Source organism: Eutrigla gurnardus (genome assembly GCF_963514095.1).
Source record: "Eutrigla gurnardus genome assembly, chromosome: 22".
NCBI lineage: Eukaryota > Metazoa > Chordata > Actinopteri > Perciformes > Triglidae > Eutrigla > Eutrigla gurnardus.
The window spans coordinates 8,811,373-8,925,541 of record NC_139933.1 but is presented as its reverse complement, the minus strand read 5'-3'; the positions used below and the strand labels follow the sequence as shown (position 1 = coordinate 8,925,541).

At 40.1% G+C, this 114,169-nt stretch overlaps 4 protein-coding genes across 6 annotated transcripts; 1 reads left to right on the top strand and 3 right to left on the bottom strand.

The window, feature by feature from the left end:
- Nucleotides 1-8,407: 8,407 nt before the first annotated feature.
- On the bottom strand, nucleotides 8,408-79,398 carry plce1 (phospholipase C, epsilon 1). 2 transcript variants are annotated; one of them, XM_084040512.1, is made up of 46 exons: nucleotides 79,282-79,398; nucleotides 73,338-73,428; nucleotides 67,909-68,068; nucleotides 66,620-67,272; nucleotides 66,053-66,463; nucleotides 65,708-65,917; nucleotides 46,915-47,090; nucleotides 46,594-46,736; nucleotides 35,862-36,016; nucleotides 35,554-35,721; nucleotides 31,741-31,886; nucleotides 31,477-31,624; nucleotides 31,227-31,337; nucleotides 31,020-31,129; nucleotides 30,815-30,928; nucleotides 29,055-29,183; nucleotides 28,833-28,969; nucleotides 28,246-28,352; nucleotides 27,859-27,983; nucleotides 27,609-27,753; nucleotides 27,272-27,436; nucleotides 26,967-27,081; nucleotides 26,599-26,761; nucleotides 26,386-26,508; nucleotides 25,690-25,826; nucleotides 25,347-25,585; nucleotides 25,117-25,178; nucleotides 24,761-24,926; nucleotides 24,577-24,684; nucleotides 23,837-23,953; nucleotides 23,572-23,730; nucleotides 23,063-23,198; nucleotides 22,747-22,788; nucleotides 20,487-20,605; nucleotides 20,085-20,202; nucleotides 18,533-18,670; nucleotides 17,484-17,771; nucleotides 16,476-16,639; nucleotides 14,774-15,035; nucleotides 14,256-14,374; nucleotides 14,014-14,142; nucleotides 13,707-13,904; nucleotides 13,240-13,455; nucleotides 12,934-13,146; nucleotides 12,297-12,408; nucleotides 8,408-11,540 (listed from the first exon to the last, which is right to left on the bottom strand). In XM_084040512.1, exons 4-46 carry the CDS (start codon nucleotides 67,238-67,240, stop codon nucleotides 11,353-11,355), a joined length of 7,152 nt encoding a protein of 2,383 aa, XP_083896638.1. In that variant the 5' UTR covers nucleotides 67,241-67,272; nucleotides 67,909-68,068; nucleotides 73,338-73,428; nucleotides 79,282-79,398; the 3' UTR covers nucleotides 8,408-11,352. The 2 variants fall into 2 exon arrangements, with proteins under 2 accessions (XP_083896638.1, XP_083896639.1); XM_084040513.1 differs by having other exon boundaries at nucleotides 11,336-11,540; nucleotides 12,200-12,408; nucleotides 79,282-79,396.
- A 2,803-nt stretch (nucleotides 79,399-82,201) lies between these two features.
- slc35g1 (solute carrier family 35 member G1) lies at nucleotides 82,202-89,034 on the bottom strand. 2 transcript variants are annotated; one of them, XM_084039691.1, is made up of 5 exons: nucleotides 88,581-89,034; nucleotides 86,991-87,171; nucleotides 85,824-85,958; nucleotides 85,420-85,616; nucleotides 82,202-84,891 (listed from the first exon to the last, which is right to left on the bottom strand). In XM_084039691.1, the coding sequence occupies exons 1-5, from the start codon at nucleotides 89,011-89,013 to the stop codon at nucleotides 84,479-84,481; spliced, it is 1,359 nt and encodes a 452-aa protein (XP_083895817.1). In that variant the 5' UTR covers nucleotides 89,014-89,034; the 3' UTR covers nucleotides 82,202-84,478. The 2 variants fall into 2 exon arrangements, with proteins under 2 accessions (XP_083895817.1, XP_083895818.1); XM_084039692.1 differs by having other exon boundaries at nucleotides 85,824-86,185; nucleotides 88,581-88,722.
- A 1,998-nt stretch (nucleotides 89,035-91,032) lies between these two features.
- lgi1b (leucine-rich, glioma inactivated 1b) lies at nucleotides 91,033-99,119 on the bottom strand. The gene is made up of 10 exons (XM_084002050.1): nucleotides 98,522-99,119; nucleotides 98,259-98,330; nucleotides 96,718-96,789; nucleotides 96,079-96,150; nucleotides 93,746-93,817; nucleotides 93,129-93,298; nucleotides 92,858-93,022; nucleotides 92,483-92,703; nucleotides 91,960-92,206; nucleotides 91,033-91,397 (listed from the first exon to the last, which is right to left on the bottom strand). The coding sequence occupies exons 1-10, from the start codon at nucleotides 98,722-98,724 to the stop codon at nucleotides 91,048-91,050; spliced, it is 1,644 nt and encodes a 547-aa protein (XP_083858176.1). The 5' UTR covers nucleotides 98,725-99,119; the 3' UTR covers nucleotides 91,033-91,047.
- A 1,301-nt stretch (nucleotides 99,120-100,420) lies between these two features.
- fra10ac1 (FRA10A associated CGG repeat 1) lies at nucleotides 100,421-113,919 on the top strand. The gene is made up of 14 exons (XM_084039590.1): nucleotides 100,421-100,503; nucleotides 100,887-100,963; nucleotides 101,186-101,278; nucleotides 102,212-102,257; nucleotides 102,405-102,481; nucleotides 102,684-102,767; nucleotides 102,875-102,959; nucleotides 104,590-104,635; nucleotides 110,365-110,478; nucleotides 111,562-111,604; nucleotides 112,145-112,281; nucleotides 112,463-112,513; nucleotides 113,224-113,308; nucleotides 113,736-113,919. The coding sequence occupies exons 1-14, from the start codon at nucleotides 100,486-100,488 to the stop codon at nucleotides 113,776-113,778; spliced, it is 999 nt and encodes a 332-aa protein (XP_083895716.1). The 5' UTR covers nucleotides 100,421-100,485; the 3' UTR covers nucleotides 113,779-113,919.
- The last annotated feature ends 250 nt before the right edge of the window (nucleotides 113,920-114,169 follow it).

Here is a 114,169-nt window from a genome sequence, read left to right as displayed (position 1 = left end):
TGCCTCCAGTTCCTCTGCCCCTGCCTCCTTGTCGCCATCCCTGGACTTGCCCTCCTCCCTGGACTCCCCCTCCCTCTTCGGCTTCCCCCCAGGATTCCCTCCTCGCACCCCTGGACTCGCACCCCTCCCTGGATCTCCCCGGATCTCCCCTCCTCCCATCGTCCCCCCTTCTGTTTGGTCACAATAAAACTGTTTAACGGCATTGTTGCTGGTCTGCCCTTGGTCCTTTCCTTCGCCGTAGGAATTCGTAACAGTCAGTATAGTATGTCGTAAAAATAAGAAAAAGGTCATAGTATAGTATGTCGTAAAAATATGAAAAAGGTCATAGTATAGTATGTCGTAAAAATATGAAAAAGGTCATAGTATACTGTCAGAAAAATATGAAAAAAGGTCATAGTATAGTATGTCGTAAAAATATGAAAAAGGTCATAGTATAGTATGTCGTAAAAATATGAAAAAAGGTCATAGTATACTGTCAGAAAAATATGAAAAAAAGGTCATAGTATAGTATGTCAGAAAAATATGAAAAAGGTCATAGTATAGTATGTCGTAAAAATATGAAAAAAGGTCATAGTATAGTATGTCGTAAAAATATGAAAAAAGGTCATAGTATAGTATGTCGTAAAAATATGAAAAAGGTCATAGTATAGTATGTCGTAAAAATATGACAAAGGTCATAGTATAGTATGTCGTAAAAATATGAAAAAGGTCATAGTATAGTATGTCGTAAAAATATGAAAAAGGTCATAGTATAGTATGTCGTAAAAATATGAAAAAGGTCATAGTATAGTATGTCGTAAAAATATGAAAAAGGTCATAGTATACTGTCAGAAAAATATGAAAAAAGGTCATAGTATAGTATGTCGTAAAAATATGAAAGAGGTCATAGTATAGTATGTCGTAAAAATATGAAAAAGGTCATAGTATACTGTCAGAAAAATATGAAAAAAGGTCATAGTATAGTATGTCGTAAAAATATGAAAAAGGTCATAGTATAGTATGTCGTAAAAATATGAAAAAAGGTCATAGTATAGTATGTCGTAAAAATATGAAAAAGGTCATAGTATACTGTCAGAAAAATATGAAAAAAGGTCATAGTATAGTATGTCGTAAAAATATGAAAAAGGTCATATATAGTATGTCGTAAAAATATGAAAAAAAGTCATAGTATAGTATGTCGTAAAAATATGAAAAAAGGTCATAGTATAGTATGTCGTAAAAATATGAAAAAGGTCATAGTATACTGTCAGAAAAATATGAAAAAAGGTCATAGTATAGTATGTCGTAAAAATATGAAAAAGGTCATAGTATAGTATGTCGTAAAAATATGAAAAAAGTTCATAGTATACTGTCAGAAAAATATGAAAAAAAGGTCATAGTATAGTATGTCAGAAAAATATGAAAAAGGTCATAGTATAGTATGTCGTAAAAATATGAAAAAAGGTCATAGTATAGTATGTCGTAAAAATATGAAAAAAGGTCATAGTATAGTATGTCGTAAAAATATGAAAAAGGTCATAGTATAGTATGTCGTAAAAATATGAAAAAGGTCATAGTATAGTATGTCGTAAAAATATGAAAAAGGTCATAGTATAGTATGTCGTAAAAATATGAAAAAGGTCATAGTATAGTATGTCGTAAAAATATGAAAAAAGGTCATAGTATAGTATGTCGTAAAAATATGAAAAAAGGTCATAGTATAGTATGTCGTAAAAATATGAAAAAGGTCATAGTATACTGTCAGAAAAATATTAAAAAAGGTCATAGTATAGTATGTCGTAAAAATATGAAAAAGGTCATAGTATAGTATGTCGTAAAAATATGAAAAAGGTCATAGTATAGTATGTCGTAAAAATATGAAAAAGGTCATAGTATAGTATGTCGTAAAAATATGAAAAAAGGTCATAGTATAGTATGTCGTAAAAATATGAAAAAAGGTCATAGTATAGTATGTCGTAAAAATATGAAAAAGGTCATAGTATACTGTCAGAAAAATATTAAAAAAGGTCATAGTATAGTATGTCGTAAAAATATGAAAAAGGTCATAGTATAGTATGTCGTAAAAATATGAAAAAGGTCATAGTATACTGTCAGAAAAATATGAAAAAAGGTCATAGTATAGTATGTCGTAAAAATATGAAAAAGGTCATAGTATAGTATGTCGTAAAAATATGAAAAAAGGTCATAGTATAGTATGTCGTAAAAATATGAAAAAGGTCATAGTATAGTATGTCGTAAAAATATGAAAAAAGGTCATAGTATAGTATGTCGTAAAAATATGAAAAAGGTCATAGTATACTGTCAGAAAAATATGAAAAAAGGTCATAGTATAGTATGTCGTAAAAATATGAAAAAGGTCATAGTATAGTATGTCGTAAAAATATGAAAAAGGTCATAGTATAGTATGTCGTAAAAATATGAAAAAAGGTCATAGTATAGTATGTCGTAAAAATATGAAAAAGGTCATAGTATACTGTCAGAAAAATATGAAAAAAGGTCATAGTATAGTATGTCGTAAAAATATGAAAAAGGTCATAGTATAGTATGTCGTAAAAATATGAAAAAAGGTCATAGTATACTGTCAGAAAAATATGAAAAAAAGGTCATAGTATAGTATGTCAGAAAAATATGAAAAAGGTCATAGTATAGTATGTCGTAAAAATATGAAAAAAGGTCATAGTATAGTATGTCGTAAAAATATGAAAAAGGTCATAGTATAGTATGTCGTAAAAATATGAAAAAGGTCATAGTATAGTATGTCGTAAAAATATGAAAAAGGTCATAGTATAGTATGTCGTAAAAATATGAAAAAGGTCATAGTATAGTATGTCGTAAAAATATGAAAAAAGGTCATAGTATAGTATGTCGTAAAAATATGAAAAAAGGTCATAGTATAGTATGTCGTAAAAATATGAAAAAGGTCATAGTATACTGTCAGAAAAATATTAAAAAAGGTCATAGTATAGTATGTCGTAAAAATATGAAAAAGGTCATAGTATAGTATGTCGTAAAAATATGAAAAAGGTCATAGTATAGTATGTCGTAAAAATATGAAAAAAGGTCATAGTATAGTATGTCGTAAAAATATGAAAAAAGGTCATAGTATAGTATGTCGTAAAAATATGAAAAAGGTCATAGTATACTGTCAGAAAAATATTAAAAAAGGTCATAGTATAGTATGTCGTAAAAATATGAAAAAGGTCATAGTATAGTATGTCGTAAAAATATGAAAAAGGTCATAGTATACTGTCAGAAAAATATTAAAAAAGGTCATAGTATAGTATGTCGTAAAAATATGAAAAAGGTCATAGTATAGTATGTCGTAAAAATATGAAAAAAGGTCATAGTATAGTATGTCGTAAAAATATGAAAAAGGTCATAGTATAGTATGTCGTAAAAATATGAAAAAAGGTCATAGTATAGTATGTCGTAAAAATATGAAAAAGGTCATAGTATACTGTCAGAAAAATATGAAAAAAGGTCATAGTATAGTATGTCGTAAAATATGAAAAAGGTCATAGTATAGTATGTCGTAAAAATATGAAAAAGGTCATAGTATAGTATGTCGTAAAAATATGAAAAAGGTCATAGTATAGTATGTCGTAAAAATATGAAAAAAGGTCATAGTATAGTATGTCGTAAAAATATGAAAAAGGTCATAGTATACTGTCAGAAAAATATGAAAAAAGGTCATAGTATAGTATGTCGTAAAAATATGAAAAAGGTCATAGTATAGTATGTCGTAAAAATATGAAAAAGGTCATAGTATAGTATGTCGTAAAAATATGAAAAAAGGTCATAGTATAGTATGTCGTAAAAATATGAAAAAGGTCATAGTATAGTATGTCGTAAAAATATGAAAAAAGGTCATAGTATACTGTCAGAAAAATATGAAAAAAGGTCATAGTATAGTATGTCGTAAAAATATGAAAAAGGTCATAGTATAGTATGTCGTAAAAATATGAAAAAGGTCATAGTATAGTATGTCGTAAAAATATGAAAAAAGGTCATAGTATAGTATGTCGTAAAAATATGAAAAAAGGTCATAGTATACTGTCAGAAAAATATGAAAAAGGTCATAGTATAGTATGTCGTAAAAATATGAAAAAAGGTCATAGTATAGTATGTCGTAAAAATATGAAAAAGGTCATAGTATACTGTCAGAAAAATATGAAAAAAGGTCATTGTTGCATTCTGCCCTGCCCCTCCCAGTGTGTGTGTGTCTTTCTCTCCCCCTCACTCTCTCCCTCTCAGGCAGTGCTCCAGGGATTGGCGACAGGTGTGCAGGGGACACAGCTGCAACACATCACCTCATCACTCACCGGCTCAAAAACCCTGGTCTCCTCACTCATCGCTGCCAGAACTTTACAGTCTTCTCTGCGGTAACAGTCAGGCCTCAGCTATTGTTCTCGTGCGCTCTTCAGAGTTTCTGTGTTACTCATTTTTGACCCCTGTTTTCCTCTGCCTCCAGTTCCTCTGCCCCTGCCTCCTTGTCGCCATCCCTGGACTTGCCCTCCTCCCTGGACTCCCCCTCCCTCTTCGGCTTCCCCCCAGGATTCCCTCCTCGCACCCCTGGACTCGCACCCCTCCCTGGATCTCCCCGGATCTCCCCTCCTCCCATCGTCCCCCCTTCTGTTTGGTCACAATAAAACTGTTTAACGGCATTGTTGCTGGTCTGCCCTTGGTCCTTTCCTTCGCCGTAGGAATTCGTAACAGTCAGTATAGTATGTCGTAAAAATAAGAAAAAGGTCATAGTATAGTATGTCGTAAAAATATGAAAAAGGTCATAGTATAGTATGTCGTAAAAATATGAAAAAGGTCATAGTATAGTATGTCGTAAAAATATTAAAAGGTCATAGTATAGTATGTCGTAAAAATATGAAAAAAGGTCATAGTATACTGTCAGAAAAATATGAAAAAAGGTCAAAGTATAGTATGTCGTAAAAATATGAAAAAGGTCATAGTATAGTATGTCGTAAAAATATGAAAAAGGTCATAGTATACTGTCAGAAAAATATGAAAAAAGGTCATAGTATAGTATGTCGTAAAAATATGAAAAAGGTCATAGTATAGTATGTCGTAAAAATATGAAAAAAGGTCATAGTATAGTATGTCGTAAAAATATGAAAAAGGTCATAGTATACTGTCAGAAAAATATGAAAAAAGGTCATAGTATAGTATGTCGTAAAAATATGAAAAAGGTCATATATAGTATGTCGTAAAAATATGAAAAAAAGTCATAGTATAGTATGTCGTAAAAATATGAAAAAAGGTCATAGTATAGTATGTCGTAAAAATATGAAAAAGGTCATAGTATACTGTCAGAAAAATATGAAAAAAGGTCATAGTATAGTAAGTCGTAAAAATATGAAAAAGGTCATAGTATAGTATGTCGTAAAAATATGAAAAAAGGTCATAGTATACTGTCAGAAAAATATGAAAAAAAGGTCATAGTATAGTATGTCAGAAAAATATGAAAAAGGTCATAGTATAGTATGTCGTAAAAATATGAAAAAAGGTCATAGTATAGTATGTCGTAAAAATATGAAAAAAGGTCATAGTATAGTATGTCGTAAAAATATGAAAAAGGTCATAGTATAGTATGTCGTAAAAATATGAAAAAGGTCATAGTATAGTATGTCGTAAAAATATGAAAAAGGTCATAGTATAGTATGTCGTAAAAATATGAAAAAGGTCATAGTATAGTATGTCGTAAAAATATGAAAAAAGGTCATAGTATAGTATGTCGTAAAAATATGAAAAAAGGTCATAGTATAGTATGTCGTAAAAATATGAAAAAGGTCATAGTATACTGTCAGAAAAATATTAAAAAAGGTCATAGTATAGTATGTCGTAAAAATATGAAAAAGGTCATAGTATAGTATGTCGTAAAAATATGAAAAAGGTCATAGTATAGTATGTCGTAAAAATATGAAAAAGGTCATAGTATAGTATGTCGTAAAAATATGAAAAAAGGTCATAGTATAGTATGTCGTAAAAATATGAAAAAAGGTCATAGTATAGTATGTCGTAAAAATATGAAAAAGGTCATAGTATACTGTCAGAAAAATATTAAAAAAGGTCATAGTATAGTATGTCGTAAAAATATGAAAAAGGTCATAGTATAGTATGTCGTAAAAATATGAAAAAGGTCATAGTATACTGTCAGAAAAATATGAAAAAAGGTCATAGTATAGTATGTCGTAAAAATATGAAAAAGGTCATAGTATAGTATGTCGTAAAAATATGAAAAAAGGTCATAGTATAGTATGTCGTAAAAATATGAAAAAGGTCATAGTATAGTATGTCGTAAAAATATGAAAAAAGGTCATAGTATAGTATGTCGTAAAAATATGAAAAAGGTCATAGTATACTGTCAGAAAAATATGAAAAAAGGTCATAGTATAGTATGTCGTAAAAATATGAAAAAGGTCATAGTATAGTATGTCGTAAAAATATGAAAAAGGTCATAGTATAGTATGTCGTAAAAATATGAAAAAAGGTCATAGTATAGTATGTCGTAAAAATATGAAAAAGGTCATAGTATACTGTCAGAAAAATATGAAAAAAGGTCATAGTATAGTATGTCGTAAAAATATGAAAAAGGTCACAGTATAGTATGTCGTAAAAATATGAAAAAGGTCATAGTATAGTATGTCGTAAAAATATGAAAAAGGTCATAGTATAGTATGTCGTAAAAATATGAAAAAAGGTCATAGTATAGTATGTCGTAAAAATATGAAAAAAGGTCATAGTATAGTATGTCGTAAAAATATGAAAAAGGTCATAGTATACTGTCAGAAAAATATTAAAAAAGGTCATAGTATAGTATGTCGTAAAAATATGAAAAAGGTCATAGTATAGTATGTCGTAAAAATATGAAAAAGGTCATAGTATAGTATGTCGTAAAAATATGAAAAAAGGTCATAGTATAGTATGTCGTAAAAATATGAAAAAAGGTCATAGTATAGTATGTCGTAAAAATATGAAAAAGGTCATAGTATACTGTCAGAAAAATATTAAAAAAGGTCATAGTATAGTATGTCGTAAAAATATGAAAAAGGTCATAGTATAGTATGTCGTAAAAATATGAAAAAGGTCATAGTATACTGTCAGAAAAATATTAAAAAAGGTCATAGTATAGTATGTCGTAAAAATATGAAAAAGGTCATAGTATAGTATGTCGTAAAAATATGAAAAAAGGTCATAGTATAGTATGTCGTAAAAATATGAAAAAGGTCATAGTATAGTATGTCGTAAAAATATGAAAAAAGGTCATAGTATAGTATGTCGTAAAAATATGAAAAAGGTCATAGTATACTGTCAGAAAAATATGAAAAAAGGTCATAGTATAGTATGTCGTAAAAATATGAAAAAGGTCATAGTATAGTATGTCGTAAAAATATGAAAAAGGTCATAGTATAGTATGTCGTAAAAATATGAAAAAGGTCATAGTATAGTATGTCGTAAAAATATGAAAAAAGGTCATAGTATACTGTCAGAAAAATATGAAAAAAGGTCATAGTATAGTATGTCGTAAAAATATGAAAAAGGTCATAGTATACTGTCAGAAAAATATGAAAAAAGGTCATAGTATAGTATGTCGTAAAAATATGAAAAAGGTCATAGTATAGTATGTCGTAAAAATATGAAAAAGGTCATAGTATAGTATGTCGTAAAAATATGAAAAAAGGTCATAGTATAGTATGTCGTAAAAATATGAAAAAGGTCATAGTATAGTATGTCGTAAAAATATGAAAAAAGGTCATAGCATAGTATGTCGTAAAAATATGAAAAAGGTCATAGTATACTGTCAGAAAAATGTGAAAAAAGGTCATAGTATAGTATGTCGTAAAAATATGAAAAAGGTCATAGTATAGTATGTCGTAAAAATATGAAAAAGGTCATAGTATAGTATGTCGTAAAAATATGAAAAAGGTCATAGTATAGTATGTCGTAAAAATATGAAAAAAGGTCATAGTATAGTATGTCGTAAAAATATGAAAAAGGTCATAGTATAGTATGTCGTAAAAATATGAAAAAAGGTCATAGTATAGTATGTCGTAAAAATATGAAAAAGGTCATAGTATAGTATGTCGTAAAAATATGAAAAAGGTCATAGTATACTGTCAGAAAAATGTGAAAAAAGGTCATCGATGGCGTAGGATAGCTCACTTGGTGGCGTTAGCACCCCATGTACTGAGGCTAAGTCCTCTCTGCAGAGGCCCGGGGTTTTAGTCTGAAAAGTTACAGTATATATAGTATGTTGTAAAATATAATTTAAAAAAAAGGATATAGTATAGTATCTCTTAATAAGCATCTTACAAGTACTCATGAGGGACTTATCTATTAACTAATGTGTATTACGAGGAACATGATATGAAGACAATCACTGTACGAGTTGAGCTCAAACATACACACACAATATTGAGTGTTTTTATTTTTATTGTGATCCTGGTATATGACAAAGCCACCAATTCTCGTCCATTTAAAAATTCAAGTAAATAGAGAAATGTTCACTTGACAGCCACATCATAACACGGATAGTGGATGTTTAAGGGTATTCTGCACATCGTATGGCAGCAACAGTGTGCTAAAGATGAAATACAACACACAGTCTGTAAAGAAATGACACATTCAGCGGATATAACAAATACAGCAAAATCTTAAAAAAACAACAACAAATAATTGGACAGTTTAAAACTGCCAGCTTGCCATTTCTGAAAACTCACAAAAATAACAGGCATTAAAATATGCTGTGTGTACTGCAGTAACATGCCAGACATACAGTATGAATACTATACTGAATATTTTACACACAAAGTAAAATACATCGTTACGTCTCTAAATAAGTTTGAGTAAAGTTAGGGCAGTGGAGAGTTTATCCTCTCACATATTGAAATAAATAAAAAACACTTAAAACTACTTACAGAAAACTATACATAAACAACAACAACAAAAGAGAATTGCCAACCAGGGCTTCACATTAAAATAAATAACATCTAAACACACTTGTGTACGGTTCAACAGGTTAAGAAATGTTACATTCATAAATGAGGTCTACAGGTTAGAAAGAAGGAAAACACAGTTCTGCCTCACCGTTTATAGATTTACAAAACAGAAAATGTCCCTTTCTGTTTAAAGTCAGAGTGGATTTCACGTAGTTTTATCGGCTGATATCACTTAGTAGTTTTATGTAATGATCAGATTAGAGTTGTGGTTTCTCGGAGAGCTATCTTAGCTAACTTAAATATAATTATCCTAAAGGAGCTTTCCCCTGTCTTACCACCAGCAAGAGTTTAAAACCAGGAGTGGATCCGAAACATAATGGGTTGAAATGACACTTCACTTCACTATTGCACTAAAAATCAAACATTGTTACTTGGTATTGAGCACTTAAAGACAAAAAAGCCAGGGAAAGGACAAACACATTAATTCTGTGGAGACTGACCACTTAACTATACTTGTTAACAAGAATGTTTGCAGGTTTTTAAAAGCTTCTTTCAAATTAAGTTTTGAATGTGTGTTTAAAATGGGTAAATGCAGTTTAATTTAATTTACATCCCACACTGTTTTAATAAAACAGTTTAAGTAAATTCAGAAAGACATGAGCAATAAGTTGAAATAAAGAAAATCCTACAATTAGAATTGACAATAAATCAATACTAGTATAGATATACTGCATTCAAAGGAGCATACTTATAGGCCAATAAACTCAAAAAGCAATTAGTTCTGTTAATATTTTTGTGTGGGGAATTTCCCATTTGGGCTCGAACTACATGCTCATTAGACAGAGTTATAAAAACGATCAAAACATGTATCTTGTGCTTTCCTCACAACTAAATTTGCAACTGGGTCAAAATTAAAAGTAATAAATATGATGAAAAAATTCTGACCATCTCATAGCAATCAAGTCTCTGACATTTAACAGATCGACAGTAACAGAAAAACACTGACGACGACAACAAAAGGAAAAACAAAATGTGCAAAATGCTGTTTGAAAAAGACGTTGCTGAGTCTCTCCAAAGGACCTTAGTGCTAAAATCATCATTGTTCCATTCAAATGAAGGATGTTAGCTATTTTTGAAGCCCTTGTAACATGGAGTTGTTTTATTATTAGCATTACCACTGGAATAAAATGACCTGATCTTAATTAGTTATTTTATCAATTTGTCTTGTACTCAATTAAAAATACTTCCATTTTTTTGGTAAAATGTCTTGTATGGCCACTGGTGTTTATCTATTGAAAAAGTTTCGGTACAATTTCAAACACCACCTCAGTAACAAATAGCATTCCTTAATGGAAATGACAAAACATATTTTTTTTATTTGAAATCAAAAATCAATTTACCTATTTGTTTGACCTGTTGACGTAATATTTAGTGGACAATGATGACAGAAGTCAAATAGTTTGTGAAACCAGCGTTAAAGTCAGTGTTGCAACATTTTAAGGCAACATAGAAGGGCAACTCTCTAAACACAGCGATAAGAAGCCCCTGCGCAAGTTAATATTGGACCGCTACACTGCCTTAAAATGCTGTTCACGTACAGTCACATCAGTGACAGTAGTCTCCAAGGAATCGCCAGAATCTCTGATTATTTGACTCACACTTAGTTCCTGTGAGCGATGCTCAAAATGTGCCCGTACAGTACTGTGAAACTGGAACAGTAAGAAAAGAAGCAAACAAGCCAGCTTGTCAGCGTCCTTCACGATGCCCTCGTCAGAAAGAGCCCATACCTGAGAAAGAGAGAATCCCGTTTCACCTCCTCAGCCCTCGTACATCTCTCCCTCCGTCTTCACAAGCAGATCTCCACCCGTCTGCTCTGTGCTTTATTTGTCTGATACCAGAAAAAAAAACTATAGGGAATAGTTTATAAAATGACTTGGAACCAAATACATAATATAGTCATCCAATAGCAAATGGTTGTCTGTGTTCGGAGACAATAAACTCAATAAATAAGTATTCAGTCCAAAGGCCATTTCCTTTATAATCTGGTGTCATTTTGGGGGGGTAAAAAAACTGCCACCCATACCTCTTCATCCTTTGAATGCGACTCAGGAAAGTGCTCCTTTTAAGAGAAGGAATACTGTGTCCCTGATCACATACCCGATGACTTCAACAGCAGCTGCCTCTGGTACTCTGAAGTCACTGCGGAGTCACGCTGCAACCAATAAACCGCCAATAGCCAGTGCTACCGCCCCCCCAAACGACCATCACCAAGCCAGGATCAGACTCCTTCAGGACTTCGAGAGGAGCGTAGAGGACCCTCACTGAAAAGCCTCGCTTTTATCTTGGAAAGGACAATCCTCCAAGTTCAGAAGTAGTCAACCCGAGTCTCTGTCTTTGAACTTCATTTGTGGATCTTCCAGTTCCTAAGGAGATGAAGCTTCCAGGCCGGGGGGGTCAGAGAGGAGTCGGGCAGGTGGGCAGGTTGGAGTTGCCCCCTAAAGGAGGAGGAGGAGGCTTGTAGGAACCTCCCTGCCCCCACCCTGCCCTCTGCCACCCACGCCTTCAGACCTGCAGCTGCAGACAGATATCCTGCAGAAAAATCACAGATTATGGCTTTAAACATAAACCGGGGCACTAAAACTGAAACACAAAATGTGACCATCTGTTAAATGCAATGGATGGGATGTTGCTTGGAATTAAGTGTTATAGGTCGACATAATAATGTATGACATCCTCTGAGGTACATCGCAAACATTGCCACAAACACAAGTGGTACTAGACGGCACGCTAAAAAGGATTTGTTAGCTCCCAGCACACAATGTATGTCAATGTTATCTATCCTAGCATTCCAGAGGGTGCCTACTCTTTTTCAAAGTGGTTTTAAAGAGTTTACAGAGTTTTAAAGCCCCTGTAAGACAAAGAAAGTTATGTGAAAAAGTTAAGTGCATAGAAAGTCTCTACCTTACGTGAACCTAATTTAGACAATGACTTTGAATATCTTTTTTTTTTCTAGTTGTGAGGAAAAAAAAGTGAGTTTCATGCACATCAATAACATTCCTAAATGAAACCCCAATTCTCCTCAAACATGTCATAATCCAAATGAACTCTATAACATGCTTGTCCATTTCGCATTGAGAAACTTAACCTGTATCTATTTTAAATTGTGACCATGTTAACGTCCAACAAACGGACAGGCACCTTTTAAAATGTTCTGCTCCTTTTGTGATGTTAGAGACAACATACGGTACCTCTGTTGCCTTTCCATGCACAGGCAGCAGGCAGAGTGTGAGCCTCACTCCTGGAGCTCTGTCAGAGCCACACAGCATGCAGCTCGATCATCCTTACTCTGGGCGGGACCGTCCACGCCGCCGCCAGTCGTCATGCTGCGGCTGCGACTGGTCAGCTTCTTGAGCTCACTGGCGAAGGAAATTACTTTCTTTTTGTCTTCCCGCCCCACCTGAAAGCCAAATTTAATTCATTTTACTGAAATGTGGATGTAGTTTTTCTTCTACCATACTAAATAGTACTCAGGAAATAATTCAAAAGAAAGAAACTTAATCTAAAATATAAGTTAACCTTTATTCAACAAGGCACTTCATTTAAACACGTACTTAGAAACATTTCAGAAGAAAAGGACTCAAGTATAAAATGATTAAATCAAATAAATACTGACATACAACATAAAAATATACAAAGGAGAAAAACGCCGCACTGTAAATCACAAAAACACAGAACAACAAAGCACATAAAAAGAGCAGCGACAGGTTAAAAAGCACATACAATCCCTCATGCAGGTGTTAAAATACACTGGCGAGCACACAACAACATGGATTAATTAAGATGTGAATGATCAGCATGACAGACACTTCATGCAAGGACACAAAGCAGAAATAAGCACATAAATATAAAATGAAAACATGTAAAATAAAATTTAAAAAAAGAGTCTCTAGCATTGGAAATCGCTCAGCACGTTTCGAGCTACCTGCTCTTTGAGTTTAAGAATGAACTTTCCCGCTCCCCGCCAGCGGCTTTGAGCTTGGTAGACACACTCGTGATCCAGCAGCACCCGCTGCAGGGGCTTGGCGGTGGAGGACTTCTTGGAGCCGACATCCTTGGTCACTTCCTCCATCAGGACGTAGTCACATGGATTGGGATTACATAGGATGCTATAGGAATACTTGGCCTTCGACAAAGTCTGGCAAGAGAAAGAAATGAAGTCACTTTAAAGTCGGTGTACACATCTCCAACCAGCTTTAAGAACTTTAGCAGGTGTATTCCTGACTCTCACCTGCTGGATTATGTCCTGAGCAGTGCTGTAGCGTGGGGCCTTGATCACAGTGTGAGGCTGTTCTGGTGAAACTTCATGGACTTGGACAAAAAACATTTCATCCTCTGCTGCTGCTGCTACTCCTCCTCCTCCTCCTCCCCCTCCTCCTGCTCCTTCTCGACCTCCCAGAGTCACCTCCTCCTCTCCCTCCAGCAACGAGTTCTTCTCATTTAGGTTCTGTAAGAATCAGTTTAGAATCATGCCTTCATTTAAGCTTCTGTCTCTCCTATAGTAGAATTTCTTATGGTGAGGGTTAACCAAGTCATTTATTCACTGCAGAATTACGAAAGACGACCACAAGAGGGAGCCATAGTCTACAAGTGCTTGTTGTTGTAATTTGATGATAAATGTAATAACAGCCACAGGGCTTACAGGTAAAAAATATCCACTGTGAGATCAGTCTGAATGTTTTATTCAAGTGTGTGTACCTCCTCTCTTGTTTTGAGGCAGATCCTTCCCACGTATCCGTCCTCAGAGTTCCAGCTGGAGATCAGTCTGACCACCTCCTCCTCGGGCGCTAGAGAATGATGCAGAGCGCATCGCTTCACCTCGCTGCGCTCCTTCAGCAGAGGAACCTTCTCCTCGCACAGGAAGTACTCTGGTGGGTTTCCTGCAGATGCTACAACCTGTGGTATGTATGACACGATATGGAGGATGAGAAACCTCTCTTGTGTGTGTGGGACTGTCCAATCATATAATACAAGCATCATGAAAGATTATTTCTTCAGTACTAACCATGTCCAGCAGCTGTTTGGCCGTCGTCTGTTCTGTAACCGAGAACACAGTGAAGGGCTCAGGACCAGGAGCTCCGTACACCGTCACCCTGTGCTGCGGCCACGCATCTTTCTCCTCTGAACTGAACAGCTGTGTGGAGTAAAGGACAGGTAAAATAGATTATTATTAGGAAACATACCTTGTAGACATTTCTGCTTTATCCCACAGTCTACAAAGCACAGTGAAGAGCTGACAAGTATTACCAGTGATGAGGGAGTAGCGCCCCCCGTGGGAAATTCTTCTATCCTGCGGCTGTAGATGAAGAGGCTCGACACTTCAAGAGCTTCATTATGTTGTGTCCTCAACTGGACATGTCTGTAACCTAAAACACAAGAATATATATACACATATGTATACTTATATGAAATATTTGAATCTTCTATAAAAAAAAAATGTTTTTCTGTGTAGAATAAACTAAGCACATAGGTTTATTCACGTTTTGCTATTTTTTTTTGTTTTTTGTAAAAAGTAAAAAAAGTTGAATGTAATTGATTTATAGAATATAATATTTGTGTTTTTTAGATTTTCTTTTATGTAGTTCTGATGTTTATTATTATTATTATTATTATTATTATTATGTGATATATGTTGGTCTGGTGTTTTGTAAGCTGCTACTGGATGCTTGAATTCCCCTCCCCATCTATCTATCTATCTATGCTTAACTATTTACAGGTAATCTTGCAGGAATCTTAGATCTGCCTGTTGTATCTGGGCCTCATACCTGGCTTGAGGGCCTTCAGAGGAAGAGTCCTCTGAGCCGTAGTCTGGGAACTGTTGTTCTCCACTACGGCGAAGCGCAGGAAGCACATCTCTTCAAAGTGAACGGTGAACTGGAAGTGCTCACTCCACATGGGGTTGAGGGTGTTGCGGTGGATGGGTTTGGTTCGGAAGTGGCAGTTGTCAACGGGCATGCCCAGAACATCCACCTCAATGCAGGGGCTGCCGGCGCTGTTCCCGGGACAAACGTTCTGACCGGAGACAATCTGAGAGGAAAACGAAGACAGAAGAGGATTAATATGTAACACTAGACACTAAGTATGAACAACACTTAAAACTAAGATCCGCTTTACGCTTCGCACTGTCACTAAAATCAAGCTTTTTCCCCATTAAGTTGATGAAAACCAAAGCAGGTCAGAGAAGCCAAACACAACGTCAGTGAAGTCACGCTGACCTTCCAACAAAGACTCTATTTCACCGTAACACACACACACACACACACACACACACACACACACACACACACACACACACACACACACACACACACACACACACACACACACACACACACACACACACACACACACACACACACAGGTTTTATGAGTGTGAGATCATCCCTCTTGTTTATACTGCTGGATTTTACCAGATCGGTGTTCATGATGCTCATAATCTCAACCTCACAGATGACAATAATGATAGGGATTTTATGAAGGCATAATGGTCATTAGCCAACATTGTGAATATAGATATCGACTTATCTGATCGCAGACATTGCTATATTTGATTTTCTCCACATTGCTCAGCCCGATTTTGTTGTGAGCTTCTAAACATTAACTCGAGCCTATCCTTGAGCTGCGACTTTATGAAATACCTAAAAGCACAAACAACTGCTTAATGTCAACAAATTGCACACTATTACACATGAGAGACTGTTCACTTTTTATGCTAACATTAATTACGTCATGACATGAAATTATGTATTTTTCCAGTTTCACTTCCAATGCAGTTAAGTGTCTGCTTCTGAAACTCAGTGACGATGATTAATACGGCACTCTCATTGTTAATGCACATAAACAATGTGCAATGAGTGACAAAGTGATGAAAAGCACAAACAGAATAATAAGTAGTCAGTGCAGAGGGAGGCGTAGTTTATACGTTGTGTGGACGTATTGTAATGCAGTTCCTTTACAAGGTCCTGTAATAACTGGGTGGCCTTCATGACTGTCAAATAATGAAAACACATACAGATCACTGAGCAATAAAACTGTCCAAACAAACCTTAATGGACCTCATGTGAGTAGTTAGGAGTGTATGTTTGAAAGTTTGTCCCGTGATAATGTCGGTGAAGTCATTACAGGTATGTTAATGAAGGCTAGAAAACCGGCCAAAGAAAGATTTTAACGCAGGTCAAAGTGCAAATTGACATCAAATATTAGGGACACTTGAAAAAACAAAAAGGTTCAGTTATGTCACTGAAAATAAGCACTTTTTACAGACAGCATAAACTATTTGCAAATGAAATAGTCTCTTTACTTAAGAAAATTAATTTGCTGCACTCCTGACATTGAAACTGACAGTATAAAAGAAGTAAGTAGGAAAATATTCAGAGCTGAAGGGCACCGTGGAACAAACGTAATGAGCACACTATCACAGGAGACGTTTTTTTCTGATTGATCGTCAATTGTGTGATCTTAACTCACAGTGAGGGTATAGACAGCGGGGCTCAGTTTCTCCACATCCCTCTCCATCGGACAGAACTGTTGGTAGAGTGGACAGCTACGGTCCCACAACACTGCCGGCTTCAGGACGTAGCCACAGCCGCCGTTGGACTCAAACAGAGCCGTGTTCAACTGCATGGGCAGATCTGAGGAAGGAAAGGAAAAGGGAGGAAATAATATTAAGAAGCCATAATAAAAATAAACACTCAACACCTTGAAAACATTAGCAAACGAGAAATTCAAGACAAGAATTGTTCAGTTTGATTGTTGTGAACTGCAGCGATTTGACCTATTTGATCCTTGTGAGTGTCCTATAAACAAAAATTGCATGCAAGTGTTTTCGTACACATAACTGCATGGTCATGCTTTGTAAACACTGCTTCCAAATGGGGGTGGGTTGACATGAGAGATTTAAGAGAATAATAACTTCATCTGCCAGTGTTCAGACAGTGAACAAGGATGACTTCTGCAAAAGGAATGGCAGAGTCAATGAGAAACGAGGAGAAAAGTATATGAAGACAGAGTACGGTTGAAGGAGAAAGAAAGAAAAAAGAAGAAGGGTTGGCCGGACAGGGAGAAGATATTCAGAAAGAAAGATAAGGGGAGGAAAAACAAGCAATGGAGCACCCTGGAGATCAACAATCCCTTAAAAAGAGCATGATGAGAGATAATATTATCTGTCACTTATCAGAGATAGAACACAAACAGACTCATCAAATTTAATCTGAAATGTCTTGTTTTTTCTCTCTGTGGAAAATGGGCTGCGTTGGCTCATCTAGAATTAAAGCCTTTTAGCTGTTTTCCAGAGTTCAGGCTGTGAAAAGCTAACATTATCATGCAGAAGAGGCCCTGCAGCTGTTTTCTCTTACATTACAGGAATAATAGAAGATGATCTCTCCTTTATCTTCCTCCAACTGCTATTTGGGACAAAAATATATATGTATATAAATGCATAACGTAACGATGTTTGCTTGCAGCATCTCTCCTCACCATCAGTCTGATAGTTGAGCGCCACCAGCTGGATGCCGTGCAGCCAGAAGAGCAGAGGGTTGGGGTTTGTCGAGTCGATCCTGGTGGCTGCTGGGTACGTCCTGAGCAGCTGGCACACGGTGTGCTGGATCAGCTTCTGAGAGTAACGCCGGCACAGGCGCTTGGCGGCGTTCTCGTTGACCGAGGAGATGTGGTAGCACTTGGGCGTGCGGATGATGGCGCTGAGGGAGGTGGGGGCGTTGAGTACGGGAGACGTCTGCTCTTCCCAGCTGAGCCGCTCGGAGCCACCTAGGGGGGGGACACGGGGGGAGATGGTTAAAGGCTGTGAAAACCAATTTGTTCAAAAAGCCTTTTGAGGGATTTGTTGCTCAATGAACGGTTCTGAGGAACAATTCAGCAATATTTGAATTCAAATCTGCAGCAGCTTTGAATATCCCCAAACTTGACGTTGATTTCTTAACGTCAGATTTTGAACCAAGTTTTTAGGCACTCGCAAGTTATGAAAAAAAATTCCTGGCAACAATAGGAAGAACTTAGGCAGTATTCAGTTTATCACAACACGAAATTCTGCAAACGACAGCAAGAATTGCAACATCCTCTACGGGCTTGCATTCTTTCACACACAGTCATAACATTTACTTTTAAAACTGTGACTGTCTGGTGGGGTGTCTTACAAGAAATTATCCTCATTTATTCCCAACCTATTTTGGCATATTTTGTAAGCATGTTTTGCAATGCGGTGGTCGTTCAGCTGCATATCCAATCATATCTCCGCATTAAGTTGCACCCATTTTCAAAATATTTCTGAAACACACCTTAAAATGGAACAAAAATACAAATATATCTTCGTTACACACACACACACACACACACACACACACACACACACACACACACACACACACACACACACACACACACACACACACACACACACACACACACACACACACACACACACACACACACACACACACACACACACACACACACACACACACACACACACACACACACCTAAACAGCCACCACCGCTAGGCCATGCATACCTTTCCCAGGGGTGCGGCTCTGGGTCATGACCTCCCCCGTTGTGCCACAGCGTGCGGGAGCTGTGCCAAATATGGACTTCCTGCTCTTTCCTCGGTCCTTCCCTCTGCCAGAGCCGGCCGGAGACAGCGTGGACAGGCCTGAGTTCCCACACACAAGAGGCAGACGGAAGAAAAGTAGTCAATAATGCAACACAGACAGACTGGAGACACCGCGCGCATGACATCAGAACCTCTCAATTTGTTTCTAAACATCCAGAAATCATATTCTCTAAGTGCCGTCACATTCTATCATAATGAGGAAATTGGTAATCTCCCTCCCAGGCGTCACTTTAACTGCATTTGTTTGAATGAGCACAAAGGATCAGTCCTAATAGGACCAATGATTTTAGGCTATGTATATTTTGCAGGGTAGTTATATGATCCATAAGTTAATACCTGAAATCTGTTGGAAAACCTATAAAATGCAACATAGAAGCAGATAAGAGGATCTTCTTTGCAAATGTGTTGTTGTTATGGTCATGTAATGTGTTTCATATCTGTGTGTCCTTTCCAAAAGATAGTTGGGATGAGGAATGTTCTACATGTTTGTAGACATTTTTAGAAGTGGCATGTCCGTATGCAACCAGCTCAGACAGCAGCCACCAGTGTGCTCTCTGTCTGAATATGGCTGTTTGCCCTGCCTTCTCTTTCTCAGATCTCAGGTCCCTGGAAACCGTAAACAAATAAAATACCAGTGGAAATACAGGCACGTTTATAAGGGCAAATGTCATGTAACGAAAAGAGGAGACACGCAGTGAAGAGGACACTTGAGAGAGGAAAGAGGAGATAACAGGATGATATTTAAGGGACAAAAGGAAATATTTGAGATAAATGGTATCATGGAATGAAGATAAATCCCAATAAAGATGAAAAAAGGAGACATTTTATGAGGGTACGGAAAGCAAAGTCAAACATCCTGAACCACGGAGAGTATTTTCACATATTTCAAATTAAACACACGCTAACTATTTTAAATTTTGACAAATTGCTTATAGTAAGACAGTTAAAACTGGGAAAAGAGGGAAGTGACACATGGCAAAGGCCCATGATCAAATTTAAATCTGGGCTATAACTATACTCAGCTAGCAGGGCATCCCAAACATGTCCTTAATGTACAGTATAGAACAACTGCTGTTTGTTGTGCTGGTCTGGACCTGCAATTTAGTAACCATATCTTTCCCATGGGGACAAAGGGATTCGTCATCTCTGTGGGTGTCCAGTGTGGGAGAGGAATGGAGTGAAACACTGAGATATTAAATATTTTGCATCGACAAAATTCAAAAACACGGGGGGAAAGGTTTGACCTCTTAAATATAACATGGGAGTGGATTAGAGTGGAACCAGACCGAAAAAAAGGACTTGAAAATGATAGCATGTCAAAAGTAGAAGAGGAGAGGGTGGAATGAAAGATTGTGACAGGAAATAAATCACTTTGAATCCGTGTAGGAGAGAAGGAAAAGGAGAGGGACATGCAGTAACACAAATGGATGTGAAAATAAAAAGTATTCTCTACCGGGGAATTTCACCGCCTGGCAGTAGATGATGAGGTCGGACAGCTCCTGGGCAATCTGTCGACTCTCCTTCTTGTTCTGAGGAAGGTAGAACTCCTCTCCCAGCTCCATGTCAAACACCTACAGGTTCAGGTAGACACGGGACATGAACAACACGGTTAACCTTTGACTAGAAGACACATTGATGTAGTATCGGAGCAGAGGCTGAACTTCACATAGAAGATAGTTTGGGTACATACTTGACCTCCTGAACTTCCTGCTGTCCAAATTACAGTAAATAAAACCAAAACAAATGACTTATAAGGACTGGCTTGAAGTCGGTAAAAAAAAACCCCACCAGCATTCTCATAGCAGCTATGAAATTGGCTTCTTTTGGGGGATATTTTATAATAATAGTTTCCTACCTTTCCTTTGCTCTGCGTGGTACTATCAGACTTCTTCGTCCTCTTCGGTATTTCATCAACAGGTTGCTCTTCTTTGTCTGCTGAGCTCTTCCCCTCTGGCTTGTCATCCAGGATGTTATCTGTTTAGGATGTACAATTAATTATAGTAATGTGTGCAGCAGAGTGGGTCTGACAGAGCACACATTCCTCAGGTTTCGTGGGTGTATTAAAGACAAACAGGTGAATATGCAGCGCAAATCAAAATGTCATGATATTGAACCATAAAAATCTACTTTTTTTTCCCTGCATTCTGATCTATAGGATGCCCCTGGTAACTAACAGTGGGTAGTATACGTGATGAGTGATGTTTAGAGTGGCAAAATACAATAATTTATGATAATCCAAAGTGGTTCTGCTTTTCATCCAGAGATTTGTTTTAGATGACTGTGTTTGGGGGCAATTGCAGAATAATTATAAAGAGAAAAGCAGTCCTCAACATTCCTGGCTACCTGCAGGGACCAGGAGCAGGCTCCCAAGCAAAAGCACACAAAGCCCTCTCCTTGTTGAAATTCAAAGCAATGTCTATCAGCCGTAAACAGGAGCAACAGTAGGGAGTTCTTCCCTTTGCTCCCTTTCCTCCTCCTCACTCACAGCAGCCAAAAGCACAAAAAGACACACATCAGCTTGGAAATGCAGAAGCCTTTTATCACAGGAAACTTGTTTAATTCCTGACCGTTGGAAGCCCGTCGTTTAAAAAGAGGGCTTGGCAAAGGAGTTGACCCTGGATGTCACCCTGTAGACAGTAGCCAGAGGAGTGAGTTGAGCCAGACTGTGACTGGAGGGAGCTACCGTCAAACAACAGATGGTAGCAACTTGACAGCTCAGGGCTCAAATGTTTGCATTTACTGAGCCAGCTGAATTTAAGTTGACGCATATAGAGTCAAATGGAGGCAGTACAGCGTCTAATTTAATTAGTCAGGGATATCTTGCTAAGTGTCTGATTAATGATGTGATATTTGACAGAAAAAAATTAGCAAAATGCAAGCACCCTGGTGGTTTGCATAGAAATGGTTTCGGAAGGTCTTTGACCGGTAAGTTCTTCCGACAAGGACAAGCAGAGGGCAGGGATCGGGAGAGATCAGTGCTGGGACTGCGACCGGGAAAGGGTAGTTTCCCCTGGTCTGTTGTTTAGTGCAGGGGCAGCGTAGGGCCTGAGAAACCAGATGGCTTTGTTTTGTTTCCGTGATGAGCCTGCCCAGTCACTGTCGAGGTCACAGACAAATACAGTAAAGACGGAAGGAGGAAGGGAGGTGATGCCTTTGTGGGAGAAAGAGAAATCACGCTAACACTGATTGAAATGATTTTTTTTTTTCCCCAACCCACAAATCTAATTTTGATGTCATCATGATTACCCATCTCTGAAGGACAGCCTAGAGATAGGTGGAGTGGTCCCATCCTGCACTGACTCTATGTTTTGCGTTTATAACACACATTTTTCGTCATAATTCCTTCAAGGTTGTGGCAAATATACTCGAGGGTGTGTCTTGATGCAGAATGTTGAAAAATACCAAGTAAGGCAAACACGAAGACACACGCACAAACAAAACACAAGCTAAAAATCACGATTACTATTTAAAAAAACAATACATGTAAACACTGCCATGGTAACTGTGTATTCATAGTGACAGACTTTGTATATTTTTTTTAGAATGCTGGATACACAGAATGCATAACGACAAAATCCTGAGAAAAAATTGCTGTAGCAAGCTGGGAGTTAAGGAGACTGCATTATTGCAATTGCTTAATGGTGATAAAGCAGGTGTACATCACAACGAACGGATGAAATCCATCCATTGTTAGCAATATATACGATAAATATGCTTAGACGTGATCCTAAAAATATTAGTCAGTTCTTACCATGCACGATAGTGCAGCAGAAAATAACCGGACGCCCATAAAAAGCAGAAAGCTAGCAGCTGTTAATGTAAAGCACATACAGGCATCAGTCTATAGCAAAGATGCAGATCACTAGTGCACGTCTACATACCAGTTTTTCCTTTGTAGTTATTTTGCAGGGGTAGACAACCACAGCATTTGCATTTGCAACAATACCACATTTCCTGATAAAACTATATTGAGGGGGCTTTTAAATTTCCAGATTCTATAAGATTTCTAGATTTTTAAGATGTTGAATAAGCGATAAAACAACAGCTACCACTGCAAAACTAAATAAGATGGAAACACTGGTACATAGAGAGGCGCATCAGACCCGTGCATTTACCTTCCAGGCCATACGAGGCAGTAGAGGCTGTGAGGACATCAGCTAAGTGGAAAACAGGCACGATAAAAATAGAAAAGGAATGGAGTGAGAATAGAGTAGCAACGCCAAGGGAGACTTGAGTATTAAAAACTAAATAGAGACAGAATAAAAGGTGTGGACAGAAACTGAATCAAGGGCTAAAACATAAAAATCGACATACCGTATACTTATGTGGTGTTTTAGCCTCAGAATACATCTTCAATTGAGTTTTTGTGTTAGTTTTGTGTTTTTGAAGTGTGTTTCCGGTGATCATAAACCTCATTGCAGTTCTCCTTACCATCTGATAGCGACTCATAGTCATAGTCGTATTCGTCTTCTTCTTCTTCTTCCTCCTCGTTGGTTTGGTTGCCAGGCGAACCAACCCCTGGTGACCCATTACTAGCCTGGGCCTGCATGTGGGCCAGCTGGTGAGCCTGTAGAAGGATTCAAATACTGTAAACAAACTAAAGAAAAACAAAAATGTTGCAATGTGAGAGAGTAAATGCGTGGGAGAAGAAGTGATATTTATAGATATGCCTGCATCTGACATATAATCTATATCTAGCCATTACCTGTAGATATAAAAGCTCTTATCCGCAGATAATCTATACAGTGTGTATATACTGAAGCACATTATGTGTGCTTGGTAAACGGACTGGAAATGGTTTCATGAGGTGAACATTTGAGCACATCTATTATTTATGTGGCAGCACTCGAATCAACAGTGCTAATGTACTAATGCTAACTGCTAAATATGAATTATGTAGTCAAATATGTGTGGACAGGATGCCATTGGTTTTTCTTAACCTTCTGTTTGAGTATATCCACTGGGGCCTGGTGCGCTTTGAGCTTCTTGTTCTTGAGGAGGATCCTCCCCCGCAGTTGCAGCGGCGACGGCAGGTGAGGGTCGTCGCTGAAGTCACCTTCGAAGAGGAAGCGCGTCACGAGACGCTCCCCAAAGACAGTCTGATGGACAAATATTCAGAACATGATCTAATCTGAATCAGAAAATATCAAACAAACACCTCTGTGAAAGTTGGAGTCGAAATTTCAGACACAGCTGCTGTAATACCTTGAAGATTTCAGCCATCTTGCGTTGCTGTGGAAGGGAACAGTGGTTCTCTATGGACAGAATGACGGGCATGTCCGAATTGACGAATGCGGCCCGGTTAACTGCTTCCACCACATCCTGGAGGAGCATGGCAGAGATTTGGTTCTTAGAAACAGCATTCCAAGTCAATTATGGGACAATGAAACTCCATCCAAACCAATACTGGGATTTACTTTAACAGCCCTTAGATATATCATCAAATAAAAAACAGGTTTGAGGCTCTGATCACTCCAACACATGTGATGTGACCTAACACATCACATGTGTTGGGTTTACTGAACAAACAGAGTTTCTGCCTGGAATGCTTTAGTCAAAATAAACATATCATACAGCAGAACTATTGTGTCTGGCGATATGCCTATGTTGTGGGAACGTTTGCCAAGGAAACCATGGAAGCCCTGAGAGGTAAGTGAGAAAAACAAACATGTTCTGAGTTATTTTTTCTTTTCATCTGGCAAAACCTTTTTTTCCACCTGTTCCACCAATGATTCATTTTTTTGGTTTCAATTTATTTTGCAAATCCTATTTTCATCTGTTCTTAAGTCATAAACACAGGAGAGAAAACAAATTAGATCTGACAGATTTCTTTTTCCGTAAGGGCTTCCGTAGCAAAGAGAACCACTGATTGATTTTTGTAGGGTTTTTTCAATCAATCAATGGACATCTCATTTCTGATTAATGTATTCACATGCATCTCTAACCTTGAAGGGTATTTTAGTGGTGAGAGTATGTCCATGGTAAATGACTGGCATGCCATCATCTCCATCCCAGCAGTCCAACTCGACGCTCCTGCAGCCTTGCAGCAGCACCTGAGAAACGACATTAAACAATCAGACGGGAACACGCAAAATAGGACCAGCTCAAACAGGCGAAAGCCTCACTCACCTGACTGTACAGCTCAACAGAGGACTCTCCTTTAAGCTGGTGTCCAGTCAGATAGGTGTTATGAGAAGACTCAATGTAGTAGTATGACAGAGGGTACTGCAGCTCTTCTGGGTTAATCTGGGATTCCTCATTACGAGAGGCAAAGTTCTCCTTATCCATCAGGAACCTGGTGTAGAGAGTGGGATGTTTAGATAAAAACACATGACGTAATTGCACCGATTACAATTAGCAAGCAATCACAAAGATGTCGAGCATCTAACTACGTTTTTTATTGGTTATTAATTCAGTTTATACTTTAATAGTGTTTCAATGCCAACAGTTATATGCAATGTACTTAGATATGTTTCTCTCTATACCTTGCAAAGCCTTCAAATGACATCCAGCCCATTTGTCTCATGCTTGATGAGGGCTCAAATCTCTGCAAGACAAAAGCATGAAATTACCATCATTGATACAACAACAGTCCATTTTCTGTCCTTACGTCTGATGTTTCTTTCATCCATATTCTCTCCATTCATCTGGTCATATTCACATCTATCTACATAAGGAAACTTCTCATCCTTCTCCCTAACCTTCCAGACTCTACCTGTATAATGCTGAGAATCTCATCGTAGCTCAGGTGCTCTCTCTGACAGTTGACGAGGAAGTCGTTGAGCTGAGGGATAGCCAATCCTAAGACGCCTAGAGACGCGTTTTCAACTCCTGTCCCGTTGGTCACGATGCTGGCTGCCGCGATGGCGTCCGAGATCTGCCTCTGGTTGTCAGACATCTGCTGCCTCGTCCGAATAAACAGGCCGAGATCCGAACCATTGCGGGTTAATAAGTCTGGAGAGGAGAAGAAGAGATTAGGCGAGAGTAAAGGAGGAACGATGGGGTGCACGTGTGTTTGACTGCTAAGAACATATTAAAGAACGTGTTTGTTCTTTTACCGAGGTCCGGCTGAAGCCCTGTGTCTCGGTCGTCTATGCTGAGGTTTGTGTAGAGAGGAGCGGACTCTGGACTTGAACGACTGCAGGGGACAGCAAAGGTGTCAAACAGCTCCTTCAGGTCCTTCCTGCTTCGGATACTGTGGACAAAAAAAAAAACAGGCTTTTTGAGAGTCCCATCTGCAGAAGTTCTGTTCTTCCCTTTGGCTTTGGCTGAGCAAGTGGGAATTTAAAAGAAAACTGCTCGGCAGCTGATGAGAGGATACGCTACAATCTGAGAAAAGTAGGACTGGAATGAGAATAATCCACTGCTTATCAAAGACAAAACATTGCTTCCTTTCAGTTGACAGGGGAAATATTATGGAAGCTAAATATTACAGACGGGAATCCTTGAAATGATATTGGCATGATAACCTTGAGAAGCTTTTGTTGACTTCGTTTTAAAATACTGTCCTCAGCTGCTATTGATGAAAACATTTATATAACAAGAGGGAGTGAGATGGCACAAATGTGCAGAACATATACTATATGTATACACTGTACATATCAATGCATCAGGTCACAACTGAATGCCGGATGATTACATATAATCATAAAAATGTGTTTGAGTCTTTCGTCTTGGACTGCATGTTGCTTGGCTGCTACTACAGTGCACAAACAATGTAATACACAACGTGTAGACTTATATGTGGTATCTACCTGAATGACTTGAACAGCTCCACAAACTCGATGAAGCTCATGGTGCTGTCAGAAATCATGAGATTCTGGAAGCCTTTGAAGCAAGCTTTACCTCGGCCATGCCACGACCTGCTGCTCCACGCTCTACAACCCACAGAGGAAAAAGGTCAAACATTTTAAGTCAATAAGTCAGACCTTCCCACCTCCAGTCTTTGTATAACGAATGCTACATACCCAGGCTGTGCCTTGGCAGTTCCTGAGAGGATTGGAGAGGATTGTGGGCGGGAATGGTTGGACCCCGCCATGCTGGAGGAAGATGAGGATGAGGAGGAAGAAGAGGCAAGCAACCCAGGGCTTTTATTGGATGAGAGGGAGAATGGTCCTGGGAAGCTGTCCTCTGTGAAGGCAAGGAGGACCGACAGTGAGTAAAAATCACACAGACAATACAGCGCCAAAAGAAATGTCATGGGAAGATTATTTTTTTCCTAAAATTAGGTTTTGTATAGTATTTTGGGTTATTGAAATATAACACCTTTGCTTGGTATACATCCTCAGGTTTCAGATTCTCTTGTTTGAATTAAAATAGCTGTGTAAAATGTCACCTGGATCCTCTTGGTCGATGCTGTCAGACTCCGGTCCATTTCGATAAAGTGCCTCCTTACAGCTCCGTGTTTTCCTGGAAACCATCTCGTCATCTGTGGCATCCCCACTGTCTCCCTGCGTCGGTTAAACACAAGGAACTATTCAGTAGCAGAAACTATATTTGTGGTAGTCGGTAGCTGATATAAAGACTAAACTGCAGATTAAGACTGAAATAGCAGCAAACAGGGAGCTGTGAAAAGGCTCTTAAACATTTCAAACCAGTGTATCGGAAAGACACTGAAATTTTGCCCGCTCATGTACTAACCCTGACAAGGACCTTCTTCTTCTTCTTGGTTTTATCATTGATGCTCAGAGGGCTGTTTTTCTGGCCACTAGGTTTCTCCACTCCGCCTGTACCCATGTTCCACCTCCGCCCACCAAACAGCTCAATGGCATGAGCTAGTGTAGGTCCTTCGTACCTTCCATCCTCCTAACAGACAAACACACAGTGACAGACGACATGGACAGGTTTAGCTAAGGATAAATCATGTTTTAACTTCAAACACATTCTTTGGTGCCCTCTTTAAATTCATGCATTTAATTCAAATTTGTATTGGAAGTACAGGGATTGTCAAGGAAACATTATCCAGGTCAGAGGTTACCTGATACAAGCTGATATACTGTTTCCTCAGCCACTGCAACCTTTGGTCAGGAAACTTCTTCAATTTTCTGGTTGCATTCACCAACTCTGCCAGGCCTTTATAGAGCATCTGAGCCGTGTTGTTGGGGGCCACAAAGTGCAGGAGTCTAGTGGGAGATAAATATTTAATAAAGAGCTAGGTGTTTTAGCGATGCACAAGTGTTCAAAAAGGGGATTTCAAAGCTGGGCTCTGGTGATACCAAGACACTGACCTGTTGTCGGTGGTACTGAGACCATAGAGGAGGCTGAGGCCATTTTCCTCCACCGTCATCTGGCTCAGTTTGTTTTGCAAACTTACAGCATGAATGTCGACCCCCGGATGACCCAGGAACACTGCCTGTACGTTCAAATCAACAAATGAACATTATGAATGCAATGTAACTCACGACTATGATTAATCCTACAAGATGAATTATTATTCTTTCAATGCACGGTTGAGTTTTGAGTAGTAAATGACCAAATTTGAAATAATACTATCAATGTTAATTTAAATAAAAAACATACATAACATATGACTTCAATTTTTTTTAAATATAATAAAAATGATGAATTATTAAGTTTTTCACTGTGTAAATATATATATTTATTTTTCAACAAACCTTCACCACTCCAAGGTCCAGAAGGCCCTCTGCTAGTCCTGCCACTACAGTCTGTCCTAATCCCAGTGGTTGCTCTGTGGGGGAAGCCCCTCCGCTCTGAGGGTTACCTGCCATAAACCAACAGATTTACGATATATTTGACATGTAGTAAAGGCATAGGAAATTGAGCAGTTTGTGCAACATTTACAACCACATTTTTTTTTTTATGTGTTACAAAAGACCTGGCACTTACCTACCCAGGATAAACACATTTAATTGATGTTTAAAACAAAGTAATGACGCAGGAAATAGGATTTTTTAAATCATGGATTTCCATTTGTTAAGAGAGGAGGAAATGGGACTTGTCTTCCTGAGATATAAACACACTCATCTTAAATCGTACTTATTACTTAGCAGTTCATTCAAGCACACTTCGATAATCCTTTAAGAACAGTGGTAAACTGTCTTACTGCTGGAATATATATATATATATATATATATATATATATATATTTATATAAATAATTGATTCCATGAACCAATGGTAAAAATATATTGATTTCTTTAAAATGATATGTTTTAATGACAGACACTCTGTCCCAGTTTACCCCAGGTGAGTGTTGTGTTGTCAGGTTGCAGGCGCAGCAGACAGCGAGCCGTGAGGTGGCTGTCCTGGTCGTAGTGGATGACTGTAGCCCCCTGCAGCAGAAACTGGTGAACGTCAGGTTGCAGGGACAACACGTACCTAGAAAAAGAAAAATACAAAAAGAAAATGTGGATTGTCTGTTGACCTATCTATTTGTGCTCGTCTGTGTGAGTGTGTATCTCACCAGGGAATGAGCTCAGTGCCATGGCTGAAAGCTCTGTGCGTCTCCTCAGTCCCCTGAAACTCCACCTCTTTCACCACTGCCTCGGACGACAAGTCGCCCTCCGAATCCGACAAGTCCCCCACCATGAACCTAAAGATGGGTATCAAGAGCAGAGAGATTCAGTGTTGCGTCAGGAATTAAGTTGTAGTTTAAAGTTTTAATTCTGATCAAATCTGTAAATCACTTTCAACGTTTCAGCAAGTGAGGTAAAGCAGTTATTAGAAAACAAAAAGCATAGTCAAAGTAAGAACTGGCATCTACAGTAAGACAGGAAAATGTACTCAAGCAACAAGCAAAAGCATCATGCATTTGTCATTTCACATCCCTGCCTTCTACTCTAATGTGTTGACGTTAGGTGGTAAGAATCAAACTCCTGACACTCTTATAACCACTTACAAGACGCGGTTTGATTCTGACGATGTCCTAATTGAATGGCAACTAGAATGGAAGAAGGGGACAGAGAAGGAGGGGAAGGTGAATAAAGAGCGGACAGAGAGGCTTCAACACAAGTTCTCAAGTGGAAAGAAAAATAGCAAAAGGAGGATGCCAGTGGAAAAGATCAGGAACACAGGAAAATAATTCCGAAACCACTTTGAGTAAGAAAGTGAATAATTATCTGCATCCCACTGCAGCTCAAAAGAAATGAACACTATACCCCGAGCCAAACTGAAACTGTGAAGCTCCTCTGTAAAATAATATCTCAGAGTCAGAGAAAACTGTCCAGAAACACAGGTAAGATAGTCCAGACTTCCTTATTACAAAGACCACAAAATTAATTTTCTAACATCATCGTATCATCTTGTCCAAATTCCAGCTCTTGTCTTGAGCTACCTGCCACCAGGGTGCTGAAAAGTTCCAGAGCTCTGTTCCATCCTGTCCTTCCAGGAAACTAAGTCGTTATCTTTTATCTCTGTGACACGGGAGTTTATGTGAACATCACCTCGTCTCAAACCGTGTTCCTTCCAAACCCATTACTTTGTGCCGAAGCTCACGAAAAGGCAATTTTGCCGTGAAATAAAATGGAATAAATGTGCTGTACTGACCACATATTCTTATCTAAGGAAATTACTGTTTCTTCATCAGGTGGTTTGATGAGTCATGGGTATATCAGACTGAAATGTATTGGGGCCAAACCAAAGTAATATTGGGGAGGCACAAAGCTTGTCAGTCTGCTTTAAAGGAGCGATTCACAAAAAATGTAAGACAGGGATCTTTAATATAACGTAATAAGGTATTATCATATATAGTATAAGGTGTATAATTACCAAAACTCACTTATTTGGGGTAAAATGTTGATGAATTAAATGAATGATTTAGGATGAAAAACTACTCTACACATCACCACACAGAAAAAACCTGTTTTGCATTAAAACCAGAAGCCCAAATACAGAAATGCAGTTAAACGCATGTAAACAAAAAGTGAAAACAGCTGCAGCGTGCAATGAACTGATACATGAAGATGGACTTGGTTAAATGCCATGTGCCATTTGATCCTGTTATGTATGTCTCATAAGCTTGGTCACAACTTGCACAACATCCCCCACAGAACATCCTTCAGCTTGATAGGCTCTTGACCCTGTTATAGGAAACATTCACCCATCTAAACTATTCTTAAGCAAGAGACACATTCCAGAGTCGCTCTGTGGCACCTGCCGCACTCTGAAGGAACTATGTCTTTGGGGTATACTTATGTAAAAATATGGGGGAGAAAAGGCACTGACTGATTGCGGCAGCGGTCCCTGAAGGAGTTGTGTCTGGATGTGAGGATTGGGCCAGTAGAAGAGGGACTGGTCGCCTCATCAGGATCCTCTGTCTCCAAACTACGATTACAAGATCTGAGGAGCCGAAAGAGGAGAGAAAATATGTCACAATTGTGACTTCATAGTCTTGTTTTTTTTTTTCTTTTTCTTCAAGGATGTATCATACCTGATAATCTGGAGGATGTTGCTGACGGTAGCTTCTTTCTCTGGGACGTGTAGTCCATCTGGACCTGACCTTGACATGAAGTTGTGCTGGCCGCTGTAGTCAGAAACAAACTAAAGGACAGACAAAAGAAGGCAGGATGAGTCCAACTGTTTAAGTCAGTTATATGACGTGTGTATGTTTGTGAATGCTTGTGAGGGTTAACTGTACTTCTATTGAGTCCTCTGTATTATCTAGAGGTGGTTTTAGGTTGATGATGCTTGCTGTCCCATCTAACGCATCACTCAGCTCCTTCAGAAAAACCCCACAGAATGGCACCACCTTTGGTGTAGGGACAGGGTAGAGAAAAACATCCCATTATGGCTCTGAAATAATTTCTTTCCAGTTGTGTGAACTCTTATGTGACAAATTAGACCATTACGTTCCCAAATGTCGCAAACCTTAATAAATAGTAACCCACCTTGCATCCTGGGATATTAAGAGCTCTCGTCACAACCTTCTTGTACTCGGAAGAAGACTCGTGCTGAGCCATGGCGTCCTTCAGGCTCCTCATGGTCTCGATGTCTGATTGGTCCATAAACTGCCACATCTTCAGCACCTTGCGCGACCTGGAGGACAGAGGACATTTCAAATGTCAGAGATTTTGTGTGTGAGCAGGTTTTTTCTTTTTATATACTGTGCACAGTATATGTGGATTTTTGAGTTGGTGACTGTGAGGGCCCACCTGAGTCCAGCCAGGAACTCCATGACGCCGTTGTAGTTCCCCATGTTCCAGCAGCATTTAGCAACATGGACCAGGTAGGAGAAAACTTCTCTCTTCTCCTCCATGGACCCGGCTGTCAGGATCAGCCACGTCACCCACGAACTCACCTGCACAAGAATTTTATAATATTACAAATAGTTACTATGAAATAAAAGATCATTTAAAAATACTTTTGAAAGTGTGTATATATATAAAATACTACAAAAAAAGGTTGATTTAATGTGCCAAAAATGACAATGTGTCAGTGTATTATTACAAGGCGGTTACAGAAACTCTGTATTGTGTGTGGTCTGACTCGTGCTCATGTCATCTTTTTTTAAGTCTGGTATGGCAAGCTGTTACTAAAGTGGTAATGTATGCACAGGACTGTGCCAGCTGGCCACACACTGACGCACACACACACACATAAGGGAGAATGTGATCAGATATGTATCGGCTGCTCTCCGTCTCTGCACCGACTGCCCTCCAGCACGCGCAAAAAGACGCGATGGAAGAACCAGATATGCATCAGGGTCAGCTTCCTTTTCGCATTCTCTGCAACCGACACACACACACACACACACACCACCACGCACACACACTCTCTAAATACTCTCACAATACAGGAAAAGATCAGATTTCAATCTGGCCTCTTCTTACTCTCTAGTGTCTGTGCCTCTATGCGTTAAAGCCTCATGAATGCATTCACACACATAAAAAAGCACATGCACACTCAAACTCCCTAAAGCCCTCGCAGGCGGTAAAAACATCCCCCTGGCCCAGAGATCTATTACTGGGTTATGTAAGGGTCTTAAAACCCCACCACAGTCTGACTTCACAGGAACTAAATAAAGCCACAAAAACACACAGACGAGCTGAAAAACATGTAACAAAGTACTCATTCACATGTTTTGTCTGAGGTTGTGATGAAACACTGGTAAAAATGTGTGTTTGTTTTTTTTTATTGGCCCCACTGACCTTTAAGTGGATTCATTCACAAGCAAGCACAGATATCAGAAAAAACACTACCCATGTACAGTACACAGAGCCATTACCGTTCACTATATGAAACTATGGATACTCACGTATTCACATCACACACACACAATTTAACACAGTATATACAGACTTCTTAGATACGAGCTTCTACATATACATACTTCACTTCATAAACATATAATTTACATTCTTTGATAACATAATACACTTCATATGTCCGACTCTAAATAATCTCAAACTCACTTATGTTGATAGTGTTATGGTTTGCTAAGTTTTTCTCCCTATCCAATATGAGTGAGAGCACACCAGCGTATGCATTCCTCCTGTGTGATAGAAGGATGGGCACGAGGAGGGCCGAGGGTTGGGGAGGCTACGGTGAAAATGTAATCCATCCCCAGATGGAGATTAACTGTCTCCTCTTACAGGTTCTCACTAACGTAACGTCGTTATTTACTCAAAGTGAGAAATATGTAAAGATAAAACTCAAGTTAAAGTTGCACCACTTTTCCTACAAATACCAACTAAATCAAATTGAATTTCAACGTTTATCCTGGACCTCGGGGTGGAATGGCATTTAGCCACTTTGCTGTCCACTATCGGAACAAACTACCGACAGAAATTAAATCTGACCCTACTGTAGCGCCTTAAAAAAGGAAATTGAAAACCCACTTATTTTCTATTGCTTTTAATTAAGCTTGCCTTTTTTTTTTTTTTTGTTCTCTATTAATGTCTTCTTATATGAACCTTTGTTTTGTTTCTGTAGGTTTAAGCTGTTTTACTATTGTAATTGTCTTTTTTTATATTATTTTATGTTGTGTTATTGTTTCTATTGTTTTATTACTATTAAAATTATTATTATTGTTTTATTTGATCTCATTTTTATTAACCCATTTTATTTATTTAATTTTATTCATACTCATCATAAGGTCCATTTAGTTAGTTTTTGCCTGCAAATGGGTTTTCGGATCACCACAGATAAAGGCGTTTTACACAGGTGCCATCTCTTCTGATAACAAAAAGTGTGTTCTCTGTTTGTACGAGAGATAGTAGACAGGATATGAGTACAGTGAAACAAGCTAAAGTCGTGCATAGCATTTCCTCACACACACACACACACACACACACACACACACACACACACACACACACACACACACACACACACACACACACACACACACACACACACACACACACACACACACACACACACACACACACACACACACACACACACAGAGAGAGAGAGAGAGAGAGAGAGAGAGAGATAACCGGAGCTAGGTACAAACTGATCCCTCCTTTGATGTTTGTGTCCATCCGTCTGTCTGTCTCCGTCTGTGCGAGTGTTATTAGTTAAACTATGAAGGTCACTTTCTCCTTGATACAAGAATTACATAACCAAGGTTGACAGAGAACTCCGACAAAGTCAACGCATGAACACATCCTGTCACAGCTAAACACTCCAACCCTTCCACGCCTCCAAATATTCTCTTTCCGTACTATCCTTTTTAACTGCATAATCCCTCACTCCCATACATGGCAATTCAAATTTGAATTTACAAAATGTTGGCTGTCAAGTGTGAGGAAAGAAATCAGTTACTAAAGCTAATAATACTTTTGGGAACATAGTTTAATTTAATAAAATCGATACTTGAAATCCCTGAAAGTGTTCCATTTTATTTCATGAATTATTTGGTGTAAAATATGTTAAATGCAAAAAAAAGCCTTGTTTTGTTTAACCAACAGGCACACGAAACATTTTCAGTTTTCAAACAAAGACAACCAAAAATATGACTAGACTAGTGAAGAAGAATTGAAAAGGTTAGCACATTTAGATATTTGACAAAAGGCTGTCCACAAACCACAGAGGAAAGCATCTCTCCATCAGTATCTTCGGAAAGCGCCACCTTTAAAGTAGGTGTCTACACAGGGAAAATCACTGTTGTCATTTGACTCTTGTTCCATTGTGCCCATATATGGCTACAATGCACATTTGATTTTTGTGTGTCTCTCCTCTCACCGACTTAAAATGAAAACCAGCTGATGCGAGAGGCATGCAACTTAAAGATGACATCATCATTCCCAATCAATCTCACCCCCTCTCGCTTTCTCTGTCTCAGCAGGGCAATTTTGTGATTGTTTATCCTCGAAGTCACTCACCATAAAAGACACAAGGCCTGGGAGAGTAACTTCAGCCAACTCGCATCACTGTGAGTGAGCGTGCACGCTTGCTTCTGTGTGTGTGCGCTTGTGTACACGTGGTGTCTGTATCAGTCATGAGCTGATAGGTTGGTATGACTCGCGCTACGAATACCACAACGCAAACCCGGCTGAAGGAAAACACAATTACTGGTCTGCTTTGCTCTTCAACCTTTTTCACATTCGTGGCATATCGCAATGCACACATTCTTACTGTTGCTGATGATTTCATCAAGGGGAGGTCACAAAAGGTCACCCAAGCACTATTTCCAACAATATTTTCCCGATAGATAAGAAGTGCTCTCTTTCAACATGAATTAACATCTCCATAAAGTCTAGATTCAACTATTCCACATAGTTTGCTGACTGGCATCCCCGATTCTCAAGTGATCTCATTTAGATTTAAATCCTGTCGTAAAAACTGAGCTTGCGGGACACAGGCTGACGGTGCAAGGTTACTATGATAAATCACAGCCTTTAAAACCCTTAAAGGTCACATTGCCAGAAACTATTTAGATAACTGATCGATATGAGAGAAATCATTTAAGAAAAGCTAATCCTAAACACACACAAAGTTTACACAACCAGACTCCTCACCTCATTGAACCGCGCCACCAGGTCCTCCACAGCGTTGCCTCGCTGAGCACTCTGGGTAGGCAAGGCGGGCACCGACAGCGAAGCCTTGAGGTTTGGGTGGCGTTTGGTTTGACACTCGGGGCTGCCCAGGTCTCGAGTGAGGAAACAGAGGTAGTCCAAGGGAAAGACCTGCAGGGAAGGAACAGACCGGTGAGTTATTATTACTGCGAGCATCGACATAAACTCTACTGGTCATTTTTCCTCATCCACCCGGTACAGGAATGCAATAAAACTAATATTTGGTCCAAGATAAGTGCGTGTCCTCCCACCCGTTGGTAAAGCTGCTGCTCTTGCTCAGTCAGGATGCAGGCGATCTCCTCGGGGAACTGGACAAGGTGGCGGATCTCTGCCAGTTCCTTACTGATCCCACTGACGCTGGGAGGAAGAGTGCCGCTGCTGGTCATACTGTTGGCCAGCTGACGCTCTGGATGGACAGAGGAGCACACGGAAGAAGAGAACATTTTGAATAACTGATGCTATGTTTTTTCACATGCGATATCACAAACTAGCATTTTAATGACATAATGACAGAAAAAAAAGGTGTAGAAGGTGGAGAGTGAAGGGTTAATGGAAAGAGGGGAGAGTGAGTTGCCTTTAAGTACACAAGGAAAGCAGAGATGCTGATGAGAGCTGTTGTTAATACTAGAAATGGAAGACCAGCAATTGCTCTCACAATTTATACCATGAATAAATTTTAAGCCTCAATTAAATGTGCATCTTTTTCAGGATTACCCTGAATGTCTTGAGCCTTCTAAATCCCAGCATACCACATCCTCTCTACCCGCCGGCCAGCCAGGAGAAGCCTGCACGCTTCCACCCTCCATAAGTAAACAGCATTGATCACCTGCCAGTTCCTGTGTTTGGATTTAAGTTGGGTCCATTAGTCTGTCTGTTTACACGCACGCATATGCAAACCTGTCCTCATCTCTGCTAACAAAGGACTAATGAACAGTTTCTACACTGGCGCTGGAGCTGACAGGTAGACATACTGTTCATCGTCGGGATGAATGCTACGTAAACCGACAGGCCTTTTCCACCACGTGGGCTCTTCCTGGAATCATTCGAGGGACTCCGAGCATTTTGATGGCAGAAATGTGCAGAACCCATTTTAATGACTGGGACTATCAGGGTTCCACTATTGAATGTTGCTGCCTGGTCAAAGCAAAGGCTGCACCTTGACATTGTACAGCATTCATTCCAACAGAAGCACGTAGTTGTTCCTCATACCAATACAAATGGGGAAGTGCCAGTTATTGCCAGCATATTTTCTCTGCACAATAAGGCACATAAATCAGTTTAGCAGTTAAAGTGTTAAACTAATGAGTTATAGAATGTGTGTGTATTTATATAAAAGGAAGGAGATGTACATCAAAAAGATGTAACACTAGGAATTCTACAGAATCTGTCTGGTCACTGTCATACATGCAGGGACCTAACCACTGCCTACCCACATATGGAGGACACACACTTTAACGGTGTCCTTGGTAACCTTTGAGATGTGTAACAGGTAGCCACGGCAACAGCAGTGACTGCTCTACAGGAGCAAAACTTGCTTATTTACACAGTTTGATTTGTGGATCCAGACTCACAGCTCCTGATGAACTCTCAGTGTGTGTGTATGTGTGTGTGTGTGTGTGTACACACAGGATATGAACACAGACAGACTGAGCGTAAGAATCATTTTAGAACAAAAAGACGAGAGAAAGGAAGGGAAAGACGAGGAAATTGAAGATTAAAAGAACAACGTTGTTTAAACAGAGAGGAAAATAAATCAGTGAAAACGAAGATAGAGGGAATGGAAGGGAAGTGAGAGAAAATGAGAGCAGAAGAGAGATGAGAGAAGAGGACAGATATAAGATCGAGAGGAAGGAAGGGATTAGTAGTATAAGTGGAAAACTTGTAGTTTACACTATGCAGCAGGTGTGAGCTATCTATCACAGTTAGAGAGACAACGTAATCCACCAAATCATCTAAATGTCCTACACAGAGACAGACCACAGGTTATGAATTATGGTTAATTTATAGAGTCCAGATCTAGAGCACATTTTTTCATGGACATATTTGATTAAATGAAACAGAAAATGAAAACTTTTTGAATTTAAAAAAAATGGGAAATGTGTTTCAGAGAGCCCAACGAGAGCTCATTTGCTTTCCATAAAATGTACCCAAACTATTGGTAAATTATTACCATTATTATTAGTTTACATTTTAGTTTTCATGTTTACTTTTTTAAAAAACGTCCTTTGCTTTTGAAGTGGAAATGGAGACACCTCAAATTAGTGATATGAATTTCATGACCATGCTCATGACATCAATCATTAATTTATTCATTCTTTAAACTGAAAACACACCCGCAGACAAAGCCGTTAGACAAGGCAGCGACAAAGAGGTCTTAAGAGATTCTGAAGAAGGAATTCAAAGCAAATGCGCGTTGATAGAGGTAACAGAGAAACCCCACACATGTTGACAACAAAGAAAACCACTGTTACATCATTTATAATGCTAATTCTGAGTGGGGTTTTTTGAGAATGTCTTTGGCACTGTTTTGTGTCAAAGTGATGGCTCCAAAATGTAAAAAAAAATTAAATAAAATGCATTAGATTATTTTTTAAATGTCCTTTATCTTGTATTATTTGTGATATCCTCAGCGTGTGCCTGCAAAGCTTCACAGAAAGTCTACAATATCAGCACTGACAATGAAAAACTGTGATAAATAAACAACGATGACTTGAGATAGTGCGATCTTGGATTTCAATCATGGTGTATCTAATATAATCTGTTGTGAGAAAACGGCCCCTGACCTCAGAAAGTTCAGTTAAGAAACACTGATATGTAATATTGAACATGCAGCACTCCTGCTGTGAAACCGGGAGAACAGGAACCTGAGCTAATTGAGCGTATTCTCTCTGTGATTTTTATGCATGGCCTTACTCATGTGTAATGCATGCTGCTTACAAATACCCCACAGGTGTGTGTGTGTGTGTGTGTGTGTGTGTGTGTGTAATGGATCCTTCTGGAAATGCGGTGGTGGATGGAGTACATTGGCTGAACATCCTTTTTAACCATTTTCATGATTCTGTTTTTAACAGAATTCCATTAAGAGAGACAGGAAATGCAGATATATGTGTGGATGTGCATATATATATATATGTGTGTGTGTGTGTGTGTGTGTGTGTGTGTGTGTGTGTGTGTATCATTAATGTATGATATCTGATACATTCTTAAACCAGTTACTGTTCTGTCCCAACTAGCACGACACTAGGCAGGGTTTTTCAAATGGATATAAAATTAAGTTAATTCTGGCTGGTTTCTTCAATGCTGCAGACCCACATTGCCGATTTTCCCATTGATCCAATTCCTAAAAAATATATGTGGGATTTATAAGGATATTAAATCTTTCAACGCTGATTTGAGGTTAGTTTTGTTAATTTAGTAAATCAAAAGCTTACATATAATAATCAAACGAGGGAGAACCTTGAACAGAGACCCCGCTGCCTTTTGTTGCCGGCCAAGTTCACACATACACTCACTGTTCTCACAACCATGTTTAGAACTGATGACATCTTCCCTACTGGAGTATGTAGGGCACGCAAAACAGGTGCAGCACAAACAGCCTGGGTCGAAGGACCGTTAACAAATTAGCCTTTTGAACCTATAAATATCATCATACGTAAAATACTGTCTATTGAAAACATCAACAGTGTTATTATTTTTTTTGCGGGTTCGGGTGGAAGATTAAACTGTCCTGCAACAATCTGAAATCTGATCTACGGTAGTGTTGCATCACCACATGTGTAACTCTGTAACACAGTGTATTTTGATTGGTTACTTAGGCTGTCAAAATATTGTTCGGGCAACATTTAAAATCTCTATATACTGAAATATAATAGATTATTAAATAATTGGACCACAATTATTTCCCTTTGGACCACAGAAAAACAATCAGCCCGCTTTGATTCAATGGCAGTAAACAGAAACAACATCATACACACTTGTGCAAATAAAAAGTGGCAAACCAACTAGCACACACACAGCAGCAAACATTAGTGTAGGAAAAAAAAATGGCATCAGATACACAAACAGAAGCAATAAACATTGATCTGTCTGACTGATGACAACACAGTTATCACAGGGAGTTTCCCTCGTGGATCAGATATGCACACGGAACCCCGTGCAGACATAAATATAACAATTGGGTTGTTCTGACCTTTCTTCATTAGTGGGCGGGGCTATGACAATAAACACGATGCAGATAAGGAGGCCGGACTGATTAAGCAAGAGGCTCTTTGTTATGAACCCAAATGTCAAATTACAGCATTGGCTGTGTCACATAATTGAGTCAGTAAATCTGAAGATTTCAAGATTTTTAAAGAAGCATGTAGTTCAAAGTCTCTTCATATGAGAGTTATCAGTTATCTATGGCATGAATGAGGCCCATTCTGCATGCACAGAAAAAAAAAAAGAAAGGTTAGACCTGTATCTAACCTTCAGTGTCTCTGTGCAACATCACAGTGGCCTCACAGAAATGGGATGCAACACATGGCTCATTTTGGTGGTATAACTGTAAGAAAGAGTCACATTCTGTGCCAGTAAGCAAAGCAACATTCAAACTTTTCCCGCTAAAAACAAAATAGATAGTAACAGTAGGTTTGTTCCATCTACCTGCTGTTTTTGGCGGATTTTCAATTTGCACATAAAAAAGGTAAAGTAAATATTGCAAAAAGTTGTAATGCTTATCTGAGTTGGAAAAGTTGGCATTTCGATTGAAGCAAAATGCGACAAAGTGCAGCGGAAGTGAGCAAATACATGATGACATATATGATGCATGTGACTTCTGGAGCCGTTTTAATTACATAATCTTGTTGCAGCCTCTTCCTATTCTATAGTATAATGGTTTTCTGATCAAAGAAGTGGCACCACCTAATTGATGAACCCATTCCTAATAATTGCGGTAATGGATGAAGCATTCATTCGCATTTTCTTTTTCTCGAAATGTGGTTTAAATTTGCAATGCATTTGGATGGAAACCTGGCTGTTTGACATGTGGTATAGTAATACACACTAAAGACACAAAAACACAGAACTTAAGGATACAAATATCACTTTAAAGTGCAATTCAAACAGAAATGACCACAAGTTCTGCAAAGACGCACACTGAAACTGTGAGCCTGCATTTGACACCAGTTAGACAGAGAATGTAACATGCACCGACCACATATTCCAGAGCAGGACTCTGCAGCTTTGAAGAAAGAAACGATCAAAATCTATCCCCGCAGACAGACATTATATAATCCAACAATTTAGATGTTCAAATCAAATCGGGTTTTAATCTCACCGAAACACCCAGCGAAGCAAATTAATTGCCATCAGAATCAGATTCCCTGATTACCATTTAAACAAATGGTTCAAAGGGCTTCTTTTTAATGAATTAAACCCCCTTTGATTCCTCATATGCATAACAACTAAGTGCTGGCCATACTAGACAGTATTCAGTAGGGTCCAATTAACATATACACAGACACATTTAAAAAGAAATACATGCACACACACACACACAAGCAGACTTATTTCACACATGTACCACTTCACTTTTTTCCAATTATTCTCACTCGCTGTGTGAAGACACCGGCAGCAGCCACACTGTAATAACTCACATTTCCTCTACTCACTGATCAGCTTGTAGTCCATTCTGTGAGAGTGCTTCATGATTCAGCTGGCCACTCTGCTTCCACACTGACAGCTCAGTGCCGGTGTGACTGAAGTACACTTGTCCACATTTGAGCCGGCGGTTCTGTCCCTCCTGCAGCTGCTCTCTCTCTCTCTCTCTCTCTCTCTCTCTCTCTCTTTCTCTGGTCTATCTCTTACTGCAGCTCTAACTTGCACGCTCTATCTTTGTCTATTGCTCTTTTTCCCTCACCTGGCCCCTCTCCCTTTCCTTATCAGCAAACAGTCCTTGTTCTCTCTCCTGAATACACTCACTACTCCTCTCTCTCCCACCCACTCTTCACCGACACCATACATAGTTCACAGCCATATGCTAGTTAGACCAGCAAGACCATCCCACTGCACGAGCACACACTGGCGTGATTCACACTCTATAGATGAGATGTATAGATAGATAAACAACACAGTCATAGGTTGCTGCTTTATGCTTCTACTCCACTACATTCAGAGGGAAATCTTGTATTGTTTAACACTACATTTATCTGACAGCTTTGGATTCATGTTGGTTCTTAGATTACATTTTGTTGATTAAAAAAAAACATACATTTACAATTAAATGAACCATTAGAGCCAATTACATTAGTTGAATTAGAAATTAGGTTTAATTCTAATCAGTTATAGTTAGAGACCATTTTTAAATATTAAATTACAGTTACTAATCAAAATGTTGGAAATTCCAAATATATTCTTTTTGGTAAAAAAAATAAATAAAACCTTATATGAATGTAACATTCATTCTGTTTGACAACAATCAGTGTTGAGTACTGTTGCATGGTTAGTGGCGTTTTGAGTCATTTCCAACCATTAAATGCAGATTATTTTATATAAATATGGAAAACAACATCAATATTGCCAGCATTGATGTGTTTCATTTCAGTAAAGTCACATAGTTGAGTTTATAGCTTATCAATACACATTTTAGAGTGCATTCATTCAACTCATTAAGTAAGATGCAGGACTTTTAGTGGAGTATAGTCCTAGTGTGGTCTTGCTACTTTTAAGTAGAGTATCTGTTTATGTCTTTCTCCATTGACTATCGATGTGCTTCCTCTCCTCCTCAACGTGTAAATCCGTTTTGTGTGACCCAATCAAATCATAGTGGGTGGGATTAAATGTTCAATGTGGAACCCCACCCTCCTCTGCCGCCTGCAGCCAGGTATACTTGACCTAATTGCGCTCATACGGCGGTAACCGCTGATAACCCCGTCCCAACCCACAGCATCATCAAGTAATGTCCACCCTCCGGTTAGCTGTATATGAGCAGCCTGCGTGTAACAAGGAGAGTGACATTCCCTCCAACCGAATTCAAAAAAACATGCTGTTAGTTGTCGCAGCAACAGCTAGTCAAGGTTGTTCAACAGACAAAATATTATCTTTAATTTCACCAGGGCTAAGTTCCAGTCGAGGAACATTCTGATGAGTATTTTAAACAATCGTGGCTCTTGAAATCCTTGAGACTTCCCTCCAGTACGATTCCCCACCACATCTGCTTTCAATGCTGGCAGGCAACACAATGTACAATGTTGACTGAGAGGAAGAGGGTAAAAAATAGAGAAACAGCAATATCGAGCTGGTAGGATGGCAACCTATTACTGAGCTGCCTACTCCCTTCTAGCAGTACAGTAAATTGTGCTGTGAAGGAAACGAGGTCAAGAAAAGCACTTAAACCACTCCCATTTACACTTCACAGGAATATGACTAAACCCCAGCAGTCCCCAGTAGAGTTTTTCATTGTGCTTAAATAACTAACACTTAGTATACTTTGACAGTAAAGGGGGCAGCAGGAGATGAAGGCGTAGCTATTCATTCATTCATTCAAAATGAGACATTCACTATTTGAAGAACGAAAAATGCTCCACAAATCTATAGGATGACATAATTATAATTTGGAGACAGCTGTGTTGCCATAGCTAATAATAATCGACATATTTATAGTTATGCTTTTCATGGTACTGGGCTGGGTAGCCCAGGTTTGGTGCTTTTTTGTGGTTCCTTCAATTTTGATTCCTTGCTTATATCTACAAATTATTTTTGTATATTTGGCTTTCTGTGTGTCTCATTATGATTTTTACCTTCCGTCTTTACTGCAAACAAGTAATGAATTAATAGGATTTTTGGATTGTTCCAGGGCTGCAACTTGTCATTATTGATTAATCTAAGTATTTTTTCGATTAGCCTCGCAGGCAGAGCACAAAGTGACGTTAAGACCATTACTCAAAGACATTATGTCCTCTCTACTTCTCAGATTCTCTGCCCCTGTGTTTAAGCAGCATACACAAACAACCAACCTTGACCTTATCCTTGTCATACCCCATTAACGTTTGTCTCATCACCAGTATTTGTGTTTAAAGGTGTCAATAGTTTTCTCTCACAACAAAAGCCTGTTGCACTGACCCAGGCATGTGCCAACTTATCTCCAAAACGTTCCTCCTGACCTGCTTCTAAAACCAAATGACTGCTATGCTCCTGAAAGACATAAGTCATTGACATACATCAGAGGAACCCGCAAAAAATACATTCAGCATTCAGGATGCGACACATAGAGAAGGTCTAGAAAAAAACATTCCACCTCTCACCACTCGCATTAAAACTCTAAGAATACACCAAAGTGGGCCAGGCGATTATCCTGCTAATCCTTGAAAGCATTTGGGCCAGAGCCTGAAAGTTATGTTTTACTTGTAGTCCTAGTTTTTCTAACACTATACTCAATCGAAAATCAATACCTTATCAGGACAGGATGGGATATAAATAGGAATAATATACACAAAGATACTGCGTTCAAGTAAAAATAAAGAAGAGGAGGAGGTGTTTTCTTGTTTCTTAGTTGTGATTTAGTGTTTGATGGTAAACATAATTGCAATATCCACATTTTAATTTAAATCTCCATTGGGAATATGCAAACTTGTATCTGTGACATGCAATTACCACGAGAATACGGAAAAAGTAGGTGTCATTCTTTTATTTTTCCATAGCAAGACAGGTGCATTTCACTACAGGAAGAGGATGAAGGAAAAAAGAAAGAGGGGAAATGTATGGTGAGAAAAGACAGAAGCTTTTCTATAGAGGTGACATGAAGGTGACCCTCACCAGAGAGGATAATAAAATAATAAAAACTTTGATTTCCAGACAGGGTGACCACTTTAACAGACAGTGGGGGTCACGGTGTTTCTAAAGCCCCATAACAATTTAAAACCCAGTCAGTTTTGTGTGACAGATTCATATCTAGATTCTGTATGAAAAGCTAGCAACACGCTGGTAAAAACTAAACAGACTAACCTGCAAGTGCATTATAGATTCCTTTATTCAACATGCAGGGGCCAAGGTTGTACGCTCAATGAACAGACACACAGTCTGTTGAGGTAGAAAAGCAGCATTTTCTTTTTGCACTTATTTTTGCTGCAAAGTTTTAGGGCTTTTAAGTTATGCTGCATAAAAAAAGCATGTTCAATTTAAACTGAAATACGCAAGTCTGATTGATAAAAGAAGTTTTCATACTAACTGATGTGAGAATAAAAGCAGGTTGCTATGTTGATACACTGAAGAGAAGAACAATACCATAAATGGTAAGAAAGCAATTACACATGCACGATCCAAAACATCTGATAATTCAGTTGGGGTCAGCTGAATTATCAGTCAGTTGGGCTCGTTTTTTCATGTTATTTCTTCATTTTTTTCTAACGCCACTCTTGTTTGATTCTTTGAAAGGACTCAGCAAGTGAATCAAACATTTAAAACAGCAAAATTACAGTATATGTCTCTGTTACAGGGACATTGTTACCTCTGGAGACAGAAACTATTTTCTGCTACACTTAATGTCAAATCAGGGCAAATGGCACAGACAGACTGTATGTGAAAGGCAGATCTGAAAAATCACTTTTCTCTTTAAAAACACAGCGATATGTCTGTGCGTCTCGGTCTTTTCTTAGGTAATGCTCAATGGCAATATCTGGGTAGCTGTAGGTGAGGGAGAAAGAGAAAGTTAGACAGGGAGTCTGTCTTGCTGTGTGTGTGTGTGTGTGTGTGTGTGTGTGTGTGTGTGTGTGTGTGTGCCTATGAAATCCTAGTCCTGCCAAGACTTCTGGGCTGTTATGTGTGCGCGTGTCTGGCTTTATTCTGTTTCCTGCAACACCCATTAGAACAGAACACGGTGTCATGTTGAAGATATGTGCCGTGTGTGTGTGTGTGTGTGTGTGTGTGTGTGTGTGTGTGTGTGTGTGTGTGTGGTGTGTGAATTCCACCCCCCCCTCCCCCCTCCAAAAAGCTTGTCTGACAAAAAAAACAAAAAAAAGTTTAGCAAAGTCACAGCGACACAAATACTGAATTGAATCTTTATACATGTGCGCGTGTCTCATTGATCTTGCCAGAGACAGCCTGTCCCATGGACCAAAGCCAGTGGAAATTAATGTCAGGATCGGCTTACATTTCTGTCATACGTAACTTCATTGTAGAGAAGGTGGATAGACAGCTGAGCAACTGACCAAAAACCTAGCTGGTTGGGAGATGAAGTCATGTCGAGAGTAAGAGAGCAGTCGAGGCATACTCCATTGCATGATGCCAATTCGTCTCATTAAGTTTTACAACGGACCTTTTAATTTCTTTCTCGAGACATTTCACGAAGAGAGAAGGCTGCCACCATGTGGGACAACTCCAATGAAAAGCAGGTTAATAGTACGTGTGTATGCTTGTTGTGGAAAAATAAAAACTGAGCTTTCCTGAGGAGCAGCACAAGCACACATTGAAGTGCATACAACCTCTTTTCAGATGTAAAGACTTATCCATGTGTGTGTGCGCGTCCATCAGTGTTTCTGTACAGAGATTGGAGAGGAGAAAGAAAAAGAGGAAAAAGAGGGTGCTAAGGCAAGTGAGAAAGGACAGCAAAGGAAATAAAGAGAGAAGTAAGAAGGAAAGGGCAACCACTGGGATCAACTACAGACGTGCTTCTACCGACCCAGAAACCCGCTGTGGATAAGGACCCATTGTGGGAAAAGAGCAGAGAGGAAGATAAAAAAAAGTGGAGCCATAAACCACAGGGGAATAGTGAGAACCTTTCCTTCTCTGAATCAAACAGATACAGAAGCTGCTTCCCTTGTCACCAATCGTGATGCACCTCTATTTATTAGCAGATGAACATAACTGCTGATGTTCATACTGTATGTATGTATTGGACTTTAATACTATAGTTGGAACACAAATTTGCAACTAGGACAGCTTGCACACTTAAATATATGTAACAAAACATTTTCTATATTTACACCCAGAATACAGAATAACACCCACCTTTCAGCACGCCGTGGCAGGTGGGAACCTGTGGCAAAAGGTAGGGCAGAGAGGAGCGGGCACCGAGAGCTGCTGTGGCCTCTAGTAGGGCTCCGGTCAGCAGGGAACACACAGACGTCCTCTGACCACAGGCTCGGAAAAACCTACAAATAAATAAGCGGATCAGAGAAGAAAAAGATACAGTCAAATTTATCTGTTTATTCTGATCTGAATATACAATGTCATAGCCAACCTGACAGTATCTGCAGTATCTAGCACATGTTGCACTGTTAAAATTGGTCCATCAAAAAACTATAGAAAAACTATAAAAGGGCTACAAACCTAGGTGGATAAGCAGGATGACAATGGAGGCAGGGCTTCAGGTCCGGTCTGGCGCTGATTGTGTGCGTTGGCCAGGGAGACTCCCTGAGGCACACGCGTCCAGGGCAAGACAGCAGGAGCTTTTTGGCTGGATTAATCAGGTTGACTTCCTCTCTAGCCTGCACATAGCTGTTAACCTGTTGAGGCACCAAAGGGGGTCAATTACTTACTTTCTTTGAATGAAAATGATTCACTCAAATTGTCCACATTTCAAGTGATAAGTGATAACACCGATCCTGCTTTATCGACCTTAGAAAGTATGCATCAGCAGAATAACGGAGATGAAAGAGTGATTCAAACAAACTGAAGAAGCACAGTGATTCAAAAGCTTTCCGGGAAAATTCGCCACATCCGATGTTGTTTTTCACCTTTCAGACTGAATCAGTGGTTATTGTCATTAGCTCCTCTGCTGTGGTCATTACCGGAAGCAATTTCCCCTCGGCGGAACAGAAATCAAAGCGTGAAAAGAACGAATTAATAGAGAGAAACACCACCGAGGAACATAACGGGTAGAAAAGAATAGGGGGGGTGAAGATCCAGACAGGAAGCATCAGAGTGAGACAGACACATACGGAGGTAGGCATAGAGAGACGGAGAATAGTGGGGAGATGCAGGAAAAAGAACATGGGAGGCAAGAGAGAAAGAAGAGACGCCACTGAGGAGTTTTAACCGAGCAAACATTTTGACCTTAAAGAAAAGCCTCCTACTTCAGTTCACCCTCCTCGGGACAAAATCCATCCCACAAAAAAAAGGAAGCACTTATCTAAAAGCGATGGACTTGTACTTTGTCCTTGAGTGAACCTGCAGACAAGCTGTTCTGGCACAAATTTGAGAGAAAAGCCATTACGGCAACATTTTGTGGCGCTCTAAGTGGGCACTTATGCCTTGAGCAGGAGTGGATATTACAAAATTGGACAAAATCAATGCTGGTCACAAAGTGTGGGGGGACGAATGCAAGGGAAAATATGGGTGTAATTGTTAATAAGCACTGCTTCATTATAGTGGGTGAAGTCCAACCCCTGACAGGATCTCAGAATTAGGTGAATCTGTGGTCACACTTTAAAATATGTCCTGTTTGTATTAAGTGCTGGTGGCAGGGTGGCATAACATGTACACACACACACACACACACACACACACACACACACACACACACACACACACACACACACACACACACACACACACACACACACACACACACACACACACACACACACACACACACACACACACACACAGTGTACAAGGCCCACTACTTGTCTGAATGGGATGGGTTTCCTGCATGGGGTGTAGGCCTAGCTGTTGTCAGATCTGGGCCATCCCGGGGGAAAGGAGACATACCAGCCTGCACGCATAGAGAGTGAGAGAGCCAGCGTGAGGGCGAAGGAGAGAAAGGAGAAGAAGGACACACACACACACACACACACACACAGTATTGACATGCAGTCCAGCAACAGGCTCATAACTTAAAGACAACATTACTATTAAATAATCTATGATTGAACACATTTACACAAATAGCGTCTCTGATTTTTTTCTCTCTCTCTCTCTTTCCTTATCCAGAACATTCAATGACTCACATTTCTGGTCAAAGACCCCATTTTTTTTATCAGCATCTAGAGACCGTGCATCCACTGAACAGACATAAAGTCTACTACATTGTACAGTGTATTTTTCCACATGTGAAACAGAGTTAAAAGCAAAAGAAAAGCAGGCTTGGCCTGGCTTGTACATAGTTCTCATGCCTTTGTTAATGACACCATGTTTAGATGGCAGGTTTTCAGTTTATTAAGGCTGTTTTTCACATTACTTATAAACAAATAAAACCCAAAAGACTTATGGGTAGATTAATTTCTACCATTTCACATTGCTTGAAATAGTTCGGTACTGAGTATCAAAGCGACAGAAATATCAATGAGTGGCTTAACAACAGCAAAGATGGATTTTGTCCTTGTGTTTAAACCCACCAATAAACACTTCACCTGACAACACAATATTTTTATGAGTGACTTCAGTAACATAAGTCTGCTCATCTCCAAGCTGACTTACTTTAAGGCAACCAAAGATGACCACTGTTTAAATCGAGGTTCAATAGAGCTGTCAAAGATATTACATTTAAAAGATTATTCTACTGCAGTTTTCATTCATTTTAAATGGGAATCACTGTGACAATGAATGACAAGCACCGAATGTTCCCATATTTATTACTGCTGTCAACAACAGCATGAAGGCATTTGAGGAACAAACAGAACGATGAATCAAAGACTTAGTAACTCTTTCAGGCAAGAAAAGTACAACTCACTTTGTGAATTTGTTGTAAATCTCTGGGCTTCGTTAGAGAATTTACAAACTACTTAAAATGTAACATAATTTAAAAAAAACATAATTTAAAACGGGTGAGTTCTGTTTTATGTTTAGTCAATCACTTAACTTTACCCCGTTAAATTAGTTTGAATGTTTTAAAAGGATATACACTCCTCTACACAAATGCTAATTCAACAGAAAAAACAACAATGTGTGGGTGTGTGTGTGTGTGTGTGTGTGTGTGTGTGTGTGTGTGTGTGTGTGTGTGTGTGTGAAAGACAGCCCGACTTCAAAGGACACTGCAGGGAATGTGGTGCTGCTTTTGATGGACACAAAGCAGCTGTCTTCACACACATACCACGCAAACAAACAAACTCATCTTCAAAAAACCACACCAACACACGGACGTACACTTTCCTCCAGAAGCACAGTAGTATGTGTATACATGCATGCTGAAAACATTCCTGCTCAAAAGTACTTCCCAAACAGGGGGAGATGTTTCAGACTGTTTATGGGAGAAGAAAAAAAAACGTTTCTCTTCTCAGGTTTCACAGACGTCCCAAGACAAGTGAATCCATAAATAACAAGAATTAAATTTAAAGGCACAAGGGAATGTGAAAGAGTGAAATATGGCGTGGAGGAGTGAGGGAGTAAACTATTAACTGGTTTTTAACATCCATTAAAAGGGAAATAATTTAATAAATCAACCGAATTGTCTATTTCCACATGTGCTTTTTTAATCTCGGTGTAAAAAAAATATATCACTGTATTGCAGGCAATGGGCAGAAGGACTTTTGCTTAATGTAGCTACAGTCACATCAGGCATGGAGGCAATAATTGCATTTCACCTCAATTACATAAGTAAAGGTCATCCAAAAGTCCATGTTCTTCTTTCCAGTAAGTTACGGTATTACTGATCTTGCTATTTAGCCAGTTAGCAGAACCGTAGCCATATGAGTCAACTGCCATTAATACAGCTCTCTATCTCCTGTTACACTGTGTGTGTGTGTGTGTGTGTGTGTGTGTGTGTGTGTGTGTGTGTGTGTGTGTGTGTGTGTGTGTGTGTGTACAGGAAATGCTAATGGCTTAAGCTTAGTGAAGGTAACTTATAGGCAGCTGTACTCCACTTACAATAAGTTACTTAAAAGAAACATCCATCCTCTTCCTCCAAATATAGTATTATGTACATGCAAAAGGGATTTATTTTCACCTTCAGAGTATGTGTTAAATAAATAGATACATTTATTATTAGTGTTAGTGTTTAGTATAAACTACGAAAACTTGTAAATCTAAACTGATTTTTGTAGTAAGTAACTAAAATCTCAATTTTGACTGAGTTTTTCTTTCTCGAGGACGGGGATCAAACCTGTGATGCTGGATCCAAAGTACATTACCACTCTTCATACAAGCTATGCCTTTCATATTACTGACAATCTGTCCACGTAACTTACAGTTGTGAATGAGTTTCCCCATTAGCGCCCCATTAGGTAATTTCTCTGCCTGGCAACAGCCATTCTGGGAACGGATTAGCAGGAGGCACTGTGGGGCATCACACAGATCTAGTGAACTTTAAACTAGAATGCACACACATACATACGCATGCTAAACTCCAGACATGCAAACACACTCTGACTCATGCCCGTGCCTTTATGTATATCATACCAGACACACACAGAAAGACTGAGCATGCAGGACACTGGAGAGGGCGAATCAGTCTCCCTGAAATGCAATCACCCACACCTCGACTTCTTCACTTTGAAGTCGCCGGCCTGCCACGCACGCACACATACCCCCACACTGACACCGACTCAGTCACATACACTCCTCTTCAATTACTTTGAATATCGTCCAATACTCAGAGGCAGAGACCCCCAACACAATGTAGCCTCGTTGTCTGTGAAATGCTGCCATGTAACGTGAGTGTGTGTCCGTACAGCACAATGTCCCTTCCGCTAAATCGTGCATGCACACAAAAACACACAAATCCGCTAATGATATTACGCAAATAAACGCAAACACGCAGCCACGTGGGATTAAGGAAATCTCTGCATTAGTACCATGCCACCCCCCCTCCGACATACTCTCCCATGAAGCTGACATTCAAGGAATAGAAATAAATCGTTTTGACTGAATTCTACTTTTAGAAGCATCATGGTGGGTCGAGGTTAGCCGAGGTCAGCGTGGGGGGGTCAGCGTAAAGAGAACTCTGTTATTCTGGTCTGTGGACTCAGAGCTGAGGTCGCTTCACTGCGCAACTTGACTTGACATTTGACAGTGTATTTTGGTTTTAAAAAGTGAATTTATAATACTTGGGGGAACTTAATTTGCAAGAGGAGACAAGATTTAAGCGCTATGGGTTGAAGAAAACTCCTTGTACAAATGGACCTCATTTCATGGCCCATGAACATAAAATCACCTGGAGATTGATGCAACGGAGCATATAAAACAGGATGAAATAAGCAGGATTTGGTAGCATTTTTCATTTCCTCATCTTATGAAATCCCACTCACTTTCACAATAGCAGCCAAAAACGGTAGCAGAACGTTTTTTTTTTTTACAGCAAGACCACTTGAAGGTGAGGTATGCTTTCAAAGTCAATGAATTTTCATAAAAACTCCAAATAACATCAGGGAGCAAATTCCCTAAATCAGGCCGTTATTAGAGATGGGACGATTGGATTTTATCACGGATTGTGATAAAGACAAAAAAAAACTCACAATAATTTGATTGAGGTGAACTTCCATTATCAGGATAATCATGAATATCCTCACAAGTGACATTACTCCTCTACGTAGTTACATAGCTGATGTATTAATGCTCTGAATTTCAAATTTAGCACCTTTAACAAAATGTAAGGTGAAGTTGTTTGAGTATGTTTTACATCAAATATTCATATCATCCTATATGCCTTGTTGCCATCAACTCTTTTTTGATCACATTTCTGTTTTATTAAAATGTACACACAGAGTTGAGAAACATAAAGGAGAAAATGGGACAACACAGCCTTAGAAAGCAAAATAAGAGCTAACTTATTTCAATACAGCATATTAATATCAAGGTTGCAACTCAGTGTTTCTGCCTTAAATATGATTTTGTCAGAGCACTGTGAGCTCTATAAAAATCAGCTGAATCTCTCCACTGCTTCATTCTTGAAGTACTTAAATACACTGGAAGGCTTAGGTTTGAGAAAGAGCCCCATATTCCTAAAATCCTTCATGGATTGTGTGTTTGCTTTAATGCCGTGAAAAGGGAGCCCACAGAGCTGTCTGGGGGAAATGAAGAACACGTGAACACTGCCCACCTAACGCGACAAGAGCGTTTGAATCGACTGCACCTAGTCTATTTGAAAACTCGGTGAGGAGCCAGGTATGTTCAGCAGCTTTGGTATCTCAGCTCCCAGACACTCTAACCCAACCCATCCTGGACAACCAAATCAAAAGCCATAAACCAGACACAGATCCCCCCTCTCAGGTTGGATATGTGAAATTTCATACGTGCATGTGTGTGTGTGTGTGTGTGTGTTTTGTTGTTTCCCAGACTCCTAATCCTGCTTTGCATCACCAAGAAACTTGCTGCACTGTCCTGTTCTGCTCTGACCTTTTCTGCCGTTTCTGTCTCCACAAGGTAATGTTTGCTTTCCCCCAGACCGAGCCTGGACTGTCTCACCACTGACTGAGTGCTGCGCTCATTTCTGTGAACAAACTCACGGGCAGAAAAAGTTGTGTGTAGGTGCGTATATGTAGATTTATGCATACATGTATGTTTTTCTTATGCGTGTACGCGAACAGGCTGTTTACGTAGACTTTTATGCATGTATTTTACTGTATGCTCTATGTATTTATGTGCCTTTGAAGAGTTCTATCCGAGTGTATGTGAATATATTGTATGCGTGTGTGTAGGTGGTCCATGCACTTGAGTAAATGTTGCTTAGTCTAGAGGAGCCGAATGTCTGAGTATCTGCTTTAAATGAGACAGAAGAGCGCATACGATGGGAGAAAATACACACAAGACGTACTTGAACAACTCTCCCCCATGAAAACATATTAAAAAAGGTCATAATCCAACTGAAATCTAAGTTATTTATGAGAAATTCCAAACCAAGCCAATAAGAAAAATGCATTGGCAGCAATGCATCGACACAAACAACCACGCACAGCACATTTGGAGATGAACCACACCACACACATCAACGCTACAATGCATGACCTCATACTCGATATATTATCTTGGTCCCAAGGTTACGAAACACTGTGTTTTGGTGGCAGCTTCAGCATTATCAACCATGTTAAAAAGATGCAACTGGAGACAAGAGGTGTTTGTACTGGACTGACGGCTAAATCCAAGAAAGAAAACAAGAAAGAAATTATTTCTACTTTTGGTTATCAGATTAATAAGAAAGTTTGTTGTTTTACAGAATAAGCGTTGAGAGAAATCCCCTCTAGCGTGACCCAGAGATCAGCTGGTGAATTATGGTGGGGTTAGACGCATGCAGTACTGCTCTGTATATATGATGAGGCTGTTGAAAGTGTGTGGGCGTTTGGGAACCCCCAAATGTTTTTCAGAAAGGCTTCTCCCTTCAATTTCAATAGCTAGAACACATTCACTAGACATTTGCTTTGGCTGTGTTACATGAAAAAAGTGGGCTAAATCAATACACATATTAAAAAGCATTTAAAATAATATAATATATCTAAGTTACAATTAGATATTACACACACACATAATTCAAAGCTTTAATTTCATTTGAATTATTCAGTCATTTATCTTTGCTCATAATACCAATTATGACCGGCTGGCTCTGAGCCCCAGTTATGTAATCAGGTTAAAGACTTCCACAAGCATTTGACTAAAAGACGAGTAAATGCACAGTATCAATAACATGATGGCCTGTCTGGAACAATACATTTAATCCAGCTACTTCCTAGGATTAGGCCCTTTCTTTGATTTATTAATATAGATCCTAGAACTACTCTAAAAATGACTTGTTAAAGAGGTTTGTCAAAACAGGAAGGCAGGTTTAACACAGAGCAGGAGATGGAGTGGAGAATCAGGTGAAAACTAAAGGATGAGGAAAGGATATGAGGAGGAAAAAAACACAGCGGAGCACAGCAGAGGAAAATGAGAGCGAGGCCAAAGGTGACTTGAATCATAATCCCCTGTTGAATTTCACAAGGAGCTGTTTCACCAAAGATCCAAGAGCTGAGGCCCACCTCCTGAGCACTGCCTCACACCTTTAACAAGCTTTGGGCATTACTGTGTGTGTACTCTTGTGTGCGTGTCACACAGAAGTCAAGAGCACTGGGGGAAAACCAACCGCATGCAATTTATACGAAAGTCAAATACAAATATTAACCTTGAACACAAAACAGCAAGCGATAAGCAGCATTACATAGTCATAAACACAAGCATTAAAGCATTGATTATCAGTTATAGCTGCAGTTATTTACTGTCCACCAACATCGTTTAGACCCAGCAGGGGAAAAACAGCAGAGAACAGAGAGAAAGTGCAACAGAAAAGACACATTTACAGGAAAGGACTAACTAATCTAATTTGTATGAGTTAATAGGGAGGAGAAAGGTTTTGACAATTTGTGCTTAGTCAAACTTGTGAAATGCCAGGTCATCATTATAGATAATGTACACTTTGGAGGAGATTAAATATTAATATTAGATCGATGTTAGGCATCATTATGTAATTACAACAAAAAGAGTCATGGCGGGTAGTTTATGGGTATTTCTGTCGATATTCAGCCTTGGTCTTACCATATGTTCATAGTTATAGTTATGATAACATGTTGCTCACCAGCTGCATCCCAGCGATTTAGAAAATGAGGACAATAAACAGAGCTTGATTAAGTAAAGCAATTTGAGTCTATTGGTTTCATGCTGTTATTAGAGAGTTGAACTTCACCCCCCTAACGGCAGATGTACATCTGGTTCATGCAGAAATATTTCACCATAATAAACAGAATGTAGGTAGACTTTTGGTATTCTTGCAGCCATTGCGTACACTCCATGCAGCCCAGCCAATAAGATGGAGACATCAAAGAGAATAGGAGGTCATGCACACAGCTGAGGCACTAATAACTTTATTTTGTGGTTAAAACTAAATGAGAAAGTTGAGTCTCGTACTGGTTAGCAGAATCATGGTCTCTAAAACTTCAGTCATAAAGCTGATGTGTAATATGTTATCATAACTACCAGGACTGATGGAAACGAGGCAAAACATGATTCAAGAGGGAGTTTCAGAAGGAGAAAGAAACAGAATGGAAAAGCCAGCGGAGAGCAGAGGAAGTATAACAGAAGACGAAATATGACAGAGGAGTTGGAGAAAGAGTCTGGGAGAGAGAGAGAGAGAAAAATGGGGTCATCTTGAGGGCCAAAACAACCTGGAACCCATTACCCAGAGCACCCAGTGGGACCCCTCCACTCCACCACTCCCCCCCACTTACAGTTCTCATGATGTCATACTACAGCGAGCCGCCGCTACACTCTCCTACATGACACGGCACACAGGCAGTCAGACAGCCAGAGATAAGCCTGATGAATGTTTTTCGGTTCCTAAAGTGCTGGACATTAACAATAATCCAGGTTCTGCATGCAGACAAATAAAGTAAAAAATTAGAAAGTTATTGTTGCATGAATGCTTGCTCGAATATAATTTTATTTGTTTAATTAAGACACAGAAAGACCCCGGATCAAAGTCTAAAAGGCTTTTCTGCACAACTTGCTTTTTTCATACATTCATACGCATTTTAAGTTAAGTTCAGATAAGTTCATATGTATTTCTGACAGCATCGCACACACTAGCAACACTTTCCCTGTGTTCAACCTGGAGCGCCACATTCGGCTCAATGAACTCAACTGCTTGCTGTTACACTGACCAGACAAAAACAATGATCCTAACAGCCACACAACTGAATGAAAAAGACTTTTCTCAGTCAACGTGCATCGAGAAGAACTCATGGTGAGCGGTTTACTTACTGTAGCACAGAAAATGGCGGGTATATTGAAGAGAAAGGAAGAAAAACCACCAAGCTCCAGCTTAGTCTGTGTACACTTATAAAACTGGAGGCTTGAGCGAAAGAGAGGAGAGAGAGAGAGAGAGAGAGAGAGAGAGAGAGAGAGAGAGAGAGAGAGAGAGAGAGAGAGAGAGAGAGCCAGAGGAGTAGAGGGAGTGAGAGAGATCTCTACATCAGTAGAGCAAGTCTAAGGAGGAGGGAGAGAGAGAGCAAGAGAGACAGAGAAGGGAGATGGAAAGGAACGAGATAGAAAAGGGAGAGACAAGAGTGAGGGGGAAAGAGCCTCAGAGATCTCTGCCCTAACACAGAGTGTACCCCCATATTAGGTTATGAGGCAACTGGCCCATCACAACCCAGCAGCAACGGGGGAGATTGTATCAGTGAGCACGCTCTAAACACAAAGACACAGGACACACTGGCATACAAGATTTCAATCGATCCTCCTCTACGAAGCCTGTTCAATGTGCAAACAATGTCTGACAAAACTCAAATAAGGCCTGTGTGTTTTGATTCGGCTTTATTACACTGAAACTGAAAATCGACCACTGGAGGCCCTTTTTCAGGAGCGTGGGTGACCTTATCCAAAAGTGACCCACCGAGTCAATTTTCAGGGTGTTCAAATCGATCAAAGTAAGTAAGAGGTTATTTAGCTAAAAGAAAAAAAGCAATGTTTGTATTAGATAGTCATTTTGGTAATACAACAAGATAACTTGTGCTTCCTGGTTGAAGTCAGGAAATGGTGCGAAACCTTCCCCTCAGTGACCCAATTAAACTGTGCAGTAGCCTACGACCATAACACCGTGTCCTTACAAACAGCACTATGCAAACTGCCATTGCTTACATTTTAAAGGAACTATGGGGCGTCTCTTTGAACTTAGCAGGATGAAATATTAAATGGGAGTGTTGGTATTTGCCAAGTAAACATAGATTGCACCAAATGTTTCTAAACCAGTTTATTTTATGTATAACCAAGTGTCACATACATTTTTCATAGAGACATGAAAACTACAGATTTAGACTAATAAAGCTCTGGAAGAAGCTCGTAATTGGACCGTGAATTGCAATTGTTTTTTCAAACAACTATTTCCAAGGTCAAATATGAACTATCCTGTTAAAAAAGTGCTCTGGATGAGATCACGTCTCCTCACGTCAACAAATTCATCCAAATGACAGCGGCGCAAACTCCACCCACCGATAAAAAAAGTGTGGCTGAGAGCTCCAGGAAAAAAAGATGGAGTACGATCAAGTGTCACATCAGGAAAACGTAAAAACTCAACATTTATGCCTAGCGCATTATCCATATGGTGAACATAACTATACAATTTATCCAAACTGAGAACTTCTCATGTCAATATATTCAAGTAAAATAGGACCCTCTATGTTGTTCTGTCCTAGATAAAGCATAATTAAGTGTCATTGAGCCCAAATCGCCTTTAAGGTGTCATAATGGCTAAATAAGCCACATTCCAGCTTGGCTTTGGTAGGACCATTAAACCAATCGAGACTGAGCTAAGGCCACTTGATACTTGTTATTAGCTATGCTCTGGTGCCAACCTCCTAATTAGAAGACCAGTGTTGTAGCTTTTCGTTTTAAACCAGCTCAAACACTTGCAACAAACACCATATTATCTATATTATCAACACACTCTCTGTAGACATATCAGTAACTAATGTACTACTTCCATAACAATTAGGAATCACCTAACAAGTCATAGAACACATCTTCACAGGGAGGAAGTGAATTTGTCCTTTTTTGGATGAAATCTAACTTCTTCTTCAAGTGTCTACAGTATGTCCTGTTGATAACAACAATTTTACAATAATAACAAATGAGACACAAAATTGCTGAACTTAAATGAACATTTATTTAACACCTATGAATTATTCACTTGAACACAGAAAAATCTGTGAAAATAAAAAATGTTTATTGGCCTTGTGAGGGCAGGCGTTGGCCGATACCGATCATCTCAAAATGCCATTAATCAGCCCAATTAACCGACTGGCCGATTGATTAATTAGTCTACCACTAATTGATTCTGCCTAATCAAGTGCAACAAAAATGAATCTGTTTCATGCACAGCTGACATCAAAGTGGTTCTTAGAACAAAGCAAAGCAGCTGGCCTGCCCTCCGTCTTCGCTTTGCATTTCTTTGATCAATGCTCAGCTAATGAGAGTGGCTTCCTGAGTCAGTAATGAGAAGTCAGATCCATGCATTATACTACACATATGACATTAATTACCTTTAGAAGGAACAAAGTCCCAAGATCAATATGGATTGAGACGATGATACGGTATGATGCTGTGCTATCTTCTTCAACCACTGAACGTAGAGAAACCTGCCTGCTATCTCCATCTGTCTCTTTACACCTTCGAGTGGTTTATTACAAAACATAGCTTATATATTACAATTCAATATTTGCAAGGATAACTCATGAAAACACCACATGCTGTTTATTTCATAAAATGTGCTGCCCTCTGGTGGACACTCTTGCAGGAGTAAGCACTGATGGTTAAAAGTTAAAAGGCAAATGAAGCATCACCTCTATTAGTTGGAAGACAACAGAAATTACATTATGGATGTTTTGCTTAAAAAAAGACAAATACCTCCCTTTACTTCCCCCCAAATAGCTGATGAAGGTGAGGGAAATGCAAAAACTCATGGTTGTTTTCATGATCAATCACAGAGCTGGGATGATTAGTCTGTTAATCATTTAGTCCATCAACAGAAAAATCACTACTTTGCTAATTGATTAACTGATTAGGTTATTTTAAAGCAAAGGTGCCAAGCGTGACAATCCGTTGTTTTCACTGTGTCTTATCGGTTGATACATTTATTGTTTTAGGGTGTTGGATTAACAATTAACAAGAATTATAAATTGTCATTTTGGGCTTGAGGAAGGTATAATGGTCTCTTGAAACATGAGTCAGCAGGTATAGGTGTTCACATAGCAAAAATATTTAGCAATCCAGCGCAATATAGTCTCTTTTCCACTAGATGGCAACAAAGGTTGACTTTTCAGATGTCACGGCTCATACCATCAGCTCTCACATTGTCATCGCTTTACCTATCCTGCTTTTGATATCAAAAGGGAAGGCAGAAAAAGGAAATAGAGTATATTTAAAGGCATGCTTAGCAATTCAGATATCGATAGACATTCAGTGACTTGTTCAAAGAAACCTAATAAACTCCAAACTACTCAGTGGGGCCTTTGCAGCTGAGCCCACTGCATTTAACTTTTATATCACGTTATACTACAACATGCTTTTTTGGACGCCCTGCTTTGACATTGTATCTGGTGATGCCATTCAATGCCGCTCCACACAAACAGAAATGCACTATAAAACCAATATGGTACCACATCCTGTAAGATTAGTTTGATTTTAAATAAATCCCCTCCAGATGACCTCTCAACTCATAACTTTAGGAAGGGGAGGCTATATTTATCTCAATTGTGCTATTCTTTGAGTGCAACAATAATAGCATGACCCGCGACTGCTTCATGCTCTCATTTAATCCGTTTTTGGTCCGTTTCCATCCGAATGCTCCTTTTCAAATCAAAACTGTTACTGCGTTATCTTCAAAGCTAAAATGCGAGTACAGAATCAGGTTGACACATGTAGCAGCCATGCAGTCAGGGTGCTGTGAGATGCTATCTCACATGAGGGTGATGCAATTGGGAGAGGTCAACAGAACAGAAAGTAAGTCAAGAAGACAGGAAGTGTGCTTGTTTACATTTCTCGTTTAGTAGTAATATAATACTTTAATTCTACATAATAATCCATTATCATCCAAAAAGTGACACATACAGGCTATGTGATATTGATTATGTGTGTGCCTATACCTGATTATGTACCATATTCACCTCTTGGGGTCAAAATCCTCCACTGTTTACGTTTGTGTGCCGGGTCTCGACCCATAGTCATAACTTCCCCGGCTCTGGATCTCTGTTGGGACACTTTCCCAGTTTCTGGAGCGGCACAATTTCCCCACAATATCACAGAGATTCCAGAGACCTAAGCCCACACACACACATTGAAGTGAGAACACACCCACATGCAGTTTTGACACCCATATGTCACCCCACAAAAACAAACCGATGGAATGCGTTTCAACAAAAACAAGTGGCAGCAGCAACATGCACTCCTGTGCAGCGCATTCAAGCGAACTTAGAACGACGACGGGGCTGGGAATGATGTCTCTCTGTGTTTAAAAAAACAGAGAGGTCACATTGTTAAAGATGCTGTCACTGGAAAAAAACTGTACTAGATATTTACTGTCCTACACATTGTTCTAACATCTAACTAAACACGCACACACACTAATCTCAGACTAAGCCGCAACACCCAGCTGGGGGAGAAAGTGGCTTGTTCGGCACATTCCTTTGTAGTGGCACAGCACACAGCGAGGGAACATAAGAGTGATAGACACGAGGGTAAATGAGCGTGACATACATGGAGGGTAAACGTGTGGAGGGTTGTTGGGGTTAATATTCTTACAATTCAGAACCAAACCTACTCATTGAATCTGAATTCCTTCCTGAATCCTTTTTTGGTGGCACTAGTTAGATATCATATTTGTTTTTCAATATGCAGCCAATCTTCCAACCGATCTGGCAAATTTGCATAAAATATGTTCGATACAACCAAAATGTTGAGTCCCCAAATAACAAACATCTTCATTTTTAAAGATATCTGTACTTTATTCTGGCACATTCTGTATTACAAAAATGATGCAATTAATGTTGCTTAATTGATGCAAAACGTTGACGGATGGATAAATACAGAATGTAACACCTTGCCTTTCCGTTTCCAAACAAAAAACAAACAATTGTCCTGCACTAGAGTGGAAAGCTACAATGTTGCTCAACTACAAAATGTTTTTTTTTTTTGTCTTTGTCCTGCTAACTGTTTTTCCTTTAGCACATTACGGTGTTTACACACAGCAAGCAGCTGGGTCAAGCCCTCTCAGAGTTTGGTCTCGGGCAGTTTGTGGAAACATGTAGTGTTTGTACTCTAACAACTGAAATTATGTGTGGGGTCTCTCATAATCCTACTTCCAGCCATACAAAGCCATTTGTTAATTTCCAATAGCTCAAACTGGGATTGTAATTGTAATCTCATTGACTTTTGTGTGCATCACTTAAAATCTCTCAATGGCAGTCACTCTAACATCCATTCAATAAACTCATAACAACAAGCAAAAGGATTTTATTGCTTTTTTATGCAAATATTCAATTAAAGGAAACTGTTGATGCTGTCTCATGACCATACAAAAATAAACAAACCAGTCTATTTACTGAAGCAGTAACCTGGAAAACCGATGTGCAACATCACCGCTTGACAAAATAGCATAACAACAAAATGGGAGTCTCAAATCCGGATATTTGCTGGACATGTAATCTTAAAATGCTACGTTTGAAACAAGAAGTAATTGGTAACCAAGATGTGGACGTGTTTGCAAGAGTTATTACTTGAGCTCTTAAATAACCGGTCTTTAAACATATTGACCCATTTAACAGCATGGATATTTAACTAGCAAAAGGGCTGGAGGGAAAATAGCATTTAACACCGCAAACAAGAAAACGTTTAAAAACAATTCCCATATGTCGCAGGCTGCATCTCCGTGTTTGGAACGGCCAAGTTAATATTTGTTCGCATATATAACAGTCCTAAAGCTAGATACCACCAATGAGCACTGCAGCGCAGCCCTGACAGTTACGACGACATAAACCACCAGCCATATGGATGATCATTAAATGTAATTTAAGACACTTCACTTCAGTCATGTTTTCATTCTTCATTCTCAGTTTATTCATATATGGAGCAATCATTGGGTTTGAAGCTAAATCAACCAACTTCTTAAATGGACAGTGCTGAAGGCTATCTTTGCGACTTGAAGGATGAAAAACAATCTGTATTTGTTCAACCTGAAGGGAAAAAGTCTGTTTGTGTGTGTGTGGCTGTTATTATCACCAAAAGCAAGACATCCACATGGCACCAAAGTGTGTGTGTCTACTCTCTCTCCCTCTATCAACCCACCCAGACAGGATATGATGTAGGCAGTCGGGACTGTTGTTTTGGGAATCAAACCTAACAGACACTACTTTAGGTGATCTGTGCTTTCAAATAAAATGCAGCGTGCAAGAGTGGAAAATTAAACGTGGTCTGATTTAGATAAGTTTCAAAGTGGGATGAGTTAGTATTTCAGGTGTCTGGCTGGAGCAACAGTGCAAATGAATGAAATGTCCCAATGCAGATATTCCTGGACGTAGTGGCAACCTTCTGGCTTCAAGTCCAGCTATGAAAAGACACACTGAAGAGAAACAGGAAAGCACAGAGCGTCCCTAAGGAGGAAGAATGTGTTCCTGTCCCCAAAGACTACTCGCATTCTCTATTATGGGAAGATGATATATTTACAAGCATCTCTCAGCCCCAAAAACACTCAACCCAAACTGTTTTGGTAAAAAGGTGTGTAGTCTACGTGCGTACGTGCCTGCCTGTGTGTGTGCAGGGGTACGCATGGTCACTTACCACTTAGCCTGACACCACTTTGAGTCAAATAGAAGGACGCAGCAGGGCTCTAATTGTTAGACTCAACCAAAGGCAAACACTAAAATGCTTCTGGTTAAAGACACTCTTTGATCCCTGCGCCAGGTGTGTGTGTGTGTGTGTGTGTGTGTGTGTGTGTGTGTGTGTGTGTGTGTGTGTTTGTGTTTCACCGTTAAGCCTACTTAAATTAAGCCTTCCTTATTTTGTGTTAAATGTCCCTGACACTTAGTGGTACTGCAGTTTTAAAAAGATTGTAGGTAGATTGATCTGTGTATAGATTAAATTAACTCATTTTCAATTTTGTTTTGCATTTGTACCATTAACTCGTGTGATATCCCAAAAAGTATTTCCCATCCATCCCATTTATAATATTTTCCATCCTGTTCATTTTCCATCATGAACGTATGTAGAAACCTATATAAAACATAAGTTCATGGCTTTGTCTTGGTCTAAACCCCCTTTTTGTTTCCACTCTCTCACTCTCCCCTATTCTCTCTCAAATAGTCCATGCCTGATTGTCCCCCACCTTGTTTCTCACTTTTCTTCCATGGCAGATTTTCTTCTTTTTCCACTGTTAAAATCCCATTTTCTCCCTCTTTCTCTACTAGGGTGTGTGTGTGTGTGTGTGTGTGTGTGTGTGTGCGTGCATGCGTGTGTGTGTGTGTGTGTCTCGCTCTCTCTCTCTCTCATAATCCTGTGTTCTTTGGCTCGCTTCATTAGTTGTAGCAATAAACACAAGGAGCCACAGGATACCTCTAGAAAACTCCTCAACATGATTACTGCAGAGTCAGGCTTACGTGCCATAAAGTCTGTGTGTGTGTGTGTGTGTGTGTGTGTGTGTGTGTGTGTGTGTGTGTACGTGCGTGCACAGACAAGAAACAGTGTTCTCTTTTTTGCAAAGATGTACAAAATTTTACAACCGAACAATGCAATATATACAATATATTATCAGAATGACAGCCTATCTACATTAGTGTGACAAGATGTTTTAGGATGAAAAGAAACAGCATTTCTTTGATTTTTACCTAAATGGCATAGACTCCCTGATCTTCCATTGTGATGTCTTTATCTGCTGGATGCTAATACAAGTTTGTTTGCGACTGCATGTTTATGATGGCAATGACTCCCATGTGTTTTTAATGGGATGCATTCCTACTTTTTCATAGTTTTTTTTTATGATCCTGATGACAGTCCCCCTACAACTCTCCTTATTCACTGCTGCTCAGTGTTCTCAATGGATCTCTGGTGACCCCTAACAGGAGTAGCTCGGATGGTGTTTTGACAAGGAAAGTGCTGGCAACTCCCCCATTTTCAATAGGCTCATTATTAAAGCAGCGCTGCCTGGACTTAACTCAACCCGTATTTCTACGACCACAGAGGACCCATAAAAACACTTTGGCAAAGTCTGAAACCACAGTGCAGCATGGACATCAGCATGAGTACGAACCCCGTCTACACATGAGAAACTTTAGACAGTCCTTGGCTCTGTTGTGGCTATACATGAACCCATAAAAAGACAAATACATATCCATGTATTTATGCACGCACATTATACGATTGTGCACAGGTCAGAATAGAATCATAAGAACGCAGTCTACTGCGCAGGTAGACACGCTCTTCCTGCTACAATAAGCACACAAATATACAAGATATTTCAATGGAATTTAAAGGATCAATAAATGGGAATCAGAGCAGTTATAAAGCAGCAAATCACTATTTGTAAAGATACAGTGGAGTAACATAGGACTGGAGGATCATTTTATTTGATCATTTATCTTCTTTTGATGGAATCGTATCATTATTATATGTTTTATCGACGTATTATGATTCACAATTACGCCATCTAAATTAATAATAATAAACACATACTAACTCAAATTTGTGTTGGAAAAATCTGATCACTTTGTCCTGGGTCTCCTCTCCGTCTCACTCACTCTGTTCCTCCGTCCTCCATCTCTCTCTAACTTTCGCACTCTGTCTTGCTCGTTTACCTTCTCCGGCAATTTCCATGGCTATAACTTTAAAGTAGATGCCGACTCTGCTCAGTATGCACACGCACACGCACGCACACACACACACACACACACACACACACACACACACACACACACACACACACACACAGAGAAGCCTCAGTCATTCTGTCTGTCAGGAATATGGGGAGCAGAACTAAGAGAGAATAAATCATTATTTTCCGCAGTAAGGGGCCTACCCTGAACAAAGGGCCTGTGTGCGTGTCTGTCTATTAACATATTCATTGAGCAAATCATTCATCCTTCATGGATAAGAGGCATTACATTTCAAACCAAACAGAGGCGAGCAACATCCAAGAACAATTTTCCGATAAAGTCATATACTCTTGTGCCACTGCAACTATTGATTTTTTTTTCTTCACTTTTTCTCGTGGCAGAGAAAAGAGAGAGAAAATCACATAGTAAGCCCAACACCTTATCATCTGTGGAGTATCCACATCATTTTAAAGCAATTAAAGCACATTATAGCTTGAGACGAACCATCGCTGATGTAAGGTCATGTGCACAATAAAGTCTAATTACCTCCCGCTGCAACATATTTCTTTTAACTCTTAAAAAGGGAAACCTTAGTAACCCCTTGGTTTAGATGATCATGGAAAACATGCACACATTAATTGTGCTGACTAACACGGCAGACTTACTTAACCTTTTTGCACTGCTGCAGTTTTCTCTTACTGGGGGCATGTGAGAACAAAAATAAAAACTTTTCAAGACCTGAGAAGCCTTGAATCTACATTTTCATCCACCTTTACAGCACATTTGAGTCTTTGAAGTATGGAATGCTTCCATTATGCCTTTGGAATTAACTGAAGTCTTGTGAGGTCTGTGTGACATTCTCTTACCTGCTGTAGCTTAACTCCAACAAGACGTAGTATCTCCCTGCAGATGCTGAATTCTTCTCCAATACCACGCACAACGATTGGCCACATATCGTTCTTGCTGGGTTTCCGTATCCTCTGATTAACAACCTCCTCCAAGACCTCCTCTGAGATGCGACCTGACGGCAGCGTCTTGACAATCGCTCTGGTTCCAGTACACACTGACTTGGTCATCTTACGGGAAGAAGGAAAATATTTCAGCAGGTTTGTAAACTATAAATAAGGAACAATGTCAGGAGTGATAAAACTGAAGGCTTGATTTGTTCAAGACGCCAAAACCATTAGAAAAGGAATCTTGCATGTAAATACCTTTTGATTATTCTTGAAAAAGCGCCTCACAAGGACAGTGGAACGCTCTTTACGGTTCCTGATAAACTCTGCATTATCCAAGAGACCCTCGACATCTCCCTCGTCACTGTTTCTGCCCCCGCTGCAAGTTCTGGTCACTCCTGAGGAGGACTTCTCATCATTCCTCAGGGTGTTCTTCATGGTTTCTAGAGACGCTCGTCTTGGAAAGAGTTTCTCCAGAGAGTCTTTGTTCACCCTGGGCCTTCTGTTGAGCCTCTCTAAACTGGAGTAGCCATCTTTGGGATGGTGCCGGTGGATGTGCCCATTCTGTTGACGCCGGCGGTGGTTGGGAAGCGGGGAACTACAGGGAGATGCCACGGAAGAGTTTGGTTCACTCGATGGACTGCACCGAGATGAGAGGCGGGGTGATGTCTAGAAGCAGAAAGCACATCTAAATTAGCAGTATCTCAAATGTAGTGGGGTAACGCATCTCATTTACAGTGGAAGACTAACACCGCCTTATTGTAGTAGCTAAATGCATACTTTGCATAATTTGCAGATAACCAGGGCAATTTCCTCCTTTATTACCTTGTAGAAAGCCAGCATAGACACAGGCAAGCTGCTGCGACGGATGTGTCGCTCGTCGGGCTGGGAGGGGCTGGGCCAGAGGCTCGGACTGTGAACGGGGCTGGAGCTGGGAGTCGGACTGGATCTGGGACTGTGGCAACAATGGATGTTTGGACTCGTGTAAGGGTTAGGTAGGTTGCAAGAACAGCGGGTGCTGCCAGTTCTGTTTTTGCCTGCATCCACACCCTCTCCATGGTCATCCAGCTGGCACGGAGATTTCTCTGAACTTTTCCCAGGTATCAGAGTAACTGTGTCAGTTATTCCTTCGGTTTTCTTGCCACACCAGACCTCTGGATAAAGTCTCTCTTTGCTACTCAGGAGTTTTGAGCTGCAATCCAAGCAATCGTATTCCTCGTCCAAAAGTGTCCCTTGCCCACTGTCACACGGCAACTTCCTATATAAGAGGAGGGAAGGGCTGCTTTGCTGTTTTGAATGCCACAGTTGGTCAGAGTATCGCCATACTTCCTGGCTGTCATTGGTGTGTCTGGCTTCTCTGCTGGGTGTGCTCCCAGTAGATGGAGGAGAAGCACGCTGAGCCAGGACTACAGCCCCGACCTGTGTCTGATTTTCTTCAGTAGCCATTGCGTCTCCCTGAAACTTTATCTTTTGCAGCTCTGAAAACAAATAAGTACAAATAAGGAACACAAGCAGGAGAAAATCAAACAGCATTTAGAATCAACTTGGCTTACGCCCTTAATTAATCTAAAATTGGTTTCATTAGACCCGATCGGTGTTGGAAACATTAGACAAGCACTTTTGAGAAGTGATGTCTTCCATCTCAATCGGTTTCTACGTAGAGCAGCAAGAGGAAATTAAATTTGCAGACTTCAAAACCCATATATTGTGTAAGATGATGGCATTGTCATGTTTCTAACTCAAGTGGCCTACATGACCAATGATGGTGAGTTTTCCCTGAATGGAGCTAGCAGGGATTAAAGTACATTTCTCTGTTGTAGCTTCACCTTGTGACTGGCTGACTTGCACCATCATTGTTATCAAACCGTCTGTGTTTTAGTTCAGTTCAAACTACTCACTTAGATGAAGAGAGAGATCCACTTTCTAAACAACCTTCCCACCTTTCCTTTTCCATTTCAGTGTACAATCACGGTCCGAAGGCCTGTGCTCCGGCAAATAATAACTCCAGCTTCCAGTGACCTCCAGGGACTAAGACAACTTGTCCATACAGAGTGTGCTCTGTGTGCGTTTTGTGTGAGTGTTGTAGAGACAGAAGCTTGTGCAGCTGTACAAACCGCCAGATAGAGAACCCACGGCGGCGACCCTGGAGGACCGAGGAATTTCCTTGATAGTACGCTTCACAGTGACAGCTTACAAGGCCATGTGTGTGCCTGTGTGCACTAGCCCTGATTGCTCTGGACATGTATCTGTGCCATAGTTATCCACTTGCAGGCCCTGAGACAGAAAACAAGAAAGACAAACAGTATAAGAGAGCTAGAAAGTAAAAAAAAAACTGGAATGAACAAAAACATGTTTAAAAAGATTCAAGTTTTCTCTCATTTCCTTCTGTGCTTTTTTTGTCATCACATCGGCTTTCTTATCTATAACTATTCAACTAAATCACTGCACAGCGTGACCCATTGTGACCGAAACAACTGAAACAACAAACACTGAATTTTAGCGGGAAGGGAAAAATGCACTCATTTCACACCCATAAAGGCGACCAACTTTCTGGGGCAATAAGAATACAACCAGTAACTGTATATTTATCTCCATTTCCTTCGATGATGTATGAGGAGTACGACGTGTTTTGGGATTGGTATGATTAAATAATTGAGTTCACAAACTCCTGGATGCTTACACACTGAGGCCACATGTAGTCAGGCATCGTCCCAGTCACATGTGCTCAGTGTGAACCTGCTCTCTGTGAACAGCTCTCAGTGATGTGATGCTAACGTAAAATTACTTTAGAATAGGGGGACCCTGGTGGTTTAGAGGTTATACTGTAGTGCTGCTGATCATAAACGTAAGCGTCCCAGACGTACATGTGACCTGGACTGTGTGTCACATGTAATTCCCCATCTCTCTCTCTCTTTCTACCCCTTTTCCTGCCATCTACTATCAATAAAGGCATACAACCCCAAAAGTACTTGAAAAAACAAAAACAACCTTAGATTAAACTAAGAAATATAGTAACAAAATACAGATGGCTATAAATCTTTCTGGATTCCAGAAAGTGTTTGCAATCACGGTTCATTTCTCCGTGTAAAGTGTTAGATATAACAACATGCTTTGAGTTTACAATGCTTGTAAATACATACAAAGTTTACACAATCAAACACTGACACTCCCTTAAACGTCCCTCCTCCTCAACTACAAACACTGGTTAATGCAATGAAGGTATTTGACTACAATTATCACAAACAGCTTCTTTTTTTTTTATATATATATATATATACTGTCCTGCAAGTCTTGAAATACAAGACTCTTGTGTTGAATGAAAGCACATACTGTTTAAAAAGAAGCCAATTATGCAAACTCAGTAGAAATGCCAGTTGGAAAAGAGAAAAGGTAATGATGTCGCTATGAAACTGAGCAGTGCACATTCGGTGACTGGCTTCCATCACACACAGCTCTACATTAAATAGGAGTTGATGTCTCTTTAGGCTGAGACGCAGCAAAGCAACATCAAATAACCGGCGGTGACGAGGGCCAACTGTTGCGTCGCCTCGCGTCGCCGGTGTCTTGGCCAAAAAGTTGCACTCGAACACACCGCAAAGACTACAGCCAACGGCCAACTAGCTAGTGGGTTCTGCATCTGCATGAGAGGGAATAACTGTCCATAACAGAAGGTAGCACTCAAAAACGGACACCAGAAGACCTTGGCCTGCTGATCTACAATCAACCATTGTTATGATAAACATATGATATGTGTGGGATATACCACAAAGACTAGTGTGACAGATGCTAACCGACGGCCCGAAATGAACGATGACCTATCAGGGTTAAAGTTTATCCTATAGACATACGTACATAGGTTAATAAATCAAAGCTGGGCAGAGAATAGTTGCGCACCCTGCTGACATGAAATACATTAATATCAGACACTCACCCACAACATGCACGCATACTAATTGTGTGGTCTTTGTATCGTCAATGGTGGCCAGTGATGTACGAGTCCAAAATACTAGTGCCCGAAACCTCCTAATTGGAGCGACCACAGCGCTTGTTTCGTGGCCAAAATACATGGGCCACAGTCGAAATCTGGGACTGACCCTGAGAGGGAGGACCAACTCCACATTTAGTGAACATGCATGAGTGTGGGAGAGAAAGACAAATACAAATAGGGAGGGAAAGGCTCAAAAGGGAAGGAAAGGGCTCATGATCCTTGGTAAATCAAGCAGTAAAGGCATTCTCATGCTCCCAACCACCCACACACAAACACACACACTAACACATAAACACACTGACAAACATGTATGGAAAGATATGCTCAAATTTGCTGGTACCCTTATAGCTCATTAGAATAATGGCGCACTTGCATGCCTTTGGCATTTCAGAGAATAAAAAGGCAGATGTGAAAAGAGATTAACTATTGTTTTTGCTACAAAAATATTTTGAAATGTCCTGGAATTGTTGGAAACTATCATAAATAATTGGATTATAGTGATATTTCAAACAAATTGGTATCTTTAAGCGAGAGCTGTGGAAATTCCTCCATTCTAAAATGCATGGCGATGCCGATGTGAACGACTGCATCGATGCAGTGACAGAACATAATCAGGACCTTGGTTTCATTCCCTGTCTCTCCTCTACTCTGATCTCTGTTCCACCAATGAGAGAGCAGAGGGTTGGCAGTCCCCTAGCTATGAGTAAGCAACTAAATAAAGTCTGCTAAGCTAAATCAAGCAGTGTAAAATACCAAAAGGCATTCAGTGCCTTGTCTTACACCTGCTATGTCAAAACATTATTTTAATACACTTAATGCAGGATGATTTATGTTTCAATTGTGAAATGTTTATACACAAAAAAGCAAAATCTAAAATAATTGAGGATGCTGAACACCGAGACTCGAAGAGCAAGGAGGTAAAAACAAAACAAAAACGGACTGGAATTTGCTTTAAAATGTATTTTAACAAACCACAACCCTTCTGAGAGAATGCCCTTTAGACAGATGTATATAATAAGTTCACAGATAAAAAAAAAAAGATAAGCTTTCAAAGAGAACACCATACCTACAGTGATTACGCTCATTACACTTTGGGGCAGCTTAGCTGCGCCTGGCACAGGGTGCCTTGAGATCTGTGCAGGGCACAGTGAAATCTCAAGACTATCAAGGCATTCTAGAGCGAAACGCACTGCCAAGTGTCAGAAAGTTCTGTGTTTCAGGTCATGGGCCCTCCAAAAAGATAGCGATCTATCTGAAGTAATGCGTCATGATGTGATTCCCGTCAAACATCTATGGAAAGAGCTGAAACTTGCAGTCTGGAACAGTTTACTCAGGTGGGGCGAACCTGTTAACTTTTGCCAGTTTCACATTATTTCGGAGAGAACGGTGCATTCTTCATTTTTTTGTAGAGGGCTACCAACGAATTTGAGGAAGTCTGTATATCAAGATGTCTGCGCTGGATGTCTGCAGCCTCTTTTCAAGGCACTGTGCTACGTTTACACAGACAAAACTTCAGCCAAAGGGAGGAAACAGACAAGTGCCCCATTCATGAGCTGACACTGGCATCTAACCTTTATATGACTTCCTCTTCTTTACATATATGTGGTAACATTTTGAAGACATTGAGTTTATAGCTTAGAGAAGATGACCATTGATGCTTGGACATTTAGAGTTGTCAATGCTTGATTTAAGCTCATTTTGTTCAGGGCTGAAGATTGTTTTAATACATCTACAATGGCCTTTAAATCAACTGAATCCGGCGCTACACTCCAGGCAGGTTTTACAAACAAAACAAACCTACACTTATAAGAATGTGGTTATATATTTTATTTTAAATAGGCTTTAATAATCAATATGGATAAAGGATAAAAAAAATACCTTATTTTGCATGACAAATATGAATAAAATACTCAATGGAAAGTGGGTAATATTGCCTCCATAGTATCAGTAAGTTATCTAATTTAAGTAAACATAATACCAAAACAAAAAAAAAACATTAAAAAGAAACAAACATGTGGTATATAAGCTCAAATTATTTAACCAACTACAAGTCGCAAGGTAAATAATGGATTTCATGAGTCAGTTGTACAATAAGCCTGTGTCTGAAATCGAAAGACTGAAACACGTGGGAGCAGTTTGCCTGGAGCTACACTGGGGAGACACCTTAAGACTTGACTGGTATGCTGAACAAGTTTTCTCACAACACCTCACACAACATAGGGCCATTTTCACCTCAGTTTATAAATGTTTGAAGGAGAAATCGAAACTACGTCTGAGCACAAAATAAATAAATCAAGGAGGCTTTAAGAAAGGCTGTCCCTTTATCAGCAACAGATGTCAGATTACAATTTGAGCACTCAGTACTCTACTCTCACCTGCATGTGTCACAGTCAAACAGGTCGAACCAGATGTATCAAAAGTTGTCAAAGTACATGTTTAGCTACTACATGCTGGATATGAACAACCTTTTGGACTCTCAAAATTTGTGTCAATTAGCTGTCTGTTCTTTCTGCATACCTGTATGATTTGCTAAGGGCACCAACCTGTAATTGAAGGCGTAGTTATAAAAAGAGAGACTAGTGTATATAATTATCAGTGTATATGTGTAGATGGGATATCCGTCTATTTACTTTACGTTAGACACTTAAGTATTTATTCATGCATATGTGGCGGTACAGATGTTAGCTGTCACATGAAGGCTGATGTCATTCGAGGACACAAACTGACACGTATACGTGTTAGGGTGTGAGCCTGGGCGAGGAGTTGCATCCTGTAGCTTTAAATCCTGAAGCCATGTGCCGAGGGGCATGATAGACAGCTGTGCTTGCCATCCGGCTAATTTAACAACATGCTGAAATTAGCAACCGGATAGCGTTTCCCACACTGTGGTTACTCGAAATGGAAGCATGTGGACTTGAAGTAAGTTTGAGTTTGATTTTACATGTGCTACAGTTCATTTAGTCTTCATGCTCATGGCTGTACTTATTTATAGAAATGGCAAATTAAATGGCGATAATAAAGACGTCTCAGCACCACCACCACACCAGACAAGCTTTGTGGTTATCAGAAAGTTAAATTTAAAAATACACACTAGAGAACTGCTATCAATAAATAAATAGTGATTAAATATCTGTAGTTAGTAACTCCTCACACACACACACACACGGTTCAAAGTATCTCTTGTTATCAGTTGAACTGTGACCCTGTCCGGGAAAGCAAACGTCTCTCTCAGCCTAAATCTCAGCCTTGGGCTAAAAATGCAGACACACAGAGACAGAGACAGAGACAGAGACACACACACACACACACACATATATATACATACACACACCAGGAAACCAGGTCACTCAGAGTTACAAGTGCACTGACCAAGAAACCCCTCAGTTACTTCTACTTCACTAGTTGTATTATAAACACAATACCGTCTATTACATGACATTCATAATACCAGGCTTTTTCTCAAATGTTATTAAAAAAATAAGAACTATAATAAGGTACATACAGAGTATAATTTTGTAGTATAATAAGTATAATTTGTAATTTGGTAATACTTACATTAATGTAGGCAATAAGCCTTGAAAAGTCTTCTATAAATCCAAAGGTCCAGGTTTTCCAGGTGAATTCCCGCTCGCTATCTTCTTGTCAACTGGGTGAGACAGAGAGAGAGAGAAAGAGAGTGACTATGACAGAGAACCACATGAGGGACGGGCCTTCAGAAGTACAGCAGCCAATCAGAAAGGGGTATTGAAGTTTGTTGATATAAACGGTTCACCTTGACAGTCATCTGACTTGACAGTTGCATCACAACACAAAAGGAGTGCAGTGACACACATATCCGTCTCCTCAAATATTTGTGAATGGTTTCTGTTATTAATTAAATACTTTATTTATGTCGGTAAAAATACACAACTTTTTGAATGAGTGATGATTCGCTTCGTTGCTGAGAGAAAAGACCTTTACACATCGGGGTTGTTTTTCCGTACGATTAATTCCATACTATCTTGATCTATTTGAATCTTTTATAGAAAAGCTGTGGGTATGAACATTTTGACAGGATGTGTCCATGGCAACATCACATAGCCATTAGGACGGAGCAACTGGAGATCAAGGCTCAAGGTGGCACATTTCAGGTGCAGCTGGACCGTGGTTGTGCCTCCTGCCGTGGCCACTGCTGCTATCATTACTTAGTCATATTTCTATTGTTTACAATGCTAACATTTCACGGGTCCCAAGATAGAGGATGCCGTATGATGAACAGATTGTGTGGACCTCTGATGCAAACTGGTGTTAATGAGTTTGTTTCTCAGGAACGAAAAAAGTCCTAAATCATTGTTTATCCCCTCAACAGGAGGCCTTCATGCTCACATAAAAGCCTTTTTCTAATGTTCATTCATGAGGGATTATTTCACAACTCATCCAAATGATGACTCATGGGCTGGTATGTGATTAGGTCCAACTTCACAGTGCAGGGAAGTAGAACACAATCAGTGAGGTGGAAAGTGGCATTGTGAATTACTGGTTTAAATCTTTGTGCGTCTTATTTTTCATTTTAAAGCTTACTTTGAGACTACACAGTCAGCGGAGTGAAGAAATAGAAAGAGGGAGAGAGAGAGAGAGTAAATGATATGGAAAATCTAAAAGTGTAAAATGGGAGCTGCATTGAAATGTCACTTATCCTCCTGAGCCTCCAAAATACTCCGCTAAATACTTCACGCTAGATTCAGCATTGGATCTTTAGCATTCCACCAGCATAATAAGCAGGTCAGGGAGGGAAGGAATCCCCCTTTTTGTTGTGGAGGGGCCATGGAGGAAAAAAAAGAAGAAAGAGGCAGTATAATAGAGTGACGCTCCAACTGGTGTCATTCAACTGCAAAGAAGCAGTCACACAGATTATGTTTTCAGTCAAAAATGCTTTGATGGTGCCAATAAAATGACTACTAGCGCTACAACAACAACTAATTTGAATTCCATTTATAATCTAATAATCTCCAAGAAGTGAGTCAAAGTAATAAGTAAAAGGGGAAAAAACGTGTGATGCACTGATACATACTTGGCTTTGCTATCAGTCTTATTCCTGCCAAAAAGCACTGGATTGGCTATTAAAAAAAATATTGAGTTTCAAATATGATAGACAAGTATTCCCTGCACTTTATAATGGTTAAGTGAATGGCAAAAGAGAAGAATCAAAACAACAACAACTAGTTTCTGTTTTGCATCACATTCTTTGACAGGAATCTAAGCCAGAGTGCACTTATTAAGAGTTTATATGTAAGAATGTGAATGAGGTGCAAAGTAGGGTAGATAGGCAAGGCAAGGAAAGGCAAGGCAAGGACACTTTATTTCTATAGCACCTTTCAACAACAGGGCAAATTTAAAGTGCTTTACATAAAACTAAAAAGCATTGGAGAAAAAAAACATTAAAACAAGCCAATAATAAAATAAAGTTTAACATTTAAAAATATAAATAAATTAAAAAGAAATAAAAACAAGAATATCAAGGAATAGAAAAATACAGTGCAGCATAAGAAGTTTATAGATAGTATTGTTTACTGAACACTGATAATGTTGGAGAACTGTATTGGAAATCATACCCCCTTCATGTAAAGGAAACCCCCAGCTCTCGCTCTCTTTAACACAGGGGGTCAGAGAAGAAAAGACACATCATATGACTACAATAGAATCACATTCCATAAACTGGTCACAGTTGAAAAGAACAGACAGATTTTACCATGCAGTGCAAAGACCTAGATAAAAGGGAGCGATCGGTGCAGTTGGAAAGTAAGAAAGAATCTTTGTGTTGTATAATAGAAAGGAAAAAATGCTAATAAAATCTACGTCCCCTGAATCTTTCTGATGGCCACATGCTGTATGCAAGTCTCGATTTGGTTGTTTGCACTGTTGGCAAAACGTCTGTGTGTGTAGGAGGGTTTTAATCTGGCTGAAAGAAAATCGGTCCAGGTTTCTCATCGAAAACGTGCGTGGTTTCTGTACCAGACTCAAACCTTAACCACTGCAGCATTTAATGAGTCGTAATACTGCAAACACCTCATTGTATTCCAAATCATCTAAATAAACATTAGTTCTTTTGAGCTGGAGTCACACATGGGAGTCAGCCGTGAACAACAAACTAGAAGACAAGGTAAAAACATCCGATTATATTCAATGTACCTCTAATAATGATCAATTTGTACAATGGGAACAACTGAATAGCGCCTTGAATCCTGACCTAATTAACCTAAAGTGCTCGAATTAGCCCAAACCCAGTGGGTCGAGCCCAACCAGCTTTGGGCAGAGACTCAGCAACCCTGAACTTATTTAGACATTACCCAGTGGAGCGGTATGGGACAACACGAATTACCCTGCCAGCTACCTAATACAAAGTCTACCTAATGTGTACAGAGCCACTCATTTTCCGGAGAATCCACAGCGAGTGCGTTCATGACATTTCCATGCGACTGACACAAAACCGGTAGCTAAGAATGACAGGTGATTCTTGAGAAGAGGCAATGTAAACCTAAACATCCTGGAAATCTTAAACAGTGTGACGTGTCAGGATTCGGTGGGGAAATTAAGGCTCCGTGATCAAGCCGCCAGGAGAGCTCATAAATATAGAAAACGCATTTTAAAAGTTAAAATGGTGAGACATCAACCTGCAATCTGTTGCAGTTTACCTTTGGTTTTCAACAGGGCCTCCTCCTCTGCCAGTAACAACGTGGAGAGGCCAGTTACTCTGAGAACACTGCTGCAAACAGAACAGAGTTTTCATGCAAGCAACCTGGAGAACATATGGCTTTGATTAGAGGGCAGGGCCGAGAGAGACGCCAGTGGAAAGTGCAAAGAACGAGCGAGAGAGAGAGGTTCTATGTGTGTAAGAGATACGTTTGTGCACTAGCGTAACAACAGTTGGAGAGGGCTGACTCAAGGGGTGACTGTATCTTAATGTGTGTGTGTGTGTGTGTGTGTGTGTGTGTGTGTACACACCCCTTAACAAGACTGAAAAAAGGATGACTCAAAAGGGGGAAACCACTGAACTGAAGAATTAAATGAGTGCCAGTGTTTGAATTTGTGTGTGTGTGTGTAATAATCTAATGAAATATTGGTGGATATGGCAATCACAGAACATATGCCTTAGCCCAACTACAATCAAGAGTTCAAAGACGTTTTCATTCTTTGCAGCTATTAATTAATCAAATCCCAGTTGTTTCCCAGACAAGACAAAGTCAAAACCGGTTCATATCAGAGAATAGTTCAAATGAGGGAAATCTGGAACACTGAAGCCTGGTCATGTTACCTGGCTTATATACATATGATTACATACAGTTATTGCTTTGTTCTGGGTTATTCCCTTGGCCTAAAATTTGTTCACGTTTGCAAATGTTGCCAAGAAAACTGCATGCGAAACAGCGTGAAATACGTGCAAACAACAGCAGTGCTGACAAGAGCAGAACAGCGTCGATCTGAGGAGGAACCGATGGCTGGAGGCTACCCTTTTGTGATGATAAGCAACCAGCATTATTAGTGCTGGCAAATGCCATTTTCTCCTTGCACACAAGGACGAGCACCCGCATGTTTGTGTATACAGACAATGCAATACACATTCCTGCCATCAGTGCCATGCTATCCCACTGCCACTGCCGCCAGTCGGTGGAGGTAAATAACATCGCAATGCACGAGAAAAGACAGAGAAGAGTACTAATGAACCTGGATGTAACAATGCATTTAAAAAACGTTGAAATTCATTAACACTTTTGTTAGACCTCGAAAAATTGTGCAATGCATATGAGAGAAACAATAACCATAACTTTTTTTTACAAAAATCCCCATAGGGCGTCTTTAATTCACATGTAATCAACGTGCAGCAGTTGCTTGAAAACTTTACTTTGTATAAAACTGACTTTATATTCCATATGTTATATCTTAGTTTGTATAACATTTGTTTAGTTTGGCATTTAAACTGTTTTTTTTTTCCAACCGTACTCACTGACGAGGTGTGTCTGTGGGCGCGTGCATCCCTGTGTCGTTGCACAAATGCGTGTGATGTACTGCTCTGTGTAATTGTCCATGTGTCATAGGTTTTTATTGCTATTATTTATCTTTGTCCCTTCTGTAACATGCTGTCCTGTTGACGTGTGGATGTTATAATTGTGACCTGCCAAGGAGTCCCTTGGCAGGTCACAATTATAGCATCAACACACGGATGACAATTAACCTTAAGGTTAAGGTTAAGGCTAGCTCTGGTACAATGCATTGAATGATGAAAACGTACACGGTCACTTACAAATAAAATCCATTCTAGAAAAGGAAGCACTCAGCAAAAATAATGTGTTCCACAATTTGTAAAGTTTAAAGATCAAAGGTCAATTATGGGTGCAAATTAACACTCTTCTGACAGCAGACACTAGAAGAACTGGAGCCGCTCCACAGCCATAGAAATGGGAAGCACGGACGTTTAACACGTCCAACCTGTCTCCCATCCCCGTCAGCTCCAGATTTCTATCTCAAGACATCGCCATGCCTTCTCTCAAACCGCCGCATCAAAATACGCCCTGATGCTGGCAGGGCACAAATGATGAGCGGAGGTTGAATAAATATGCATGTGATGCAACGTGGTTGTAACAGTTGTGCGTGTTGTCTTTTCTCCTGGCGGCCTCTCACTTTGTATTGTAAACACGTTGTCCTACTCGTGTGTCGAGCTGTCATATGGGCTGTTTTTCCCCAAAGGTTGTTCATGTGCCTCCGAACAACACACAGACAAAGGCAATTCCTGTTAGCGATGGTGATCTGGATCTGATTAATATAAGCTGTATTTCACCTTCAAAGCAACCCTCTGCTGCAACATCATCACATACTTAAAGAGTTTGAGGTCACCAAGGTGACCAAGGGATGCCTCAGGGACTCTGCCTAAGTAAACAATAACACGACCTGTCAAACTGAGGACTTAACACGCGATTTAAAGTGAATGAAAGTGCAAGCAGCTTTTGCAAACAACAACAATAAAAAAACGTTTAACTCATGTTGGCTAAGATTGCATCTAAATAAACACAAACAAACGCTGTAAGCGATGCAGCCTGCGTGAACAGCAATGCACCTCGATGCAAGCAGAGAAAAACAATGGCAGGTAATAGTGTGGACGCTTTTTAACAGCAAGAGTCCCACAAAAAAACACATTTGTTGAGAGAGGGTTTTTTTTTCCTGCTGGGAGTTTGAGAGGAGGTGATTTCAGTTTGCGGTCCCGGCTGAAACTGAGTCAAGCTAACAACCACATTTCACCTACAGTCATTTCAACGGACAAACGGTGAAGTGAAAGTTAAACGTTACCTTTGTCTGTGTTTTAAGTTACTTTAAACGTAGCACAGGTTTGGGGGAACCGCTGGCACGGTGAGGCAAACAAAACACACGACCCCAAAAACCCGCTCGTGTAACGCAACCTCTTCGAAAAAGGTGTCTTAAAAATGTGCATTGACGTGACAGTTTAAAGTGCGCGGTGACACGAACTTACCGACTGGTGTTGTTGAATCCGGCTCGCATCCATCTGAACGCCGCATACTGACGAAGTTCAACACATGTTAACAGCTAACTTTTTCGCCGACTGGGTCGCTTCACGGCTCTCGCGGACAGACAGTTGATGCAGCAGCTCGTGCTGCGGTGGGAAACCGCTCTCTCTTCTCTGGTGCGTTCAGGTGATCCTCGGAACTCCGTGCTCCGCGTTCATACTCGAGACTCAAAAGATATTTGGGTTTTTATCATAACTATATTTGACGACTTAACATGTACATTTTGCCTTGATACATTTGCATTAAAAAAATATATATAATATATTATTACTTGAAAAAACAATAACATTACAAATGATTGAAAAAACATCGCATTTAGACTTCATAAAGTAAAACCACGTTGAAAATCACAGTAGTCTGTATGTGATAATATAACACAGTTTTTATCTTGCAGGCTTGTTGTTGCTTCCCCATGAGAGAGTAGTGTGTAATGTCAGGTCATGCACTGCCCTCCAACCTGGTCAAACGGGACCCCTAAAGCCATTGGTTCACTGCACTGCTGTGTAGTTTAAAGACTAGAATTATTGTTTGTCTATATGGTGTTAATGTAGTGCACACTACAAATTAATCTGCAAATAACCTGTTGTGTGCACACTGCACTGGATGGGACCTTGGAGGGAACAAGCTAGATGTGTAGTATGCTATGCATTTCACTTACAGGCATAATATTGGCATGGTGTTTTATATGTATGTGGTAAATGCAAGATATGTATGTAATCGTGCTCTTGTCGTGAATGTTTTATCACGTGTTAAACTTTGAAAGGAAAAAATATCCAACAGCACTTGAATGCAGCATCTTCTGCTCTCCCAGTAGCCCACTGAGTTGCGGACAGGAGGACAATAACTGCGGCTCTGGGTTACTTTGTGGACCAGTGTGTGTGTGTGTGCGTGTGCGTGTGTGTGTGTGTGCGTGCGCGTGCGTGTGTGTGTGCGTGCGTGTGTGCGTGTGTGCGTGCGCGTGCGTGTGTGTCACCACATTGGAATGTCTGGCAGCAATTTCGCATCATATAGCCAGCAGCGTCCTACACCTCCATTTTTTTTAAAGGTTTTATAGCCATATATTCACCAGACACTTGACTAATGGCTCCTTGACAAAATAACTGCTCCCATTGCAGGATGTCCCCCACACGAGAGACACCAATGTCATCCTCAGTCAGTCCCCGGTCTTGGACCGCGCCTGGCCCATCATCTGCCAATCCAGAGCCAGATCACTTCATCTGAGTCCGCCTGATTCATATCTGGGACGAATAATACGATGAATAATATTTGGAATAAGTCTTGTAAATGATTGGTTCAATTTGACTGGTTACAAGCGCAGCAAATCCATTGCACGTTGTTCTATTGCTCTCCTGATTGCATGATCATTTTTATTGTCATTATTATTATTATTACACCTCTGGACAGTCCATCACGTGCCTAAGCGAGATGCCCTTCTCAACTTCACGGACTAAAACTGCATGTATTTCAACTTGGAAAATGAGGCATTATTTTCCAATTCCCTCCCGCTCGACTGATGGGAAGTCTTATGCCATCCGACAGGAATGTGCAACTCTTCCATTCCTACAACTCTTCTCCACCCAGGAGCGTACAAACCTTTTGGGAATCCCCCAACTCCCTAATAAAAAAAAAAAAAAGAAGAGAAGGATCTTCATTTTAACAACATCTAATGTTACTTTGTGGAAAATGTGGCTTTGTAAGAGTAAAAACAAGGAAGTAGATAAGGAAGGGCGAGAGAAATACAGATTGTGATTGAGTATTGACAAGCAAAGTAAATAAGGCACTGTAGATACAGTGATAACACGGAATTAATTGTTAGATGTCTTGTACACACACCTTTGACCTAAATTTCCTTCCAAAGCAAGATTCCTTACAGCAAACTCCAAAATGACGAACTGTCTCTTATTTTTAATGTTTGTTTCTCTTATTTTCCTGTATCATTCTTAAAAAGTTATTTTTTTTTAAACCCATATGTTTGACAATTTAAATGACACATCTGTTGTGTGATTGTGTGAATAAATCCCAAACCTGCAAAACCACAGCTGATGAAATTACTGGTGTCGTTGTTTTTGTAGATCCTGCCCTCTGCTGGCAACAAAGGTACATTACACGTGCAGGAAGCAACCGTTCTACCATCTGATGCAGTGATAATGATACTGATAAAAATAGTATTATAATAGTCAATACACCCTATGGAGTATATTATTATCATTACAGTATATTACATAGGCGACTACAGTTATAGACATTGATGTTGACTGTGTTGACATTGAGAACATATGGGGGGGAAATGTATCTAAAGCTGTAAAAAAAACTTTTCATTTTCATACCAGACATCACTCACTAATGTCTGGTATGATGTCACTAATGTCACTAAGCTCGGTGCCCAGTTGAAGATTCACCCTGCATCCACGCCCCCAGATCCACAATAAGGTCCATGACACCATCGGCGTGCCGTTAGCCCTCTATGGAAGGTTGCAACACAATGAAACGCAGCCACTCTGCATGAATGCACAATGCCTCACAACTGTGCACAAACAAAAAGGTCAACAAAAGGTGTAAATGCTCAGAGACACATGACCTGCATGCACACGTACACACAATGACTACAATCCCCTCAGCCAGGTACCATTCTGACCCCAGCACTCCCGTCAACAGCCACCTGACTCAGTGGTTTGTACCATTGTCACCTGTGGATCGCCGTGGTAACACTTTGGGACAATCGCGTAGGCAGAGCCTCTACACAGTTTGGGTCTGTTCCACGAGTTTCAGTCATGTTAGAAAGATATAAGAAGCACAATTTCTCAAGTGATTTCAGAAAAAGGAATGTTTGACTGCAAAAAATAAGACCACAGACAATCAGAGTAATAATATTCATACAGAATGTATTATTAATTCATAGTATACTAAAAAATAACCAATCACTATGCAGAAATACAAACGTCTTATAGAATATGTTGATGTAACACATTACAGAAAAAGGGAAATAAATACTCTTGAAGCATAGGTGAAAACAAACAGCTTTCTTTTTTTTTTTAATAAGGCTTATAGGTCCTGATATGAATGTTTTCTGAAGCATTTGATGGAAATTCGACACATTGCGCCGACGCTACCAGCATTCAAGTCAACTAAATTAATATTCTGAGGTAAAAGCAAATCAAAGAACGTAAAATCAGCTTCTCGACATCTGATGCGACTACAACAGCATACTTTACTACGAACAATGATTAGAACAAAATATCACAGTGCCTTTAAATGTATTCCTCCACACTAAATATAATAATCATATAATACTGGGTGCGCATGGGATTTTATCCATGTCTCACTCGACCGATGTTACTTTTCATCATTTGAAAGGGCTTGTTGAACAATTAATCCAAATTAATAATTTAATTATATACCACTCTTTTAAACTAATGGGTCAGATCAAACATTTATGAACTATATATATATATATATTTATTATTATTAACTGGTATTGGTAATAAAATATCAGATGTTTTACTCATAATAACCACAGCAAATTGCATCAAATAAGCTCTCATAGGAGAGGGCTTTGTCCAGTATAGAAAGGTTCAATGTAAATCTAAATATTCCTCTTGGAGTCTGTGTTTCACTTCTTAAAGAAGAGAATTAAGGAGCAAACATACATGACTGTTGTAGGGAGTGTGGATCTGAATTACTGCAATGACGCTCCTTGCTAAGTGCTAAAAACCCCTGACATAAAGCTATTTCTGGGGTTTCCTACAAACAATAACACATAAAGACCACAGGACAGTACACAAAAGTGCTTTAAACACAGTATTATTTTTGCTTTGAAACATTATTTACTATTTTTAAGTCTCACCTCTTATTTCAGGCAGGCCAGGCACAACTAACCGACTTATGGATGCCCACTACGAGGACACATCCTCTACTTGGCACAACAATCGCTGATGGCCGTCACAAAAATACAAAGATACCCAGGTGTCAAATCTCAACGTCAGCTTTCTACTTTAGTGATAAAGTGTAACCGTTTCGCTTCTACAGCATTCAACCGACTGATGGGTATTTTTGAAAACCCAACAGTTTCATCTCTCACTGCTCCTTTCTGGGAAGAGGAAGTTCATCATCCTCGCTACAGCTTTTTGGATGCTCACTTCCCGTGTTGAATTATAGTGGCAGGTTACCGACACTTTTTTAGCAAACAAAGACCCCTCTTCCAGCATCACGGAAAACAGGTTTTTAGGAGAATGCTAAGCCATCATGATTAGAGTTCACTCCTGTAATAATGAAGGATCACGGTTATGCCTTAGGTGCCTCATTAAAAATGTTGTTAGACTTTGTCTTACTACTTATTTGGTTGACTTTTTTTTGCACGAGCACCCTATTTTCATATTCAAATACAGAATCACACCTGAGAGCTGCCCAGAACGAGTTGCTGGTTGCTGAGCAGATCCACTAAGGGAAGCCCGAGGTGAATGTTCCCTACGTAAGGCACTTCAAAGATATAAGAAATGATCAAATATGGAGACATCGGTGAAAAATAATATCACAAGAGACTAAATTCTTTATGTGGCTTGGATTTAGTTGAAATTCATATTCGGTTATTATAAGAAGTTAGGCAAGAGATCCCTGAGTGAATTGTGCAGCTGTTTTCAAGTAAGAACTAATTTATTTTCTTTTATATTTTTGCTGACCCAAATATCTTTTAATAAACATGTTTTGTTTGCTCAACAAAAATATGTATTTAAGTGCTTATACTGCTCATTTCATTCCTAGTTTTATTGTCAGCACCACAAATATATGAAGTATTTTTTGCGGACAGTACCTGTAGCATACGCCACAATAAAATGAAATATGGAGTATACTTATTCCCCCCCCAGTCAGTATTATTGCCAAGCTGCAACACAGTATGTATGGTCCCCCCCCTTCTTTGGCTACTTTATTCAGGCTAAAGTAAACGAAAAATGGGAGAATTATATGATGGCTAGCAAAAGTTAAATGTAGAACTATCATGACATTTCCTAGATTATCCTACAAGTCTATTTTTACCTCTCAAAGAGCTAAAAATATTTACAGGTTTGCATGTAGGTAACGAGTAAAATACAGAATAAATCAAGAACATATGATAGTGAAAAAAGTATGACGTGTCGCTTCTCCCTCTTAGCTCTTGCGAGAGTTGATGTACCACTTCTGAAACGCTACCCCGCTCGTGCTCGCCACTATGCACAGCGCCCCTCCCAGGCTCCACAAGGTCGGTGCGCGGTTGAAGAAAATGAATTGAAAGATGAACGCCAGCACCACGTCAATAGTCCTCATGAGGGCCACGGGTCCCGCCTTCTCGATCTGCAGGGCCTTTGTGAGGAAGGTCTGGCCGGCGATGCCCAGGACAGCGATCAGCACCAGCAGCCAGCGATCACGGCCACAGTATGGGATCTTCCACTCCCCGAGGACGGATACGGTGATGATGCACTCGATGAAACCGATGACAGCGTAGTACCAGACAGAGAGGTAGTAATGGACGCTCTTCCCCATCTTGCGAAGGACGACAAAGGTAAAAGCTGCCCCAATGGCTCCTATGATGAGGGGAAGATAAGAGACTGAATCAACACAACAATCGCAAGAACAACATAATGAATAAACCAATTTAATATATTTTATAGTCTAGTGCCTCGTGGCGATACCCATTATTGAGGTGCTTGTTGAAATATTTAAGTTAATGTGTCTTCTGGTGACTATTGTGACCATTTATCTTAATTCTCTCCTACTCTGATATTTTCTTCCAGGCTATGTTTTGCCAGGTTTTTCCACTCAAGCCGTCTTGGAATTTAGATTTGCACACAACAAAAGAAAGTGGTGTGGCAGTGTCATAACTCCCCCCTGCTCTCTATGACAGAATGTCATTAGCCATGTGCTGCGGAGGTCGGCGTATTAGGAGCTCCATTCTGGGGCCCAAAGTTCAATGTGGTCGCACAGAAAAGCCGGGGAATGAACCCTGAGTAAGACGACAGCCGTTCTCTCTCTAATGTTGCACTTGCACATTCAGTGTCAATAGTGAGTTATTCACTAATGAGGGAAAGTTAAGAAACTTTCTTAAGTATCACCTGCAAAGGCAGCAATAGATCCCTTGATGTGGTTGTTGTAGTTGCCCTCGATGCCACGCCGATGCTCGCCAAAGAGGAACGGCGGCCGAGCGATGAGGAGGACTCCAGCAATGGTAAAGACAGTGAAGACACAGTCCCAGATTGAACACCTCTCCTTCAGGAAGATCCAGGCCAGGAGGGAGGTGAAGACTGGATTACTGAAAGACAGAAAGAGTGATTAGTAAGAGAGGGAGAGAGGTGGGAGCATCTGAAAAAAGGTAATACATTACAGATGATTAAGGGAATGAGGAAAATGTTGGAAAAGAGACTAAGGAAAAAGGTGTCAGGAATATTAATTCAGGCGGGATAGAATGCATTTGTATTAGTATAATCTCCCCTAATCCACAATCAATTAAGTTTCTCACCTAAACATGATGACTGTGGCGTCCGCCAGCGGCATCTGCTGAACAGCATAGTAGAGCAGGATCATGGCATTGGAGCCGATGAATCCCCGAAGCACCAGATAGATACGCTTGTCTCTGGGACCGAGGAAACCTGTCCTGGAGGAGCAGAGATATGAGGATGATGGATGAATGGATGACTGGACGGATGGACGATTAGACCGACTGACGGAGGAAGTAATAAACTGAATTTCAGACGGGGATGGAAGGAGACAAAACGAGCAGCGACGTGGGCAAAGAGATGACAAACGACGGGACGGCTGGATGGAGAGATGGGTAAGTAATGTGGAGGTGACAGTGATGGATGGAGAGATGAACGGATTGGGCTGAAAAAAGAGAGGAGAGTGGATTATGAATAATGGAAAACAAAGAGGAATGTAGAGGACGGATGGATGGATGGATGGATGAATAGGAAAATGAATGAATAGAAGTACTGGTGGAGGTCTTTGGGAGTTAAGCGTGTTTTGTATTCTTGGGGTCACAGTGTGATTCCAAGGTGAATTGGTTTTCTATCTATCCATGCAAATCTGAAACAAGCTAGTGGAAAAAATGCACAGAGAATAAAACACAACATAAATAACCGTTACATGCTTGATTTAATTCCTTTCATACTTTCTCTTATAAATTCAGTTATTTGGATTACATGTGGAGTTTTTCCTGTTTTTTGGTGGAAGGCAGGTTATATAACATTGTGACAGTTTCACGTTACTTATTTTAAACACTGTTTACAAAAAGGATATTTACTAAGATTCAGCCTCTGGTGCAAACAAACCATAGGGAAATAATGGACACCATGTCTCTGTTACAACTTAGAAATTATACCGTGCCTTTATATAATAAAAGTTTCTTGTATAGTTTAACAGAGGTGATAAAATATAATAAGATAATAAGTTGACACAGCATTTTAATCACATAAACCTGTGATTGTATGTTAGCCAGGATATTTGCCTATGAGGTAGGCACAAATTGGGGAATCCCCCAGGATAAATTATTGGCAAAGTTATGTAATTAATATAATCACGGCATGTCATTTGTTGGTTAAATGCTTGTGTGAATCTAAAAACATACCTGGGGTTTTTACCGTTCTTAACTGTGGTAATCTAAATGTTTGAGTTCCTCCATCGCGCTTACTTGTGGTAGATGAGTAACGGCACAGTAAAGATCATCTGGAAGAAGCAGCGGATGGCGCTGATCTCTATGGCGTGGACTCCCTGGATGGATTTCACCAAGAGAGCGATGATGGAGAAGAAAACTGTGGACAGGAATGCATAGAACAAACCGAGACCTACACATCTCTTTGGTTTCTCCGAGTCTGAGAAAGAGAGAGAAAAAAAGGAGGCGTCAAAGAACTGTTGGAGAAGAGGGTGCCCTTAGTGGGGTGTCACGGTGGCACATTTGCAATATTTCTGGGACAATATATCGTCCAACACAATGAGCTGTGACGGCAGGCCTACTTATTTTGTAGTGCTTTATGCTGATACAGTGATACAGGATGGAGCAGTAAAGTTGAAAGTGTGTTATTGAACTCCATGTGGCCCGGGTACAGCAGTGTAGTGTTTGCAAAACCTGCCTCTGGCATAATAAACCGATACGCTCCCGGAGATTAAATTCCAACCCGAGGTCACTCAGACATCTCTCTTTGTATTCCTCTACAACGGGAGGTCCACTTACCACTTTTGTTTATCATACACAGTATTTGTTTTCTTAACCTCGCACCGAGCCAAAAGACATCCCGTTTTTCATTCCAATATAATGCCCCGTAGACACTGACAGGACGATTATTACAGTGTATTACAGTCAAGATGTGCGAACACATAAAAAGCAGAGGGGTCGTCTAAACATTTATTTTCTAGTAGTATCCTTCTTCTTCACGTCTTTCCCTCTCTATGTGCTCTGTGACGTGGGTTATTTGTCACTGCCAAAAGGTACACAAAGGGAAACGGATGTCCAGGGGCGCTGAGTGCATTCTCACTTTCTTGTAAACCTCCAAAATAAACACAAAATCACATTTCTTCCTCATACAAAGTCACACAGATGGGAATTCATCGCTCTCACACCTATTTTCTTGAGTTGAGTTTCTTATTAAACTACAATGTGGGCAAATATATATTCAGGTCACTATTGTAGCCATATGGATGTTTTGATTAAAAACATGGCCCTGGTGCTGTAAAAGTGCACAGTCATCCTTCCTTTTTCAGGATGATGCAAATGTTAAACTGGCTTACATCAGTTTATCTTCACCCGTGTCATATTATAGTTATTATTAAACATAAAACGTATGTCAAGATATATGGACGAACATCAAATATATTCGTATTATTTGTAAGTCTTACAAATAATATAAGTAGGGCCCACTTTGCCTAGTATGCATTTTCAAGCATACTATGAAATTACTGATTTTTGCCAGCATTTTTGTAAAATGTGTGTTTTTTTTAAGTGTAAAGGGACTTTCAACTGCGATATATTTCAACTACATCCCCGCTAATAGGCTTACAGCGCTCACGTGATGTCATCATCACTGATATTACTGATACATGACGTTACACGGTTGTATAACGTGCGGAAGCCATTGGCTCTCTGGCTGCATCTTCTTCCCCCCCAACCCACAACCCCCCCAAATCACAAAGTTCATTAACGCGTGATGTAGGGGGGAATGGAGGACACGTATCCCTTCACTTTTAAAGATGCCGTTGAACCGGCTAAGTGCGTGCGCTCCTCTACCTTCACGTGCGCTCCCGTCTCGGGTCGCGAGCTTGCCTCTGACGCAAAACGCCGGTGGACAGAGCGTTCTTCTCTCCCCGCTGCCGTCCGGCGGGCTTTCGCCTCCACTCGCCTCCTCGGCATCGTCGTCGCGCTCGCACGACACATGGCAGTTGCCCTGCAAGTGAATCGTCGCCGCCGTCCGCTCGTCGTCGTCGTCGTCGTCGCTGCCGCCGTTTGCGCCGCGGCTGTCAACTTTGTGGAACACTACGGCGACGCCGTCCTCCGCGGACAAAGCCCGCTCGCGCGCGCGGTGGTTACGGTCGCCCATGGTGAGATGTGACGGCGGAGCGGCAGCATGCCTCGGACAGCGCTGTCCGCTTTCTTCGATGCCCTGAGTGACTGAGAAGACAAGGTTAATGACTAACCTTGCTGGCAGGATACTAACTCCCATGCGGTGGTGACTTTAGCCCACAGGGGGGCAGAGCTGAACCCAAACTAAGAACCCGTTACTCGACGTTAACGCCCACAGCGGAGGGGGAGGCCGTGGGGGATGCGAACCAACCAAAAGACTCGGCGTGCACACCTTATGAAAGCCTTTTATTCAATTATGAGAAGAAATATTTCTGATTCATAATGATTGCTTCATGCAAGTCATCAAAATGTGGAAGTGTTGCGCGGTTATGGCATTTAAGTCAAAATGAGGGAGTGTTAGTGTGTTTAACACACTAAATCCCAAAGTGAGCCCTAATAATGACTACATTTCCCACCCAAAAACTCATGTGTTTCAGATGGAGTCGGCTTGGGGCATCAATGTATCTGCTGTAAATTACATTTTTCATCATATTTCTGGATGATCTACAGTTTACACACACACTGAGATGTGAAGCCATCAAGAAGAATCACAAAGTGATGGAGAAGACTACTGCCCGACAACAATAACACAACCGCTCCTCTGGTTGAACATTTTAGTATTTTATTACCACGGTACATAAAATACAATGAGCAGGATGACAAAGGAATGGCTAATATCCTCTCCTAACCCTAACTAGATTAGACCGACACAAGTAAGCAGAAGTAGCATGTTACACGGTTACTTATCGAAACACTAAATTCTAGATCTATGAAAAATAAAAACACTTGAGTGTGGTCCCCCTCTACATACAAAAAGCATATATCATATAAATTACTTTACACGGTATTGTAAAAACGTAAACATTATATTTGGCAAATCAGTGCAGTTGTTAGTTTCCTTTGTGTCGAGAGTAAGAGGACCGTGTGAAAGCACAGGTACCAGGTGCTGCACAGTGGTCGGCTTTTTTTTTAGTTTTGCGGAGTAAAGACAACAATGGTTTTTGTCAATGAGGGAGAAAAGGGGCAAGAGTGCAGTGAAAGAGGGAGAGGAGAGGTGACACAGTGGGACGCTTCTAGCGAGTCATTCATCGGGAGTCAACACGATGAGTGTCCGTGTCATGCAGTCTTGCTTAACCGATGGTCATAGAGTAGACGTGACTTCCTCAATGTTTACTGGATTAATTTCATATGTTGGAGTCGCTTCCTTAAGTGGACTGGAAGAATGTACACGATCCTCAACATGTAGTTTAAATGTTTACCCGCATGCAGTTGAAAGTATTATCTAGAAGCCTCAGGTCTAATAGTAACAAACTACCCCGACATCGCCATCTACGACGTTGCCACCGTTACATTAAAATGAAACTTGGGTTAGATTCCAATTTGTGGGATTGTCCATCTTCTAAAAAGGTATCTCACTATACAGACTTTGTCACATGAGTCTTCTGACCCACTGCTTGTCAACAACCAGACATCCCGGTAGTTTCTATTCCATTGTGAATAATCTCTTGTAATGACACTTTCCTCTGAAGTCACTTTTCCTGAAATGCTTTGTTAAATAAAAGAAGGCTTAAGTTAAGAAAAGTTGTCCGTACTGAACACCTCCCTATCGCATGGTCACTTGCACTTCCAAACTCCTAAATCTGTCCTATCAAATGGCTACAATAGAAATAAAAATGTATGGAATTGAATTGCAGAGACATAAACTCTCTGTCTAATAACTAGAAGTACACCTGCATGGTTGAATCAAAGACAAAAGCAGTGATTTCATAGCTTGTTTTTCCTGAAAGATTCAGTTTGCACACGTTTTTTTTTCTTCCCAAATGGAGAATAAGGCATTTCCAAATAGTGATAAATCAAGATGAGTTCATTCAAATTGAATAGTTGCAGCAGGTTGCCAAACATAGGCATTAGGGTACTATGTCAAATTAATTCTCATTGTCATGGAAATATGCCTCTTAAATAAAGTCGGTGATCGTAACAAATGTAAGAATTTCACCCCCTTAATCTCTCGAAACATCCTGAAGTGTATTTGACATAATTTGAGCTTCTGAGTGAAACTTCCTTTAGTTTAAACTAAGGTGGGAATTACTGGTGGATTGTTTGTACATAATTTGTCCCGAATTAGACGAGGGGTTTAATTGCTCAAATCAATCATGAGGTGCTCGTATATCTGAGTTTTTCCCTTGAAGCTGGATGCGAGCAGGAACACCCTGTCGTCAATGGAGACCAGAGAAAATGCTCGAGGTGCCTGGATATTCAGCTCCTGAGATTGGACAAACTGGCCCCTCTCAGCGTCCCATTGGTAGACCTGCGTCAGTGAATAATCGCTGCCCAAGATGGCATACTGCCAGTTGCCGATGGAGACGGGCTGGAACACCATGGAGCCGCGGGAAGGAAATGTCTGGACCTCCTTGAACATGGCGCCGTCCCAGCGCATCACCTTGGAGTCCCCGATGAATCTTGTCAGGCATATAAACAGCTCACCTTTGAAAAGATTCAAGGGACTGTTTAGTTTACACATTCAGCTATAAAATCTGGATCCTGAATAGAAAAACCCGCAAAAACAGTTTACATAATTCCATAATAAATCAGAGCTTGTTATTTATAGCAGCTTGGCAACTATTAACTCATAGTTTTTTTACTTTTAAGAAAGAAATAATACAGAGAATATTATAGAAATGATCTACGGGCAGGTTTTATGGTCATGCACAGTAACATTTTTAAATGAATCCCTGTGAGCAATGAAGGAAAGTGCAATAAATTTATAGTCATATAGATTTGTACATGTAAAAGGTCTCCAGAGCCCAGATAGAATCATTCTCTCCGACAGAAAAACTGCTTCTACACTGCGTGAAACACCCCAACTGAAATCCAAACAAACTGTTAGCTGCTAGCTGCCGACTCAGCTGTCTCCATGTTGATAGCCTTGTGAAAGGTGAGCCGATACTGTGAAATTGATTGTGTACACAATGCCTTTTAAGTTAATAAATAATAAACCCTGTGTGGACACACACACACACACTGCTATTCGGGCTCCCTCTCTCACCTTTGACCCGGAAGTGTTTGACAGAGAAGACGTCCTCCATTTCCGGTATATCGGTCCTGCGCTCAAACTGTTTCTGGCTCCGGTTCCACTGGTAGACAACGGGCCTCTGGGAGCTGCTGGACAAGATCAGGTGGGGTTTGTTGGAGATCTCCAGGTATTCCACATCTGTGTCCCGGAACCACTGGTGGAGTGACTGGTGAGAGTAGAAGCCGATGCCGTTCCATTTGTACACCGTTGTGGAGCCGGCCTAATGAGAGGAGCAAAATGTTATTCAAAACTTACAACGAGGTTTGCACGGGACCAAAGATGTGTGTGTGTGTGTGTGCCAAACATATGTGAGAGCATATGCAAACATTTGGCTAGGTCAGCGTAATCAGCGGGAGCAGATGCAGACCGACATGCTTCAGAGAAGGACAACGGAGGGAGGGAGTGGCTGACATTAGCGGGAAGAGCCTAGAGGAGCGATAGGCATACAGGGGCTGGACACAATACTGGAAACACCTGGGCAATAAAACGAACCGACCTTCGAGCTGTCGGCGATGACAAAGAAGGACTCCCCGTCGATCGTGAACGTCTCGATGTCGTTCGGTTTGCGGGTCTTCAGGATGTCGATGCCCTGGATCTTGATGAACTTGTTGGCGGAGGCGTCGCGCTTGTAAATGTGCGAGCCCCCGAAAAGCTGGGCCACGATGACGTACAGGTGGTTGTCAATCACCATCGTCTTGCAGACCACAGTGGAGGTGCCTGAACAAGAAAAGAGAAGACGCATTCAAACTGGGATTAACACTCGATCATTATGTCCCCCATTAACAATTACACATTTACATAAACCCCATCAATCGATGCTGCTCTTCACTTTTATGAAGTGATGGAAGTTTTATAAAGTTTATGGACTCACTCTCGATGGTGTCGTAAGTCCTGAAGGTCATCTCAACGTGATCCCATTCCAGGAAGCTGCACGTCCCAGCAAACGGTTGGGCAAACACAACATACTGATCTTTGCCAAACGTGAAGGCCCCCACAGAAATGGACTCAAACTTCAGGGACTGATAGGAGGCAAACTCTGAAACAACAGGACAACAAATTATGTCCTTTATAAATCCTTTTATATTGACCTTTTCTATTGAAAGCTAGTGTTGGTTTGAGGCTTCCGTGGCAGCAGATGATACCTGCTGTGATGCAGTCGAACGAGTGTGGCAGCAGGTCGTTGATCTTCTTCCCCTGGTGAATGGGCGGACCGCTGCAGTGGATCTGGTCCAGGGTGGCATTAGTTTGGTGCATCCACTCCACGAACCACTTGAGCTTGCAGTCGCATATCAGGTTGTTGCCACGTAGATCCCTACGTGTTCAGGTGACAGATGCGTTAAGACATGACGTCAATGATATTTACCATGAAAACATTTTTTATTTCCACTCCCTGTTCAGTTTCTGTTCACTGTTCTGCACTTTGGCTCCAGGCCAGGAACGCCACGACAACAAGTGTCCTATCTCCTGAGTGGTCTCTGCTGGTTGCCTAACCTGCATTATTCAAGCTGATTGTGGCCGTGTGATAAAAGCAAGAATTCTATTATTTTCTCTATAATGGACTTTTTACTTATTCTCACATTGCAGCAGGAAATAACTTCTTAATCCTACTTGACCATTTCAGAATAAGTACCATTAAAAAAATGTATTTTACAATTATTTAATATATTAAATGTAACCTAATGCATAAATCCACAGAAATCCCTGTTACAGAATGTAAATCAGAATACGATTAATTAACTGATTTAGCGACTCAACTCACACTTTGGTCAAAGCGTCCATGCCCTTGAAGACATCTTTGGGCAGCGTCTCGAGGTTGTTGTAAGCCAGACTCCTGACAAACAAAAGAGAAAACATCGTACGCACGATGATTGAGTTAGAGGTAGACCGTCTCCGGTGTCTGCGCATAATGGACACTGACTGATTACACCGCGTCACTTTTCATTACTTCCATTAGCCAGGCTGATTGACGAGTCTAGTAAACTAATTCAAGCAGAATTACAAGGAACCAAATGTAAGGGAGACACAAGTCAAAATCGCAATGCCCCGAGAATATTTATGGGGCATAAAGTACGATAATGTCAGCTGTCAAATGGAGGGGAATATCCTTCTCCAAGACTGTCAAGTGGATGATATATTTGCCAGCGAGTTTAAAACAACCATCAAAACCTGGCCCTGTAGAGATATTTCATTTGTGAGCAAGATACTGAACTCTAAACCAGAGAGAGATGTGAATGAAATGAAATGTCAGCATAATTCATGATCACTGCATTATTTATCCGAGAGTTGGAAAGGGACGCCATTTTACTTTGAAACTGTGAAAGAATGCTCTCTCCAAACAGATGGGGATAGAGCGGAGCGGATGGGATTCCAGCCCGTGGCCTTTTAATAATGCATTAACTGGATGTGACACATTTAAAATGCCCTCTAATAATGCATTTAATCCACCATTCTTTGTATTAAAAAGGTTTACTGCCCTTTGAAAACAAGTTATGACAGCAAAAGCACTTTGTGGGTTTGCATATGACTTTTCGGAGTCATGAGCAAGTTCTTGCAGATCTTCTCTTCTATAAGTTGAGCTAAAGCCAAAGCGTATAAATGACATGCTGTGGTTTTAAATGGTGTATGCTAGTATTTTGCTGTAGGCCACAAGTAGTGAATTCCTGGAGTCACAGCTGGTTGCAATTGTTGTAGAAATATCATGTTGACTAACTCAAAACAGCGGTTTCCCCCCTGTTTCCAGTCTTTATGCTAAGCTAAGCTAACCATCTCCTGAAACACAAAGACATGTGTCTTTCCACTGAAAGACACATGTCTTTGTGTATAACTTCAGCTTTTCTAGTCTTCCTGGTCTGAACGTGGTCTCTGCCTTCTTTCTCCTGTGTTTATTACACCCTTTGTCAATGTGATGCTCACTGCACCAGTCATGAAGGCAACATTTCCTCTGATATGGATTATTACGTGCTCTCAGACAGCTCTTAGTCACTGTCAATAAAGTCTATCAGTACTCACTATTGCTATTGATGTGCTTGACTGTTTTTTCAACTTTTGATCTTTAGTTTTTTTCCCTCTGAGAGGCGATAATATTTTGACTGACACTTATATTTTTCTTATCTTCGTCTTATCACCAGAGTCAGACGCTCTCTCACCCAAAGCATTCATGAATACATTCTGAAAAACTGGTAAATTTGAGTTTTACCTCTATTAAAAAAGTAAAAGATTTTTCTATGCTTAATATGTGATATTTGGAAAAGTTAGAAGTCATCCTCCTGATGAGGAACACAAGTATGCTCAAGTGTTTGTGAGGAAGGACCTGTGTGAGACTTGAGGGAACAGATTACAGGTCACTCAGTGTTAGGTTACAGGTCACAGTTATATTCAGTCTTGACCTGCAGGACACTCATGTTCTCAACTATCTTTAGTTTTGGAGAGTTTGCAGTTTCCAAAATACAGAATAGTGTTTACAAACACTGTTTACGAACTTCCTGTTTCCTGTATTAAGATTGTGTTCACAACATTTCTGCTATCATCCCTAAATGCCATAAATCAAGATAGAGTGCATACATTACTTATCACACTGACAGTAGTCTACAGAAGATATCATACAGCGCCACTGCAGACACTCCGTGTCTCATTAGTGAAGATTATAGTGAAGCTACATGAGCATCATTCAGATCTTTATGCCAAAATATGTGTAAAGAGGAGCAACTGTGCTGCTCCACTGAGACAATGTGACATCCAGGTCTGCCCTTCAGAAACCTGATCCAGCTGAACGTTCAGCTCTGGACATCACCGATGGCAACAGCACTTCTGCCTACCTTTGCATTTCAGACAGTGACAGAGTGATACAGCGAGAGAGAGAGACAGGAAATGGATGAAGGGTTTATGTTAGAATGCCATCAATAATAATAAGCCCTTAGCTCTGTTAAATGACTTAAACAGCTTTTAATGATCTGTATGAGCTGTACAAAATAAAGTTATGAAACAAGAAGGAACAGATACAATAAGGCAAGTTCCCTTGGACAGGAAAAAAAAGGATGAAGGAAGAAAAAAATAGGTTTTCCATCGTGGCACCCACAGAACCAAAATACTTACAGATGTATCAGCGCTTTCAGGCCTCGGAAAGCATACGGGGATATCGATGCAATTTTGTTATTTTCAATAAATCTGTGAAGGAGAAGTATTTCATTAGCATTTTCCTAGAATAGGGTTAACACGATGTTTATGAGCAATCCCATGCAAATATAAAATAAACATCCTTTCACTTTTTTGCAGTCCTGAGCCGTTAACAGCGATTTGTGTAGAAAACCTGAGCTCTCTCCTAATTGCATTTTACACTGTTTACATATCAAGTATCCAGTACCAGGAAAATGTATACTTTAAAAAGCCCTACACAACCAAACAGGTGTTTTCAGTTAGGATTGGGCATTACCTGAGGTCAGCAAACTATTTTTCCTCAAAAGAGTCTTAAAGATTTAAGTTATCCTCCCTTAATCAGGAAACATAAGTGAAACACCTTTGTGGGGGCTTTACAATGCATGGCAATATGTCTAAAATTGTTATGTAGTCTGGATGGACACATTTAGTACAGGAAATGTTCAAACTGGAAATTGGAAATGTGTTTGATTAGTGTAAGGCAGTTCCTATTAGTAGAAAAAGCATGCAGTTTTGTGTATTTAATGACCCTTCACCATGCATACATATCATCCATTTATGCATTTAATAAATACTTACAGATATTCGAGATGGGGCAAACCCAGGAACGCATCCTCATCAATCAGGTCAAACGAATTAGCAGTGAACAAGCTGTGAAGAACAAAACACACACAGAGCTCACTAATCCCTTAATGTTTATGTTTAGACTCGGTTGAACTTGACAGTCGGCTGCGAGACAACAAAGCCTGGCAGTGTATCTCCAGACTTTATCATATTCGGGCACATGTTTTGATTTATTATTTTCCAACTGTCAACATCAGTAACTCCATGTCCATAAGTGAGAGAGAGATCGGGTTACTGTAAGAGACAACAGACCCATTCAGCCTTTCTGCCCACGGTAATGAATGAAACGAAGAAACGAGAAATGGCAGATTCTCCTACGTGTTTTTCATGAATTTAATGAAAGAGAGTAATGGACGCCACCCTCCCACATGTTTCTGAGTCAAGCTTTGAACCAGAATTGCAAGAACAGTGTCCAACAAGAATATAGTGCGCACTTCACCGCATACTCATTACATCTCTTTTATGAGAACTTATAGGGTTCGACTTCAAAGCGCTGTAAATCCAGGGGAAGAGTTGGGCCATAAGTTTAAACCTCATATTTCCAACATGCTGGAAATCCAATTTGGTAGTGAGACTCTCTCCCTCTCTCTCTCTCCGACTGCAGGCTCAGCAAACCAGTGAGAGAGATATTGTGGCCACAGAGAAGCGTCACTGATTAAGTAATGCTCTAATGGAGGTTAAGATACTCCATGTCACCTTGGCACTAAATAATGACAGAGGGGACGGGGGCCGCTCGTTCATTTCCCCAGTTAAATTTATCCCCCTTCTGGTCACAAGCACCTCATGCACATCCACACTGATTAAGTGCCATCTGAGCGTACGGAAGAGGCCATGCCAAGAAAGAAAATGTTTTGCCGAGACAAAGTTATGCTCGGTGACAGCGTGCCGTTACGGGCGATAAACGGATTTGGGATGTGTGATCAGAGAGGGCAGTTGGACTTTTCTACAACAAATTGCCCAACAGACCTAGACCTGCCAAAAAGGCATACTAAACTAAATATGTGTAATTATGATTTTATAGGTTTTATTTTGAATGCTATCTTGGGGGGGGGGATGAGAAAGAACACGTTCATTATTTATCTCTGCCTCTGCATGTCTTCCCAGCGAACACACACACGTCCCTCCTCCCTCCCCAGGCCCTGCTGTTAGTGGCTGTTACCATGTGGTCTATTGCATAATCCTGACACCATTACAGAGAATCCCCCCTTTAAATCTGCATATCAGCCTCTATAGAAGTCCTCTGGGAAGCTCCTGCCTCATTGTTTGAGACTGAAAGACAGACAGACAGACAGACAGACAGACCGATATACAGATAGACAGATAGACAGATAGATAGATAGATAGATAGATAGATAGATAGATAGATAGATAGATAGATAGATAGATAGATAGATAGATAGATAGATAGATACCGGTAGATAGATAGATAGATAGATAGATAGATAGATAGATAGATAGATAGATAGATAGATAGATAGATAGATAGATATACTCACAGCAGTTGAAGGGCAGGCGTGTGAACAAAGCTTCCACTTATGATTTCATTAAATCCAGACTTGACAAAAGATCTGAATGGATGGAGAACATAAATCAATGCCTGATTAAAATGCAGAGATCTAGGCTAATAAAAAATAAAATAATAAAATAAATAAAAATAATAATAAAAAAGAGTATTTAAGCATTAAAGTAAAACATTCCTGACAAGTCGCCATGTGAACAATGAAAACCCAAGAGTACATTCAGGTGCCGGACCACTCACAGTGACACGACGTCGGATGGGAAAGTGTGCGGCACGGATCGGACATTCTCACACAGGGCATTGTCTTTGGTGCAGGTACATCCAGAGGGGCATCTGGCCTGTCTCGCTCTCCGTCCGTGTGCGACAACAAAGCTGACGGCGGCGACCCAAACCAGGAGCGTCCATCCTTTCCATCCTCTCGCCGTTCTGCTCGGGTGTCCCATTCCGTCTGTCCCGCTCGAGGACTAGCACTCCTGCACATGCAACTCGACAACAAAAAAAACAACAAAAAAATATCTCCCACCAGAAGTGTTTCTAATTTCCCCGTGTGGTTAGTTTTGATGATAGAAGCCGGCGTTGAGTCTCTCGGACGCAGGCTTGTGTCTATGCTTCTTGCGTCTCAATAGGAAGGCACCAGTCCAGCGGATTCGTTCTGCAAGGCGCATGATTACAAATGCGGGACAGACAGGACACGAGAGAACAGAGAACAGTTTTTTTTTTTTTTTTTTTGGTCATGAAAATGAATCATCTCAAAGCGGCTGAAAAGTGGTCGTTATTAGTCTGCTGCTTACAAATAAGTTGTCTTGTAGGCTCAATGATGCAGTGGTGAAATAAACATTTAAAAAAAGCTAATGAAAGCGTTATTCCAGTGAGAGAGAGAGAAAGGGACGGGAAGAAAGAGGTGGGAGAGAGAGAAAGAGAGGAGGGGGGGAGGCCCCAAGGTGCGCTTTTTTTATCAGCAGTGCCAGCTATTATTTATGCGCGCCTCAGAACCGTCCATGGTTAATGGGAAGCGCCTATTCATGAGGCTCAATGCACCTGCCTCATTCATTCACACGCTGCATCCTTTCTTCTCTGCTTTGCCATAATAAGGACGTTAAATGTGAGAAGATGTGTTTGTAGTGGTTCAAAATAGAATAAAAGTATTAATTATGTGTGATATTCTACCTTCAGAAATGATAACATAATAGTATTAATTGATTTTACTCATTTAAAATCCCTAAATCTAACACCCAGATTATTTTTATTTTATAATAATTTATGATAAAGATTTGATGGAACAACATAGGCGATACACACAGATAACACAGCACTGCATTTCATATATATTTCTACTTTTCAAGGAAAACACATGGTGGGAGCCATTCATAGTCTTTACAGCGTTTGTCTCTCACATCCTCACTTTCTTCCTTCACACATTGAGTCCTTTGTTGAGTCCTTTGTTGAGTCCAGTGGGTTGTAGATAAGTCATGAAACACTGGACTTTTATTCCCAGGCTGGGGGTGAACTTTCACCCCTGCCACCCCTAATAACCCTCCTACTCAATACAGAAACATTCAGATAGAATAATACCCTCTTTATTTTCCATCTACAATTCACACGCCTACGTGTATCCTCTCTTTTGTCCCTCAACGGAAATGGACGAGATGATCCCTGAACTGCCAATTGATCGGTGCATAGGCAATGTAATTAAATGTTAGATTTTATACTCTTCCTGTTTTTTTTCTCCAATACAGTATGAATTGGACCATGATGGTGATGATGATGATGATGACTTGCCCTCCAGTAAAAAAAAAAAAAAAAAAAAGATGTCTTGATGGATGAATTATTATGCTATGGGCTATAGATAGGCATGAATAAAATAAATTATAGGTGTGATACCATGAAAGATAAACACATAGAAAGCACAATTAGGTTACAAATACTCACCACAGGTCCAATGAATGAAAACCACACACTTTATTTTTTTAGCCTGGAGATCAAAACCATTCGCTTCTCAACCTCTTTTATTGAAAGTGTCCCCCTACGTATTAATATCCATGTTAACGCATTATGTTCATCCTTTCTTAGCACGTTCTCAGTGTTATGTTTATGAAGTTGCACTTGCGTCATCAAACCGCGATTTGCTGCGCTACGTCATCATACGGCGACGTCCATTTCATTTTGTAAACATTTGCGAGGCGGAGACGAAAGTGAGGAAAATCATGGATAGTCTTGTGAAGGTAACGTGGCCTTCAAAGCCGTAAATAACGGGTTTCCTTCTCCCCACATGCAGACATATTTTTATAGAACAATAAGCGTTTCGTTTCCTCGTTACTAGCCAGTTAGCATGACATACTAGCCTAAAGATAAGTTAGCCAGTCGCCCACAGCGTTGCCTCTATTACGTTATTATCGAGTTCTGACGGTTATGCTAGTTAGTTACTTTGAACAAAGCAACATTATACCACACTCGCGCTTTAGTCCAATAACCAGCCTATCGAAAGTATGTTCTTTACCCCTCAAATGACTCGACACAGGACTGTAAAGCAGCAACAACACAAACCTTACAAGATGTTCTCTTTGGCTTCTAAAAGCGAATAATATGGGTGTTCGTCTCTAACCAGGTCCACGGAGGTGGAGGCTACGACTCTGACTTCAGTGATGATGAGCAGGGAGAGTCCTCAGAGAGAGGCCTTAAAAGGTGAGACTATTACATTCATGAAGCCATTTTATTAGATTTTACATGAATTCAGAGCTCAGACAACAATGTATGAAGTGATGTCAGTCGTTGATAGTCTAATACTGTTGAGCCAACAAATGCTCATGTTGCCATCTTTTCTCCAATCTCCTGTAGTTGTAATACCGATGGTGGTAGGTCAGCATCATAAACACAAGCTTTCTGTCTTCATTTGTACCTCGTCAGGAAACGTGAGGAGGAGATCTTACAGAAGCCGTTCCAGAAAGGTCGCCACTCCCAGAAGGCTCACCGGAGTCTACACTCGAATGAAGTGGACAGGTGGTACTGTACCCTATCAGTGAAATGCAACGTATTGAAACCCCTTCACTTTACTCACATTATGATGAAAGAATTGGAGTACAGTTTTCCCCCATGATGATAATGCAAAAACAGGAACTTTTTTCAAAATTTATTAGGAAATCACATAGATTGTTGAAGCACCATTGGCAGTGCTAAAGCTTAGAGTCTGCGTGGGTAGAATGCCACAAGATTTACACACCTGGACTTTGGGATCTTCTGCCAGTCTTCTGTGTCATTTTCAGACATGATGCTTAGAATTAAAGCTATAAAGTATCTTGGTTTCACCAGATCAGAGAATCCTGTCTCTCGTCATCTTGAGTCCTTTAGGTGCGTTCATGCGTTTCACCGAGGACAGGCTTCCGTCTGTCCACTCCGCCATAAAGCCCAGATCGGTGGAGTATTGCAGTGATGGTCGTCCTGCTGGTCGGGAGTTTCTCCCATCTTCACGCAGGATCTCTGAACCTCAGTGAGAGTGTCTAGGTTCTTCCTCGGATTGCGGCCAGCCTAGCGAAATAAATAGTCCTGGTTGTGCCTAACTTTAACTTTCTGTGATCTTGGGATGCCTGCAGAAATTTTTGTGACCTTTCCCAGAACTGTGCCTCAACACAATCCTGTCTGTGAGCTCTGCAGGGAGTTCCTTTGACTTCATGGCTTGGTTTGTGCTCCTATGTGCTTTGTCAGCTCTGAGACCTTAAATAGACACCTTGTGTAGACAGGTGTGCTTAATCAATTGCATTTACTACAGGTGGACTCCAATCAGGGTCATCAAATGTCTCAAAGATGATAGATGATATATATATATATATATATATAAATCCTGTTTTTGCTTTGTCATAATAGGGTATTGATACAGATTGATGCACACATATATGTATTTATATTTAACTTTTTTATTTTCATTCTGTATTTCAGAGAGGAAGCCAGGAACAGGAGAGCCCACTTGATATCATTAAATGCTGTATCCTTTTATCATTTATAGTTCACATTCTTTTTTATGGGATGAACCTAAAGACATTATGTCTTGGACAAAATAAGTTTTTTTGCAGTTCACAGTGAGCAAAAGTTAACAGTCAAAGAGAGACTGACCTTAAGCAGAAGTCTCCAGTTTGAGCGACATAAGAAGTTTGTCGCTGACTACATACTTTATTATGGAGGACAGATGGCCGACTTCAAGCGCTCCAAGTAAGTATTGTGTATCACAGTCACGCTTGACAATCAGTCATCTGCTGTCGCTCTGGGCTAAAACTAATGTGAATATGTTAACCATGACAGACCATTTGTTTATGCAGCGTTCTCATCCAACAACAATTTTTAATTACAGTTTATACCAGGAGGAATTTTCTCCTTGTCTGCCTTCTCATTGAATCATGTTGTTCTCCCTCAGAGACAAAGACAAAACGGATCAGGATGTGCTGCGTGAGAATCATCGCTTCCTCTGGAGGGACGAGGATGAGGAAGACATGACATGGTGATCATCCACAATCGACTGCCCATACAGGCTGCTTTAAAATCCAGTGTGCTTTCGGCTGTTCTGTTTCACATGAGTGTTGTCTTCTACCTTTTCTTCTATTTCAGGGAAAAAGAACTTGCCAAGAAGTATTACGACAAGCTGTTTAAAGAGTACTGCATAGCTGACCTCAGCAGATACAAGGAAAACAAGGTGGGTTGAGTGGATGAAAAGACTGATTGATAGATGTATTACCCAGTTCAAACAATACAAACGATACGACAGCACTTACAGTAACAGGTGGCTCATGTCAAATGACAATAAGTGACTATTTGGAATATAGCAGCTCAACATTTTTAACTAGTAAAATGATGAAATAAGACGCCAGAGTGTTGACTAATGGGGGAAATACCTTTTAAAACAAAATAGGAAAACCTTTTATTTTTGCACCTATTTTGGAAATGAAAGTTTGGTTTTATTAATCCCCCAGGTAAAATGTGGTTGTTGCAGCAGTTGAGGAAAAAGGCGTAAGTGAAACCCACATAATGTAGAGGAAGAAAATAGCACAATCAATCGGTACAGACATCTCAGCCATCCCAGGTGCGGCTGCTGGGCAAGACGATACATTTTTTTTACCAGGCTCCAAAGTCACAGTAATTGTCTCAGTGGTGGTGCAATAAGCAAAGGTTAAGATTTCATTGCTCAGACGCGAATCTCCACCGCCACTGTAGCATTTTAGATGAATGTTATGGGTGTGATGTGTTTTGCTCCGTCTCTAGTGTACACTGGGCCAGTTTTGTTTGAGGAAAGGCGTAAAGACTGATAATGTGTTACACAGCAGGGCCGTGTTCTTACGGCTCCATAGCTGTGCTCTTTGGTTTAATGATAATAATATCTTTTAAATGTGACCGCTCTGAAGTTGACACATAATACATAACACCCCAATGGGCTTATAATTATTAGAGGTACTACAGTTTTTGTTATTATTATTATTATTATTGGTGCAAAGGGTAGCACACAAAACATGGGTAGCAATATAAAATACATAGAAGTAGAGTGAAACGAGACGGTAAAACAAAGTGTAATGAAGAAAAAAATGCAAAAACAAACAAAAAATAATTAGTGAGCGATCATTTGGATTCCATAACAATATCGTGCAAACCATTTTTGTTGAGTAAATGATGTGTGACAGAGAGGGTGCTATGAGAGCTATGTAAAGGCACCGGCAAAAACACTAATGGCTGCATCATCCGTTCAGTGATGCTTGTAACACACACACACACACACACACACACACACACACACACACACACACACACACACACACACACACACACACACACACACACACACACACACACACACACACACACACACACACACACACTCACACACCAGCCCTGAAGCCCAGTGGGGTTATGGCGGACTGTTGCAGAGGAGCTTGAATGACTTTTCTATGTTATGTTGTTTGCTTGATGTGTTTTCATGCTTGCTGTCGCACAAATTGCCCACTTGGGACAAATAGTAAATCGACTACCAAATTACATTTACATTAAAGTGAAGAAAATACGACATTCACACGATATTTAGAAACACTATTTACGTACTCCAAAACGGTTTTTAAATTTGGCCGATTACATTTTTATTTCTGCAGCTTTATTTTGGAGTGTGTTCTGACACTGGGATACTTCCTCTGAAACAAATGCTATTAAATGCTAATGACTAATGAAATACAGGGCAAATACTGAGTTATATTAGTATTCCTTGAATGAAGCTTATGAAGCTCGATCTAAAAACTGTAATTCAAGCTCTGTGTGTGTCTTTTTAAATTTGTGTCCAACAGTTTGGATTTCGTTGGCGGACTGAGAATGAAGTCGTTTCTGGCAAAGGTACGGCATAAAAAATATATATATATATCTGTGATTTATCGAGGCACTATGCACTATAGTGATGTAAGTCAGAGAAGCTATTTATGAAGGAGTCACCTTTACTTAATGAAGGTTTATACTTGGACAAATCCATGCATACTAATTTTAAGCACATTTCTAGTGTGTATAGTGTATTGATACTTAAAAAGTATTCTGTAATTTCCTGTTAGTACAAAGCAATTAAGTATGTTCATTATTTTTATTTGCTCAAGCAGTTTAACCACCAGTCTGTCGTACATCCTGTGTAGAATTAGTATGTAGTGTGGTTTTCGGGACACATCTATGGTTTATCCTCCCCGACATGCCCATAAAACAGTTCACAACCTTCTCCACTAGATGGCGACAGAGATTTACAAAGCATTTTACAGCAGTACTTAAAATCTAATGGATATTTCCTAACATAAGTCTCCCGACATGGAAGATCATACACACATGCTTGTTAAATTTGACTTTTGACTTATTGGCTTTGACATTTCACCCGACTCAGCTGCTTGTTTGGGAGACTGTCTGATTGATCTGTTGATTCACACAATGTTGCTTTCCTGTTTATTATGTCTCCCACCGAAAGAGAAACCTCATTCTACCTCGACACTTGCGACGGAGCCTACTTTTACTGACAGTTTTCAGCACTTTTCTGATTAATTCTTCAGGATTAGTACAGCACCTTTCTGTCTACCACTTCCTGTGTGACAGTGACAGATATTCAGTCTACCTAACTAAACCTGGCTCGCCAACTCATTGATATACTTGAGTTGAGAGGCTCACACTTGCACGCGTGTGCGCATTTTCATCTGAGTGGCTTGCTTAGGTTCACATCAATGCAGCCTTGCAAGCATACACAGTATTTCTGAGAAAGCTGACTAAGCCAATATATTGTCCCAGATTAAGACGGTGTAATCCTCGTCTCTGACAGTTCACCCCCTGTAGCAATACTCTACAGGAAGTGGGATTAGATCAGGTCAGAGGCACTTCACTTCAACCGTCACGTGTGTGATTTGTTTACATTAATAATTCCCCTACAGAAGTACTTCTTAAGCACTATTTAGAGCACGGGACACTAAACTCTCCAGTGAAATCAATACTGATCTAATCCTGTGAAGTCCTCATTCAGATGGGGAGGAAAAAGCGTGTGTTAATCGAAAGTTGAATGTGTTAATGTTGCAAAGAACTGTTAAGCGTGGACTCAGTAAGACGTGAGTTTGATTTGACATGAAGGCTGATAGAGGGATACCATTCAAATAATCACTTAGAAAGCTTTATTGTTCAAATAGTTACATCTGGATTCAATGTTGTTAATCCGGGGTTCGGTGTAGAACTCGTCAGATGACCAGGCTCCACTTCCGCTTACAGATTAATTAAAGACTTTTTTCCCTCCCGCCCATTTAAACTGAGCCTTCATCTACATATAAAGGGGCAATGCACTTCCGTTCTCCCAATGGACGCCTTTTCGGAAATGATCCACTTATCATTTCCTGCTATCTGTGCACTTAAGGTCATGCTGGTGTTAGGTAATGCTGTCTACTCTTCACCCAATCAGGTGGATTATGAAGAGCGCTGACCTTTCTTATCGTGGCCACGGTGTGATATGGGATGAAGGAATGTGCCGTACTGAAAGGTTTTCTTCTTTCTTCTTTTAGAGGTTGAAATGTTTTTTTTTCTCTCTTAATATGAAGGAGAAAAAGACAGAAAAGATTATGTCCTTGAATCAGGTACACAAGAGCAGGATCAAATGTTATCCTCCCCGAGGAGGCCTGCATTTCCCTGTATCTTAAGGAAACCTTGAAGAATGAGATTTCCTTCACGCCCATCCTCCTCCCTTTCTGTGTCTGATCCAGAAGCATTCACACTTCTGACAGATTCACATGCATTTTACCAGTTGTTTATGAGGGAATGAAGTCTTTGAGTTATAAAGAGTATCTAAAAACAGACCTTAAAGATGCCTACTGGAACTTTTTTTTGTAAACAATCAAAAGTTTGGTTTGAAATCTGCATTTTTCACCAACATTTTTGAGGACAAACAGCCATGATGAATGTATTTTCTTCCTAATAGAACATTTACATTGAATACTGTGAATCCACTACAAATTGAGGACCATCTGCTGACCAAAAACATTACTCCATAGCGCTTCCAGTGGTCAAAAACGTCATGTCATACTCAAAACTAATTTTGCTAATGTACTGCTCACATTATACATTAGCACGTTGGCTATGGTGGAAGTTTTTTGCCAAATATTTTTTCTTTAATTCCAATAAAATTTCACTGTGTGGCATATTTTATAATAACACAACATTCCATGTTGTGTTTTTCTGTGAGTTCCCCTCCTGAACTTTAGTCTTGCTGTCAAAAGCGGGTCAAAGGTCGAAGGCAGTCGAGGCCAGGCTTATTTTTGGTGGACCTCCTGTCAAAGTAAATGGACCTAACTTATGTAAGTGGCCTGCATTCGGTTTTAATATGCCTGCCACCCTCACTGAAAGTGCAGGAATCAGATTTGACCCACCTCTTCCACATTTGCCTTTATGAGGCAATTTTAGGTCCTGTGACATCATAATTTTCATAAGTTATTGACTTGCTGACCTTAGATGTAATTTTATTTTCTGTTATTACTTGTTAATTATTGTTATTACATTTTTTAATCATCCACAGATGTCAGGTTCTTCCACCTCATATCGTCTGCGAGCAAATGCTTGAATATTGTCACCAGTTTCCCTTCCTAATTCCCCATTGTAACTAAAAAAAGAACTTGATAGCCCAATTTGAAGCCGAGTCCCTTTATATAATTGCTTTAGCATTGCCTGGGTTCCAGTGGAGAAAGGATTTGTATTTTGTAAGGTGATCCTGCTGCGCTCTGTTGTGCCAGACAAAATAAATTAGCTTCGGAGAAGTAACTGGGTGTAAGTGTTGGAAGTGATAGCTCATTAGCCCGTAGCCCACAACGCTTTCAGAGTTGCCCAGTCTAACAATAGAGACTAACGGTGTCTCTGCTTTTATTGTTTTAATGTGTTTATCTGTGACTGTGCGTGCAGTGTTGCACATTAAAATGAGGAAATATGAGTATTTCTCAATAAAAAGGAGGGATGTGTGGAATGCAGGACACATAAAACACAATCTCAGTAGTATGTCACGCTCTTAAATGTGCTTAATAACAGGATGCTGTCGAGTAAAAACAAATTGTAAAAATACAATAGAGCATTGAACTTCAGGTCAGCAGTCATAACTGTTTGCCAATTGGAAAGAGAGACGTAAAAATGCAAACTCTGCCCCAGAGTCACACGTGGGACTGTGTGGTTGGAAATAGAAGCTGTCTTTTGGATGTCAGTTACTTTCACCCTGTTTGAAAGATCAGCCTGGGGGCAGTGAGTGTGGATTGTTCACTGTTTTCCACAGGCTGAGAATTTATTAAAGGGGGTCGACCCTGAGGAGGGGCCGGGGGTTGACTGCAAAACAGCACTGACTTCACAAGCTCAAGTGCAAACTATTGCACATGAATGCAACGTTCTCACAGACCTTTCAATCAGCCTGCACTAAAAAAAGGACAGAGATCGCTTTGGGCGGCGGCTAAAGTACGTGTTTGTGCAGAGGATCTTGTTGCAGAGCTGAGCTAGCTGTCCCCCCCCCCCCCCCCCCAGTTTCATTCTTTACGCTAAAACTAAGCTAACTGATTTCCTGGCTGTAGCTTCACACATGAAAGTGGTATTGATCTTCCCATCTAATGCTCTGCTTTTAAGAGTCACTCAGGAGTTAATGAAAAGTGAGAGAGAGCGCTGGCTCAGGTGGACACTGTCCTCTGATTTCATCCAGTGAGTGTTAATCATGAAGCCATCTGGTGGCATTAGCATCCATTGACGTAGGAGGACAGTAGTTTCCTTTCTTAATGAGTTTACCCGACCTGGTGCCAGCTCTTCTCATGGTGCACGTGAGGCTCACCTGATGTGTGAGGATTCCCGATGCTTGTCAACAAAACCCGGTAGACATCAATTAAGAGACCCATATGGGAGCTTTTGTGAAACGCGTATTGCTTTTAAAGCAGCAGTTCTCTGTGCGGCACTACTTTCAACACCTGTCAAGATGTTTTGCTATAATATAAAAAAATGGGGGACCAATAGGCTTAGAAACGATTAGAGTAAGTGAAGAATAGTTCCCTGACCTTGATTATATTCATTTTTATGACATTTATTCTCAACAAAGAAGTTGCCTAGAAACACATTTCTCCTGCCTCCGCTCCGTCAGGGTTGTGGTTTTTAAGTAGTTGCGGTTTCTGACACATTCAAACTCTCCACATGAACCTTCGAATATATCACATCCTTTTATATTCCACACTGAGCCGCTGCCCGCTGTAGGACGCTCAAGGGCGCTCTGTTTTGTGTACACATGCAGGCTTTTACCTTTCTTTGCAGATAAAAGCTGCCGTATGTACAATTTGCAGAGGTATTTAATAGTTTTTGTGCGTGTGTGTGTGATGGAGAGAGGAGGATGCCACGTAAATAGTCCAGAGCGGTTGTGATTGACGTCACTGAGGATGGTGAAGACATGATTCTCTTTGGGTCTCCAGGCACCGGTCACTGATCACCGCGTCACGTTGGCACCGAGTAGAGATCGTGGCCTGGTCCCAAGTCCCACCTTCCAGTCATCAAGGACTTAAAGGGAGACACTGGCATTTGCAGTTTCTATCCAATTAGACCTTTGTTTTAAGACATATGTACATCTGGCTGTTCCGTAAAAATGTGATGTGTTTATTTAAATAACGCTATGGCCATATATGGGCATATGGCTCGGTTGGGCAGCGGATCCACCTTTTTGGTTCAGATTGAAATATGAACAATTTGCCGTGAAATTTAGTACCCACACTCATGGTGCCTATTTAATGTCATGATTATCTCTATAGCGGCAATATGATTTTAATTTATCGGGGTTTCGGTGAAATAATATTTGTTTACTTAAACAAAAGGAATTTTCCCAACCAACCTCTTCACACTCAAGGACCTGAGCCAGGAGTGTCTTTTTTAGCTGACGTCATAGATGTCTAATCTAATGCAGCATGCGAGGAGAAAGTCTGCCTAAGTGGCCCGAGATAATGAGTGCCAGCGTCACTTCACCTGGATGTTTACAGAGTCTCGATCTCAGGCAGGTGAGGGAAGGCACTGTTTCCTCTCGCAGAATGAGGGACTTTTCTCACAGCTGAGCCAAGAATGGGCTGTTCTGACGCACTCGCTCCATCTTTTACTCCGAGGAAACCCCGGAGACCAGATCAATGCCACCTTAAGCTCCTCTAGGGATAATAGTCAGGCTGTGCAGCGGCTGGAGGGAGGCCTGAGGGGATAAGGTGAGGCAAAGAAAGGGAGATGAGGAGGAGGAGGCAGGGGGATGTAGATAGACGGAGGGGGGCGAAGGAGAACAACAGGGTTTGGAGTTAGCTTGACAGAATCCGAAGCCTCTGGAGATTTAAAGTCTGCGTCTCTCAATTCTAAAATAAAACATTTGCGACAAACACTGTTCTGTTCTACTTACAGGAATTCTGTTCCTTTTCAATTCTTTCTCTCTGTATCATACATAATAACCCGTTATATAACACTCAATGTCAGGCTTTTGTGGCTTCTTTGATCTTTCACCTCTTATTGATTATCAACAAATAAATGTTTTCACTGAGTACATCATAAATTGAAATATTAGTATGTGTATGTATGTCTTCCAGGGCAGTTCCAGTGTGGAAACAAACGCTGTGAGAAGGAGGAAGGGCTAAAAAGCTGGGAGGTGAATTTTGCCTACGTGGAACACGGCGAGAAGAAAAATGCATTGGTCAAACTCAGTAAGCTAAAACACGCATTATTTCATTTTCTGCGCTCATTCTTGCTAAATGTGTGTGTAGGCTGGCTTAAATTACACACATTCGAGGGGAGACCTGGTTTAAGGTTAAGTGTGTGTGGCTGTAGATTAGTGGGGGTTTCAGTCTTAAAACCCGGCTCATAATAATCCTCCTTCAGGTATCATACTGCAGAAAATCCTGTTAGAATAATTACTGTAATTGAAGGACCCACCAGTCATCGTGAACTCAGTCAAGCAAGAAATGACAGGCTCTTTTAACAAGCGAGGGCAACAGGTCCCATCCAGACATTTTTATTCCCTCATCAGCTAACATTTTTTTCCCACTTATAGTAAATCTATGTCCAATTTTTCTGGCAGTCCCAGAAAAATTGTCTCAGCAATGAAACATCATCTGGGAAACTTAATAATGCATTGTTTATAATTATATAAAAATGATTTAATTTACTTAAATTCTACAAAGTAATTATAAATGGTGAGAAAACATTTCTGACGAAGTAATGAAGGAGTTCCACAGGGTTCTGTCCTTGGTCCTCTTCTCTTTAGTTTATGAATTATTTACCAGAATTAAACCATGGAGGAGGTTTCCACATGTATGCTGACGATGCTGTTTTATATGTTTCTAGTAAAACAATTGCCTCAATTTATAGACATTAGTTCCAACATTTAGCTTCATTTAGCGTCTAATGCTTACAGTAACATTAAGAAAATTGGTTTCTCATTCTGGTTTAATCCCATGTTAATAGATATAATTAGCAATTTATTAAAATAAAGTGAGTAAGTCACCAATTTAGTAAAATATATCTATCTTCACACAATTATGTACATTTATTTGCCTCTTAAAAAACATTTATTTTGCTTAAATTGGACTTAATTCCATTCTTGTTTTTCTTACCAAATTCATCTTTATAATAGAGGAAGTATAAGAAGTTCAAGAATGAATCTCAGAGCACCCTTATAATCAATATAGGGATAATAATATTCATGAAATTAAAAACAATTAAAGCATTTCCACAACCTTTATCATATTTGAGGTGGTAATGATGATGCCATGTTGTTTCTATTCTAGGACTATGCCCTGAATGCTCATTCAAACTCAATTACCACCACAAGTAAGTACTTACCACCTTTCAGACTTCTTTACATTAAATATTTACATCTATTTGATGAGGGATTTTAAAGATTGTGGACTTTGTGCGCTGGTCTGCCAGAAGTAGGGCAGGTCACTGTGGAGAGCCAGCACACTTTGCTTTGTAGCATGCAGGGGTTCACGATCCAAACTATGATTGATGCCTCTTGTCTGACCAGTCATGTCTACACTATTATATATCACATTTTACATTTTAAGTGGTATCTTGACACAGCTAACTGTGATAATGTAGCTTGAATTTGCTGGGGATGGAAATCTGAGTAACGATAATCTGCAAATGTCTGGCATCACAGTTTTAAAAGTCCCTTTGAGTGTCCCGGCAGACTCCGTATCAAGATGTATAGAAAGCCTTCATCTGTTTAAAGCTCTAGCCAAGATTCATTCATGCGCCTCTGAATGTGCCTTCGGTCCCAAAAGGTTTTTAGCTTGCCTTACAAATGCTGCCATAATTGGCCGCTTTATATTTGAATACAGTCTGTTCATCGTGGGATTCTTTTTGTAGGAGGAAGGAGGTGAAAGCAAAGACTAAAGAGTTGTCGGAGGAGAACCAGGAGCCGCCACAGAAGAAGAAGAAGAAGAATAAGAAGAGGAAGAGATCGTCCTCACACTCCAAAAAGCACAAACAAAAGAGACACAGATGTGAGATTCCTCTCCTCTTCTAGCAAAATAAAGTGTGCAATTATTTAGGGCAGTAACCTCATCAGATGGGAGCAGCCTGTGGCATGTTTTGCTCTTGGAAATGACATCATTATTATTTTATTTTTGAGTAAAACATATCTTTTTCTTGTTGTTGTTGTTGTAACACTCTGTTTCTCTACAGCTTGCTCCACCTCCTCCAGCAGCTCAGAGCGTTCGAAGGACTCAAGCAAAGGTAGCGTTCATAACATAGCAAGTTCCTCCCCCATAAAAAAAAATTAAATATAAAATACACACATTGGACAGTTGATCTCCCAGGCTTCTGGGCCCAGGACACTCCTCCCAACTGGAGTAAAAAAACACCTCGACCACCCTATCTGAAAACACATCTATACGCCCTGTAGGTAATAGTGATAGACAAACAGCAGGTCTGTTTTTTTTCCTCCTCCTCATTCCGCTTTACTTTTTTTTCCTGCTTTTTTTTCCTTGTCATTTTGCCCTTCACTTTGAGCAGCGTGAAATGAAGTATGTCTTCGCCCCCGGCTCAGTTTATTCCAGGATCTGGATGGATGGATGGGCGGGTGGGGGTGGTGGTGTACACAAAAACAAACTTTCCCTGTCCAGGGTTATGTCACTGAGTTCAGCATGCTTTGGAATCCATACACAAACACACTTGGTCTTTGAATCCAAGTGTGGAACTCTGGAAAATGAAGGGAATAATTATATTAGGGCCATGTCTAGGGGAGGTCATGTATCACATCACAATATGTATATATATTTACAACTCCTAGATCTCGTATTTGTGTGCAAGAGGAGGAAGGAACTCAGAGGAGTTCCTGCTGTGTGAGGCTAAAAGTGAAGACCTTAATGCACAAGGGCTACTGCTCGACCTCGCCTTTCCTTCCTCAAAGTATGACTGACAGCTCTCTGAATCTCCCCTGCTAGACTCCGACGCTGGGGATGAGCCAGAGGGCCAATCGGAGAGCGACCACTGGCGAGGACCCGCTCCTGCAGTGGACGAAAAGTCAAGGTGAGGTTACCAGCGACGGTCCATATTAAATCTCAACCAGTGAGCTGTCGTTAAAACCATCACAGACAGTCCTTACCACTTAGCCTACATAGGTTACTGATCTCTTTATAGCACAGGAGGTAGACCACTTAGGTATCCCACACAAAGCTGCTATGAACTGTCAGGAAAGTCGCTAAACCTTTAACCTGTTCCTGTCACGCATGCTAGGTTGCTCTCAGAAAGATAGTTGGTAAATCAGGTGCTCACCCGCCACTTTAAAAAAAAAATTGTATTCTGTTCTGTGTTAATTCACAACATCTACTATTTTTTAAATATAAATGAAGTATAAAAGCCACATGCCAACACTTCCAGTTAGTGAGGGGCCACACATCACAGCACCATGCATGAAAGGAACTAAAGTTTCTCTGATTTTGTTTGTTCCATCCAGGGAGGAGGAGTTTGACGAGTACTTTGAAGACATGTTCCTTTGACTCGGCTGGTATGAGCTGGAACCCTGCTGCGACTACACTTCCTCCTGTGTGCCACCGACATTCAGCGTCTATCGCTTTGACTCTTCATTTGATTGTATGAGTTTCAGAGCTGCCACCGAAATAAACGCAACGTTTACCCTCCATGAGTCGAGTGTTTTGGATCGACACGGTCACCATCTGTGATAATAATTCAGATTGTTTTTTTATAATTATGGTAAAAGCAGGGAAGTCCATCCATAACTTTGGTCCATCCATAACTTTGGTCCATACTTTTGCGAATGTCATATTTGCAAAACCATGAGGAGCCGACATTTTAACTTGACATAGTAGGAAAAGCACAGGAGATTTTAATAACATTAACAGCTCGGTTCTGTCCAAGTGGCTAAGTCAG

Coding starts and splice junctions, on each gene's coding strand:
- lgi1b (XM_084002050.1), bottom strand. CDS start 98,724: ATGGGACACCCGAGCAGAACGGCGAGAGGATGGAAAGGATGGACGCTC. Junction 93,299..93,745: donor ATGGACGCTTTGACCAAAGT/GTGAGTTGAGTC, acceptor CTGAACACGTAG/GGATCTACGTGGCAACAACC. Junction 91,398..91,959: donor CAAACACTTCCGGGTCAAAG/GTGAGAGAGGGA, acceptor ATCTTTTCAAAG/GTGAGCTGTTTATATGCCTG.
- slc35g1 (XM_084039691.1), bottom strand. CDS start 89,013: ATGGGAGTTAGTATCCTGCCAGCAAGGTTAGTCATTAACCTTGTCTTC. Junction 87,172..88,580: donor AGACGGGAGCGCACGTGAAG/GTAGAGGAGCGC, acceptor TCTCTTTCTCAG/ACTCGGAGAAACCAAAGAGA. Junction 85,959..86,990: donor CCGTTACTCATCTACCACAA/GTAAGCGCGATG, acceptor CTGCTCCTCCAG/GACAGGTTTCCTCGGTCCCA.
- plce1 (XM_084040512.1), bottom strand. CDS start 67,240: ATGGCTACTGAAGAAAATCAGACACAGGTCGGGGCTGTAGTCCTGGCT. Junction 22,789..23,062: donor CTATGAGTCGCTATCAGATG/GTAAGGAGAACT, acceptor TTTTCCACTTAG/CTGATGTCCTCACAGCCTCT. Junction 20,606..22,746: donor TGCCTCGTATGGCCTGGAAG/GTAAATGCACGG, acceptor CATCCTAAACAG/ATAACATCCTGGATGACAAG.
- fra10ac1 (XM_084039590.1), top strand. Junction 102,482..102,683: donor GCCGACTTCAAGCGCTCCAA/GTAAGTATTGTG, acceptor GTTCTCCCTCAG/AGACAAAGACAAAACGGATC. Junction 102,960..104,589: donor GCAGATACAAGGAAAACAAG/GTGGGTTGAGTG, acceptor TGTGTCCAACAG/TTTGGATTTCGTTGGCGGAC.